Here is a 121465-nt window from a genome sequence, read left to right on the forward strand (position 1 = left end):
TAAAAAAAATCAAATATTTCTGTTTGGTAATTTATTCATAAACGTTCCTCAAACTTAGTGATTTTAACATGGCATCTCCAGATCCCCTTAGGAAGTGAATTGTGTGTTTTTCAGAGACGTTGAAATGTGTAAGGACACTGTCTTAGAATTACTTCTGTACTTATAGAAGCAGGATTAGTTTCTACGTTCCCAGAACAACATAAACTTGTGCTTTTATAATTAATCTCTCTGCATCTAGTTCGTCTTTGAAATACTCAAGATCACGAGACACTTTCTTCACTAGCTCTTCTCGTCACTGAAAGTCCTTTCTGGCAACTGTGCGCCAAACCTATCCTTCTACGATGATGTGAATGATTTATTTGAGAGAAACTAGAAGAATCGATCTGATGTACAAAAATAGGATCGATATTTAATTTACTCTTATTTATAATAATATGTTATTCAGTTTCTATTTATAAGAATTAAAAATCATTTATTAATTTTTTGTGGTGAGATTAAGAAAGCATTAGAGATGTAACATTCATTATTCTCTCTTGTTTTAATAAAAATTATTACTTGGAGTTTCCCTCATTTTGATAGTCACGCCTCGCCATTGCAAATACGATGTACACATTGTGTGGTTTTAACGTTTGGTTTCAATTTGGGGACGTCTTTCATATGGGAAATGTTTAGAAGAAGTATGGCCCTGTTATAATTCATTCATTCGTTTCTTGGGTGTTGAAAGGATGAGCACAGACTCCTTATAAACTTTCACAAACATAGGAAATATTTTGAGTGGTGATAAGCTATCCAAAACAGAGATTTTCTTGACTGTTTATCCATCTGCGTGAAAGACAACACGATTACTTTGCAGTACAGTGCACATTAACCTTCAAGAGCAGGTCAAGTTCCAGTTATTGGTTTACCGTTGTTACGTGACATGTAGCAACAAAACAAAACAAAAGCTCACTGATCGTTTATTTTGCTCCCAGGTGTTCATCCAGATTCAGTCGTTTATGTAACGTACTATTTAGACAACATACCTTGCTACCGTCTTCAGGTGATACCTGGAGAACGAGTGTTCTCACTACTTCGCGCCTCCTTTATGTGTACTGTTACCGTTCTCCATTCTTTCCATCATTACCCAGTTGCACGCCGCATCTCGTGGAGAGGTGGGGAAACGGGATCGTCGAATACTGGGCGCGAACTCCTCTCAGTCAGTGCTTCTATCATCCTCTTCGGGGGCGAAAGCCGCTCTCATTCGACGCTGTGACGTCAGCTGACTGAGCGCTGGGTTACTGAGAGTGAAGCTACTGTCTCTATTGAATAGACTGTTGGCAACTCATATTTCAATAGCCTTCTTTAGAACATAGCCCCAGCACAATTAGGTCTGTTTCAACACTTTCGTTTGTTCATATTTCATTGAGTCTTCCTCAGTTATGCAGTGTTCTTCAACCACAGTTTTTGTTGATCGCTTAAGTTCGCTGTGTCTGCAGTGTTCCTTACATCTTTCTTCGACAGCCCTCACAGTCTGCGTGATGTACGCCTTACCTCATTTGTATGTAATACGGTAAACACTCCGTTTACAGAGCCCAGAATCATCATTCACCGAACCTAACAGCGCACGCGTTTTCGGAGGTGGAAGGAAAGGGAATTTAATGTATATCGAATAAAGATTCTGCCGATTTTGTTTGATACTTGGTCGGCGTACGGCATATACGCCGTTGTTTTATCCTCCTCTTCTTATTCTATTTGCTGACTTCTGCCTTCTGCCTGAAACAACGTCGGATTTGTCTCCCGCCATATCCGTTCTTGAATACGTCCTTAAAGTGACTGAGCTCCCTCGGTTCTTTGTCCGATATTGCCAGGGCTCCTTTTTATGGCCCGTTCTTCCTGGGCCACCGTGCATGTCACTTCGGAACCATCTCGAATAAGTAATGGAATCCCACGTTGGTCTGTTTCCAGTTGGAGTTAGGTCATCTTGTATGACGTAACACACTGCAGTTGCACGAGGAGATACGTATTACTGTTGTTGTTTCTTATCGACCGTTATCGAAATCGTTTTCCGTCGATTTAAAAATAGACTTTCCAGATGCTGTTTACATTCTGAATTCGCGAGCAGCTGATTGCCTTCGATATGGTTACTGCCTCTATCACCACCTATATCTTCAGCCGCAAGAGTTGCCAGTACGCAGTTGCTCATCTCGGAGGGATAGTCATTGTTCCACTCAGATTAGGTAAGTACTCCACTACTCTACACAGCCAGTCAACTTCATTTCGTCCGTGTTGGAATATTGTTTGGATACTGCGTCTGTTAATGAAGTAAAAGACAGTTTAAAATAATTGTCTGTGTCACGCAGTCTTATTTTCTTCCGCGACAGGTTTCGAGGGCTTGCACCCTCATCTTCAGATAGATGAGTGGACTACATGAATATTTCTTCTCCTAGATGTAGCTATTTGTCTGACTTGTCTCCATTTAGAATTAGCGTCAGCAAAAGTCACATTGCAGGTGATACGTTACTAATCGGTTGTAATGCTTTGTATCATTTGCCATCCAACTGTGTATTATACATAACGACGTGCAGTTTGCATTTTGTGGGAACATCTTAGAAATGAAGCGTAATAATTGTTTTAACTTATCTCTTAAATAGCCACTTTTCGAAATCGATCCACAGGTAACTGCCAATGGCGAATATACGAGGGTTGGAACTTTAATAATGGGAACTATTTATTTATAGCTCGTACAAAATAGATACGTGTCTCAAAGTTTTACTGACCTTCAAAGTTATCACCAGCATTGTGTACAACCCGTTGCCAGCGATGTGGAAGTTGTTGGATACTCTTAGCAGTGCCAGTTGTGTTGACAGTTCGAGCGGTGCTGTCTATTGCCGGACGAATTTGTAGCAGTTCTGAATGGAATGCCGTGAAGTGTTTCCTTCAGTTTAGAAATCGACTTGAATTTACGGGGGCTTAATTCAGGGGAGTGCAGTAGGTGGTATAGCACTTAGCAGCCCCCTCAGTCAGACGAATCAGTAACAGCTTGCACTGTACGTGCTTGAACATTGTCCTGCAAAATGATGGTCAGGTCTTGCAGAAAGTGTCATCACTTCTGTCTCTAAGCTGGTCGTAGGTCCGAAAGAACAGACACCATATTCAGATAAGTATATAATTCTGACAATACGTTGATAGTCTACGGGTTACTCCTGTTCGATAACACCGTTCGTTTCGATAATCTGACGTACATTCCCGTTATGATGTCTTAATATTCCATTTCATTTGACTTACTCAGAAGTATATCATAGTTCTCATTGTTGTCTGCCCAATCTACGCTTCTTGGCCGAGGATAGCGGCCTGTTTCGGATCCATTTTGTGCTTTGTTCCCTGAAGGAGTCACTTCTGAGTGTCCTTTGCTGCACGTCTCGTCAGCGGCAGACTTCCTGAAACTCATCTTCAATCTTTCGTCAACTCTTCCCATAGCAGCTGTGCCTTTGCCTGTGAATCTTCTTGCATACTTCTCCCTTACAGTTGGTGCACAGCTCTCGGCAGTCGGATATGCTAGCCTTCTCTTTACGTTACGTTTCCTAGATTTCCTGGGTGATCTCGACCGCTATATAGACGAATCTGGGGACTTATCAGAGGACTCAGATGATGGAGTCGTCAAAGGAAACCTCTTTTTTCCAGGAGATTCGTGGCTATCTTTCGCCATTTTTTGACGGAAGATTGCTCCCTACTCGGTAACATCTGGTACATTGCAACTATTTTCTTTCTCAGCTAGTCCCTCAGTCGTGGTGTCTCTCTCAGTTCTGTTTTCCTTGGCCCCCTGATCCATCTGGACGGCTATAAGAGCAGTATTTGTACCGTTTCCAGCTCCTACTTGGTCTCGCACCCCGTCATTGGTCGTGTGTATTAGAGCATTGTCGCGTTGTTCTACCTTGGGTGAGGTCTGTTTGGTCTCCACATCAGATGTAGATGGTTTTACATTCGAAATGTTAGAGGGGTCTGCACTAACAACAGTGTCGTCTTCAGAAGTGACACTGTTTAGGGCATCATTGGCATTCTTTATACAGGGTGAAAAGTATTTAAACCGCCAAACTCTGGGAGGTTGTAGGTGACATCAAAACAAATATTTTTCCCTACTGTCATTTTTTCCTAGGAGGATTATTTAAACCGGTGGGGGGCCGTATTACGCTCTTCAGTTGTTAGATGGTTCAAATGGCTCTGAGTACTATGGGACTTAACATCTATGGTCATCAGTCCCCTAGATCTTAGAACTACTTAAACCTAACTAACCTAAGGACATCACACAACATCCAGTCATCACGAGGCAGAGAATCAGTTGTTAGAGAGCGCATTACGCGCTTCAGTTGTAGGCAACTGCCGTCCACCAGTGTAGTAGTGCATTGTCTCTGTTTACTAATGGAGCGATACACCTGGAGCGAGTACACTGATATGGTTGGTGCGTACTACGTAGCGCTCCACAGCAGACGAGCTGCACAGCGGGTTTATCAACAATAACCTAATCACCATATCCCGCATCATACGATCTTTGCTGCTGTGTACCAACGTCTGCGTGAGACCGGGTCATTTAGCAGATTACCTGGACAGGGACACCGCCGCACGGTAAGAACGCTGCAATTTCAGGACGCTGTCTTGCAGCATGTGGAGCGGGATCCTTCAATCAGCACTCGTGCTATTGCACGTAACATGGGAACGAATCAGACGAATGTAAGAACAGGCCTATGAGAGCAATTGTTACTTTCATTTCACTTACAGCGTGTCCACAACCTGGAACCAGTTGATTATAAACCCAGAGCACAATTTTCGCAGTGGTACCTGGTCATTGTGAAATGCATCCTACATTTCCACCTTCTGTGTTGTTTACCGATGAAACAACGTTCGGGCGTGAGGGAGTCTTCAAAATGCACAATTCGCATGTTTGGTGTGAGGATAACCCACATGCCACAGTTACTAACACTCATCAAGTGCGGTTCTTCGTTAATGTGTGGATTGGTGCTGTTGGGGACTGTTTAACTGGGCCGTATCTGCTACCTAGACCATTAAATGGCAGGCGCTATTACAATTTTCTCGCCAGAGCATTGCCAGAATTGCTGGAAGACGTCCTACTCCCTACAAGACAACGTATGTGGTTCCAACGTGACGGGGCGCCGGCATATTCCAGTCATCGTGTGCGTCGATTTCTGGACAGACGGTTCCCAGAAACGTGGATTGGCAGAGGTGGTCCTGTACCATGGACTGATCGATACCCAGATATGTCTTCTCTAGACTTTTTGTGTGGGGAGAGATGCGCAACCTTGTTTACGCAACTCCTATTGCATCAGAAGGGGAGCTGTTTGCCCGGATAGTAGCAGCAGCAGGAACAATTTAGGATACTCCGGAGGGGTTTTGCCCGTCTCAGACAGAACATGATCCGACGGTGTAACCTTTGTATCCGTGTCAATGGAGGCATTTATGAAAATCTATTGTAATTGAAATTGGGTTGTGTTAATGTCTTGTCTTTTGGTCATAAAAAAATGGAAAGTGTTTGTTGGTTTTATTAATTTGCCGCCTGAGAAATCTTCCTCTACCGGTTTAAATACTCCTCATAAAGAAAAATGACGTTAGGGGCAAATATTTGTTTTGATGTCTCCAACAACCTCCTAGAGTTTGTCGGTTTAAATACTTTTCACCCTGTAGACACGATTTGCCTAATTACAGTTTTACTTATGTCCGTAGTGTTGGTGTCATTCCCCTGATCCGCAGGAAGTTGCCCCTGCTCCTCCGAAATCTGTTCCGTCGGTCGCGTATTTGTCACGGCACCCGCATAAGTTAACTTCATTTGAACAACAGGTCCTGCGCTTGTACCTTCAGCACACGATAATTGCATGGACACTCCTTCTACTGCATTCAGCTCGAATGAGCTCTGTCGTATTACTCAACGCACACGTCCTTGGTTGACCATCATATACAACCAGGACCCGATAACCGCATACACTGCCGGCCGAAGTGGCCGTGCGGTTCTAGGCGCTGCAGTCTGGAAGGCGAAACCGCTACGGTCGCAGGTTCGAATCCTGCCTCGGGCATGGATGTGTGTGATGTCCTTAGGTTAGTTAGGATTAACTAGTTCTAAGTTCTAGGGGACTAATGACCTCGCCGGCCCGTGTGGCCGTGCGGTTCTAGGCGCTTCAGTCTGGAACCGCGTGACCGCTACGGTCGCAGGTTCGAATCCTGCCTCGGGCATGATGTGTGTGATGTACTTAGGTTAGTTAGGTTTAATTAGTTCTAAGTTCTAGGCCACTGATGACCTCAGAAGTTAAGTCGCATAGTGCTCAGAGCCATTTGAACCACTAATGACCTCAGAAGTTGAGTCCCATAGTGCTCAGAGCCATTTGAACCATTTGAACCGCATACACTAACATAAGATGGAATGTGCCTGTGAAGTTGTATTTTAATCTGGTGGACACAACAGGGAACATGTGGTTTTAGGATCAATTTTCTGCGACATTGGATAGCATCCAGCCGTACGGTCTAAGAACATTTTTAATTTTATCAGCCGGCATTTCAAAAGTTCCAACACCCTGACCGTCCGGATACCCATCCCAGCAAGAGTCACAATAGCATCACTGGCAGTGCCGCCTGAATGGTTGAACTTAATTATGCCATCGCATTTTTCAACAATGGAAGCACACAACTCAGCAGTAACCATTTTTATGTAAGTGGCATTCGTCACAAGAGACAAATGAACACCCACAAAATCAGATTCAGTAATCCTAACTTTTTTAGTAAACATAGCCTTAATTCCACAGCCTTAGGGCGAACAAAATTACGATCAAATCCAAATTTAATTGTGTCTTTTCGAAGGTTATTAAATAGACTCATGTTTCTCTGCTAAACCAATCGCAAAGTAGAAAGAGCGCTCGCAGAAACGACTAACCTCGGATGCGGGTAAACAAATGTTTGTGAATTCCTAAGGGACCAAACTGTTGAGGTCACCGGTCCATAGACTTACACACTACTTAAACTAAGATAACGCTAAGGACAACAGTCACACCCATGCCCGAGGGAGGACTGGAGCCTCCGGCGGGAGCGGCCGTACGATTAGTAACAAGGCGCCTGTAACCACGCGGTTACTCCGTGCTGAGCACAGGTAAACAGCCTTGTTGATAACATGCGTCCAGCGGAGCCGCCACACGTCTGTCCTGTTCGGCGGTTGATTGGCGACTATCTCAGTGAGCTACGACGGCGCGTCCGTTAGTGCAGACGATACATTTTCTTCTGCACATTTTAATGTACTGCTCTGCGTGCGTGAGTTGCCAGCTCCCCGGTGTAGTATCTATGTTTTCAAAATGTACCCCATCTAATTTTGTTAGATAAACGTCTGTCTTGGATCTGGATGAGAAATAGCATGCCGACCTTCCAGTGCGGCACTTTTTCTTCACGCTGTATTGAATTTACCGGCTGTATTTCGCGAATTTCCATCACATATGCTTTATCAAGTCATATACATTCTCAATGAATATTTACTATCATTTACGTTTACTTCCCGGTCGCTGTGGCTGAGCGGTTCCACGCGCTTCAGTCTGGAACCGCACGACCGCGATGGCCGTAGTTTCGAATCCTGCTTTGGGTATGGATGTGTGTGATGTCCTTAGGTTAGTTAGGTTTAAGGTCGAAGGGACTGATAACCTCAGATGTTAAGTCTCATAGTGCTCAGAGCCATTTTACGCTTACTTTCCTGTTTGGAAATTACCTGAAGTGATTCATTTATACGTCTGCCAAATATTTTGTCGCTAGCAGTGCGAGACCCGTTTGAGAGACTTTACTGGTCTCATACAGATACGATTTTATGTACAAAGACTAAAGCGACGAGTTGAAACCGAACCTGGGTCACCCACGTGCTAGGCAGGTGCGTTTTACCGTCAGCTTATTCACTTTTTTCTTCTTTTTTAAGTTAATTAGCCGTTCCACCTGCGTGGCAGCCAGACGCGCCGACCACTTTTTTTTCCCTTAAGGAATGGACCAGTGGGGGTCCAGGGTGGCGCGGGATTAGAGGAGCGGTCTGAGGCGCTGCAGTCACGGACTGTGCGGCTGGTCCCGGCGGAGGTTCGAGTCCTCCCTCGAGCATGAGTGTGTGTGTTTGTCCTTAGGATAATTAGGTTAAGTAGTGTGTAAGCTTAGGGACTGATGACCTTAGCAGTTAACTCCCCATAAGATTTCACACACATTTGAACATTTGGCTCAGAGGGCAGAGTAGGCAGGGGTCGAATCCAGAGGGCTGGCCACAGTGTCCCCCTCACTGCCACGGAGCCTATGGGGCACAGGAAAGTGAAAGCTACAGGAATCAGCAGAAACGGAAGGCTTTGTTTCTGTTTATTTATTTGTATTATTTCGTAATGTTTACTATTATTATGAAATCATGTGGTACAGACGTCCCCCACACAGAAAAAAAAAACAAAATACTGGGTAAAAGGATGGAAAAATAAATAAAATCCGCGCACTTACGGCCCACTCTCCCGTCCGCGAAGGTCAGGGTTTAAATGACTCTGAGTACTATGGGACTTAACATCTGAGGTCATCAGTCCCCTAGACTTAGAATTACTTAAACCTAAGTAACCAAAGGACATCACACACATCCATGCCCGAGGTAGGATTCGAACCTGCGACCGTAGCGGCAGCGCGGTTCCGGACTGAAGCGCCTAGAACCGCACGGCTACCCTGGCCGGCAGAGGTCAGGGGTAGAATCGATCAGGGGCGGGTTAAACTCAGACAGCCCTCAGATCCAGACAGTCCGCTAACAAATGGGAGATCTAACTAAGACCCCTCAAAGAAAGTTAGCAAATAACGTTCGGTAATGTGGCATGTGTTCGAGCACTGCATGGGCTGTTTGTAAATAGGTCGATAAGTCGAGGTGGGATTTAGGTCCTTCTGGAATAAGTAACCGACCGCCCTTCCCTTGACCCAGGTAATGGCAGACGTTTGGTGCTGGAAAAGTGTTTGTACACCGGGTATAGAAGCATTCGTGGTTCGATGGTATCTAGTGGCACTGGATATAGCACGCAGTCGTTTCTTACACGAAAGGAAACAACGAGGGGAACCCGAAAGTCCAGTATTGTGCAGTCGCTGTTTCGTGGCAAATTTCACTGTTGACTATCTGATACCACATTGCCGGGATGTCTGTAGGGAGGAACGGCTAGTGGATGGTAGTCCACACAACGGGCCACCGGATGGAGGGATATTTCGCCTCCACCACATAACGAGGAACTCCGAGCAATAGTAGGTTGTAAAAATCCTTGGTCCTGCACGGACGTGTATCTAGGAGGATGGATGTGTGTAACTGTAGTCGACGAAAAAGGCCGAAATGTGAGACAAATGAGGCGCGATGTGGCCGACAGACACTGGTGGTGAAGTGGAAGCAGCCCTGAGGACCTCAAGGACAGCGTAAATGTCTTATAATGGACTTTAAACGTCGAACCAGCCGTAAGACAATAACTAAGGGTCGCCTGAAGATTGCGCCCAATCACCGTCAGCAGAGGGAGCGTCTGCGTGACATGGACCAGTTTTGATGCCACATAACGAGTAAGGAACTCAACCCATCGAAGTGTGTCCTGGAAGAGCAGGAAGTTCCGGCGGACGTCGTTACGGAAGATGTGTAACAGGCGGCGGAAATTCGTCGAGGCTCTGTGGGTGACAGTGGGGCTAAAGGTTATGCCCAGGTGCAGGAAGACCGCACTACCGACAGGGGTGCCACTTCAACTCCCTGGAAGCCTCATCCAGTGTACATCGCAGAAGATTTGGCGGCGTTCATAGAACTGCCAGCAGCAGCCCTGTATTAGGATAATACCTCAAAACGTGTGTATGTATATTTCTCTGTCAAAGCAAATTTTTTAACATTTGTACCATTTGTTAGGATAATATCTCAATACTTGTGTATGTATATTTCTTCGTCAAAGCAATTCTTGGAAATAATTCTTACTTGTTAGTGTAACAATGTTGAAATTAGTGTCTAGGAACAAAAACATTTTTCTTGCACATGATATTTAGAAAATGTGTTAGGAATAGATTTTACTTAATTACTACATTTATAAAAACAATATTTCTAAGAAAATCGATGTGAAAGACTCCTCACTTTCGATAACAAACTTCTTAAAAAAACAAACATCACACACTTAAATAAAAAAAAGAAAATAATTAAAAATTAATAATAGAATAAAAATATTCTTCTCTTGTCATTTTTAACTATAATGTGGAAGAATATAAAAATATAAATTAGTAATACAAACTAGCATCGAACAGAATATCGTGGCTGAACAATATGCAAGAAAATTTAGATAAATTAGAAAATTTTTGACTGACTTAGACAACGATTCAATCATTGCCTAAATTCAGTGCAAAAATTAAGTTCGAAGGGTGGAGATATGTAAGGTGTCAGGCAAATCCAACACCTTACATGAAAACGCTGACATGATAAGCAAATCCAGTAGTATGTCACATAGCTCCGAATAAATCGTGACATTAAATTAACCAAAGTAATACGAGTAACGAGTGAGCAAATGGAATACCACAGACTAACACAAGAATGCCTAAATGCATGTCGTACCTTCCCACCGTGAGGCAGACGCAGTTCCGAGGGGAGAAACGAGGACAGAAGCCGAGAGCAGAACCGTGTTAAGCTACAAAAGGGAGGGGCTGGGCACGCACGCCGCGAGCCTACCTGTACAACTATACAACCCGCAAGTTTTAGCGTGAGGCTTTTTCGCGTCTCAGGTATGTCAAGGACAACCCCCAGCCCATGTTAAAAGCTAGAGCCCTCCAGAAAAGCAGTATAGATCTTACGATAACACAAAAAGGGCCACTACCACCCGCAAGTTTTAGCGTGAGACTTTTTCGCGTGTCTGTTACATTAGGATCACTCCCCAGCCCATGTTAAAAGATAGAGCCCTCCAGAAGAGCAGTATAGATCCTACGATAACGCTAAAAGGACCACACTAGCTGCAGGTTTTAGGGTGAGACTTTTTAGCGTCTCTGTTACGTTGCAAACTTTAAAAAACATTGCCCCACCACGAAAAGTATAACGTTTCTTATTGGATAGACAGAATTTTTGTAGGCGGAGCTTAAAGTTAACATTGAGACCCTGATTGGTCAGATGAAAACATAGCCAGATAGTTTTTTTAAACTAACTTCGGTAAATTGTAGTAAGGAGAAGTTAGAGGAGAGTTAGTTCCGAGACGGCGGGCTGGATGGCTGCTGCGCCGGCCGCTGCCGCCCTGACGCTGCTTAGACACCGACAAGGTAATGAACGCACGCGATGCCGCATTTTTGAGCGCATAAGGCTTCACTCAGAACTGCAGAAGTCTCATCTGTTACACCCCTTTTTTCCGTAAAACTAATGGTGATCGTTAATTAAAACTCATGGTGTTCACATTTGCCACTTGAAGAACAGATCTGAAACGCGATGATTTTTCTTTTATATAGTTACTGAGAAGCCACATCAGCTACTGTAATTTACGACAAGTTAGATAAGTTATTAAAGATAATTGAGGGTCACTGTAGACCATTTTGATAGTTTTCTCTTTTGTGAAACTTAAATTAAACCTAGATTATAGATGTGATATGGCATAGGTCATCCTTCGATCGATTGTAGAACTTGGAAACACATTTAGGGAATATCCGTTCACATTTTTGTTGAACGCTGTTGGTTTTTAACATCCTGTATTAAAACATTTCCTTTTATCAATAGTGCAATTTATAAACGATGTTTTGTGATTAGAATAAATTTCCAATGGTAAACTTAACTGCTTTTTCGACGTTATTTTACCAGCTAACTAAAAATAGGAAAGCCTTGAACCCTTTCCACTATATTTAGTTAGAATTAAGATTCTTTTACAGGGAGTGCAGTGGAGCTGACGCTGAGATAATTTAGTATATGGTTATATCACCGCTAGTCTCACTGAACTCTTCTGAATTCTACATGTCATGTGTGGTCTGGCGTCTCCTTACCAGCAACAGGTCCCAGGTTCAAACTAGTTCCCTAAAAAACACGCTCAGAGGGTCGTTGCGCGAAAGTGGTAGGGAGACACGATATAGAACAATCAGACACCACCATGAATGTTTAGAAAATGGCGACCCTGCCAGGATGGTAAAATACCATGGTTGAAGGTCGACCATATGCCTAACTAGGTCAGAAAAATATCTTTTTTAAAAAATTTTGTAAAAAAAAATTTCCTCCTACAGTTATAAATAGACGTAAACAGTAACCTCGGGGATTGATAGATAGTAAAAGTATTCAAGAAATAGTGAGAATTCTATCAGTGACAATAGCATAATTAAGTTATGAATTTTGAAAATTGTTAGAATTAAGTTTTCTCTCCAATGCAAGCGCAGGTGGCAGATACATCGTTGACAAGTTGGTTCTGTCCCAACAAGTAAGTGAATGGATTGTCAGTCTTGGTAGTGTCAAGTCGTGTGAACCAAAAGGTTATGAAACGTGTGAGATCGTATGAGCGCATTTTGACGCGAAGTAGGGCGCGTGAAATGCTTTTAAAACAGAAAATAAGGGATTCGGAAATATTAGCAATGGCAGATCGAGACCTTGACCGAATTGAGGTAGAGACCCAGCATGAAAATGGAAAGAGAATAGAGGACAGTACAACAGACGATGCAGTATCGCGAGAAATAGGACAGATAACGCACCATAACGAGGATAATGTACGCCAAGGCACAGAAAACCTAGGCCAGCATACGACAGAGCAGGAAAGTAGAGAGACAGTCGATGAGGATTCTAGCTTGCGTTTTGAATACGTAGAATCCATACTACAAGTAATCAGAGCTCCCTCAGCACAGAGTACAAGGAATGCGAGCAGAAACGTGTCACAGCACAGTTCAATGCAATCGGTTGCGAATCAACACTTGGGCGAAATCTCAGAGCGTAGGACGTCGGAACAAAACGCAATAGGACCCATCAATCTGGCAGAATTATTACAACAAATTACGGAAACCATGACAAGGCAGAATAAAGAAATAGAGAACCAAATTCAAATTCAGAATGCAGAAACCACGAGACAAATGCGTGAGATTAAAAAACAAAACAAAAAAAATTCAGTTACACCTAAGTTATATTGAAGACGAGGCAAAAGAATCTCGAGAAGTGATAGGAAACTTAATAATAGGTCACAATCAATTGAGAACAGACATTGACAAGGTACAAGCGGACGTACAAACATTGCGAAATGACACTGAGGACGAGATCAAAACATTACGTAACAACACCCAGGCAGAAGTCAAGAAAGTAAAGAAACAGATAAACGAAATTACTAGACAAGCAGCAGGTACAGCGCGTGAAATTGTTGAAAAAAGTGTGTTGCACAAACGTATCACAAAAGCAGCGCTGAAAAGATATGATAACCGCATAGTCAAAATAGAAGCGCAAACGAAGCGACAATTTCAGGAATTGCGAGCAGAGTTGTTGCAAACCATTGAAGAGCGTAGTGAACAAGATCGAACAAGCACTGAGTCTGCAACCACATCCGTATCTGAAACAGCACCGGAAAAACAGGTAATTAAGGAAGACATTATGCATTTACTATTCCAATCACAAGCGGAATGTAGCATACGTGAAATCAGACAGCCTACACCGCGGGTACGCGAAAGTTACAGTGGAAAATATCCAATGGATCTACCACAACCGGAAAGAACGACGGAAGAAATGATCAGAAACAAAAGTGGCGAAGAATCGAGAATTTCATATGGAACTATGATGAAGTACGACAACGATCATTTCCTCACAGTCAGAAAATTTCAACACTTTCGAGAAGGAAACTCATTACATCCACGAACTTTTATTGATCAATTCCGAGTAGGATTACCAGAACACTGGACGCTAGCACACAAATTAGACTTTATATGTGCACACATGTCAGGAACAGTCGCAGAAACTATGCAGAATGTTGCAGCGACATGCCGATCGTACGAAGATTTCAGAGAGAAGTTTCTCTCACGATATTGGTCCAGCGAAGCACAGAACAGAGTGAAGTACGAATTATTACAGAACCCATATTTTGAAAATTCAGGAGAGAAGAGTCCCGTGAAATTTTTCGAAGTAATGGCAAACAAAAATCAATGCTTAGATGTACCATACAGTGACGGAGAGTTGATTAAATTATGTGCGATGAAGCTACCATTGAAATACCAGCAATCATTAGTAGGTCGGGGAGGCAATGACGTCGAAGCATTTAAAGGTATTCTAAGGGAACTAGAGTTCATATTTTTGGAAGATGATGCAAGAAAAAGACGAAGCGCACGTGAAAACGAAAGCAAAAAGCAGTGGAATCCACAAGACACAGTACGAAGAAACAATTACGAACCACGTGATAACTTTGCACCAAGAAACCAGAATAGATTTCAACAAAGAACCGGTTATACATTTAGAAGAGAATATGGGAATAACTATAATTCACTCAGGAACGGCAACAACTATTACAGAGGGAATAACGACAACCGGAATGGGTACTGGAGAACCAATAGACCGACAAATTATCAACAAAGAAACCACTATCAACAAGCTGAACAAGGAAAGCGAATACAGATAGAAGAGGTTGAGGTAAAACCACCAAACCCCAATAAACGTTCGATTTGACAGCTAAGCGCCCAATGCCAAAGAGAATGATGCACCGACCCAGGACAATTGCAGCACCTTGAACAGAGAAATCAAAATCTTATCACGAGAAGAGAAGAAGGAAGAAACAAATCCGCGGGGACCAGATGAAAACGAAGACAAGAAAATAAGAATATCATGTTGGGACGAAATTAATTGGGAGAATACTGACGAGGAAGAAGAATTACCAGAGGCATGCACAACGAAAGTAGGAGGAAAGGACGAAGTAATGAGTATTGCAGAGCTATTTGAGATGAAAACCAGGGAAAGCGAATTCAATGAGGATAATGCGCAGTCGACAGAAGTTGAAAATAAGTTACAAGTGGGCACACAACCCAACGTATATACTGAAGGAAGTTATGAAGCGATAATTAGAGCATTTAGATGCAATTATGTGGAAGTAGCGACGAAGAAGGAGAAGATAGACGAGGATGAGGAAAAAGTAGAGGATGTAGAAGAAAGCGTAAATGAAGGAAGAAATAGAGAAGAGGAAATAAAAAAGAGAGAAGTAGCAGTCGCAGCTTATCCTACAGAAAGTTCGAATTCACAAGGGAAATTCCTAAAAAGACTCATGTATGATTCAGTGGAGGATTCGTTGATGCAAGAAGAAGAAGAACAGAACCAACCCTTTCAAATTCAACCAGTTGTGAAGGCCATGGTAAAGAATATCCCAGTCAATATTGTAATTGATAGTGGAAGTGAACTGACTGCGATCTCAGAAAATTTATTCATGCAGTGTAATGCCAATGAGGAATTGCCAGTTCTGAAAACATGTAAGATTAAAGTGAGAGGTCCTACTAGAAACAATGCTGCGGAAGTTACGAGACAAACAAGATTAACTCTTTCGTGCCAAGGTCAAAAGATCGAAGCCAACTTCGTGATTATACCTAAACTAACTGTAGATTTGATTATAGGTGCAGATTTTTTAAATGAGAGACGAGCGATAATAGATATGGGAAAAGGTAGCGTAACATTCGGGAATATCACACTTCTCTTTGAGAAAAAGCTAAAATTAGAAGAAGTACCAGTTATAAACAAACAATTAAGAATGATGCGAGATAAAGAGGATGAAGAATTAGAATGGTATGCACAAAAGGGGGAATCGCCTCAACTAATATTAGAAGTCCATAAAGAAATCGACAAAAAAAATTGCAAGAAGTTCAAGGTATTTTGGAACACAGTAAAAGAGAATTAGAAGGTATTTTACGAGATAAAGCAGAGGTATTTTTACCTATAGCTGGCAGTATTAAACACTTTCAGTACAAGTTTGAAGATTAATTTTATTACTCGTAAATAATCAGCACAATATATCAAGATTATGTTGCAGATAAGATCGTCAGGTGAAAGAAGAATGAAGACAGAGGAAGGTGGGAAAAAGACAGTAGTTCCAATAATAACACCAATAGTACGATAGATTAAGGTGAAGGGATCAAGCGTAGATAGTCTAACAGCATGAAATACTAAAATGCCATACACCACGACACTACACAAAAATAAAAAACGAATTTGAGGATTCTTGAGTAGACGTTAAGACTCCAAATATCTTAGAATTGTAACATGGAAAGGGCGCCGAAATTTGTAAAGCTTTTTAAGTAGGCGCAAAACAAGTAGATACTAGACATATGTTAGATGATTATAAGTAAAACTTTTGTAAGAACCATTGTAAAAACTCCAGCAAGGAAGAGATGCAACGACCCACAAGTTGCAACGCGAGATGTATCAAGAAAGAAAAGGACGTAATTAGCAAGACACGATTCCTACATAGCAGGAGCGTCGAAAGAAGGGAATGGATATCGAAACCAACTGAAGGCCCTTGTAGCGAAAGTGGGCAATAAATTTGCCCGCTAGGTAGAACCTTGCTGGGATGGAACAGGAAGCCGCACAGTGACAGCCCTGCAGAGGCGCCACGGGACGCCAGGACACCGGATTTTCACCGCTCGTAAATCCCAGGGCGCCCCCGACTCAGCGGAGCGAGCAAAAAACGGCCGGACGAGAAGACCGCTTGGGCAAGCCACCGCTGGCAAAAAAATATGCGTAAAAGTCACACTACTGCTATTAAACAGCACGCTGATGCACGAAACTGAAGAAGAACTTCCACAAAGTAAAAATGACGCGCCCAAACAATTTATCAAACTGTTACTAGGACGAGAACTTCAAAGCGACTAGTTATCAATAAATATTTCCATATCCTGCCCAGAGAAGAACCAAGAAGCAAGTAAGAAGCAGAGAAAAAGCGGGAAAAACAGAAGTTGAAGATTCACAAGATTGAGACCAAGAAAGAAGATGGGTGAAGAATAGACGACATACCTTCCCAAATCCCTGTCCTATTGTAAACTAGTTGTCTGCGAAGTATTACAACGAAAAACGACCGCATTCAGCGACACATAACGATGAATTTCACGCATACAAAGCCAGTAAACCACGAGATTCTGCACTCACAGCTCCATTCCATTATGGGACCTCCACAACAGCAACACACACTTCCAAAGCCATCAAGGAACGACGAACGAAGCTGTACATCAAATACTTGCCCACATCCATCTCGCTCAAGTCCATCATGTTCATGCAAAAACATTCGCCAACCTCATGCTTGAACATTCATAGGATTGTGTGAGTGTGTGAAATCAAATTATGTGATGTAGGAATTGTGCAAAAGAAACGTGTGAAAAATTAAATAAGTTAAGAACACCAGACAGCTAATAAACTAAAAGATAAGTCATTGACTATGGACTTACGTAAAAAAATAGACTATCGATAAAAATAGTCATTAGTTCTGAAATGGACAGTATATAAAGAAACAATATGCCACTTATTTTCTCCTCATAAAAATGAAAGAATAACTATATTTTACTTAGTTTCTCCTTATAAAAACAAAGAATAAAAAATTATCTTGTTGGATGTTTTCCCTTTCTTTAACATTTCTACCATTTATTAGGATAATACCTCAAAACGTGTGTATGTATATTTCTCTGTCAAAGCAAATTTTTTAACATTTGTAAGGATAATATCTCAATACTTGTGTATGTATATTTCTTCGTCAAAGCAATTCTTGGAAATAATTCTTACTTGTTAGTATAACAATGTTGAAATTAGTGTCTAGGAACAAAAACATTTTTCTTGCACATGATATTTAGAAAATGTGTTAGGAATAGATTTTACTTAATTACTACATTTATAAAAACAATATTTCTAAGAAAATCGATGTGAAAGACTCCTCACTTTCGATAACAAACTTCTTAAAAAAACAAACATCACACTTAAATAAAAAAAAGAAAATAATTAAAAATTAATAATAGAATAAAAATATTCTTCTCTTGTCATTTTAACTATAATGTGGAAGAATATAAAAATATAAATTAGTAATACAAACTAGCATCGAACAGAATATCGTGGCTGAACAATATGCAAGAAAATTTAGATAAATTAGAAAATTTTTGACTGACTTAGACAACGATTCAATCATTGCCTAAATTCAGTGCAAAAATTAAGTTCGAAGGGTGGAGATATGTAAGGTGTCAGGCAAATCCAACACCTTACATGAAAACGCTGACATGATAAGCAAATCCAGTAGTATGTCACATAGCTCCGAATAAATCGTGACATTAAATTAACCAAAGTAATACGAGTAACGAGTGAGCAAATGGAATACCACAGACTAACACAAGAATGCCTAAATGCATGTCGTACCTTCCCACCGTGAGGCAGACGCAGTTCCGAGGGGAGAAACGAGGACAGAAGCCGAGAGCTGAACCGTGTTAAGCTACAAAAGGGAGGGGCTGGGCACGCACGCCGCGAGCCTACCTGTACAACTATACAACCCGCAAGTTTTAGCGTGAGGCTTTTTCGCGTCTCAGGTATGTCAAGGACAACCCCCAGCCCATGTTAAAAGCTAGAGCCCTCCAGAAAAGCAGTATAGATCTTACGATAACACAAAAAGGGCCACTACCACCCGCAAGTTTTAGCGTGAGACTTTTTCGCGTGTCTGTTACATTAGGATCACTCCCCAGCCCATGTTAAAAGATAGAGCCCTCCAGAAGAGCAGTATAGATCTTACGATAACGCTAAAAGGACCACACTAGCTGCAGGTTTTAGCGTGAGACTTTTTAGCGTCTCTGTTACGTTGCAAACTTTAAAAAACATTGCCCCACCACGAAAAGTATAACGTTTCTTATTGGATAGACAGAATTTTTGTAGGCGGAGCTTAAAGTTAACATTGAGACCCTGATTGGTCAGATGAAAACATAGCCAGATAGTTTTTTTAAACTAACTTCGGTAAATTGTAGTAAGGAGAAGTTAGAGGAGAGTTAGTTCCGAGACGGCGGGCTGGATGGCTGCTGCGCCGGCCGCTGCCGCCCTGACGCTGCTTAGACACCGACAAGGTAATGAACGCACGCGATGCCGCATTTTTGAGCGCATAAGGCTTCACTCAGAACTGCAGAAGTCTCATCTGTTACACCCCTTTTTTCCGTAAAACTAATGGTGATCGTTAATTAAAACTCATGGTGTTCACATTTGCCACTTGAAGAACAGATCTGAAACGCGATGATTTTTCTTTTATATAGTTACTGAGAGGCCACATCAGCTACTGTAATTTGCGACAAGTTAGATAAGTTATTAAAGATAATTGAGGGTCACTGTAGACCATTTTGATAGTTTTCTCTTTTGTGAAACTTAAATTAAACCTAGATTATAGATGTGATATGGCATAGGTCATCCTTCGATCGATTGTAGAACTTGGAAACACATTTAGGGAATATTCGTTCACATTTTTGTTGAACGCTGTTGGTTTTTACCATCCTGTATTAAAACATTTCCTTTTATCAATAGTGCAATTTATAAACGATGTTTTGTGATTAGAATAAATTTCCAATGGTAAACTTAACTGCTTTTTCGACGTTATTTTACCAGCTAACTAAAAATAGGAAAGCCTTGAACCCTTTCCACTATATTTAGTTAGAATTAAGATTCTTTTACAGGGAGTGCAGTGGAGCTGACGCTGAGATCGTTTAGTATTTGGTTATATCATCGCTAGTCTCACTGAACTCTTCTGAATTCTACATGTCATACGTGGTCTGGCGTCTCCTTACCAGCAACAGGACCCAGGTTCAAACTAGTTCCCTAAAAAACACGCTCAGAGCGTCGTTGCGCGAAAGTGGTAGGGAGACACGATATAGAACAATCAGACACCACCATGAATGTTTAGAGGTAGAAGGACGGGTCCTCAAAATTACAGACCAATATCCTTAACATCGGTTTCGTGCAGGATTCTCGAACATATTCTCAGTTCGGATATAATGAATTTTCTTGAGACAAAGAAGTTGTTGTCCATGCATCAACACTTCTTTAGAAAGCATCGGTCCTGCGAAAAGCACTCGCCCTTTTTTCACATGATATCTTGCGAACCATCGATGAAGGGTATCAGACGGATGCCATATTCCTTGACTTCCGGAGAGCGTTTGACTCGGTGCCTCATTGCAGACTCCTAACTAAGGTACTAGCATATGGGATTGGTTCCCAAATATGTGAGTGGCTCGAAGACTTCTTACGTAACAGAACCCAGTAAGTTGTCCTCGATGGGGAGTGTTCATCGGTGGTGAGGGTATCATCTGGGGTGCCCCAGGGAAGTGTAGTAGATCTGCTGTTGTTTTCTATCTACATAAATGATCTTTTGGATAGTGTGCATAGCAATGTGCGGCTGTTTGCTGATGATGCTGTGGTGTACGGGAAGGTGTCGTCGTTGAGTGACTGTAGGAGGATACAAGATAACTTGGACAGGATTTGTGATTGGTGTAAAGAATGGCAGCTAATTCTAAATATACATAAATGTAAATTAATGCAGATGAATAGGAAAAAGAATACCGTAATGTTTGAATGCTCCATTAGTAGTGTAACGCTAGACACAGTCACGTCGATTAAATATTTGGGCGTAACATTGCAGAGTGATATGAAGTTGGACAAGCATGTATGGCAGTTGTGGGGAAATCGGACAGTCCTCTTCGGTTCATTGGTAGAATTTTAGGAAGATGTGGCTCATCTGTAAAGGAGATCGCTTATAAAACACTAATACGACCTGTCCTTCAGTACTACTCGAGCGTTTGGGATCCCTATCAGGCCGCATTGAGGGAGGACATAGAAGCAATTCAGAGGCGGACTGCTAGATTTGTTACTGGTAGGTTTGATCATCACGCGAGGGTTGCGGAAATGCTTCAGGAACTCGGGCGGGAGTCTCTAGAGGAAATGAGGCATTCTTTTCGTGAATCGCTACTGAGGAAATTTAGAGAACCAGCATTTGAGGCTGACTGCAGTACAATTTTACTGCCGCCAACTTACATTTTGCGGAAAGACCACAAAGATAAGATAAGAGAGATTAGGACTCGTACAGAGGCCTATAGGCAGTCATTTTTCCCTCGTTCAGTTTGGGAGTGGAACAGGGAGAGAAGATGCTAGTTGTGGTACGAGGTACCCTCCGCCACGCACCGTATGGTGTATTGCGGAATATGTATGTAGATGTAGATGTAGGACTGCTCGAACCTCAGAGCCAGAGGAAACGAGGAGGAGGGGGTCAACAGCGTATGCTCAACAGAGAAAAGTGTGTTAACGAAAGGGGACGCCGAAGAGCTCGTTCGTCACGCCCCCAATGAGTGGCTGTAGGGCAATAGCATACAGGAGGGTAGAGAGGGGTAATCCCTGCCGAATTGAATGGCGGATGAGTACCGGTCCTGCTGAACGTCCATTTGGACTCGTGAACTGGTACTGCTGTAAAGGCGCCGGAGGACGTCGATGAAGGGAAGTGGGATGCCCATGCGAGCTGCGACCAAAAACAGGAAACTATAGCGCACTTTATCGCAGACCCAATCGTAATCTATAGCGACGACCGCTGCACGGAGTCTCAAGGCGGCCTCCATCGCAATTAAGTCGCGGCATTCCCCTGTGGTGGTCTGTGTGTTAGCCTGTCATCCAGGCGTCGTTTGTTCTGATGAGAGGGCATGAGGGGGTATTGTCGGGAGACGCATCACCAGTAAGCAGGCGAAGATGTTGTAATCGTCGCTGAGTAGGGTGAGCGGCCTATAGCTCGTGACCTCGAACCATGGGCTGGTTTGAGGGCCAGAATGATGAGGCTCTCAACAAAGGTGGGTGGGACTGCTCGATCAGTTCTTGAAACATAGTCGTCCATCGCATTGCCACGAATCCTCGGAAGGCTTGGTTAAACACCACAGGTAAGCCATCAATGCCAAGCGGTCAGTTGACTACACCCTTATAGACTGTGTGGGATCTGGTGGCCAGGGGAGTACGGTAAACTCATCTTGGTGCTCTTGGAATCGCGCACGTACACTGAGAGCTGTGAGACATATTGTTTTGTAATGTTGGGAGATTGCATCGTGCAGAAGAAAAACAAACTGCATGTAGGGACAGATATAGCCTCCAAGAATAGATGTACACTTGTATTGATCAGTTGTGCCTTCCATAATGACGAGATCACCTGTGAAATGCTATGAAAACATTCAACTATCGACGATTGTTGCAGAGAGTTTGCTTGCAGCCGTTTCATGCCGTACACGCCACTGGCCGCCCATCCGCTGGAGCATAAAATGTGATTCATCTAAAAAGGCCACTTGTCACCACTCACTGGAAGTCCATTTGCGGTACTGCAGTGCAAATTCCAGCCTTCGTCGTTGATGAACAGCAATCAGTGTGGGTGCATAAACCAGATGCCTGCTGCGGAGGCTCAGATGCAGCAACGTTCTCCAAACAGTCGTTGAGGAGACGCTGTTGTTATCTGATTGGGCCATCTGGGCGGTCAGTTGCTCAACAGTTGCACGACTATTCGCCTACACGTATCTCTGCAGCCATCGACCACCCCGGACATCCATGGCATGTGGTGATGTTAGTTGCCTCAGCACCAGTTTTGGATAGTGATTTTTGCATGCTGACGTCGAAGATGTGGTCATATTAATGCGACTAGACCGTGTATTACTAGCAGCGCATTTGTCTAGAATAGAATATTGGAGTCGGGGCCTAAGTACTTGAGAAAACCCAACTAATGATCCCGCCTCATATCGACTGGATAATAGAACAGTCGAATACGTATTGCGTGTCAAGAACGACTTAGAGCATGAACATAGTCTCCTCGTAACTAAAGGAATAGTGTGACCTATTGAACTTCCCTTCGTACGTAAAGAATGAAAGTGCTGGAAAAACGTTATTTTAGTTTCAGACAGCTGAGAAAAACTCAACGTACTCAGAGAGTTTTCTCTTTACTTATTCTGAACATCACTAAGCTGACACACAATATTTTAGCGCAACGCAATCTGACTTTCAATAATGTCTACAAAAGAATGGCCCTGACTAACAATAGCCTATACCTTTCATGAATCACTTAGCTTACAAAGATCTTCGTTACTTGAACTACTGCATTACAGGAGCGCCAATAGTGCCAGCTAAATAAAAGATTCTAACTACTGATAGGCTTAGTTAGCAAATGAAAGATTTTTATAGAGAACAAACAATGTATTTACGTTAATAGTGTTCAAAAGTCATTATATATATATATATATATATATATATATATATATATATATATATATATATATATATATATATATATATATATATATATATATCAGTTCATGACATTCAATCTTACAAATCTCCTTTTTCTGACGAACGCACGTCCAAATCGTCCGCTCATAGTAGCCTCTCAAAACTCTGGTATCTCTCTCCCCACATCCACCACTGCTGGCAGCTCACCTCCAACAGCCCAACACTACGGGCTGTTCACTTCCAACTGCCCAGCACTACACTAGCGAATATTCCAACAATGAGTCCAATCAGTCGGCCATTTTCATACAGAGCACTATGTGGCGTTACCAACAAAAAAACCTAAACAGCCTACTTATGTTATCTTTGACCACATAACAAGGATTCGTATTCCATACTAAAAATACATATCTCCATTTTACTTGACAAAAGTGGACAAGTGTCTTAACTATGAGCACGGTCGTAATGTTCCGGTTGATCACTGTAGTTAATAAGGTGACCATTTGTGGACTGCTTACTCAGTGGGGCAGAGCTTCTGTTAACTTTTAGATTCGATAACCTTCAAACACTGATTGTAAACAGATGCACAGTTTCACAGATAAATGATCTTGAAGGCTGATAAACAGACACAATTGCTTATTTTAAAATAATTTTTATTTGGTTTTAGCAGTTCATGGTGTGGGTTCCTGTAGTCATGTCCTAGTTCATGAACCACGGGCAACGTATGAGTGGCCAAGTAAGTGGCCCTGACAGTCGGGATACCAGTTACTTTGGAATAAGACTGGGCATCTCGAACATATTCTGAGTCGTGGTCACCTTTGTGCTCAGACGGCAAAGACTACCAAATCCACCGGTTAGTCCCTCAACCGTTAGGGGTAAAACTCAATGGGACTCGGGGAAAGTAAGGCTAGCAACCTGATTCCCTGATACTTTAAATATGATACTGGTAACAATCAGAGCAAAATGCCTCGGACCTTTGGAGGTGGCAGAGTCCCACCTCTAATTGACAAAGTAGGGACTCCTAAGATAGGACTCAGCAAACGAATGGTAACGAGATGGGGAGCTATTAATATCAATGGGGGCTACTCTGGGGAGAAGGTAGAGCTGGCAGAGGCTGCAACGAAGATGGGGTTGGACGTTTTAGCTGTTAGTGACATTCAGGTACGGGGTGACAAAGAAGAGGAAATGGGAGAATACAAGGTCTACCTGTCAGGAGTCAAAGCAGGAATAGCACAATGGGGTGTAGGGCTTTACATCAGGAAAGAAACGGAACCCAGCGTAGTTGCAATAAGGTATGTAAACGAACGACTGATGTATATAGATTTGACAGCGTCTAGCAAGAAAATTAAGATTGAGTCAGTATATTCGCACTGTGAAGGGACAATTTTTAGGTAGTTATTAGAGTAAAAGACAAGGACAGTGTTCTGCTCATGGGTGATTTTAATGCCAGGATTGGAAATAGAACAGAAGGGTATGAAAAGGTTATGGGTAAATTTGGAGAGGATATGGAGGCCAATAGGAACGGGAAACAACTCTTGGATTTCTGTGCCAGTATAGGCTTAGTAATCACAAACTCCTTTTTTAAACATAGTAACATTCAGTGGTATACTTGGGAAGGCAGGGAAACCATATCTGTCGTTGACTATATAGTAACAAATCAGGAATTCAGGAAGGCTGTGTATTCATCGGATTCTTTGATGACACGGATCACTGTTTAATCTGCTGTGATATTGCTATTGTGAGGCCGAAAGTGCAGGAGGTCAGGTCCATATGTAGGAGGATAAGAGTGGAGAAACTTCAGGATAAGGAAATCAGGCGCAAGTACATAACAGTGATCTCAGAAAGGTACCAGTGAGTTGAATGTAGTCAATTACAGTCATTGGAAGAGGAATGGACAAGGTACAGGGACACAGTTCTAGAAGTGGCTAAAGAATGTCTTGGAACAGTAGTGTGTAAAGGTAGGATTAAGCAAACAGCTTAGTGGAATGACACAGTCAAGGTAGCCTGTAAAAGGGAAAAGAAGGCGTATCAAAAATGGCTACATAGTAGAACTCAGGTATACAGAGAAAGTTATGTTGAAGAAAGAAACAAATCCAAACAGATAATTGCAGCATCCTAGAAGAAATCTTGGGAAGACTTTGGAAACAGGTTGGAGACTTTGGGTCAAGCTGCTGGAAAGCCATTCTGAAGTGTAATTATCAGTCTTCGAAAAGGAAGTAAGAAAGAAATGACAAGTATTTTGGACAGGTCAGAAAAACTGCTGGTGAATCCTGTTGATGCCTTGGGCAGATGGAGGGAATATTTTTAAGAATTGCTCAATGTAGGTGAAAATACGATCAGTAATGTTTCAGATTTCGATGTACAATGGGATAGGAATGAAGATGGAAATAGGATCACATTTGAGGAAGTGGAGAAAATGGTCAATAGATTGCAGTGCAATAAAGCGGCTGGGGTGGATAAAATCAAGTCGGAACTCCTCAAATACAGTGGAATGTCAGGTCTTAAATGGCTACACAAGATAATTGAAATGGCGTGGGAGTCAGGACAGATTCCATCAGACTGGACGAAAGCAGTAATCACACCAATCTTTAAACATGGAAACAGAAAAGATTGTAACAACTACAGAGGTATCTCTTTAATCAGCGTTGTGGGTAAAATCTTCTCAGGCATTGTTGAAAGGAAAGTGCGAGTATTAGTAGAGGACAAAAAAATGGCTCTGGGCACTATGGGACTTAACATCTGTGGTTATCAGTCCCCTAGAACTTAGAACTACTTAAACCTAACTAACCTAAGGACAACACACACATCCATGCCCGAGGCAGGATTCGAACCTGCGACCGTAGCAATCGCGCGGTTCCGGACTGAGCACCTAGAACCGCTAGACCACCGCGGCTGGCAGTTGAGGACAAATTGGATGAAAATCAGTGTGGGTTTAGGCCTCTTAGAGGTTGTCAGGACCAGATCTTTAGTTTACGGCAAATAATGGAGAAGTGTTACGAGTGGAATAGGGAATTGTATCTATGCTTTATAGATCTAGAAAAGGCATATGGCCGGGTTCCTAGGAGGAAGTTATTGTCTGTTCTATGAGATTATGGAATAGGAGGCAAACTTTTGCAAGCAATTAAAGGTCTTTACATAGCTAGTCAGGCAGCAGTTAGAGTTGACGGTAAATTGAGTTCATGGTTCAGAGCAGTTTCAGGGGTAAGACAAGGCTGCAACCTGTCTCCACTGTTGTTCATATTATTTATGGATCATATGTTGCAAACAGTAGACTGGCTGGGTGAGATTAAGACATGTGAACACAAAATAAGCAGTCTCACATATGTGGATGACTTAGTTGTGATGGCAGATTCGATTGAAAGTTTGCAAAGTAATATTTCAGAGCTAGATCAGAAATATAAGGACTATGGTTTTAATATTAGCATCTCCAAAACGAAAGTAATGTCAGTGGGAAAGAGATATAAACAAATTGAGTGTCAAATAGGAGGAACAAAGTTAGAACAGGTGGACGGTTTCAAGTACTTAGGATGCATATTCTCACAGGATGGCAACATTGTGAAAGAACTGGAAGCGAGGTGTAGCAAAGCTAATGCAGTGAGCGCTCAGCTACTCTCTTCTGCAAGAAGGAAGTCAGTACCAAGACTAAGTTATCTGTGCACTGTTCAATCTTTCGACCAACTTCGTTGTATGGGAGCGAAAGCTGGGTGGATTGAAGTTACGTTATCAGTAAGGTTGAGGTTGCGGATATGAAAGTAGCTAGGATGATTGCAGGTACTAGTAGATGGGAACAATGACAGGAGGGTGTCCACAACGATGAAATCAAAGAAAAACTGGGAATAAACTCTATAGATGTAGCAGTCAGGGCGAACAGGCTTAGATGGTGGGGTCATGTTACACGCATGGGAGAAGCAAGGTTATCCAGGAGACTCATGGGTTCAGCAGTAGAGGGTAGGTACCTGGATTCGATAGATAATGATTTTGAAATAATAGGCTTAACATCAGAAGAGGCACCAATGTTAGCACTGAATAGGGGATCATGGAGGAATTTTATAAGAGGGACTATGCTCTAGACTGAACGCTGAAAGGCATAATCAGTCTTAAATGACGATAATGATGATGATGATGGTGATGATTTAAAAGTTCGAGTTTGAACACTTTTCTTTTCAGTATGTGCGCGACAATGGGGACAGAGGTCAACGCTAATAGTGATTGTGACAACAGGCAATCTTCTGTTGCACACAAGACTCGTGTCATAGGATAGAGGTATGAAAAAAACGTCACATCTGGCGATATTGTGAATATGTGATCGTTGTCAAGCTATACGCTAGCCATTGCCATAAGTAGCGCGATGATCGGTGGTTCGTAAATGTGGGCCGTATTGTCATCTTACGAACGCGAAGAAGATTCCAGGAAAGAAGGAACAATCGGTGATACTGATGTGGCGATCGATCGCTTGCTAAGACCGTAGACTCGATTTTCACCTTGCCGTAAGTTCTCGAATCAGCCTAATATCTGTTCCGTACAGAGACGCAACTGCAGCTTTGGGAACCAATTCATCTTCCAGACCGCATATCATCGATGGCGAGAAGTTGTTCTGAGCCTTCAGCGAGCAATCATATGCATGCCTCTCATAAAAAAATCACACTTGACTCGTTATATGTGATTTCATGCACTCTGTGGAGGGGTACAGCAACACTGCAGCTGTTTTCTGAAAGCACTTGAACCGCGAATTAGATTACAGAGTGAGTCTCGCCATCTGTTCCGAGGGAACTTCACGTCGCTGACAGTACTCGTACTGTGTTTTTGGGACCAACCACTTATTTCACTACCGAGCGAGGTGGCGCAGTGGTTAGCACACTGGACTCGCATTCGGGAGGACGACGGTTCAATCCCGTCTCCGGCCATCCTGATTTAGGTTTTCCGTGATTTCCCTAAATCGTTTCAGGCAAATGCCGGGATGGTTCCTTTGAAAGGGCACGGCCGATTTCCTTCCCAATCGTTCCCTAACCCGAGCTTCTGCTCCGTCTCTAATGACCTCGTTGTCGACGGGACGTTAAACACTAACCACCACCACCACTTATTTCACTACATAAGTTTCTTAGGTGTCGTGACTATAGGGTTTTCATTCTACGACTTCACATGAGACTTCCTCGTGATGCAGGCAGTTCTTATTACTATATGATGGCTCATACTGCCTGCACACACAATCAAATCGATTGCAAACTCTGATAATTCTTGATACGATGAATCGACAGCGTGATTGCGAAGTTCGAACTCTGGAACTAGCGAGATAAGGCCAGTGGACAAGGTAGGTTTCCAGATAACGGCATGCGTAACTTTTACTTTAGATTGCAATACTTTTACAGATGATGATACTGACAATTGTCTTAATCTCGTAATATGGAAGAGTTACTAGAGGCAGAACAGGCGGTCCTGGAAGCTGGAAAAATTTACTACCGTAATTTTTTTTCTTCCTTGTTATCTCTGAAAATGTCTAGTTGCGTGTTGTTTAACGATCGTGATTCAAAGGCGTTAGTACAAATCTCAACGTACAGTGCACATCCTACAGTCTAGATAGTCATATCAAATGAACAAAGTGGCTCAGTAATAACACGTTGGGCAAACATTCACGATACCATTTAATCAGATTGCCGCCCTGTCGTAGACCTGTAGGTTTCCCGTGGCTTCCCTAAAGCACTCCAGGGAAATGCCGGAATGTCTCCTTTCAAAAAGACACAGCCGAATTCGTTTCCCATCCTCCCCCAATCCGAACTTGTGCCCCGTTGCTAATGACTCATCATCAATAGGACATTAAAGCGCAACCTTCCTTCACTTTTATATATGTTAGTATCTTCACTTACGTACGGACTCTGCAGGTCAGGCCATAGTCACGGCAGAGTGTATCTCATATTAATATAATTGATCTTCTTTCATATTCCATTTATATTCAGGGTGAGTCATAACTAATGACGTGAACACATACAGCTGAAAGTGCACGACACTAGTAGTAGAAAACGTCCAACGTTATGCCCTGGACAGTCTTCTTCCTCTCTTTTAACGCGGCAGTATCGAGGCGTCAGTTTTCAACAAGACAGTGCTCCTCCACATGTGTCTCCAGGATCTGGCCACGTCAGGACATCACAGCAGAAGTGTTCAGCTAGCAGACTGTGCGAGCTGGTCTGCGAGCGGCGAGTACTGCAATCCCCACATCGTCACTGAGAAGAGGGTGTGACGCCATCTGGAGACTTACGTAAACGAATATATCGGTCCTGCGGGATTTGCCTGGAGAAATCTAAGCTCTCTTTATCATCCTTATCGCATTGTAGATCAGTTAGTTCAGTCTGCAGATCAGTTAGCCGGGCGCGGTAGCCGTGCGGTTCTGGCGCTGCAGTACGGAACCGCGGGACTGCTACGGTCGCAGGTTCGAATCCTGCCTGGGGCATAGGTGTGTGTGATGTCCTTAGGTTAGTTAGGTTTAAGTAGTTCTAAGTTCTAGGGGACTTATGACCTAAGATGTTGAGTCCCATAGTGCTCAGAGCCATTTGAACCATTTGAACCAGATCAGTTACTTCAGCCTGCAAATCAGTGCCAATTTGGTTCTGCAAAAGTTTTAATTTTCCCATTCTGTTAGGCTGCGGATTCTGATTAACTTCCTAACATGATTGGCGCCCCTTCTGTTGACATATGAACTAAAAAATTCCCCGGTAAACCTACATTTTCTGGAGTCTTCTCTTCGCTGCTGAGATTGTCACATACAGCTGAATTCCTGCGATACCTACACTGTCATTGAGCGCCAAACAATAGGCTGTCGTGTGACCGAGCGGTTCTAGGCGCTTCAGTCCAGAACTGCGCTGCTGCTATGGTCGCAGGTTCGAATACTGCCTCGGGCATGGATGTGTATGTTATCCTTAGGTTAGATAGGTTTAAGTAGTTCTAAGTCTATGGAACTGATGACCTCAGATGTTAAGTCCCATAGTGCTTAGAGCCATTTTTGAGCAACACAATATGCAACTCGTTACAAGGATTTTACAAGCTGACTCTGAATCTCCTCTACTATAATCCGCGCGCCTTTGATAATTGCACGAAGTGAAATTATTTTACCTGCAGTGGACATAAATGTTTAGATACACTTTCCAACTACTCTTTCATTAAATCACCATCCGAGACGGACGCAGTTCCTTTTAAGTTTTAACGTCTCTTGTCGACGCTCAGGTCCTTTATATTTTAGTTTTCCATATTCTCTGATGTTGCAAGACACTTGTAAACACATCTTCCCTAAGAAATTCAGATTTGTTTGTTACAGACTGCAACTTAGACAAGTACGTTTACACTTCTAGAAAGAGATCGTTGTAGGGCATGAGTGCTTTATTAGCCGTGAATCCAGGAACATAGTGGGTTATAAACAATTGTTGCGCACAGTGTAAACACACAAACTTTGTCAGCGTGGCACAGTGGCCAGCTCCGAACGATATTGGATTCCAGATTGCTGACTATATTTACGTGGACTCTCAGGAGCCGTATACTCAATGTTTTACTCACACTGATTTCGACAGCAGTATGCTCTAGCGAACTCCCCACTTGAGAAATAAAGAGCTAATGTTAACAGAGTCACTGCTCTGAAGTATAACAAATAATTGACAATGAATGTGAGATTTTTATCACGACGTACTGCCAGCGCACAGCAACCGTCGTTGCAATGCCTATTTGATGACAAGGTGACACCTGTAACTCACGCTGACTTCGTGCACTGTTTTGATTCTCGTCCGCAAGGCAAATGTCGCAACCTGTTGTGCAAGAAAACGAAGACCATTATCGCATATCGTGGGAATAACTGATTTTCCATGAAGTTATTTCAATGGTTTCGGTAAACAAGTCGGAAAAACCTTACATCATTTGACAAGGAGATGTTACGGTTTAAAATACTGGAGTCACATTGGGAAGGAGCTGGGTTTAAATCCCTGTCAACCGATTACATGATTTTCTTAAATCCTCGAAGACGAATAACTGCACGATTCCACTGAACAAGACACGTCCAGCTCTGTTTCTTATCCTTGTCCAATTCCAGATAGTGCTCTGTCTCTAGTGATTTCGTGGTGGACTGAGAGCTAAATCCTAATCTTATTTCCTTCCACAGCACTGCAGCACAAATTACCACATAAAACCCAACGCTACAGTCTGCAAGTATTTATACTCCGTCAGTCCAAAATGTTTCGAGACTGTATTAATAAACGAACGGAGAAAAGCTGGAAGGTAGTTGCTTTAATTCTTCAGCTGTTCTACTTAGTCTTCTCCCCATGCCCTCCCCACCTTGAGTACAATGCACAGAACGTTCATAAAAACACGTTAAACTATCAGAATAATCCTTCTTTAGGACGCTGTTCAACTCGGGCCTTACGTTAGATTTTATCTCGGTTATGTCGTCAAAGCGTTGATCCTTCATACGAATTTCTACACTTTATCGTTTTGTGGTAGATGTCTCGTCATACGTGATGAATTTTTCCAGAAAAAACTATCAGCGTATCGCATTTCAGTCAAATTGCGGCAGGGGTCCATACGTCGTTGTTTTTATCCGGGAGTCAAGGTGTGCGGGATAAACTTCGCACGAACTTTCGCCTTCTTCAAAACATTCTGAAGGCTATTTTAAACAATATATTCAGAAATAATGTTCCATTTCGATTTGTGTCACAACAAGCTGCCACTACGGCTTCTGTACTAGCGTCACTTATATGCCAGGAATAAAATAAAATCAACCTCTGAACGTTTTGGGTGGACAGTGTAACCGCAGTTTCCTTCACTTTAAGAACAGCGCCGTCTATGAAAGGTTTATTTTGGCACTGTGAAGTCAGAAGTGCAGACCTGTGATATTGTCCATATGTCTGCATGTAATAGCGCTCGGTTTCGACTTCAGACGCTTTTGGGTCTGGCAGAATATAGCGATTATTGCTAATCAAGAGTGATCAATGAGCGACAAGGACACAAGACTTCTTGAGGAGTACAGAGCATTCCTTCTATATAAAGTATCAATGACCATTGGTTTCGCCGGCCGGAGTGGCCGAGCGGTTCTAGGCGATACAGTCTGGAACCGCGCGACCGCTACAGTCGTAGGTTCGAATCCTGCCTCGGGCGTGGATGTGTGTGATGTCCTTAGGTTAGTTAGGTTTAAGTAGTTCTACGTTCTAGGGGACAGATGACCTCACGTGTTAAGTCCCATAGTGCTCAGAGCCATTTTAGCCAACATAATACAATACCTCATCACCAGGATCCCATTCGGCCTGAGCTACAGCCCGTAAACTCTCGGTAACTCTAAGAGAACACAACAATAAGTGTATAGGAAACTTCCTGGCAGATTAAAACTGTGTGCCCGACCGAGACTCGAACTAGTTCGAGTCTCGGTCGGGCACACAGTTTTAATCTGCCAGGAAGTTTCATATCAGCGCACACTCCGCTGCAGAGTGAAAATCTCACTCTGGAATAAGTGTACAGTATTATTTCCCACCGTGGCGCCTCTTATAAACAGGAATACATACATGAACAACTTTGCGATCGGAGTAGAAAGTGATACTGTGAGCTTTTAGCCCTAATGAAACTGATCAGCTTCCCGCTATCGAAACGGGCTATCAACTACAAACAACTTAAAACCATTTGGAATGTCGAAAACTGAGAACCCCATGCACAGAGTCAAGTTTTAGATGTAGGCTGGAACACCGACCTCTGTATCGACCCAAATGACACCAAGAAGTTATTAGAAGAGCCGAAGGAACCGTTGCGCGATCGACTATGTTCATGAAACACAATCTTTAGCGTGAAGGGGGCGTGACACGTTTGCCGCGAGTGTCGTTGAGACCGTTTTCCCGGTAGAGGCAGTGAATGAAGCAGAACGGACAGCACAGGTCTGCGGTCAACGGGCAGGCTGTTTGTTGTACCACCGGTGTGACTTCCTGGTTGGTCTGGCTGGGCGTCTTCTGGACACGAGGGACGTGGACTGAAACCAGGAGAGGACGCATCAATGCTTTGGCCATCCAAGTCTGGAGGTAGGCCACGGGTCGTCGTCATCCACACGTCTCCTGGCGGCTCCATTTTCTCTACTGTTCATCAGCTACCAGATCTGAACTGTACGCACTACGGACGTAAAGTTGACTGGGAGTGGAAGGACCAGGACAATTAAGGGTTGGACATCATTCGTATGAAGGTTTTTATTAACACTTGCCAGCAGGATAACTTTTCTAATTAGGCTAAGAGGAATAAACGAAAAGCCCCAGTTTGCTTTTGTAGTACAATATTACTTTTATTGTTAACCGGTTTTCGGCTTACGAGGCCATCTTCAGACATTTACTGAGTATTATCACCAAAGCAGTTAAAATGTTTGCAAACAACATTGGAAGATAACTAAAACGTCTAGACTGAAGTAGAAACATACAGTAAGTAACATCTTTGCAATGAAAAAGTAAAAAATGAACAGTGCATAAAAACAATGGAGTAGACAGGAAAACCTTTAGCGCAAAATAGGAATAGCATACCTACATAACAGTTTCTATTAATAAACAAGACTAATAAAATAAAATAAAATTAGTACTAGACAAGGCTACATCAGGAGGTAGGAAAAATGGAGAGTGATACACAAACCAATTAAAAGAAGAGACAATTATCAATGTAACTGCAGAATACATCAGGAACTTAAGCAATATCAATAAGACAAACAGAAATAAATAAATGTAGGTGTTTGAGGGAACCTACAGTTTTTTAACATTAACATTATAATCAAATCAGTGGCCGTGTAACAGTTTTCGTTAAATAAATGAGCAAAGTAAAATGTGGACAGCAGTTGATGAGACAACTACAAGTAGTGTTAAACATGGACAGTAGTACAAGTACCAGTCAAAAGAAAGCCTTGTCTATTGAAATTACAGTCTATCTGGAATACAAAGACAACTTCAACAAAACAACTCAATGCATACAGGAAAAGGGGAATATGTAGGAAGAGAGAGTGTGGTAAGTAATGAACAACAAAAATGATTATATGAAGTTTGGGAGAGCGGAACTGTTGAGCTTTCTCTGGTCATTTAGGATGAGATCTGGACTGCGAGCAAGATGTTTGTTAATTTCCAGGGCTTCCAGCAGGTTGAGTTTATAGCCTTTGTTTGCTAAGTGAAGTACATGGGACACTGGCTGGTAGTTGTGACCCTCACTCAGTACATACTCAGCAAATGCAGAGTCTGAATTCTGCAACCTCCAGCTGCGCTCATGTTCAGCCAGCCTAGTTGATATATCTCTGCCCGACTGACCAACGTAAGAGGATCTTGACTTATTAAGACAAAACTCTTAAATTAAATTATTTAAAAGCAATTACTAATAATCGATGAAAATTTATCAAATATCTCAGCTAGATTAAATAGCAAAAGGTTATAGTCTTAATTCAAAACCTTGCTCTCAACCCTCCGAAGTCATTCATGGGGACATGAAGTACGAAAATCTAAATTTACAAGAAATGTTATTCTCTTTCCAAAAATATACAAATCTTGCGTGCCACTGGTTAATAAACCTTGCATGCTACTGGTTACTATTATAGAAATATTTACAGTAATTTTTATATGGGAAGCAAGGTAATATTTCATCAATTCAAGTTACATAACACTCTCTTCAAAGGTTCTGAGAAAACGGTCTTCAAATAGGTGGTCCACAAACATTTCTTGAACATGTTTTTACTAAAACACAACAAAGAATTGAGGTTTACCTGAAAGAGAGCTCATTAAAAGGAACGAAGAAACAATTACAGCTGCCCGATATGAAATACCACACGTTGGGCAATGCGGTCCGGATGAACGGAGCCGAAATGACTTAGGGCAAGCCCGATACCCTACTCACCACGCTCCTCCTTTCCTAAGCAACTAATGAGAACACCCCCAACGCACAAACATACAATGATAGCCTCCTGAACAGAGAAGCAATTTTTAAGTAAAACGAATAAAACTTTTCATCAGATATCACGCTAGAAGGGTTAAAAACCGCTAAAGGGTTATTAGGAAATCGGCCAAGGCAACCACCCACACTTACAGCCGATAGTAAGGAACTTCAGCGGCCAACCAAGACTCAGCTTAAAATCATGCCTTGAGGTGGAAAAGATAAATACTCAACCGTAGCGTGGGATGGAACTGAAAAACGGTTTCCACGGTATTGTAAAAACGCTAACGCGTTCTTCTAAAGTAACAGTAAACCACAAAAACTTAACCAACCCCTGTTAAGTATCGATAGCAAGGCATTCTATTCCGCGCAACACATTCAAGAAGGGATTAGATAATTTAGCAGTACTGGGCTGCGGATTCTCTACATCGCCACTTCTGGGTCACAGAGAAATGGTTTCACTTTCTGCAACCACTGGATTTTGCAACTCACTAAGCCCCTCATGACTCTCCGACTCCAAGGCACTCAAACTAATTTGCAAATTTACCATTCTGTTATGGAGTTGATCCACCTCAGATTTGAACTGGAAGTCCGTGACTATTTAAGCCAGGTCTACAACTGTACAGCCGGCCGTTGTGGCCGAGCGGTTCTAGAGGATTCAATCTGGAACCGCGTGACTGCTACGGTCGCAGGTTCGAATCCTGCCTCGGGCATGGATGTGTGTGATATCCTTAGGTTAGTTAGGTTTAAGTAGTTCTAAGTTCGGGGGGACTGATGACCTCAGATGTTAAGTCCCATAGTGCTCAGAGCCATTTGAACCATTTCAACTGTACACAACCACTGAGTAATATGCGCCTGCATGCGGTACAACTCAATGAGCGATGGGGCACTAAACCGAAGACAATTTAATGTCTTCTCTTTCTCTCACAAAGAAGTGACGCAGTGCTCGATCGTCGCGCTTGCCTGACCAATAAGCTCTGTTGTCGCCTGCACGGAGTCCCCATAGTTGCGCTAAAATGCGCCGATAGCTCTGCGACGTCCCCGTCCTCCACCAATTCTAGGATTTTATTCTCCTATCTCTGCTGGTCCTTGCGAAGGCAACCCACTCCTCTATGAAATGAGTCGAGATTCCATAACAGATGAATGCATCTGACAGCCAAAGCAAAAAAACAGATTGTGTCTAGCCAGACGCAATACAAACATTAAGGTACTATATATATATATATATATATATATATATATATATATATATATATATATATATATATATATTCCTGTAAATTGAAATAAGAACACCGTGAATTCATTGTCCCAGGAAGGGGAAACTTTATTGACACATTCCTGGGGTCAGATACATCACATGATCACACTGACAGAACACAGGCACATAGACACAGGCAACAGAGCATGCACAATGTCGGCACTAGTACAGTGTATATCCACCTTTCGCAGCAATGCAGGCTGCTATTCTCCCATGGAGACGATCGTAGAGATGCTGGATGTAGTCCTGTGGAACGGCTTGCCATGCCATTTCCACCTGGCGCCTCAGATCTTGCTGGCCAGGGTAGTTGACTTACACCTTCTAGAGGACGTTGGGTGGCACGGGATACATGCGGACGTGCATTGTCCCGTTGGAACAGCAAGTTCCCTTGCCGGTCTAGGAATGGTAGAACGATGGGTTCGATGACGGTTTGGATGTACCGTGCACTATTCAGTGTCCCCTCGACGATCACCAGAGGTGTACGGCCAGTGTAGGAGATCGCTCCCCGCACCATGATGCCGGGTGTTGGCCCTGTGTGCCTCGGTCGTATGCAGTCCTGATTGTGGCGCTCACCTGCACGGCGCCAAACACGCATACGACCATCATTGGCACCAAGGCAGAAGCGACTCTCATCGCTGAAGACGACACGTCTCCATTCGTCCCTCCATTCACGCCTGTCGCGACACCACAGGAGGCGGGCTGCACGATGTTGGGGCGTGAGCGGAAGACGGCCTAACGGTGTGCGGGACCGTAGCCCAGCTTCATGGAGACGGTTGCGAATGGTCCTCGCCGATACCCCAGGAGCAACAGTGTCCCTAATTTGGTGGGATGTGGCGGTGCGGTCCCCTACGGCACTGCGTAGGATCCTACGGTCTTGGCGTGCATCTGTGCGTCGCTGCGGTCCGGTCCCAGGTCGACGGGCACGTGCACCTTCCGCCGACCACTGGCGACAACATCGATGTACTGTGGAGACCTCACGCCCCACGTGTTGAGCAATTCGGCGGTACGTCCACCCGGCCTCCCGCATGCCCACTATACGCCCTCGCTCAAAGTCCGTCAACTGCACATACGGTTCACGTCCACGCTGTCGCGGCATCCTACCAGTGTTAAAGCCTGCGATGGAGCTCCGTATGCCACGGCAAACTGGCTGACACTGACGGCGGCGGTGCACAAATGCTGCGCAGCTATCGCCATTCGACAGCCAACACAGCTGTTCCTGGTGTGTCCGCTGTGCCGTGCGTGTGATCATTGCTTGTACAGCCCTCTCGCAGTGTCCGGAGCAAGTATGGTGGGTCTGACACACCGGTGTCAATGTGTTCTTTTTTCCATTTCCAGGAGTATATATATATATATATATATATATATATATATATATATATATATATATATATGTGTGTGTGTGTGTGTGTGTGTGTGTGTGTGTGTGTAATTGTACCTCGGACGTCGTCCATATATGGTGGGGAGGAATAGTGACCACACGTATATTGGGATTCAAAAGGATGAATTGAACATCATCTTGATTAGTGTTGATGTCGCTGTGAACCCAAGGCCTACTATTCCTCCCCACCGTCGTCGTCCACAATCTCTCGTGAGGTAATATGTACATGTGGATAATGTTCAATATAATTCAGTCCTTCAGCTAACAGATCAGAATGGTACACACTACTGGCGTAAAGTTGCCTGGGAGTGGAACTAACAGGTGAAATAAAGATTGAACATCATTCGTATGGAGACTTTTTAACACTTGCCTCTATTTACCAGACGATAGTTCTTGCAGTGTACCGCTAGGTCCTAGGATCAACTTGAACTGTTCTCCCCTGTCTCTCTTGTTGGAAAATTCTCATTCCAGGACGCATGGTGCAGGGAACTGACTGGGATGAATTCGTACCCTGGCACCTAGGAGCATATTGGCGAGCTTGGCTATCCAGCTTACCTCGAACATTGTACATATTTGTTAACAGATAAGTTTCTCATCGCACTCCATTCGCTGGAAGATGTGGACTACCTTATGCGATACACACAGTCAACAAGAAAACATTCCACGCTGCAAAAATTTACCTATCACGACACTAAAAGGCGTTAACAACCACAAAGACTCACCAATTCCTTCCGCACCACAGAAGTATATGGAAATTCATTACATCAAGAGAGGATGATGGGGAGGAATAATGGGCACTATTAACCGTTGCCTGCGGAGTGTATTGGAACTCAAAAGACTTATTGAGGAACCATTGAACATCATCTTGATTAGTATTGATGCTGCTGTGAACCCAAGGCCCATCACGAGGAGACGATTCAGATGCACCCACCTCTTCCAATTTTCTGACTGGAGAGAAACTGGCAACGATTACAACCGAACCAGAACCTATGTCGAACACGAACCTAGTCTAAAATCAGTGGCTCAGTCAGTAACTCTCCGATAGCTTTTGAAATCTTTGCACGAAAGAACACCTATTGGATTTGAGGAACTTCCTTGAAGCTATAAGTCCACTGGGATGCTTCATCAAATTCGTTCTTGGGGACGTCTTTCTGATACAAGAGGACATGAGCCCACGACACATGTTGGGGAAGCCCAGCATAGAGATAGCACTATCCTGGATCGATGGGAAGATAAGAACAATAATCCACCGCACACCATAAGGCTGAATTTAATTATCTTGTGCAGCTGGCTGTAGCTCTGGAGGTCGAATGTGACGTAATGAGCTACCTATTGCAGGTGAGAGACTGACTGATTATACTAGGCAACAAATTTTGACTGTTTTTTGGGAGGGCCAAAATAGTTTATTAAGATGGATCTGAGAGCGCTGGAGACGAAAATGACAATTAAAAATCTCAGGTTTGGCAGTTATTGAAATTGTTATGTTTTTCCCATTTTGTAACTGGCAATAGTCTAACAAGCGTAGCACAGTCCAACACACATTTCATTAGCAAATATTTGACAGTATTTTTGCGCGTATTTCGAAGCACTTTTTCAGAATGGCTCCATTTTCTTAAAAATAGAATGTTAAAATTTATGTTTTTACTGAAAAACGATAGATATATCTTTCATACTCTATTCAAAACTTTCAGGAATTACAAGAATATTTAGATGGATTTATGCAATTTAAAGGATACTAAATAAATATATCACATCACTTTTATCAGATAGCCTCTCGCTTTTTAGGAATATCTTAAGCTATGTGTGAGCAATGCAAAATCGTTGAGTCTAGCCTATTCACAAAACATGTGGAATAGTAAATCAAAGTGCTTTACGCTTTTAACAGCTAACTTGTTTACAAAACGCATTTGCTCTTCGCCTGACGCTTACAGGAAGATTCGACTCTTTCTCCAAAGTCCAGCAGAAATCTGCCAACACTGAAGCGCTAAATCTTCCTTGATATCGATGTTCTATTACAGAGATTTGTTGGTGAACTCTCTCACCATGTTCATCACTAAACGTCCCACAATATTCAGGAAAATGTCGATATACGAATGAATAAAGTGCATTTTAAGTGACATTTCGCATTTCAGTTTCTCATACGCCCATATAAAGTCATTCCCAAGTCCACTGCAATTTTCAGCCCTCCTACTGCATGACATAACCCTGCACCCATCCTTTAGACCAGTATGTATATCAATGACTTTTGAATCAGCACATGTGAGCCACTGATACTTATCATAGTCGATACTGTGTAAAAGATCTCACATAATGATCTAATTTTCCTATGCTAGAGCTACATATGACACTGGGCCAGAAGGAAACACGTTGCCATTATCTAATAGCACAGCTTTCAAAATAGTTTTCGAATAATCGACGAAAAGTCTCATATTTTCCTGTTTATGTAAGATATTCAGTTATTACATCAAACTTTCAATATCCGCACTGTATGTCATTACATTTGTTGTGTTGAAAAACTTCGAGTAGCTTTTGACTTTGGCAGAAGGTACGTACTCGAGGTGCATGTTCCAAAAGATTACATTCCATGAAACAAGAAGAAAACAGTTCGACTTGATGTCTTGGAAGGTCCAAGTTTCTAACATAATCACTGAGTTCACTTCTTGTGATTTTGTGCTTTTCTCTAGATGATAGTGGTATAAAGGAGGGATCGTTAGATGTCGAAGGATGGCATTTACCTGACCGGTCTTTATCTTCACTGTCACTAGAAAAGTTTACTGTTGTGGCAACTGGAAGATCTGGAAGACCTACTCCATGAGGCACTGAACACATCGCACTTTGTATTTAGGATACTGTATGACGCTCTTATTTTTAGTTAAATCCTTTATCAAATAGAGGCATCAACCAGAAGACCAGAAGAATCAATATATTCCGTTGTTTGTAGATTCACGCCAAATGATAGCACTGCAAAACGCTTGAAAACTTCTTTTCATCCATGGATTTACAATTGATGAACATCTACAACAAACATGAGGAGTCCATGCTTTTGATTGGTACCCTAAACGACTCCCGAAATATAGAAAAAAAGCTTTTTTCAGTGTTTGTGACAGGTTCACTTTCTTTGTCCAAATGTTGCATCTCCAAATATGTAGCAATTTTTTCGGGTTATTAACACGTTTGTAGGGCATAACAGCCGTTTTGAGTCCACACATTAACTCAGAAACTCAGTTAAAAGTCACAGAGCAATGAACGAGAGAAAGAGTCTCAGCTCTGCCAACCAAACTACAAAAAAGATGCTTCTACAGGCTATTTCACAACGTTGTACCGGCCCTTTTGCGGCGCGCGCTTTATATCTGTGGCGATACAGTGAGCAGGTAGGACAGCAGTTATTTTCAAATAAATGGGTTACAGATTAGGCCTAACACAACGACATAGAACTACTGAAACAGGTGTGGCGAAACAGATTTGACGGATAAGACGTTGAAACTAAGTCATCCCAGCATATGGAAAAGTCCTCCATCGTTTGTAGGATACCGATTTCTAAACCTATGTATAATGATGGGTTTCCTCCCAAAGTTCTTAGAGCGCTTTCTTGGCCATTCACTTTGTGATTTATTTTCGTTTTCCTTTCTGATGTGGCCGTTCGGATCGTCATGACCGAAGTGAACAATGTTTCATCGCCTGTAGCGATGGTGACAAAAAACTGTCACGATCAGCCTCCTAATGCGCAAACACAGATGGTCCTACAATGTTCTTTATGGGCTTCTGTTAGACGGCGAGGAAACTATCGGGCACACATCGTTGAGTACCCCAGCTGATGGGCGAGTGTGTCACCACTACCAACAGAGACGTCTACATCTACATCCATACTCCGCAAGCCACCTGACGGTGTGTGGCGGAGGGTACCCTGAGTACCTCTATCGGTTCTCCCTTCTATTCCAGTCTCGTATTGTTCGTGGAAAGAAGGATTGTCGGTATGCCTCTGTGTGGGCTCTAATCTCTCTGATTTTATCCTCATGGTCTCTTCGCGAGATATACGTAGGAGGGAGCAATATACTGCTTGACTCTTCGGTGAAGGTATGTTCTCGAAACTTTAACAAAAGCCCATACCGAGCTACTGAGCGTCTCTCCTGCAGAGTCTTCCACTGGAGTTTATCTATCATCTACGTAACGCTTTCGCAATTACTAAATGATCCTGTAACGAAGCGCGCTGCTCTCCGTTGGATCTTCTCTATCTCTTCTATCAACCCTATCTGGTACGCATGCCAAACTGCTGAGCAGTATTCAAGCAGTGGGCGAACAAGCGTACTGTAACCTACTTCCTTTGTTTTCGGATTGCATTTCCTTAGGATTCTTCCAATGAATCTCAGTCTGGTATCTGCTTTACGACGATCAACTTTATATGATCATTCCATTTTAAATCACTCCTAATGCGTACTCCCAGATAATTTAGGGAATTAACTGCTTCCAGTTGCTGACCTGCTATATTGTAACTAAATGATAAGGGATCTTTCTTTCTATGTATTCGCAGCACATTACACTTGTCTACATTGACATTCAATTGCCATTCCCTGCACCATGCGTCAATTCGCTGCAGATCCTCCCGCATTTCAGTACAATTTTGCATTGTTACAATCTCTCGATACACCACAGCATCATCTACAAAAAGCCTCAGTGAACTTCCGATGTCATCCACAAGGTCATTTATGTATATTGTGAGTAGCAACGGTCCTATGACACTCCCCTGCGGCACACCTGAAATCACTCTTATTTCGGAAGACTTGTCTCCATTGAGAATGACGTGCTGCGTTCTGTTACCTAGGAACTCCTCAAGTCAATCACGAAATTGGTCTGATAGTCAATATGCTCTTACTTTGTTCATTAAACGACTGTGGGGAACTGTATCGAACGCCTTGCGGAAGTCAAGAAACACGGCATCTACCTGTGAACCCGTGTCTGTTGCCCTCTGAGTCTCGTGGACGAATAGCGCGAGCTGGGTTTCACATGACGGTCTTTTTCGAAACCCATGCTGATTCCTACAGAGTAGATTTCTAGTCTCCAGAAAAGTCATTATACTTGAACATAATACGTGTTCCAGAATTCTACAACTGATCGACGTTAGTCATATAGGTCTATAATTCTGCTCATCTGTTCGACGTCCCTTCTTGAAAACGGGGATGACCTGTGCCCTTTTCTAATCCTTTGGAACGCTACGCTCTTCTAGAGACCTACGGTACACCGCTGTAAGAAGGGGGGCAAGTTCCTTCGCGTACTCTGTGTAAAATCGAACTGGTATCCCATCCGGTCCAGCGGCTTTTCCTCTTTCAGCGATTTTAATTGTTTCTCTATCCCTCTGTCGTCTATTTCGATATCTACCATTTTGTCATCTGTGCGGCAATCTAGAGAAGGAATTACAGTGCAGTCTTCCTCTATGAAACGACTTTGGTAAAAGACATTTAGTATTTCGGCCTTTAGTCTGTCATCCTCTGTTTCAGTACCATTTTGGTCACAGAGTGTCTGGACATTTTGTTTTGATCCACCTACCGCTTTGGCATAAGACCAAAATTTCTTAGGATTTTCTGCCAAGTCAGTACATAGAACTTTACTTTCGAATTCATTGAACGCGTCTCGCATAGCCCTCCTCATACTACATTTCGCTTCGCGTAATTTTTGTTTGTCTGCAAGGCTTCGGCTATGTTTATGTTTGCTGTGAAGTTCCCTTTGCTTCCGCAGCAGTTTTCTAACTCGGTTATTGTACCACGGTGGCTCTTTTCCATCTCTTACGATCTTGCTTGGCACATACTCATCTAACGCATATTGTAAGATGGTTTTGAACTTTGTCCTATGATCCTCAAGACTATCTGTACTTGAGACAAAGCTTTTGTGTTGAGCCGTCAGGTACTCTGAAATCTGCTTTTTGTCACTTTTGCTAAACAGAAAAATCTTCCTACCCTTTTTAATATTTCTATTTACGGCTGAAATCATTGATGCCGTAACCGCTTTATGATAGCTGATTCCCTGTTCTGCGTTAACTGTTTCAAATAGTTCGGGTCTGTTTGTCACCAGAAGGTCTAATATGTTATCGCCACGAGTCGGTTCTCAATTTAACTGCTCAAGGTAGTTTTCAGATAAAGCACATAAAAAAATTTCACTGGATTCTTTGTCCCTGCCACCCGTTATGAACGTTTGAGTCTCCCAGTCTATATCCGGAAAATTAAAATCTCCACCCAGAACTATAACATGGTGGGGAAATCTGCTCGAAATATTTTCCAAATTATCCTTCAGGTGCTCAGCCACAACAGCTGCTGAGCCAGGGGGCCTACAGAGACATCCAATTACCATGTCTGAGCCTGCTTTAAACGTGACCTTCACCCAAATAATTTCACTTTTCGGATCTCCGTCAATTTCCTTCGATACTATTGCACTTCTTATCGCTATAAACACGCCTCCGTCTTCAGTGTCCAGCCTGCGGTATACATTCCAATCTGAGTTTAGGACTTCATTACTGTTTACGTCTGGTTTCAGCCAACTTTGTGTCATTAGTACTATATGGGCGTTGTGGCCGTCCAGCTGAGTACCGAGGTGTTTCACTGTCATCCGTCGATCAAGTCGAATAGAGTATCCGCACTTTCCAACATTGCTTGTTGCGATCATCACAGACGACTCCCCCAACAACTCGGCGTGCTTCTGGTTACTTCCAGGTGTCAGTAGCCACACTGCAAGCGCCTACGAATATCGGCGATGTTCTGATTTTCCGCCAAAAGAAACTCAGTGACAGCTCTCTGCTTGGAATGAACCTCCGTTACAGACGTCATTTTGTAGACTAAAAATAGCAGCGTCACCCATTTTAACTTCATGGCTAGCGTTTCTGCCTCTGGACTAAGGGGTCCTGAGTTCGATTCCCGGTCGGGTTGGGGATTCTCTCTGCCTGGAGACTGGGTGTTTGTGTCGTCCTCATCATTTCATCATCATTCGTGAAAGTGGCTAGATTTGACTGTGTATAGATAGTGGCTTTGCACGGGAGCTGATCACAAACCAAACATCATCATCATCGTCATCGTAACTTCATGAAACTATAGGGACTGAAGCGAGAATATTTCACGATGCCCCTCAACAAGTTCCGAATTTTTTCAACTGAAACTGGCCGAGAAAAATAATGTGTTGCATTACTTATTGTCCACCCCTCGTATTTTATGTGGTCGTTCCACTTTAGAAAACTCGTTGGTATTTTATAGTAGTTACCATTTCTAGGGATTCCCTCCAGTAATGTAATCAAACAGTAGTGGATCTCTTTCCTAATTACGCGCAAAAGATCAGATTAACTTTATTTACGTTCAATGTTACCTCCCAGTCTTTGCTTCAGCCGTAGGCCTGCAGGTCTTCCTACCTTGCTAAAGTCTTCTCGTGTTTTAAGCTTCCTTCAGACAATAGCATCGTCTGCGAATAGCCTCACGGAGCTTTCAACGTTACTCACTAGGTCATTTATGTATCTTGCAAGGAGTAACGATTCTTTCAAACTTCCTTGTCTTCCCCTGAAATTAATTTTGTTCCGTTAGAGCGCCGTAATTACCTCTGTCTGCGAGGGAGTTCTGAAATGAAATGATCTGGGAACCTCGCGATCTACAGACAGTGAAGCTAACCATTAGACCTTGAACTGCGGACAACGATTTATGAAATGATCTGGGGACTTCGCGATCTACAGACAGGGACGCTAACCATTAGACCTTGAACAGAGGACGACGAAGTATGAAATGATCTGGGGACCTTGCAATCTACAGACAGTGACGCTAACCATTAGACCCTGAACAGCGGTGACGAAGTATGAAACGATCTGGGAACCTCTAAAACTACAGACAGTGGTGCTAACCATTAGACTGTGAACAGCAGACGACGAAGCATGAATCCAGTCGCAAAATGGTCCGATTTGTGGAAAGCCCAAATTTTGTTTAAATAAATTTCGGGTTTGCAGCCGGTCGTCACAGCCCAAATTTTGTTCAGTGAACGATGCTTCTAAAACGAACAGAATACATTACTGAAATTAAGGAACATGGCATCAATAAGTCTGCCATCGTCTACGGCGCTTTTGGCCTCATGTTCTAACAGAGTGCCCAGTCAGTGCAATTCTTATTGATTTCCACCGTGTGTCTCTACTAAGAGTCGTTAGGCGCATTTTTTATTGTGTTTCGGTAGATTTTTGTTATCTCATTTTTGCATTGTGAAGCTGGATTTAGCCCATTCGATCAATGCTCGTCACGTCTTCCACGCGTCACCCAATGTCAACAGAGAGCGTCGCTTTGTTTCTCATTACAACCAAAATTACTTTAATGCAGGATTTTATGTGCACATTCGATATAGCACTCCCAAACTTTTGTGGCGCCATGTTAGTTTTATCGATATGTATTAACAGGGACTATGTAACACCAAAAATAAAAGGCCATCCAACCGCGACTCAGAAGCACTGGATGCTTCGCTGTAGCAGGTGGTGAGGTCGGTTTTGGAGTACTGGTTATTCTTTGAGCCTTACCGTCGCTGTTAATAGACGTCAATAAAAGAAATATCTCACGAGACTAATCTAGGACAGCTGCATCGGAAGGCCACGTAAAATTACGTTTTAGTTAGGTTTAAGTAGTTCTAAGTACGAGGTGACTGATGACCTCAAAAGTTAAGTCCCAAAGTTCTCAGAGCCATTTGAACCTTTTTTTTTTTTTTTTTTTTGTAACGGGAAACAAACTATCACTTTCCGTCGACAATGGGCATCGCATGAAAGACGCCATGAGCAGTATTCGTTTGGGCTGACTCCAGCTACACAATGCAGAAACGAAATTTCAAGTATCTGCTGAAACTCCAGAGACAATGCGCCTGATGACTCTTAAGAGAGGCACACTGAAATATGGAGATTTTCGTTCGCCAGAAATGTCATTGTGCGTGCACATTAAATAAGGTTGCAAAATTATACATCTGTTTGACGTCAGCGATCTAAGCGTGTAATAGTTTATTGCTGTCCAACAGCCGTTATTGAAAATACGACTGAGTTGCACTTGTTTCAAAGCGACAGATACTTTTCGTTGCCTCAACCACCTTCTTCGAACAACCACTAAATGGGGAACAAGTTCTTTTACATAATGTCTGTAGAATTTCAGAGATATCGAATCCGGTCCAGCTTACTTCCCACAATTGAGTATCTGTAGCTGATTTTCTGTTCCCGCGATCTCAATAGTTACAATTTCGGAATTTCGGCTTACGTGTGCTGACTGAAACGCGTAGTCATATTACTAAAATACGTGGATAAAGAATTAAGAAGGATCGAATTCAGTATTTCGGCCTCTCTATCATTTTCTATTTCGGTGCAAGTACAATGAATATGCGACTGAATACACTACTGGCCATTAAAATTGCAACACCAAGAATAAATGCAGATGATGAATGGGTATTCATTGGACAAATATATTATACGAGGACTCACATGTGATTACATTTTCAAGCAGTTTGGGTGCATAGATCCTGAGAAATCAGTATCCAGAACAACCACCTCTGGCCGTAATAACGGCCTTGATACGACTGGGCATTGAGTCACAGAGCTTCGATGGCGTTTACAGGTACAGCTGCCCATGCAGCTTCAACACGATACCACAGTTCACCAAGAGTAGTGACTGGCGTATTGTGACGAGCCAGTTGCTTGGCCACCATTGACCAGACGTGGTGAGAGATCTGGAGAATCTGCTGGCCAGGGCAGCATTCGAACATTTTCTGTATCCAGGAAGCCCCGTACAGGACCTGCAACATGCGGTCGTGCATTATCCTGCGGAAATGCAGAGTTTCGCAGGGATCGAAAGAAGGGTAGAGCCACGGGTCGTAAGACATCTGAAAAGTAACGTCCACTGTTCAAAGTGCCGTCAATGCGAACAAGAGGTGACCGAGACGTGTAACCAATGGAACCCCATACCATCACGCCGGGTGATACGCCAGTATGGCGATGATGAATACACGCTTCCAACGTACGTTCACCGCGATGTCGCCAAATACGTATGCGACCATCATGATGCTGTAAACAGAACATGGATTCATCCGAAAAAATGACGTTTTGCCATTCGTACATCCAGGTTCGTCGTTGAGTACACCATCGCAGTCGCTCCTGTCTGTCATACAACGTCAAGGGTAACTGCAGCCATGGTCTCCGAGATGATAGTCCATGCTATTGCAAACGTCGTCCAACTGTTCGTGCAGATGGTTGTTCTCTTGCAAACGTCACCATCTGTTGACTCAGATCGAGACGTGGCTGCACGATCCGCTACAGCCATGCGGATAAGATGCCTGTCATCTCGACTGCTAGCGATACGAGGCCGTTGGGATCCAGCACGGCGTTCCGTATTACCCTCCTGAACCCACCGATTCCATATTCTGCTAACAGTCATTGGATCTCGACCAACGCGAGCAGCAATGTCGTGATACGATAAGCTGCAATCGCGATAGGCTGCAATCCGACCTTTATCAAAGTCGGAAACGTGATGGTACGCATTTCTCCTCCTTAGACGAGGCATCACAACAACGTTTCACCAGGCAACGCCGGTCGACTGCTGTTTGTGTATGAGAAGTCGGCTGGAAACTTTCCTCATGTCGGCACGTTATATGTGTCGCCACCGGCGCCGACCTTGTGGGAATGTTCTGGAAAGCTAATCATTTGCGTATCACAGCATCTTCTTCCTGTCGGTTAAATTTCGCGTCTGTAGCACGTCATCTTCGTGGTGTAGCAATTTTGATGGCCAATAGTGTAAGTAATTTCGCTCCACTTACTGACTATACGAATGTGCCAAATTTCTTAAAATTATTAACTAAATCGATTTGCAAAAATGATTCTCACGTCGCTCACTTTACACTCATTTTTGTTGCGTTCAGGTTTTGTTTCTCAACTAGGCTTTGACTTCACTTAAATCTGTGATGAAACTCTCCTAGCTTTCGTAGTAACTTTCTGTCCCGGCTGCTGAACCACAATTGGTTGCACTTTTTTTTTTTTTTTTTTTTTGCATTTCGGTTTCACATCTTCAACCTCAGAGAAGAATATTTGATGTAGACTACTCAAATACTCTGCAATTTATATCCTGTCACTTTCGCTCAGCAAAAATGTATTTCTGCTCGTTGTCGCACTCTTATAGATGCTATCACAGCCTTAAGATCACTGATGCCCTCGCCTACGATAACTCATTAGAAAAATTCGGCTCTATTACCTACCACGACGTCTAAGACGTTGCCCTCGCAAATTGGTCCCGGAACTACCTGCTCAACATAATTTTCAGACAACACAATTAGAACAATCTCGCTCTAATCCCAGCCTCTGACACAAGTTTTTATTACTCTCTCATTCTATAGCTGGCATACTAAAGTCTCCGCCTGTAACAATAGCATTATCAGGAAACCTACTCACGGTATTCTACAAGTTCTTTTTGAAGTGCTTTGTCATTACAGCTTCTGATACAGGTGGTCCATAGAAGCAGACCGTTACTATACTTGACCCACGTTTGATGCCTTACTTTACCAAGATTATTTCACATTCGGAATTCGTAATAGACTTAGTATATTACTGTTAATGTATAACATGTTTCGTGTCCTTTAAGGCCCTAATTCGCGATGGAATTTAAGGAACATGGTAAGTGAATGAATGACTGCATGGGTGAATGAATGAATTAAGGAATGTATGTGTCGCATCTGGTTGTTTGTGGGGAAAAAATGTTGGTTGTCTGCAATTTTTTTCAGAGCACGAACAGTAAGTTACGCTAAGGAAAATTTATTATACTGTCATTTTCATATAAATCTCATTTAGTCGCTTGTATGCCATATGAGAAACTTAACACTCAGTGGTTATCTCGAGAAGTGTTTGGAGCACAGCGGCACTTGAAATTCAGAGTATCTTGCTTATTAGCTTGACAGTGTGTTGAATAATTTGCAGCTGTCAATGGGTCACAGCTGTGAATTACAGCAACCTTATCTGCCGAAACGCTTAAATTCGTATCATATTTGCATCTGTTAAAATCTAACTTACGTGGTACTAATATGAACGATCCAAAGTTCAGGGTTCTGTCGACTGTATCTTGATATGTCTTGTCTCTGAACAAACGTGTTGAACCATGAATTGTGAAATATTTAAGAGTCCGGGGATTCGGGAGTGGTAAGGGAAAGAGCTCACTTGTAACAAAAAAATTTCACAACTTTATAACCCACAAACCATTTACTCAAGGCGCACGCTGGTAAACTGAACACATATAGTTAATTACTTAATCAAATTTAAATTATTATCAAACTGTTAGACTATATCAAATGCCATTAATATGAAAAAGGGGCCAATAGAAATATGAGATCCAACAAATATTTAAGGCGCTGCTAATTCAAGTATCAACTTAACATTAAAATTTATTTAAAACCCAGAGCATTTAAGCTTACAATTCAACGTCAAAATTACTTAAAGGGGCGCCAATAATTGGATTACAAAATAGTTTACAGGCTCGAATAAAAGGACGGTTTAACATCAAAATACCTTTGAAAACGCCAAGGACCAAATTAAACAACGCAATAGCAAAAATTTATTTTTAAGGCTCAAATAATAAGAAAGTGAAGCATCAAAAGACCTTTAAAAAAACCGAAGACAAAAGTAAACAATGTAATATCAAAATGTATTCTACGGGTGCTAGTAATAAGGGCGAACGCTGCACCGTTCCATGGATTTAGACTTAGTACAAACAGACTTCAAATGACGCCGAATAAATTACAACCCAGATTTTACGCCGACGAAGAACGCCAAGGACTTGCCCTGATTTTACTTATACCTTGGCAGTTACGTTCCACACAGGATGCAACAGGTTGGCCCAGTACTTCTACACAGGTACAATAAAATCAGTTAAGTTTTAGAGGTCTAAAACAGAAAATAACTCCGTTAGACAAATACACAAGCGCCTCAAAAATGATTACATACATTTAAGGTAAGAAACGGTTTTGCATGTTTAGCTTTACTTAGCCGCTTGATAAATTTATCAATGGATAATCACTTACTGCTTGACTTAACGTTGCACATACACACATCAAAAAATGTTTTACATAACCCCGGTTCCCAGAACTCCTGAAGACAGACTTTGACTGGATATTGTATCACAGACACAGTCCCTTTGACTAGTCAGAGATGTTACTAAACCCTCCCAACAAGCATACATAAGCGCGCCTATTAGACGGAGGGGTCCGACAGCCGATCTGTTCCAGTCATTCCACCTGGAAGGAGATACACGGCTCGTGTTGTTTGTAGTTCATCCATGCCTAGACGATCAATACTGCGATTAGATTGCGTCCGCGTTGTTACTTTGTGCCACGACGGGCCTTCAACAAGGGAAGTGTCCAGGCGTCTCCGGGTGAACCAAAGCGATGTTGTTCGGACATGGAGGAGACACAGAGAGACAGAAACTGTCGATGACATGTCCCACTCAGGCCGCCCAAGGATTACTACTGCAGCAGATGACCGCTACCTACGGCTTATGGCTCGGAGGAACCCTGACAGCAACGCTACCGTGTTGAGTAATGCTTTTCGTGCAGCCACAGGACGTCATGTTACGACTCCAATTGTGCGCAATAGGCGGAATGATGCGCAATTTCACTCTCAACGTCCATGGCGAGGTCCACCTTTGCAACACCATGCAGCGCGGTACAGATGGGCCCAACAACATGCCGAATGGACCTCTCAGGATTGACATCACATTCTCTTCACCGATGAGTGTCGCATATGCCTTCAACCACAGAATCGTCGGAGACGTGTATGGAGGCAACCCGGTCAGGCTAAACACCTTAGACACACTGTCTGGCGAGTGAAGCGAGGTGGAGATTCTCTGCTGTTTTGAGATGGTATTATGTGCGGTCGACGTACGCCGCTGGTGGTAATGGAAGGCATCGTAACGGCTGTACGATACGTGAATGCCATCTTTCGACCGATAGTGTAACCATATCGGCAGCATATTGGCGAGGCGTTCGTCTTCATGGACAACAATTCGCGCTCCCATGGTGCACATCTTGTGATTGACTTCCTCCAGGATAAATATATCGCTCGAATAGAGGGCCAGCATGTTCTCCAGACATGAACCATATCGAACATGCCTGGGATATATTGAAAAGGGCTCTTTATGGATGACGCGACACACCAACCACTCTGAGGGATCTCCTCCGAATCGCCGCTGAGGAGTGGGACAATCTGGACCGACAGTGCCTTGATGAACTTGTGGATAGTATGCCACGACGAATACAGGCATGCATCAATGCAAGAGGACGTGCTACTGGGAATTAGAGGTACCGGTGTGTACAGCAGTCTGGACCACCAACTCTGAAGGTCTCGCTGTGTGTTGGTACAACATGCAATGTATGGTTTTCATGAGCAATAAAAATGGCGGAAATGAAGTTTATGTTGATCTCTATTCCAATTTTCTGTACAGGTTCCGGAACTCTCGGAACCGAGGTGATGCAAAACTTTTTTTGGTATGTGTATATGGAAATCCCAAAAGCCGTAAACTGCAAAATACTGTCCAGGCGGTATAATAGTTACAGGCTCATTCACACCCCCCAAAACACATACAAGTTACCTCTGGCAGTCCCTTGGAAGTTTGAATTACACAAGCACATAAATGATGGAGCAGTCGAACTCACACGAGAGCTAACAAGTTCACTCGCCCTTGGCACAAATCAGTTATTACACAGCAGACATGAGCTCAGCATGAAAGTCCGTAATGTGGTGGTGATAATTTCCACACAGCCGCTTGGCAGGAACTCCTCGATGAAATACTTTGGTGGCGAAGCTACATCCTCGCTCTAGCCCATTGAATGTTCCACAACAGCAATGGAAATGACACGAAAAAAATGATGACTTACCTTGTGGCTGCTAACGATGTATGCACCTCCAGACTTCAACACCAGCCTCCTTTCAGAATCAACACTGTCTTGGGCAACTTTCATATACTTCTGACTGCTAACAGACTGGCCTCCACTGTACATCCCAAGGCCCTCTTTTCTCTTTTACCCTTGCACAGCGTCTTCAGACCACACATCCAGAAGCAGCACACTCTCGCGAAGTGCCAAAGAACTCCAAGTCAGATCACTGCCAGACTACAAAAATAATATCCGTACGAAAGTATCAACTTGTGTATAAACTTCATTGTCGACTGAGATAATGCAGTGGTGAGGAAGCTGAGCTCGTAATTGCGAGCAGTGGAGTCCAAATCCCATGCTGGTCATCCTGATTTACATTTACCACGGTCTGTCCAAATCACTTCAGGTTCATGCTGGAGTGGTTTATTCAAAATGAGTACAATTATTTCATTTTGCACTACTGCTTCTATCTAAAAACTTCCTGTCGACCAGAGGTTAGATGATAAGCTTCCCACGTCCTTTTCTGTAGGTCTACTGACGATACATAGCATTCTGCTAAGGTAATTGAACGCTAGCCAGGTATGTCGTCTATAGAGACTTGGTGATCATGGCCGCTGTAGAGGGGTGGAGCTGTCTTCTTCTGATCTGTTAGGATATCTTTCGGCCCTCCCACCTGTACGGTTTGTGTTCGATGGGTTGACGAGGGATGCAGGAGCCCGTCAGAGGTGAAGGCGGCTGCAGCAAGACAGAAGGAGCAGGAAAACAAGCTTGGTCAGATACAGGAGGTAGACCTCGTCGAATGTCGCATCGATCCACGATGTCCATGTTTGTGGACGTGGTCAGCAGTTGATGTCATGGATCTCAGTGACGAAACATTATCATGAAGACATCAGTAGTGGCTACGTCCAGCTCGACGCGGCGTCATACCCATCACCCAATGAGAGCATTTCTAGCAGAGGGTCTGAGCTGAAGCATCAGGCTGGATTGGCCAATCGAGTACAGGACCTGCAGCTCACCTGTCCCAGCTGCAGTGATTGACACGAGCACAGGAGATATCTGGGGTGCTGGCCGTGTTATGGCGTCTGTTGCTGGCAGATGCCCAGCAGTTTGGTGACTATGAGCACCTAAGTTCGACCCTCAGCCCATCAATGCTGAGGCTCGACCCTCTGGCAGATGGTCCAATCAGGATGCTGGTAGTGGTCTCACAATGGAAGCCAACACCACAGTGGATGTTGACTAAATGACTCACCAGTGGCCAGTATTTATACACTTCAAAGCGAGTTTGTTCTGGTGTGGCTACTGCGGATGTCCCGTGCTCCTCATGGTGAACTGTCCCAGCAGGCTGGTGGCGGCACCTAGGTGGTGAAACATCCCTCAGAAAAATTAATGAATGACTGCTCTGATAAACCTCTTACGTTATTTGCTTTTCAAACAGCTGAGCAAAACTGAACGTACTCAGACATTACGCTCTTTACTTATTCTGATCAACACTAAACTACCACACAATATTTTTAGCGGAACGCAATCTGACTTTCAATAATCCCTACAAAAGAATGGCCCTGACTAACATTAACCTATGCCTTTCACAAATCACTTACCTTACAAAAATCTTCGTTACTCGAACTATTGCAATACAATGAGCGCCACTACTGCCAGCTAAATAAAAGATTCTAACTACTGAAGGCACTAACTACTGATAGGCACACTTAGCAAATGAAAGATTTTGATAGAGAACAAACAATGTATTTACCTTAATAGCGTTCAAAATATGTATATCAGTTCACGACATCCAGTCTTACAAATTTACTGTCTCTGATGGACAACATCCATATCATCTGCTCTCAAAACTCCGCCGTCTCTCTCCCCACATCCGCCACTACTGGCGCCTCACCTCCAGCTGCGCAACGCTACGCGCTGTTAACAGCCAACTGCCTAACACTACAATAGCGACTATTTCAACAATGCCCACCAGCCACAGACTGCACACAGCACAGCCAGTGATTTTCATAGAGAGCGCAAGATGACGTTACCAACATAAAAACCTAAGCAGCCTACTTACAGTGGGTGCCATGGCACAATTGCTGTGCCAGTACATAGTTGCCTGCAGTAATGAGCCCTCTTGCATTAGCCTCATGCATGATAGAAGCTCTAGGACATACGTGTTGTCTCACAAGGAGACCTTTCAGACTATCTTCTTGCATGTTCTTCATATTTATACTGTGCAGTCATCAGTTTCCTTAAGCGGAAGAACACAATTCTCAAAAACTGTCACAATAGTCAGATTTGAAGTTATCCAAGTGTTATTAAGCACAAAACTTTATGCTTTTGCCATCAGACTTTTTAGCTCTCAGCCACAAACTCAAAGCCTACTGCTACAGACTTTATGCCTACAGTATCAACCAAAGACCTGAAGTTCATGAACTCCAGATTACCGCACAGCTGCCGCTCGTTGATAATTAACAACAACTTCAGTTAATTTTTATATTTCAGTGTAAAATGTTAAAAAGATACGTAGTAGCATCAAAAAAGAGTGTTGGTTTCTGGTCTTATAGCCACAAGGTCGCTGGTTCGATTCCAATTACAGGCAGGAGTTTTAAACTTTTATTCCAATCCCATATTTGTCAATAAATAGAACTGTTAATTAACAAGTATTAGTGTGAGTCATAATTTTTAATCAAAATAACATTCACAATGCGGTACAGACGTCAGGAGGTAACTCCTCTGAAACTGGGAGAATCGATTGCTGGCAAGTCAAAGTGAAGTGCGGCTTCCCCATCTGGATGTAGGCTGCGGAGGTGGTGGTGAATGCAGTTATAAGGCATACCATCACCAAAACATCCCTGGTTAAGAAAGTTTTTTAAGTGTGTCGTTTCAAGGGACAGACCGTAGTTGGAGAGACGGTTGTTATCATCTATGGAGTAGCGTCTGCAGGTGATCGGCGTTCCTGCGTCAGCAGCTTGGCTACCAGGCAGGCAGTGTGTGCCGGTTACTGCAGACTTCTTGCGTCAGAACTGCCACAGAGTTGTGATGTAAGGTGGTGTGCCGTCGGTGTCAGATGCAAGAGGCAGCCCCTTCCTGCTCAGTCGCCATGTTGCCCGCAGCTTACAACAGACTGGGATACATAATCTTTAAAACTTGGTGCCCAACGTGACCGAAGACGACGATGTGTGCCTGCTGCAGGTGATGGTCAGCAACAATGTAGGCATGAACAGGCCGCAGAACAGCATCAGTGTAGCTGGGCAGCTAGCTAGCCCAGGCTCAAATGTACGGCTCTGCAAATAGGTGGGCGTCGGTGGAACATAGTCATCCAGTGGGTGATTCATTTGTGCAGAGATAGCAAGTCGATAGCATGCAGACTTTAGCCCAGGCAGTAGTTTGCAGCTACTAATGGAAAATTCGGTAAGTGGTGGCTGGCTGCTTCACCATCACATACTGCGAGTGCAGTATGTCTTGTTGTCGTAAGCTGGCACAGACTGCACCCCTCGCATAATGCACACAACTGGATACTAGTGCATGCAAAAATATTTGAGAGCAAGGGTCTGAAATGGGTGGTATACACTATAAAACAAAACAAAAAAAGACGCACCGTGAAGGAGTTATACAAATGGATCGCAAACTGATATTCATACAGGCATCAACGGAAAATGCAAAATTGTAAACTTTGGCGGCCATTGGACGAATACGTGACGCTGCAGTGCGATCATAACGAAGAGCTGGCTAGGATATTAAATAGGTGACCTGTCGGTAACAGGGCGTAAAGTCTTTGCAAATTTCATTCCGTTTACGCAGTTGAACAATAACTATGACCTGCAAGAAACGTGTGAATAATATACGCAGAAGTGAGCATTTGAAAGAGGACATATAGTTCGGCACAAAGATGCAGGTTCGAGTAATTGGCGAATCACTCGACATTTGAATAAGAGCGATGCTACTATCAGAAGATGTTGTCAGGAATGGGTGAACCGTGTCCAAACAAAGAATCAAGAAGGAAGCGAGAGAAGATGGACTGTGAGGACCGATTAGTCGTCAGAGAGACACTCAGATCCCCAGATTCATTATCATCAGTCCGACGTACAGCTGGAGCTTCAGTGATCGCTAGGACCAACAAGCCCCTTTGCAGTGGTGTCGGTCTGGAATCAAATTGCCTGGAGTAGAATAGTCTTCAGTGGCGAGTGGTGCATCGAACTGAGCCCTGATGACCAGCAAAGACGTGTCTGGAGATGCGACAGACAGCGGTGGGATACCAACCTGACTGTCACTCACTAAAATGCCTGACGACCAGGAGTGATGGTCTGGTGTGCCATTTCATTTCATAGAAGACCCCTGTGGGTGACATTCGTGACTCCCTTACGACACAGTCGTATGTTGATGATACTCTACGCCCCTTTTGTTGCCCCTCGTGGCAAGCTATCCTCAGCTTACATTTCAACATGATAATGCCCGCCTGCTCACTGCATGAGTTTCTACTGCTTGTCTTTGTGCTTCACAAACCCTAAGCCGGCCGTTGTGGCCGAGGGGTTCTAGGCGCTTCAGTCCGGAACCGCGCTGCTGCTACAGTCGCAAGTTCGAATCCTGCTTCGGGCATGGATGTGTGTGATGTCCTTAGGTTAGTTAGGTTTAAGTAGTTCTAAGTCTAGGGGACTGATGACCTCAGATGTTTTAAGTCCCGTAGTGCTCAGATCCATTTGAACCATTTGAAGCCAAATCTTACCTTGGGCCGCAAGGTCGCCAGATCCCTCCCCAATGGAGAACGATTAGAGCATTATGAGCAGGATCCTCCAACCAGTTCGAAGAAGTTGGCAGTTGGAAGAAGTTACCGTCCAATTGGATAACTCATTCGTGGTGTGTCTTTCCTTTTAGATTGTTTATGTGAGCCAGCTGGCTAGTGTTTTCCCTATGACAGTACTTCAACACAGAAATCATAACAGTCTCAAGAATGCAGCCATACCTGTTAGGCAATTGTGACTTTCAATCATCTTGGTTTTCTCACCTTGTCAACTCTTCCTGATGTGCTGGCGCCACTGTAGTGTCCCATCTGGCTTTGAGTAGCGGTGACTGGCATATTTGGCAGGATTAGCATATTGAATGAGTGCTGTTACACTCTGAATACACTTCCTTTGCTTCATATGACCTGGCCTTCAGGCTGACAGGCTCTTCTCCCACTATAACATTGCTCTTCTGAAGCAAGGTTGAGCATTCCATTACACCAGACCAGGTTTTGGAGCAAGATTCTTCCCTCCTTTGGAGAAATCTGGTCTCTGGATCATGAACTTTTTACATTTCTCGAAAAATACAAGTTCCCCTGTTAAAACAAAAAATTGCGAAAATCACATGGTTCATTGGCTGTCTGTTAGTATAAATGTAACTTCCTAGGATTAGCTCAGTCCGTTGGCTGCTGCTGTACTGGGAACTCAATAGGTTGAGCGGTTCTCTCCTTAAACTACGTAGATACAAGTTACACAAAGCAGAGTCATTACCACAATGGTACCAGAAACTGGGTTACTCTTGCTCATGACCATATTGCGCTGTTTATCATGGTACTACTGCACAATGCCTATCGAATGTTTGGAAGTGAGATTGTGGAGTGAGGACATTCCTTTGGCATCCTACTGCATCCATTTTACGTAGGAATAACTGTGCCTCAAACGCTTTCGTAGCTGCCCGGACCGTCCTCGTTGGGCATGTAGCAACTGCTTCCTTTGGCATTGGCAGAACTCATCCACCGACATCAGTGCATAGTTTCCCCTCTCCCTGGATATTAAAATGACTCCTTGCACCTTCATTTGTGTATATTTCCAAAAAGGTTGCTATTTCATCGATAGGGGTGGACTGTAAAACATTCATATGTGCATAAATAGTTGCCACTGGAAACTGAACTAGTTTATAGAGTTGTGCTCTGTCAGTGTTAATTTCTTCCATTGCCATATGGTGGTTGATTTTACCATATGTTGCAGTTCCGCTGTAGGTTCTTCCTGGATCTTCTCTAGGCCAGCTAGGAACTGCCCTGGAGGTAGCACTGTAGTACACAATTGTCCATGTTCTGCTTGGTATACTGCTTCCTGTAATGCTGTTACTTTGCTCTCGCATCTCCTGCGATATCCGCTAGTGATCGTAATTTTCTCGCCACTGCTTCACTAATATCCAGTAAATTCATTGGGGTATACCAGGTTCACTATGCCCAAAGCTATTTTCCTATACGCTATTACTTCTGTAGCCAATCCCCATATTGCTACAGTAGCATTTTTTTCAGTTGTGATGTAAGCCACTCCACAGCTCCTCTGTTGTTAGTCAAAAATTCAAATGGCTCTGAGCACTATGGGACTTGACAACTGAGGTCATCACTCCTGTAGAACTTAGAACTACTTAAACCTAAGTAAACTAAGGACATCACACACATCCATGCCCAAGGCAGGATTCGAACCTGCGACAGTAGAGGTCGCGCGGTTCCAGACTGAAGCGCCTAGAACCGCTCGGCCACAGCGGCCGGCTGTTATTCACTATTTCTTACACTTGTCCCAACGTGTTAATCAATTCCTGGATATCATCAGTATCTGTCACTCCAAATGTTCTCACTAATACTTTTCCCCCTGCATCTAGTCACGTCATTTTTGATGCCAAAGTGTGTTGGGCACTAGATCTACAACATGGTGCGACTGTCTTTGTCCCTGTTAATACCGGAGACTCCAGGTACTCTCCTCACACATTCTCTAGTATCCCCTCCCTTCTGGTCTGGAGATGTAATCTTACGAACGTCTCCTCCAACCTTCATGCCTCATTCCTTACTTCCCATGCACCATGGTCCAGCCTCAGTGTTCAATGACAGCTGGTTAGTGCGATGTCCCCCTGTCTGGAGAATAGTACTCAACCATCTAGTTGCTGAGTTAGCAGTGTGTCCACCACTTCTCCACTGAACAGAAGTAGTTCCGAAAATTGTCTCACATGCCATGGTCGTCCTCGGTGGTAACGCCACCTGGGAGAAAGAAATCTGTATTGCTCTCCCTCCTCCTCTCAAAATACCTGGCACACATAGTCCTTCATCACGTACCAAAAATAACACAACTCATCCTATTACGCTAGCATTCTTATTTTGCATTTATGGCCTATAGTAAGTACCAACTCCATCACCAAAAATTATACCAATAGGTGAAAACACAAACCTCTGTAGCCTAACACAGTACAAAAAAGCCCTAAAGTAAGACAATGTTAACAGCCTAACACAATTAATTCCACAAGCCACTTAGGTCTTACCAGCAAGACCTGAGTCAGTAAGGTATCTCACATGCATCTTGTGTGTCTTTCTGCTTCCATCCTTCCGTTTTCGCCCTTCATCTTTTTCACAGATAGCATCACTAGTACATGTGGTAAAGAATCTGAGGCACCCTTAAATGTTAAGTGTGCCTCACTGGGACAATGGTGGCTCAGGTCAGTAGCCATGACTTCACATGTGTGATGATGTCATTTACATGTCTCGGAATGGTCCTTAATAGTACACAATAAATTTCTTTGTGTTGGGCTTCTATATAAAGAGGCTTGCTAACACTATCCTTTGGCCAGTTATTTACCCAGTTAAATTAATACTACATCGTTCAGTTTTCTTTTGCCGCTCGAGAGCCTTTGTATTCTCCCTTTTTAATCGTTTCCACCATCTCGTACTGTTTTCACAAAATTTCATATAGACTCTGCGCCTTTTCTAATTGTAGGTGTAATAACTGAAATATAATGGCGCCATCTGTTATGGTAGCAGCCCATACCCATAATGCACTTTTCAACTGTGTGCAGCCACAACAGAGGGTAGTAAACATTCCAGTCGTTGGGGTGACTCTTTACATCACAGCTTAATATTTTACCAGTGGTACAGTGAATGGGCTTATCCTCCCATTCGTTTGCAGGTGCAGAGGACTAGTTCTTAGTTTCCATATTGGCAACATGTGACATAGTTATTCATTAGTTCACACATGTAGCTGATGGCATGATCCATATGATAAATACTTCTCGGGTTGACAGCCGAGTCAATGCGTTTTTCTCCAGCAACGTTTCAGCAAGTTTCTTACTTGCCATCTTCAGGCATGATCCATAATTACTGTATCGGGAATACCAACTTCAGGACCCACTTATAAACAATTGCTTCTGCTACTGTACTCACTTGCTGATTTGAAACGTAAGTCAGCAAGGCATAAGGCGAAGAATGGTCTGTGATAGTTAGTCTATAGTGGTTACCTGCCAGTGTTTGTTGATTAAAGGGACCCAAGATGTCCTTCCCCACAATTTCAAATGGCTTGGAATGCCTCCAATAATCTCTGAAGCAGTATTTGTTGATGGATCAAATCAGGACATTGTGCACATGGCACGCAACTCTTCACAACCGATCTATGTGACGTCATTTGGGTCTCTGGGAGTGGACTGCCAAGGGGAAGGTGTCCATAAGAAGACGGAATAACAAGAATGGGCTAACATTCTACGAGTTAGAGCCTGGAATGCCAGAAGTCTGAACTTAGTAGGAAATCTAGAAAATCATAATAGCGAAATGCAATCGCTCAGTATTGATACAGTGGCAGTCAGTAAAGTGAAATGGGAAGAAGATAAGGATTTCTGGTCAGACGAATGTAGGGTAATATTAACAGCAGCAGAAAATGGTATAAGGGAAGTTGGATTCGTTATGTCTAGGAAACTAGGGCAGAGAGTTCCCACAAGATTCGACAGCAAATCAACACTGACAATGATGCTTCAGGCATATTCACCAAGCAGAACATAAAAGAGATAGCAAGGTGTATGAGGATGTAGAATGGGGGACTGGGACGTGGTTGTAGGGGAACTAATTAAAGATAGGGTTATGGGAGAATATGGACTTGGCAGTAGGAATGAGAGAGGAAAAAGTCTAATTGAGCTCTACAATAAAATTCAAATGGCAACAGTGAATACTTTGTTCAAGAATCACAAAAGAAGGAGATATACTTGGAAAACATCAGGAGATGCTGTAACATTCCGGCTGAATTACATCATGATCAGACAGGGGTTAGATTGTAATGGGTACCATAGTGCAGATATGAACTCAGATCACCATTTAGTAATAATGAAGAGTAGACTGAACCTTAAGAGAATTGTCTGGAAGAATGTGTGTGGAAGGAAGAGGGATACTGAAGTATTGAGGAACGATGAAATGCGTTTAAATTTCGTTAAGGATATGGATATTGCGATAACGAATATCAGAATAGATAGTTCAGTTGAAAAGGAGTGGTCATCTCTAGAAAGAGCAATCACAGAAGCTGGACAGAGCATCATATGCTCAAGGAAGAAACCTTGGGCAATAGAAGAAATACTTCAAAGGGGAAAGTACAAAAATGTTCAGGAAAATACTGGAATAGAGCAGTATAAATCTCTTAGAAATGAAATAAATGGGCGGCCGTTGTGGATAAGCTGTTCCAGGTCCTTCAGTACGGAACCACGCCGCTGCTACGGTCACAGGTTCGAATCCAGCCTCGAGCGTGGTGGTATGTGATATCCTTACCTCAGTTGCGTTTAAGTAGTTCTAAGTCTAGGGGACTGATGATTTCAGATGTTAAGTACCTTAGTGCTTAGAGCCATTTGAACCATTTTTTTAAATAAATGGGAAGTGAAGGGAGCCAAGGAAATATGGCTGCATGAAGACATCAAAAAGAAACGGTCGTCGGGAGGGCTGACTAAGCATAGGTTTGGTGAATAGAGTACATTGAAGTCCTTCATAATAGGCAGGCTGTCATCATTGACGTGAAAGAGAAATAAACTGGAGTCGATATGGAAGACATAGAGTATCCAGTATTAGAATCTGCGTTTAACAGCTGTGGATGACTTGAGATCAAATAAGGCGGAAGAGATCGACAATATTCCATCAGAATTTCTAAAATCATTGAGAGAAGTGGCACCCACACGATTATTCATGTTGTGGGTAAAATCTTTGAGACTGGCGACGTACATCAGACTTTCGGGAAAATACCATCCACACAGTTTCGAAGATAGCAAGGGCAGATAAGTGTGAGAACTATCGCACAGTCAGCTTAACAGCTTATGAATTCAAGCTACGATAAGCATCATATAAAGATGAATAGGAAAGAAAATTGAGGATCTGTTACATGACAATCAGTTTCGCTTTTCGGAAAAGTAAAGGCACCAGAGATGCAGTCCTGATGTTGAGCTTGATAATGGAAGCAAGACTGAAAAATAATCAAGACGCACTCGCAGGACATGTCGACCCAGAAAAAGCGTTCGACAACGTAAAATGCTGCAAAATGTTCGAAATTCGGAGAGAAATAGGAGTAAGCTATAGGGAACTAAGGGTAATATACGGTTTGTACCAGAAACTAGAGGAAACAATAAGATTGGAAGACCAAGAACCAAGTGGGAATTTAAAAGGGCGTAAGTTAGAGGTGTAGCCTTTCGCCCCTACTGTTCAATATATAAATCGAAGAATCAATGAGTAAAATACAGGAAAATTTTGAGTATGGAATTAAAGTTAGGGGTGAAAGATATGAGTGGTAATATTCGCTGATGACATTGCTACCCTCAGTGAAAGTGAATTATTACAGGACCTGTTGACTGAAGTAAACTGTCTGATAAGTATAGAAAATGGATTTTATGTCGGCCAGACAGGCAGCAACATTGCAATTAGATTTAGAAGCTACACAGATGATCGTAACAAGACTGTCCTCGGTTATCATCTGAACTACGATAAACACGAAAAAGGCCGAATTCAAGATAATTTAGAAATTACAAGATGAAAAGCTACCCTCTAAACGTATTTGAAGAAACGGAAATCTTTATTAGCAGCAAATCGCTTGCTTCGTTTCAGATTAAATTCACATGTTGCAAGACTTACAAGTGTAGCAGTGCAGAGAGTTTGATGGGCTGAGCTCAGCATGGTGCTTACCTGGCGTCCATCTTGCGTGCAGGACAAGTGTAGCAGTGCAGTGGGTTCGGCCACGTTAGCTGTGTTATCACAACAGGTAAATAAAACAGCTGCGAGATGGAGGGATTCTGATTATGGCGGTGGTCGAAACGCTTTATTTTGTATCTTTTTAAAAGAAATAAAAATATAAAAAGCAATCAAGAAGAGTAGTTATCTAGACTGAAAAATGAAAATAACGTAACGATGTTCCTCAACTACTTGTACGTTAACATTTTAATGCCCATGCCATTTAATTTAATAATGAAATCGTTATGCTTTATGTGTTCTACTTACAAAAGAAAAGCAGGTTGCCATATGGCTTCACATAACACAGTTCAGATGAAGTTACACTAAGCACTGCCTTGTACAATTTCAAAGCCTTAAGTTAGTTGTTTTTAACAACGCAATCGTCCATTTTATTTTATAGATTACTTTTTATGAAATGACTGCACGCTTTATTTTATGAGATAACAGTATGTTCAGTTTGTTGACGTAACTTGGTACTGTAGCGTCACTGATTCAATTCATTATTTTTTTAGATTACTTTTTATGACTGTATGCTTCATTTGCAGACGTTAATTTGAACTTTAGCTAACACAACCAATTGTATTTAACGCCACCTAACTGCCACAGACTGTTATCCGTGATAGGCTGCCTCTAAATAGCGCTAGTCGTGGTAGAAGTCTATATGTGACCTGACAAGGTATACCGTATTGACATCTGAAATGTGCTGTGTCTTCGTTTGTTCTATAAAATGTATTAGTGTATTTCTGGTAGGAGCACTAATGCTAATTTTTTTCTGATTATCTGACGGATTCTGATGATGACTGTTGCCGAAACACATTCAGGGGTACACTTTGCAATCAAAAGTATCAGAACACCCACAAAAACATACGTTTTTCATAATAGGTGCATTTTGGTGCCACCTACTACCAGGTACTCCATACCAGCGACCTCAGTAGTCATTAGACATCTTGAGAGAGCAGAATGGGGTGCCCCGCGGAACTCACGGGCTTTGAACGCGGTCAGATGATTGGGTGTCACTTGCGTCATACGTCTGTAAGCGAGATTTACACAGTCCTAAACATCCCTAGGTCCACTGTTTCCGATGTGATAGTGAAGTGGAAACGTGAATGGTCACATACATCACAAAAGCGTACAGGCCGACCTCGTATGGCGACTGATAAAGACCGCCGACAGTTCAAGAGGGTCCTAATGTGTAATAGGCAGACATCTATCCAGACCATCACACTGGAATTCCACATTGCATCAGCATCCACTATAAGTACTGTGTAAATTAGGCGGGAAGTGAGAAAACTTGGATTTTGTGGTCGAGCGGCTGACCATAAGCCACACATCACGCCTAACGACACCTCGCTTGTTGTAAGGAGCGTACACTGGACGATTGAACAGTGGAAAAACGTTGCGTGAAGTGACGAATCACGGTACACAATGTGGCGATCCGTTTTCAGGATGTGGGTATGGCGAATGCCCAGTGAACGTCATCTGCCACCGCGTGTAGTGCCAACAGTAAAATTCGGAGGCAGTGATGTTATGGTGTGGTCGTGATTTTCATGGGCTTGCATTCCTTGTTGTTTTGCGTGTCACTATCAATGCACAGGCCAACGCTGATATTTTAGGCACCTCTTTGCTTCCGTCTGTTGAAGAGAAATTCGGGGATGGCGATTGCATCTTTCAACACGATGGAGCACCTGTTCATAATGCACGGCCTGTGGCGGAGTGGTTACACGACAACATCCCTGTAATGGATTGGCCTACAGAGAGTCCTGACCTCAATCCTACAGCACACCTTTGGGATGTTCTAGAACGCCGACTTCGTGCCAGGCCTCACCGACCGACATCGATACCTCTCCTCAGTGCAGCAATCTGTGAAGAATGGGCTGCCATTCCCCTAGAAGTCTTCCAGCACCTGATTGAACGTGTGTCTGGGAGAGTACTAGCTGTCATCAAGGCTAAGTTGGGCCATCACCATAGTGAATTCCAGCATTACCGATGGAGGGCGCCACGAAATTGTAAGTCATTTTCAGCCAGGTGTACGGATCCTTTTGATCACATTGTGTACATTTTTAAAAGAAATAAAAATGTAAATAGCGATCAGGATGACAGTTATAGTGACTGAGAGATGAAAATAACGTAGCGATGTTCCTCAGGCATAGAGATATATTTCCATGATTTTTATAAATGCCAGTTAATGCCCTAATAAATTACAAATTAACGTCGAGATGGTGGTCGTCGTTAAAACATAGTCTTCGCGTTCAATAGCCTGCTTTACGCGCAGGATAGCACCCGCAAGACGAAACTGGTGGTAAAAAGATCATCAGAACCTGACAACTTAACATCATGGAGATTCCTTAAGAAATTACTGAAAAAGACTCAGTTAGGTCGATCATACAGGGTGAAAAGTATTTAAACCGACAAACTCTGGGAGGTTGTATGGGACATCAAAACAAATATTTTTCCCTAATGTCATTTTTTCCTATGAGGATTATTTAAACCGGTGGAGGCCGTATTACGCTCTTTAGTTGTTACAGGCCGTATTACGATCTTCAGTTGTAGCCAACTGCTGTCCACTAGTGTAGTAGTGCATTATCTCTGTTTACTAATGGAGCAATACACCTGGAGTGAGTACACTGACATGCTTGGTGCGTACTACGTAGCTCACCACAATGAACGAGCTGCACAGTGGGTTTATCAACAACAGTATCCTAGTCGCCGTATCCCGCATCATGCGACCTTTACTACTGCGTACCAACGTCTGCCTGAGACCGGGTCATTTTGCAGATTACCTGGTCAGGGACGCCGTCGCACGGTAAGAACGCTGCAATTTGAGGAAGTTGTCTTGCAGCATGTGGAGAGAGATCCTTCAATCAGCACTCGTGAAATTGCACGTAACATGGGGACGAATCAGACGAATGTAAGAAGAGTCCTTCGAGAGCAATTGTTGCGTCCATTTCACATACAGCGTGTCCTCAACCTGGAACCAGTTGCTTATCCACCCAGAGCACGGTTTTCGCGGTAGTACCTGGGACACTGTGAAATGCATCCTACATTTCCATCCTCTGAGTTGTTTACCGACGAAGCAACGTTCGGGCGTGATGGAGTCCTCAACATGCACAATTCGCATGTTCGGTGTGAGGATAACCCACATGCCACAGTTACTAGCGCTCGTCAAGTGCGGTTCGTTGTTAATGTGTGGGTCGGTGTTGTTAGGGACTGTTTAATTGGGCCGTATCTGCTACCTAGTCCATTAAATGGCAGGCACTATTACAATTTTCTCGCCAGAGCGTTTCCAGCATTGCTGGAAAACGTCCCGCTCCCTACAAGACAACGCATGTGGTTCCAACATGACGGGGCGCCGGCACATTTCAGTCGTCGTGTGCGTCGATTCCTGGACCGACGGTTCCCAGAAACGAGGATTGGCAGAGGTGGTCCTGTAGCATGGCCTGCTCGATCCCCACATATGTCCCCTCTAGACTTTTTGTTGGTTTAATTAATTTGTCACTAGAGAAATCTTCCTCTACCGGTTTAAATACTCCTCATAAAAAAAATGACATTAGGGAAAAATATTTGTTTTGATGTCCCCTACAACCACCCAGAGTTTGCCGTTTTAAAAACTTTTCACCCTGTATAAAGTAGTGTTATATGCTCAATTTTTCTCCGGGAGGGTGGTTTCAAACAGGGCACACTATGAACATACCCGCTCACATTTTAACCAGACTTTGAAGGAACAAATCGACCGGTACAGCCAGTCACCAGACTATAAGTATCAACAGTTTGGACTCCGTCGTTGGTAGAAGTTTACCTCATCGCTAAATCCTCAAAAGCTTACAGAAGGCTACAGTTTCAACGATCAGTTTCAGTTCCATTATTTCTACATTTTTAAGATGGTGCAGCAGAGTCAGCAACTGTAAAATGTAATTATATTCAATTTCAGCCTCCAGTTGAATAATCAAAGAAACTTTACCTAGGTTTCGTCTATAGTAATGTAGCCTTCTTCAGAAATGTCTTAATACAAAATTAAATTAAAACATGTCAGATATTGGCCTTGTCAGACTTAAAATGTTAGTAGTGCAGTACACAGTGATAAGACTGCTTCAGTTCTACTAATGTTTTGCCGTTAGGCCACACCAGCGGGCCAGACAGGTAGGCCGTGGGCGCTGAGCGACGCAGCGAACTCAGCCTGCGGTCGCGCGCAGGTGCGTGCGGAGTAATACAAACTTAAAACCAGAAAATGTTAACTGAGATTATTACATAAAATAGCTTATTATAATACTTCGGACTATTAATGGCATTAAAACCTTTTGTTACTGAAGTTACTGTTCCATAAAAGGCAGAATACATATAACAAGTGTACTGTACATAAGTATGAATAAACATTAATTGATAACATTATTTGTTGCAAAAGCTAGAAATTTTACTGGCAAATAAACCATAATAACTGAAGTATCAGTTGTATGAGAGGCAAATGACATTATATAGCGCAAAGGAACCATTTAATAAGAAAAGGCTATAATTTAAGGTTAACAGTGCCTGAATTGTGTTGAATTTGGCTAAGCATTAACACCATTAAATGATAATGCGGACAATTGTCTCATATAGGTTTACAGTAAAATATACAGTATGTGATCAGCAATTAATACATAACAAAAGTAGTAGGCTGTATGTCATAGCCAGCTACTGTCGTAGGTATATGAAGTAATGGATTTATCGGATAATAAGTGCGTGCAACACAACAAACTTATGAAGACAGTATAGCCGGTGGAGTTATATGGAAACTTTATGAAGCTCTTAAATATAAATACACCATCTGATGTGTAACAAACTGTGGAACAGCATTGAACATAGGTTAGTGTATTAAATATGCACTGTACCATCGGGAAATACCCGAAGCTACTAATAAAAACAAAAAGGCTGTATGTCGTAGCGGTAATACGCAATATACAGTATTAGATTCAATGGGTTAAGAAGTAGTACATAGCGGCGTACCACGCCACAAGACATTATAAAGGCAGTCGTAAGAAGTCAAGTTGCGTGCAATCTTTACTAAGTTCATAATTAGAGGTAGACCATTTGACGTGTGCCAAATTGTGAAACAGTCGCAAACTTATAGAAAATAACGACGATTACGTGAAATGCATATTTAAACGTCAAGATAAGAGGGCAATGGCATCGGGGGATATAGAAAGTCCCGCTTCATCATGGTAGACGAAGCAAGGGCTGAAATTCTTCGAAGAAGTTCATATTTTTCAGCTACTATTGCTCATTAAGCAAGTTAAGCAGAGCTCTTAAACCAAGAAGCTAAAGAATGCAGCCTAGATACACTCGAAGAAATGCAAATTTTCAAACACCTTCCTACTTTCACGTACTTCTCTTCACACCCTAGCAACAACAATACTGTACCATGGCTGTCATTACTACTAAAATTTGTAGAAACGTACGTAAAAACAGGTGAATACCTGTAATATTAAAGTTTCGCTGTTACCACAAATTGCATACAAGCAGCGACGTCCCACTACCACTTGAATAGCCCGGTTTGATGTTGAGGACATGCGCAGTAGGCTATGCTCACTCCACAGATGTTTATACTGTATGTTCTGTTTGGACGGCGTACCTCGCTCTCCAGTTTAAGTGACGCGCGCGCGCTCACTGGAACAGCTCCGTGCAACTGCGAGTGCAGTGTCAAGGTATCAGGAGTGGGTGAGTGAACCTCTTGCTCCCATTCTTCCCCCATCCCCCTACTCAAGCCCATCCAGATGGGTATGCCAGTCTAATGTTCTCTTACCAGACTTTGTCTGATATCGTGTTGAATTAAGGGCTTACTTGTATGTAATCTGTGATATTTCAGATTTTAAATTATAGTCCTGTTTAAGTTAGTTCTTATTTTATATCGAGCGGACTGTACTGCTCCCATCAGCAATACACCATACGAAGCCCAGCACTGTCGGCTCTCAATGTGTTGGTGCGTCGACTATCCAAAGCGTTTCGGTCTTTTCCAAACGTGATAATTTAATCCATTTCAACAGGAAAGTAGTGCCTGCCCTAACTAAAATAAAGAACGAATATTTGCTGTACTTAGAGGCATTACAGAGATCTGTAACACAACCGAATTTCAGAATATTTACGTAATTCTTGTAGGAGATAGAGAAATTAAACTTCTCACTTGTTTGGAATTTAAGATTGACTAAATTGTAAAAAAGGGAAAAAAGAAAGATTTTCTAATGGTTATACAGTGTGATTTTTTTCACCATGTGCAAACTCTAGGGATTGATCGATGAGAGGATACAGAACAAATAAGGTCTAATGAAATTATGACCGAAAATGCATGCTTTCCATGCCAGAGACCATTTCTTAAACCTTATATTGTCACAGATACTGCGGTGTGATACGCCCTATACCATGCAGCCACAGTTACAGCATGTGCTGAAACTGGTTTCCATATGCCTTATCCCATGTGGTATGCGCCATGTCTCACATGATCGTATCGGCCAGGCTGCATCCGAACAGTGTCAAAGGCTTCATGAATACGCTGCTCCGTCGTCTCCACATCTGAAAATGGGTTAGCATACACGATACCTTTGAGATGGCCCCATAACCAAAAATCGCTCGGGTTGAGGTGCGGTGAACAAGCAAGCCATGCAACAGGATCTCCTCATCCGAGCCTTCGAGCAGGGAATACAGGATTGAGATGCGTCTGGAGGCTAACGGTGAAGTGCGCTGGAGCACAATAGCAGCCACATAACCCTTCAAACCATCAATGGCACATCTTCCAGCGGGGGAGGCAAAGTTACCCGCAAGAAACGCCGATAGTTCCGGCCTGTTAGGCGACGTGGAAGCAAGACTGGTCCCAAAATACAGTCGCCAGTTATCCCTGCCCACACGCTCCGGTTGCACCGATGCTGACGATTCGGTGTCATCATACCATGGGGGTTCTACATATTTTTCCACAGATGACTGTTACGAAGGTTGGAGATACCACTCCGCACAAAGATGGCCTCATCTGTGAATAGGATGGATGACACATACATCGTGGAATCTTGGTTGCCTGGTGAAGAAACCAATGGCAAAAGTTCTGCCGTCGTGGAAAGTCTGTTGCTAGTAAGCCCTGCACATGCTGTAAGTGGTAAGGATAGAAACATGTCATGTAGACTGTTCCACGCAGTCGTGTGGCTTACCTTCTACTGGCGGGCCAACTGCTTCGTATTGACACGGCGGTCACCTTCCATAATGTTAATCACACTTCCCTCCAAGTCAGGTACGTCCTTCATGGTTTCCTGCTTCATGTAACGACCCTGTCTCAGACAAACGGCGAAACACTGTTGCAAACTTTAATGCTGTGGTTCTTGTCGGCAGGGATATGTCTCCTGATACAACCTTGCTGCCCGCCGCCCGTTACCATTTACTTTTCCATAAGTAAACGCCATGTCGGCGAGGTCTCGGTTCGAATACATAACCATTATGTAAAAAGCTGTATAAAATCCACTACAAGGCGAGTCAGCAAGAGAAGTGAATCGGCCACAACATTACGAATTAGTGTCGCAGGAGAGGGCGTTAGGGCTTGACGTATGAGGAACATTAGCACCCTGCACGAAAAACCAAGCATACTGCAACTGTGGCTTCATGGTACAGTGCGTATTAGTCAGAAGGCTCTGTAACAAAGTATGACTGAATAAATAGTCTCTAGCATGGAAACCATGCATTTCCAGACATACGAGGGGCATTTGAAAAGTCCGTCCAAAAATAAAAACTACTTACGTGTTTGGGGTAAACCTTTTTTTATTTTTCGACATAGCCCCCTTTTAGACTTATACTCGTCGTCCAACGCTGCTCTAATTTGATGATCTCTTCCGAATAATACGAATTGTCCAAGTCTGCAAAATAGTTATTAGTTCCTCCAACCACCTCCTCGTTTGAATGAAATCTTTGTCTCGCCAGCCATTTCTTCAAATAGGGAAACAAATTGTAGTCCGAGGGAGCCAATTCTGGAGAATAGGGGGTATGTGAAACGAGTTGGAATCCTATTTCCATTAATTTTGCGACCACAACTGCTGAGGTGTGTGCTGGTGCATTTTCGTGATGGAAAAGGACTTTTTTTGCGATCCAACCACCGGCGTTTTTCTTGCAGCTCGGTTTTCAAACGGTCCAATAACGATGAATAATATGCCCTTGTAATAGTTTTACCCTATTCCAGAGAGTCGATGAAAATTATCCTTTGCGAATCCCAACAGAGAGTCACCATAACCTTTCCGGCCGGAGGAATGGTCTTCGCCTTTTTTGGTGAAGATTCTCCCTTGGTATCCCATTGTTTGGATTGTTCTTTGGTCTCAGGAGTACAGTAATGTATCCATGTTTCATCCACAGTGACGAAAGGATGCTTAAAGTCCTGCGAATTCTTCATGAAGAGCTGCAAACCAACCTTGCAACACTTCAAACGATTCCGTTTTTGGTCAAGCGTGAGCAATCGAGGAGCCCATCTTGCGGATAGCTTTCTCACGTCCAAATGTTTATGCTAAATATTATGTACCCGTTCATTCGAGATGCCCATAGCACTAGCAATCTCACGAACCTTAACTCTTCTGTCACCCATCACCAAATCATGGAATTTTTTAATGATTTCTGAAGTCGTAACCTCCACAGGGCGTCCAGAACATTCAGAATCACTTGTGCCCATATGGCCACTCCAAAAATTTTGAAACCACTTATAAACGGATCTAATCGAAGGTGCAGAGTCACCGTAATGTTTATCAAGTTTCTCTTTAGTTCAAAACCATTCAAACGTGTGTGAAATCTTATGAGAGTTAACTGCTAAGGTTATCAGTCCCTAAGATTACACACTTCTTAGCCTAAATTATCCTAAGGACAAACACACACACCAATGCCCGAGGGAGGACTCGAGCCTCCGCCGGGACATGCCGCACAGTCCATGACTGCAGCACCTTAAACCGCTTTTTTTTTTAATTTAATCTCATTTTTTTCGCTTGCATTTGTTGCATCTGCTCGGGGCGGACGTCGAAAGACGCCCGTTTAAGGTCGTTGTTGATCGATTAACTGAGGTTTTTTTATTACAGAGAACAGCTAATTCTCTGACCGAACACGCTGAGCTACCGTGCCGGAAATGCTCGGATAATCCCGCGCGGCTTCTCTTTAGTTTCCTGAGGCGTTTTGCCTTTCATAAAGTAATGTTTAATAACCACACGAAATTCTTTTTCGTCCATTTTTTGACAATCAGTCGACTTCCTTGATTCTTCACACGAATGTCAAACAGAAAGAAACAGACCAATATGGCTGAAACTCGGTGTGCGTTCTTTCCAAAGACGCTACTAACTGAACATGACCTGGATACGCGCTGGTGGTGTCATATGTCGGACTTTGCATGGACTTTCCAAACGTCCCTCGTAAGTTCATTAGACTTTTTTTGTTCCATATCCTTTCATCGGTCAACCCTTAGAGTTTGTGTACTATGGAAAAAATCACCCTGTACATAGCAATCTTTATACCACGAGTAATTTTGGAAAGAGCCATTTCTACCGACATGTTTTGGTAATTAACAAAAAAAAACCTTAATCATTGAGTTCGTTAGTTTTAAAAATATGACGAGGTACGTTCTGAACAGTCTCCCGAAATAGCAAGCTTCATATGTTCCAAAAAAATTAACTCGAGAGCTAATTAAAAGTAAGAAAAGATCTTTGACGTGCTTAGTCACTAGAGATCTGTACCAGAAGTGGATTTCAAACTTTTCTACCTACTTATTCTCGAGATAGACTTTAGAACGATTTTCTATCTCCGCAGAGAGCGGAGCAGTTGTCGCAACAATGTAGCAACATCAGATGCCGACTAATATAAATTAAACAGTGACTCTTTGCCAGTGTTGTTTACGAAATTCTTTTCTTTCACAGGTTTTCTGTAAACGAGGAAGGAAACTACAGCATCACTCACGACTGACCTGCCACTGTTACGGAGCAGTCAACGTGACATCGGCATGGCGTTCCTACTGAAACGATTGTCGAACAACCAGATACTGGTGCACATCTTGGCTACGTTGTTTGGAATTGGTACGTGGCTGCCGGTAAATGGAATGTACGTCCAGCTACCACTGCTCGTCCAGACGCAGCCAGAAGGATGGAATCTGCCCTCGTACATTTCTATCATCGTACAAATTGCAAACATTGGGCCCATCCTGTACGGACTGTCGCAGAAATTTCTCCCAGGGAAGTTGAGAGATAGCTTCATTATTTACGGTATACTAACAACGGGTACTATCGCACTCTTGCTGATGGCACTCCTGTATAGGGAGACGACGTACTTTGGCACTGAGGAACACAGCACTCCCTTCTTGGTACTGACGTTTTTTTGTGCTCTTGTTGGCTGCACCAGCCTCGTGCTCTTCATGCCATTCATGAGGAACTACAAAGAAATATATCTTATATCTTACTTCGTCGGAGAGGGGCTCAGTGGCTTTTTGCCTAGTGTGCTCGCCCTTATACAAGGTGTTGGAGGCAACCCAACGTGTGTGAACCAAACCGTCGTAAACGCTACTAATCCTGACGACTCCTATACCGTACTCGTGTCGCACGTACCGTCACCTAATTTTTCAACCACTGCCTTCGTCCTGATCATGTTCGCAATCCTCGCCATCAGCACCGTCTCTTTCGCACTTTTAAACAACCTGAAAAGCTGTAAGGCTGAGAGAGTTAAATCACAATTGGTGCCATGTAAAGTTTCCACCAGGGACGACAACGCTTCAGAAGCATCGAGCGACCAGACGGAGGGGCACGGCTTGCCGCTTTCCCGCTGCACCTACGGCTGTTTGATGGTGCTGGTGTCCGTAGTGGCAGCGTTCGGACACGGAGTGTTTCCCAGCATCCAGTCGTACTCGTGCTTACCGTACGGCAATGTCGCCTACCATCTGGCGGTAACTCTGTCCGCCATGGCGAACCCGCTGGCGTGCTTCGTACAGTTCTTCCTGCCGAGGACGTCAGTAAGAGCGATTTCTGGTATCGCGGCGGTGAGCGCCGTTTTCGCCGCCTACGTTGTTGTCACAGCACTCATGAGTCCTGCACCACCTCTGGTTGGCTACACAATTGGTGAATTCCTCGTGGTGAGTATAAACTATTGGCAAGCTGTGAATATTGCTTTTCTGCTGTGTGCAGCTCAGCGATTTCTTTTTACAATGTCTTTCAATTCATGACAATGGTACTGAGTAACGCTTGTGCGGAGATCGGATGTATTGAGCTTCCTGCAGAACCCAAGACACTCAGGTAATCTTTTGCTGCCTCATTCATTGGCTTTGCCAACTCAGAATCAGCTGTCACGTTCCATCCTAACTTAAAGCTCCAGCTAACCTACATATCAATCTAGTTACCACAATTACGTTTTACTTATTTATTTACGGGGGTTGTCCAGAAAGTAAGCTCCGATCGGTCGCGAAATGGAAACCACAGTGAAAATGAAAACCAGAAACTTTGTTTTCATTTTTTTTTTCAACAGTTAGCTACACCTTCCACCAACTTCTCTACATAGTCGCCGCTCCAACTTCCAGTTCTGTCGTAGTGTTGCATCGACTTTCAAATATCCTCGTCATAGAAAGCAGCCGCCTGTGCTTTCGGTCAGTTACCTGCAGTGGTCTGCAGCTTGTTGTCTGTAGAAAAATCTTGTCTTCACAGCCAGACTCAGGGGGAGCCAGTTACGCACTGTATTGTGGGTGATCAAACACTTATTATCGGAAACGCTGCGGGAGCGTCTTCATTGCCCCTGCAGTGTGCGGCCGATAATTGGCACGAAGAAGGAACTGCTCGACAGTTGTGTTATGTGGGCTGCATGACACAGGCGAAATCTCTAACCGGGCCCTCATACTTGGCGGGAGAGGCTATTCTCTACGCATCTTTACGTGCTCACTGTTCACTCAAAACCGAAAAGAGCGACGCGGCACGATCGACGAGCATACTAGAGACAGTGCCCAACACATCTGTGCAAAGCTTTACCGGATTTTCCCAGTGGTTTCCATTTCGCAACCGATCGGAACTTACTTTCTGGACAACCCACGTATTTTGCTTTCACATTCATTGGCTTTGCCAACTCACAACGGAGCTGTCACATTCCAACCTACCCTAGGCCATCGGTGAAGCTGCATATTAAATGTGTCACCACAACCAGATTTTCTGCTTCCACATTCTCTGGGATCCCAACGAGAGTCCTAGGCTCCGCGGAAGCATCACTCCCCAAAGTTTTCCAGCGCACATTCTCTCCTCTGTGCAGTCAGTTCCTTCTAAACTGATAACATGCATTGTAGCTTGGCTATGCTGGCCGTGACCTAGTGTAATAAAAATGTTTGTCATGAATAAAGGGGGAAAAATGTTGCAGTTTAATTTCCCTAAACTCTAGGGAAAACGTAAAAGGAGAATGCTTATTGTTATTCTTTAAGTCTTTGATTTCAAAGTTCTTTAAGTTCCAGGCAAAATTTCATGTAAGTTGGATTATACAACGCTGGTAAGAGAATGATTTCCATTGCACGTAATAGTACACGTAGTTACAGTCGAACATCTCACAATAATTACTGTTTGCTTAAATATGTGGCTAGCTCCGTAAGAGTGTGACGACGACTATTCTCTTAAACAGCAGATTACATGGGAAAACATGAGCTACTTATTTTCAGGGTAAATGTGTTTTCTGAGTGTACTGCAGCTGATGACCTAGAAATCATTTATAAGTAGCTCAAAATACTAGGAGAAAATGAGCTGCGACGTTATTTAACGAATGGAATATTCCAGAATTTGAAACACGAACATCTGCTAGCATGAGTTTCTTAGAAGTAGATACCTCAGGGGTTGCGAAGCAACTCAAATCGCTTGATACGGGCAAGTCTTCAGGTCCAGATTGCATACCGATTAGGTTCCTTTCAGATTACGCTGATACTATAGTTCCCTACTTAGCACTCATATACAACCGCTCGCTCACCGATAGATCTGTACCTACAGATTGGAAAATTGCGCAGGTCGCACCAGTGTTTAAGAAGAGTAGTAGGAGTAATCCATTTAACTACAGACCTATATCATTGACGTCGGTTTGCAGTAGGGTTTTGGAGCATATACTGTATTCAAACATTATGAATCACCTCGAAGGGAACGATCTATTGACACGTAATCAGCATGGCTTCAGAATACATCGCTCTTGTGCAACGCAGCTACCTCTTTATTCGCACGAAGTAATGGCCGCTATCGACAGGGGATCTCAAGGTGATTCCGTATTTCTAGATTTCCGGAAAGCTTTTGACACCGTTCCTCACAAGCGACTTCTAATCAAGCTGCGGACCTATGGGGTATCGTCTCAGTTGTGCGACTGGATTCGTGATTTTTTGTCAGGAAGGTCGCAGTTCGTAGTAATAGACGGCAAATCATCGAGTAAAACTGAAGTGATATCAGGTGTTCCCCAGGGAAGCGTCCTGGGACCTCTGCTGTTCCTGATCTATATATATGACCTGGGTGACAATCTGAGCAGTTCTCTTAGGCTGTTTGCAGATGATGCTGTAATTTACCGTCTAGTAAGGTCATCCGAAGAGCAGTATCAGTTGCAAAGCGATTTAGAAAAGATTGCTGTATGGTGTGGCATGTGGCAGTTGACGCTAAATAACGAAAAGTGTGAGGTGATCCACATGAGTTCCAAAAGAAATCCGTTGGAATTCGATTACTCGATAAATAGTACAATTCTCAAGGCTGTCAATTCAACTAAGTACCTGGGTGTTAAAATTACGAACAACTTCAGTTTGAAGGACCACATAGATAATATTGTGGGGAAGGCGAGCCAAAGGTTGCGTTTCATTGGCAGGACACTTAGAAGATGCAACAAGTCCACTAAAGAGACAGCTTACACTACACTCGTTCGTCCTCTGTTAGAATATTGCTGCGCGGTGTGGGATCCTTACCAGGTGGGATTGACGGAGGACATCGAAAGGGTGCAAAAAAGGGCAGCTCGTTTTGTATTATCACGTAACAGGGGAGAGAGTGTGGCAGTTATGATACACGAGTTGGGATGGAAGTCATTACAGCAAAGACGTTTTTCGTCGCGGCGAGACCTTTTTACGAAATTTCAGTCACCAACTTTCTCTTCCGAATGCGAAAATATTTTGTTGAGCCCAACCTACATAGGTAGGAATGATCATCAAAATAAAATAAGAGAAATCAGCGCTCGAACAGAAAGGTTTAGGTGTTCGTTTTTCCCGCGCGCTGTTCGGGAGTGGAACAGTAGAGAGATAGTATGATTGTGGTTCGATGAACCCTCTGCCAAGCACTTAAATGTGAATTGCAGAGTAGTCATGTAGATGTAGATGTAGATGCGGCTGGTTGTGTCCTCTTGTGATTATGATGAGGTCCCATACTCCGAGGAGCGTAGGGGACGATGCGCGAGATACGCACTGCTGTATTAGGAAAGGTGTTAGTGGAGGTGGTTTGCCATTGTCTTCCTCCGACCGTAATGGGGATGAATGATGATGATGAAGACGACACAACAACACCTTGTCATCTCGAAACAGGAAAAATCCCTGACCCCTCGCGGGAATCGAACCCAGGACCCCGTGAGTGGGAAGCGAGAACGCTACCGGAAGACCACTAGCTGCGTCATGTTTTACCTGAAATAATTTAAAATTCTGACTGTATGTGCCTGTATTGCTTGCACATTTTACTTCTCTTTATTAGTGAAGCTCGTTTTTTGCTAATATTAGGGCACCAGACCCAGCTTTTAGGCGAATTTAGAGAATGCAGCAGCAATGGCTGACAACAATTAAAGTACATCTGCTACAATGAAAATGGCAATAACTCGGAGGAAAGGTGCTTTACCCACATATGAATATTACATAAAATCAGATATTTTATGTTGACGAACAATAAGTATATTCTGAGACAACAAACACATATAATCCACGTAATAAAATGTTTGCGCACAAGTTTCCGTCTTATTCTTCAAATGAATAAAAGTAAGTATTAATAGTATCGCAGTCTTTATACAATTAATGTTAACAATGAGCGTTGTATTTTCTTTGATTTTGTTGCTTCGCAGATACGACTATTATCTTAGTTTATGGGATTTTGTGCTTTTGTCACTTCGTATCTTTTCACACGCAAGGAAATATCTAGCACTTTTTCCGTTTCCAGGCGACGATACACTAGGTATGAGCTTCAATTTCCTATTATCCGGGGTAATTAACCTGGGCCTTTCGCAAATCATAATTAAAATGTCTAAAATTAGTATCAAAAATAAAACGAAGATGGTGAGCTTACTACACCACTCCGATGAGAGTCGTATTCAGACTCCGATAAATAGATTATTCGAATCTCCAATTACATGTGTGAAGAAGCTCACTGTTGCATCAAGAACACAGAGTAAATAAGACAGTTGTTGCTCATTTGCTTGGTTAATGTAAGTCACAAAATATGCAGATTAAAAAATGGTTCAAATGGCTCTGAGTTCTATGGGACTTAACATCTGATGTCAGTCCCCTAGAACTTAGAACTACTTAAACATAACTAACCTAAGAACATCACACACATCCATGCCCGAGGAAGGATTCGAACCTGCGACCGTAGCAGTCGCGCGGTTCCAGACTGAAGCGCCTAAAACAGCACGGCCAGAGGGAGGCATGTTCTCAGAATGTTGACCTTGAGCATTGCTACACGCTGTAAAGTGATTCTAAAGAAACAATAGGGTATGTTGAATTTCATCTGGGATTAACGGCAGCACAGGCCCCGTTATAAGGTATTTCCTGCCTACGGGAGTCGTCGCTGTTTCCTAAAAGAGCTCGTGTTTTAATCTTCGGCACAGATAAAAGTAAACTGCTGGCTATTAAAATAGCTACACCAAGAAGAAATGCAGATGATCAACGGGTATTCATAGGACAAATAAATTATACTGGAACTGACATGTGATTACATTTTCACGCAATTTGGATGCATAGATCCTGAGAAATCAGTACCCAGAACAACCACCTCTGGCCGTAATAACGGCCTTGATACGCATGGGCATTGAGTCAAACAGAGCTTGGATGGCGTGTTCAGGTACAGCTGCACATGTAGCTTCAACACGATACCACAGTTCATCAAAAGTAATGACTGGCATATTTTGAAGAGCCAGTTGTCGGCAACCATTGACCAGACGTTTTCATTTGGTGAGAGATCTGGAGAATGTGCTGGCCAGGGCAGTAGTCGAACATTTTCTGTATCCAGAAAGGCCAGTACAGGACCTGCAACATGAGGCCGTGCATTATCCAGCTGAAATGTAGGGTTTCGCAGGGTTCGAATGAAGGGTAGAGCCACGGGTCGTAACACATCTTGTTGTAACCGCAGAAAAGCCAAGTCTAAATGCAGTTGTTCTCAGACGATACACCAGAAATCATACGGGGAGATAGAGTTAACAGGGGACGCCAGGCGTGTCAGAGGGGTCACAAAAGATAACGACGCAGCCAGATAGACGAGGCGGCGGTCCAAGCGGCCAGGCAGCTGCGCGTGATAAGCAAGGAAGCAGACTCAGCTATTAAGATAAAAAGGGCGCTCTGGGCAGGTCCCTTAATAAGCAATAACTTACAGTATCAACACTCTTGGCTAGAGGGAGAAGTCTGGGAGCGGAGAGAGAAAGAAAGAGGGCCCTAGGTGGGGACCGCACTACGTCATGAGGAGCCAATGAAGGGCTCAGGACGCAGTGCGTGACCATATAGGGAGAGGCCCCTCTACCCCTCCACCCAGCTTCTGAAGAAAAGTACTGAAGTTAATACTAAAACAATCCCTAATAAGGAAAAGTTGCACTCGACGCTACGTCATGCCAAGCGCTGGCGGGGTCGAAGGGGAAGAGCTAACAAAACTCGGAGGCACGCCGCTCCGGGGATCTCTCTCTCTCGGGTTTAGGCAGCGACGGTAGTCAGCGTGAGTAGCAGCCGACTTGGGCTGAGGGCGGGCTGCAGGCAGACAGTTGGAGATAGTCGCCGATGAGCGTTTAGGCAGCGACCGCGGGACTCTGACGTAGGGTGCTAGTGTGGGCAGCAAAGTGCTGGAAAGTTCTATCAGGCAGCCAGAACGGTGGAAGTCAGTCACCGTCTCTGTAATGGGCTTGGCTATTCTGTAGGTACAATCACTACGCAGTTAGGGTGATCTGTATTCTTTCTGAATAAATTAGAACTTTTATAACGTCCATACGAGTTTACTTCTACCAACATCCTAGCCTTGTACCTTCACACCAGGGAATTTAACATCTTAGCCAGATCAAAAGTCTCCCTCTCAATTAGGTCAACCGGTTAATTCCCGTTTACGAACCGTGTCGCTCAATCCCTCGCAAAACCCACGCTTGGGACGCGACATAAATAAAAGTTTTGGTGTCAGGTGTGGGGTACCACAAAGGCATATAGGCAAAAAGGAGATAGGAGCCAGTAGATTTTGCTACAGCGACTGTGGCAATTAGCAGGAAGTTGTGGCGACTCGCAACTTTCAGCATTAGTAGCCCCACTACGACAGAGTCCAGAGAAGTAGTCCTCGCGGGTGCAGGGCAACGCAGGATAGCGGCAGCACGACGCGGAGCGACGAGGCACAGAGGTGCCTAAGCAGCCAGCGTTCGAGACCGGGGGTCCGGGCCGAGGCATAGAGAGCACAGAGACAGCGCGACACAACGCGGGACAACGCGGATCAGCGGAACAGACGGCGCACCACAAGAGAAGCGGTACATATAAAATTATATTAAGAATTTTGTATCTTGTATTGTAAAGTGCTAACATAGTTAAGTTGGTAAGATGGCCCAAACTAACGAAGTTCCGTCATCCTCCAGTAGCGGTAAGATATCAGTGAAAGAAGCCTTGTGTACAGTTCCAAAAGTGTTCGAAGGAAATAAGAGAGATCTTAGGGAGTTTATTGAAAATGTAGACGCTGCATTTGAACTTGTGAAACCGGAGGAACACGAAACGTTACTGAAGTTTGTTAAAGCCAAAATAACCGGAGAGGCCAGATCGAGGCTGCAAGTAAGGGAACGCACGGGGACATGGCAGGAAGTAAAACATGTTCTAGAGGAAAATTATGCGAGTAAGCGTACCATTGACTACTACGCGTGCAAGATATTTCAATCGAGACAGGGACAAGGAGAGCCAATTGCGACATGGGCAAGCCGAATAGATGAAATGCAAAGGGATTTCAGGGAAGCAGTAAGCAGAGTTACGGCTAAGGAGAACTTAAAGGGCGCAATAGAACTGGTTGATTCACTAGGAAGAGCATGCTTTATACAAGGGTTAAGCAATGATAGAATACAGACGATAGTAAGAAGTAGAGGCGATGAAATCACGCTAGCAGCGGCCGTGGAACTAGCATTGCAAGAAGAAAGTGCAATACTGTCAATGAAAGAGCGGGGACTAGCCCCAAGAGTAACTTTCAACCGGGGAAAGGAAACGGTGAAGAATACCAGAGATATTAGAGATTTGAAATGTTTCAATTGTGGATTGAGAGGGCACATGGCAAGCAAGTGTAGAAAGAATAGGCCAGAGGGAAGAGTACGGATAATGACGGGCAAAGAGTTTACGAATTTTTGTTACGGGTGCGACAAGCCAGGACATACAGACGCGGAATGCCGGGTAAGATTAAGAAAAATTCAGCCGATAGATACAAGAGACCTTAGAGGAAATCATAGGGAAGCTGATGGAGGGTTACGAGAGTGGAGGTGCCCACAATGTAATCTACCAGGGAACTGTGGAGTTCCGTGTACGAGGGTAAAAGACGTTGCTTGTTTCAAGTGTAAGCGGCCGGGACATTACGCGAAAGATTGTCACGCAGGGCCCTGGCACGCATGGAGAAAAGGCAGGGTGCCAGTATCGAGCAAAACCGGTAAAGTGGTGCAGGGAAACTAAGAGGCGGCAAGGCGGCACAGTCGGGCCTTGTTGCGATAGGTAAACCCTCAGTTAGGGTAATCGACTGTGCAACAGAAAATGACGTTTTGGTTTTATACTGCATAGAATTAAAAAGATATTTGAAGTTGCTAATAGACACTGGAGCACAGTTGTGTCTGCTCAAGAGAACGAGTATTCCGATAAATAGTACACTTGCAATTAATGAAGCGGAAAGGCTTCGGCTAAAAGGTGTAACCAGTGAGGCCGTCAGCACAATAGGTACGGTACAGGTACACTTAAGTGTGGACGGTTCTGAGCAAGTAGGGCAAAAATTTCACGTGTACGGGAGAGGATTAGATATTCCGTACGACGGACTGATAGGCAGAAATTTCTTGACAGAGCATAGAGTTAAGTTAGACTATGCAGGTAAAATAGTGAGACTAAAAGGGCGAGATATACCCTTAGTAGTAGAGGAAGAGCCAAAGGGACATGAGAACGAACAAGATTCAGAAGCAGGCGGGGAAATAGGGCCCCGAGAGGAAAAAATAATGTTATTAAAGGTGGAAGGAAATGTAAAAAGGGGAATCGAAAAGGAAATGATTATTCCTAGGCAGGAGATTGCACAAGGGGTACATGTACCTGAAGCGTTAGTAAAAGTGCGAAATGGGAAATGCATAGTAAGTGCATTAAACTTGTCAGAAGACAGAGTGCAGTTAGGAAACGTCAGGTTAATGACGGAAGAATTAGAAAAAGTAGGGAAAATACGCGAAGTAAAATGTTGTACTAATGTCATAGGAAAGACAGAAAATCGTACTAGTGTGTTGCGAAGGCAATTAAGAATGGATCATTTGAACGCTGAAGAGAAAAGCGCTCTAGCAGAGGTTTGCGCGGAATACGGAGATGTATTTCATCTACCAGGGGACAACCTGTCCTATACTTCCGCAGTGAAGCACAGAATACCGATTGCACCGGAACACGCGGGAAAGGTAGTAAACGCTAGACCGTACAGGATCCCGGAAGCGCAAAAGCAAGTGCTAAGGGAGCAAATAGAGCAGATGCTAAGAGATGACATAATTGTCGAGAGTAAGAGCGCTTGGAACGGACCGTTACTGTTAGTTCCAAAGAAGCTAGACGCTAGTGGCAAACAGAAATGGAGAATCGTAGTGGACTACAGACGATTAAATGATATCACTGTAGGCGATGCATTTCCACTACCGAATATCTCCGAGATACTGGATCAGTTAGGGCAAGCTAAGTACTTCTCGACGCTTGACCTCGCAAGCGGGTATCATCAAATATTGACGGACGAGAAGGACAGAGAGAAAACGGCATTTAGCTCAAACTATCAGCATTACGAATACAAACGAATGCCGATGGGACTGAAGGGAGCCCCAGGATGTTTTCAGAGACTGATGAATACAGTCTTGGCAGGTTTACAAGGAGTGAAATGCTTTGTATATCTAGACGACATAGTATGCTATGGGAAAAACCTGCAGGAGCATAACGAAAAGCTCCGGGAAATATTTGACAGGTTGCGAGAGCACAATTTGAAGCTGCAACCAGACAAGTGTGAATTCCTGAGGAAGGAAGTAATCTTCCTAGGTCATTGCATCACTGACAAAGGAATATCACCAGATATGGCGAAGGTGGAGAAGGTGAAGTTCTTCCCACAGCCAAAGACAACTAAGGAACTAAAAGGGTTTCTCGGATTGATAGGTTATTACCGCCGTTTCATTGCTAACTTCAGCAAGATTGCGAAACCTCTCCATGAGCTCTTAAAAAAGGGAGTGGAGTACCGATGGAGCGAACGTCAGAACAATGCGTTCGAAGAACTAAAAGAGAAATTAATAAACCCTCCGTTACTTCAGTACCCTGACTTTACGAAACCGTTCATCATTACAACGGATGCGAGTAACGCAGCCTTGGGTGCAGTGTTATCGCAAGGTAAGAAGATTGGCGAAGACTTGCCCATCGCATATGCATCCAGAGCATTGAACAAAGCCGAACTAAATTATAGCACAACGGAAAAAAGAGTTGTTGGCTATAGTTTACGCAGTAAAACAGTTCAGACCATATGTATATGGCAGAAAGTTCACTGTAGTGACAGACCATAAGCCACTAACGTGGGTATTTAGTGTCAAAGATCCGAGTTCGAGACTCCTGAAGTGGAGACTGAAACTCGAGGAGTATGATTATGAAGTAATATACAAGCCAGGAAAGTTAAATAGTAATGCGGATGCGCTGAGTAGAATAAGGCATGAAGGGAAGGAAGAGATAGATGCGAAGCAGAAGGTGGAGACAGAGATCTCGGCAGCAAAAGCAAATGGGGAAGAAAGTTCCGTAAACGTGCGGCAAGCACAAGTGTCGAGTGAAATAGAACAGGAAACGGATAGTGGTGAGGAAATTAGTCCCAAAGAAAAAGAAAATATACTAAAGGAAATGCATGACAATCCCTTGGGAGGTCACCAAGGAATGCACAGGACACTCGAAAGAATTAAAGCATACAAGCAGTGGCGCGGAATGAAGCGTGACATTGAAAATTACATTAGGAAATGCCCATCGTGTCAAAAGAATAAAAACACGCAAATGAAAACTAGGATGCCCTTAGAAATTACAGACACAGCAGAAACAGTATTCGGAAAGTGTGCGATGGATATAGTGGGTCCACTAGATGTATCTAATACAGGAAAAAGGCACATGTTAACATTCCAAGACGATCTGAGTAAATTTACCTTAGCAATCCCAATTGACAAACAAGATGCCGAAACAGTAGCTGAGGCATTTGTGGAAAACGTAGTATTAAGGTATGGAATTCCATCAGTATTATTAACAGATCAAGGGTCTAACTTTCTGAGTGATGTATTTAGAAGTGTATGTAAATTGTTGAAGGTAAAGCGTATAAATACTACAGCGTACCACCCTGAATCAAATGGTGCACTAGAAAGAAGTCATAGAACTATAGTAGAGTATCTCAGACACTTTGTAACAGGAGATCAAAGTTCTTGGGACAAATGGGTACCGTATGCAATTTTTGTGTTCAACACTACACCACACAGCATCACAGGATACACACCATTTGAATTACTATACGGAAGAAAGGTTAACATACCAGGAGTACTGCAGCAAGAAACACAGCAGGTAAGTTACAATTATGAAATGTATGTAAATAAACTAAGAGCGAGAATGCAGGAAGCCCACAGAGTGGCCAGAGACTCGATTATAAGAAGTAAGAAAATCAGTAAGGAACAGTATGACATGAAACAAAATCCAAAAAACTTCAAGGTAGGAGATAAAGTATTACTGCACGATGAGTCGGTGAGACGGGGTAGATCTTGGAAATTAGATTCACAATGGAGAGGTCCATTTGAAGTAGTAAAAGTGGAAGGTCCTAACGTAGTAATAAAAGTTAAAAGAAATAAGGAAACAAAAGTACATGCCAACAGGCTGAAACAATTCTTTTAAATTTCAGGTATGGCACTCAAGTGGCAGGTCGTGAAATTCGTCATAGTGATAACAGCATACTACATCACTGCATCAGAGCATGCAACAAATGAGTACCAAGTGACGCCATTTCCGAGCTCATCAGGACTATATTACGATAATAGAGGACAGGTAGAAATATACAGTACCACATGGAGAATAGTCACATACGTAAATCTAGATATAATAACAGAAAGGTTTCAGAATGCAGAGAGGTATGGTAGGGCAGCGGTACAAAGGTGCCGAGAAACACTAACACAATTAAATGTAGGATTAATAGAATGCAGGGTACTAGACCAACAAGTAACCCATCATGTGGAAAAAATCACAGGATTGCAACTTTTAGTACAGCAGCTAACGAAACACGAGATCAGAAGGAAGAGAGGAGTATTCAACTTCGTCGGGCAGGTAAGTAAAATACTGTTCGGGACGTTGGATGAAGCAGATGCAGCATACTATAAGGAAAGAATAGACACTATGGAGAAAAACTCAGAAGGGTTGTTGAGGCTAACAACGGAACAGGTGGCAGTGGTAAGAGCCACATTGGCGGGAGTAAACAGGACGGTATATACACTAGAGTCAAATGAGCACGTTCTGAAGACAGGTATGCAAAGACTAGAACGATTCATGAAGGAATACGTGAAGGAAACCGATATAGGGTTTAAACGTGTAGCGTCCTTCGCCACAGTAACAGAGCAAGTATTACAACTATCGGCAGTGTTTGGTCAGATCGAAGAGGAATACGAACAAATGATAAATGCCATTGTAAATGCTCAGAAGGGAATACTACAGCCTCATATAATTAATTCAGTCCAAATTGTAAAATACCTAAGTTTAATACGGGAAGAACTAAAAGATGTAAAGTTTCCTGTTCCTCTTACGGAGTCCTCAGGTTATCTATTGTTAAGAATAATTGATTTAGATGTTTTCATCTCGGGTAGCATACTAGGATATGTAATTAATATTCCATTAATAAATAATAACAATTTCAATTTGTATAGAGTACTCCCACTACCAAAAGAAATTCCAAACATGAAAGGTAAATATGTGTACATACAGCCAGAGAAAGAATTCTTACTAATAGATGAATCCAAAAGGCAGTACGCGAAACTTTCTGCGGAGGAACTAAAATGCAAGGAGCTAAGTAAAAATAGGAGACTGTGCAAACAAGCATTCGCCTTGCTGTCAACATTCGACCACGAAGAGTGCGAAGCCAAATTGTTGCAACCGGTAAGAGAAATTCCGGAAGATTGTGTGCGAAAAATAGTCGCACTGAATCAGAGCCTTTGGACTCATCTAAACAGTAACGAATGGCTATATGTAGCACCGAAGGAAGAAGGCTTAACAGTATTGTGTGGAAGGGAACCACCAAAGGACCTAGTAATAAAAGGGGTAGGAAAAATTAGTTTTTACAGTAAATGTGAGGGGTATGGCACTAGAGTGTTCATACAAACAGATAGAGTGATTCAGAGTAATGTGACGAAGAAAGACATAGTTCCGCAGATCAATCTAGAATTCGATTGTTGCGTGGTAAACAAGGAAAAAAGGAATGTCTCAACGTTAGCATTAGATTTGCCATTGGACCAGGTAATAACACAGTTAGACGACTTGAAAGTCGCAGGAAAAAGACTGGATGATGTCCAGAAGATGGTAGAGAGACAAGAGGAGGAAATAAAGTACTCCAGGTACTTCACACATTACTCCATAACTACGTATGTAGCCATATCAATAGTTATTCTAATCATAATAACATGCTGTTGTAAAAACTGTAAATGCTGTAAAGACTGTTTTAAAAGTACATGGAAATATTTTGAAGACAGTGATTGTTGTGGAAAAAGAAATACCATAGTGAACCAATACCCAGAGACTAGTTCAGCTAGAAGACACAGTAATAAAGAAACTGAAGAGATAGTAATTTATGAAAGATGTGGAAAAGACCGAGGTGATACGGTCGCTTTCAGAAACAGACGTTAAATAACTGTATTTGAAATGTGTAATTGAAATGTAACTGTATTTGAAATGTAATTCTAATTGAAATGTGAATGTATGTATCAATGAAAGTGTCTTTTGATTTTAATGCAAATGCTTTTGACATAACTGAATGTTAGGCATGTATAATGTAATTGTATTATGGTGTGTTTAATGAATTTGACTTTACTAAATGAAAATGAAAAATATAACATATCAGATGCTAATGTAATAAACAAATCTGTAAAGCGTGTAATGGAAAAAAAAGAGTCACAATTGACGCTACTCTGAGGAGTAACGCCAATTTCCCTGGCGGGGGAGGTGTTGTAACCGCAGAAAAGCCAAGTCTAAATGCAGTTGTTCTCAGACGATACACCAGAAATCATACGGGGAGATAGAGTTAACAGGGGACGCCAGGCGTGTCAGAGGGGTCACAAAAGATAACGACGCAGCCAGATAGACGAGGCGGCGGTCCAAGCGGCCAGGCAGCTGCGCGTGATAAGCAAGGAAGCAGACTCAGTTATTAAGATAAAAAGGGCGCTCTGGGCAGGTCCCTTAATAAGCAATAACTTACAGTATCAACACTCTTGGCTAGAGGGAGAAGTCTGGGAGCGGAGAGAGAAAGAAAGAGGGCCCTAGGTGGGGACCGCACTACGTCATGAGGAGCCAATGAAGGGCTCAGGACGCAGTGCGTGACCATATAGGGAGAGGCCCCTCTACCCCTCCACCCAGCTTCTGAAGAAAAGTACTGAAGTTAATACTAAAACAATCCCTAATAAGGAAAAGTTGCACTCGACGCTACGTCATGCCAAGCGCTGGCGGGGTCGAAGGGGAAGAGCTAACAAAACTCGGAGGCACGCCGCTCCGGGGATCTCCCTCTCTCGGGTTTAGGCAGCGACGGTAGTCAGCGTGAGTAGCAGCCGACTTGGGCTGAGGGCGGGCTGCAGGCAGACAGTTGGAGATAGTCGCCGATGAGCGTTTAGGCAGCGACCGCGGGACTCTGACGTAGGGTGCTAGTGTGGGCAGCAAAGTGCTGGAAAGTTCTATCAGGCAGCCAGAACGGTGGAAGTCAGTCACCGTCTCTGTAATGGGCTTGGCTATTCTGTAGGTACAATCACTACGCAGTTAGGGTGATCTGTATTCTTTCTGAATAAATTAGAACTTTTATAACGTCCATACGAGTTTACTTCTACCAACATCCTAGCCTTGTACCTTCACACCAGGGAATTTAACATCTTAGCCAGATCAAAAGTCTCCCTCTCAATTAGGTCAACCGGTCAATTCCCGTTTACGAACCGTGTCGCTCAATCCCTCGCAAAACCCACGCTTGGGACGCGACAATCTGAAATATAACGTCCATTGTTCAAAGTGCCGTCAATGCGAACAAGAGGTGACCGAGACGTGTAACCAATGGCACCCCATACCATCACGCCGGATGATACGCCAGTATGGCGATGACGAATAAACGCTTCCAATGTGCGTTCACCGCGATGTCGCCAAACACCGATGCGACCATCATAATGCTGTAAACAGAACCTAGATTTATCCGAAAAAATGACCTTTTGCCATTCGTGCACCCAGGCTCGTCGTTGAGTACACCATCGCAGGCCTCCTGTCTGTCATGCAGCGTCAAAGGTAACCGCACCCATGGTATCCGAGCTGATAGTCCATGCTGTTGCAAACGTCTTCGAACTGTTCGTGCAGATGGTTGTTGTCTTGCAAGTGTCCCCATCTGTTGACTCAGGGATCGAGACGTGACTGCACGATCCGGTACAGCCATGCGGATAAGATGCCTGTCATCTCGACTGCTAGTGTGATACGAGGCCGTTGGGATCCACCACGGCGTTCCGTATTACTCTCCTGAACGCACCGATTCCATATTCTGCTAACAGTCATTGGATCTCGACCAACGCGAGCAGCAATGTCGCGATACGATAAACCGCAATCGCGATAAGCTACAATCCGACCTTCTGTCAAAGTCGGAAACGTGGTGGTACGCATTTCACCTGCTTACACGAGGCATCACAACAACGTTTCACCAGGCAACGCCAGTCAACTGCTGTTTGTGTGTAAGAAATCGGTTGGAAACTTTCTTCGTGTCAGCACGTTGTAGGTATGGCCACCGGCGCCACCCTTGTGTGAATGCTCTGAAAAGCTAATCATTTGCATATCACAGCATCTTCTTCCTGTCGGTTAAATTTCGCGTCTTTAGCAAGTCATCTTCGTGGTGTAGCAATTTTAATGGCCAGTAGTGTATATAAGTGTTAAGTTTGTTGAGTGTGGTGACCATTTAGCGTTTCCTGAATTGTTCAAATGGTTCAAATGGCTCTGAGCACTACGGGATTAACTTTTAGGGCCATCAGTCCCCTAGAACTTAAAACTACTTAAACCTAATTAACCTAAGGATAACACACACATCCATGCCAAAGGCAGGATTCGAAACTGCGACCGTAAAGGTCGCGCGGTTCCAGACTGAAGCGCTTAGAACGGCTCGGCCACTTCGGCCGGCTTTCCTGAATGACCGTTCTATTACTCTCTAGGTGTTCTATTAAGAGGGTCTGTCAGTGCATGTGCATAATGGGAGGGACATCGTTCATCTTGGTACCATAATGACTGCCCCATGTCGAGTGGGAAGTCTTCCAACAGCTGTGCAACAACCTATCATAGAAGCATGAGTAATACAACAGCGACCAGTGATGAAGGTCTTAACAAACACACCAAACGCTGATGGCCCAAGAGCGCTGCTTTTATCCACTCCCTTCGGTAGCGAGGATTTTCAGTTGGTTAGTGTACATTGCGGAGATTGACTTGCCCATGGTTTGTAAACGCTGCTTCTTCCTTAAACAAAATTTTGCATGGCTATACCGCATCACTTTGGACATTTCATAGATAAAAATCGGAGACCCGAAATCAGTTTCGAAAGTCATTGTCAGGAAGCTGTAGATGCACCGAAATGTGAAGAGGATGAAATGCGATGGAATTTAGTGTCACCAGAACACTCGTTTGGTTGATCCCTCCCGAACTTTCGAGATGCCACTTAATGACACCTGCATTGTGCGTTACTGCTGCTAAGATGTTAGTTTCATTTCTTTCATCAGTTGCTCTACTCCTTCTTCCTTGACGTATTTTATTCTCCACACTTTCAGTTTATAAAACGTTTTAATTATGTTTGCAAAGACAGACCGTGAGTGCTTGGCACGATCTGGATACTCTTCGGCAAACGACTGCACCGATGCTCTAATAGTGTGGCGACATTCGCCTTAAACGATATTCACTTTTTCGACTGTCGTGTACATTTTGAATGTCTCAATAGCTCTAAGAACAAGTTATCTCATCGCTACAACGGCGGAACACAGGCTGATGGGCTTCAACGGCACAGGTAAACAGAGTAACCATAACTGAGCTAAGTGTTTGCTTACATTGTGCATAATAGGGCAGACGTTTGTGGAAGCTCTTCTCTGACGGCGGAACAGTGGTTTGCTTTGCTGTTATCTAGATACTGTTTGATCAAGTCCCACACATATAATGTCTTTGAAGTACTTTTAGAACCTTCTTTCAAATGACAAATATATTAGAAAAAAAATTGTCGGTGTCGTAATTCGGCGACTATAAACGATAAATATTATTTGCTAACGTCAGGAACTTTACAATATTGTTCTCTATAACCTGGCGAAAACCACACCTAGATTTATTTTTTCATTGTGGATAGGCACACATCAAAAAAGAATTTGCCTCACCTCGGTTCCGAGAGTTCCGGAACCTGTACATAAAATTGGAAGAGAGGTCAACATAAACATCATTTCCGTCCTTTTCATTGCTCATGAAAATTGGAACAGAGATCGACATAAACATCATTTCCGCCAATATGCTGTCGATATGGTTGCACTATCCGTCGGAGGATGGCATTGACGTATCGTACAGCCGGTAGGGGGCCTTCCATGACCACCAGCGGCATACGTCGACCGCACATAATGCCACCCCAAAACAGCAGGAAACCTCCATCTTGCTGCACTCGCTGGACAGTGTGTCTAAGGCGTTCAGCCTGACCAGGTTACCTCCAATTACGTCTCCGACGATTCTCTGGTTGAAGGCATATGCGACAGTCATCGGTGAAGAGAACGTGATGGCAGTCCCCGGCTATGGTTCTGAGCACTATGGGACTTAACATCTGTGGTCATCAGTCCCCCAGAACGTAGAACTACTTAAACCTAACTAACCTAAGGACATGACACACACATCCATGCCCGAGGCGGGATGCGAATCTGCGGCCGTAGCGGTCACGCGGTTCCAGACTGAAGCGCCTAGAACCGCACGGCCACACCGGCCGGCTGCCAATCCCGAGCGGTCCATTCGGCATGTTCTTGGGCCCATCTGTACCGCGCTGCATGATGTCGTGGTTGCAAAGATCGACCTCGCCAAGGACGTCGGGTGTGAAGTTGCGCATCATGCAGCCTACTGTGTACACTTTGAGTCGTAACACGACGTCCTCTGGCTACACGAAAAGCATTATTCAACATGGTGGCCTTGCTGTCAGGGTTCCTCTGAACCATAATCCGTAGGTAGCGGTCATCCGCTGCATTAGTAGTCCTTGGGCGGCCTGAGTGAGGCATGTCATCGACTGTTCCTGTCTTTTTGTGTCTCCTCTATGTCCGAATAACATCGCTTACCACTCAGAGACGCCTGGACACTCCCGTTGTTGAGAGCCCTTTCTGGCACAAAGTAACAATTCGGACGCGATCGGACCGCGGTATTGAGCGTCTAGGTATGGTTGAACTACAGACAACACGAGCCGTGCACCTCCTTCCTTGTGGAATGACTGGGATTGATCGGCTGTCGGACCCCCTCCGTCTAGTAGACGCTGCTCATGCATGGTTGTTTACATCTTTGGGCGGACTTGGTGACATCTCTGATCAGTCAAAGGAACTGTGTACGGGAAACAATATCCACAGTGAACGTCTATCATCAGGATTTCCGGGAACCGGAGTAATGCAGAACTTTTTTTCGCGTGTGTATTTTGGGTGGCCTGTCTTAGTTATCTCACCCTGTATAGACACTAGATACGCGAGTGAGTGACATATCGTCAGATAGTATCACAAAGGCAATTGAATATTTAGTTCTACCTAACGATGGTAAGAGTTCAATGTGCCGTTGACACCTGGGTCATTAGAGACGGAGTACAAACTCTGAATATGAAAGGATGGGGAAGGAAATTGGCTTTGTCCTATTCCTAGGCATCACCACAGTATTCACCAGAAGCGATTTAGGGAAATCAAAGGAAACTAAACACAAATGGCCATACAGGGATCTGAACCGCCGTCCTACCAAATGTAAGTTCAGTGTGCCAGCCAGAGGGCCTCCTCACTCGGTTTTATTTCTAACTTGGCGGAACCATGGATGACCTCATGGTTCTGTAACGATAATGCTTTTGAGTTACCATCGTTGATTTAGCTAAACGAGTTAGTGAGCTCTCGACTAATAAATTATCGTAATTTTTTTCCTTTAACTTTCCAGTGCTGACGCATTTGCGCCAGTGCAGTCGTACGACAAGTTGAGATTAAGAACGAAATTGCCTCAGACTGCATTTGAAAGATGTTCAGTTATTTCAGAGCAGCGTCTATAGCCGGCCTGTTTAGTTAGTAGGATACCTGACATCCATTGTTCATACTTGCTTCTTAGAATGACTGCGGGCTTTTAACCAATCCAACCACAATTATAACCATTAGCAAAAATATTTATTAACTATTAGACAATTATCGAATAACAATAGTTCAAGTCACGTTTGACGACACTTTGGCATTTATTATCGAATAGCAGTCACTTCGATTTCCAGCTTTTACACACAAACTGTTGAAATCACAATTCTGCTTTTCATGAATCTGAGTTCATTACTAGAAGTAATTATTTTAATTATTTGTAGTAATCAGCAAAAGATATAATCTGCATAAATCATTTGTGATATCATTTTGTCTGTTCCCTGTTAACTGTTAACGCTTTCATATCTTCAATGTGACCATATACCTTGCATCAACACTTCAGCCTCAGATTCGGGAGACTATTCATCGTTGACTCGTACGGTGCCAATCGTCCACAGTCACCCTAACTATCAGACATCAGAAACAAAGCGAGTACGAGTCTAATGTTAAGGGTTGCATTCCTTTACAAATCAAGGCGACACTGTTACGTCAGTGCTATTAACTTCTTCCTTCCCTCATTCTCCCTTACTGAATTGTGCAGAGATTTAAGGCAAGTCCTAACTCCAAACGGAAGTTGACCGCACGAACTTGCAGTTGTAATGTGGTGCAGACAGGGTGAAATGACCGACTGTTGCGATCAGATAGCCTCTATCGAAGCTGTGTTTTGTCATACTGTGGAGGGTGCAAGACAAATATTAAGGGATGCAATTTGTACAAACAGTATTTGTGCTCCATTACCGAAAATGTAATGTCTGGAAAAAATTTCGATACTGTAGTACACCGCTCAGACGAAAAACACAGAAAGCTCGTCCAATGCATACAAAATGGTTGTACCGTTGTTCATTCCACCTTGTAATGGTACTTGAATTACGTAACCATTATGGTACCTCACATGAACCTCTCGATACCAGTAATATTCTACTGTATTTCTGTTAACTACTTAACCTATTTCTGAGACAACATTCAGACTTTATTTCACTTTTGATAAAAAAATGGTTCAAATGGTTCTGAGCACTATGGGACTCAACTGCTGTGGTCATCAGTCCCCTAGAACTTAGAACTACTCAAACCTAACGACATCACACACATCCATGCCCGAGGAAGGATTCGAACCTGCGACCGTAGCAGTTGCACGGTTCCGGACTGCGCGCCTAGAACCGCGAGACCACCGCGGCCGGCTCACTTTTGATACATCGATATGTTTATATTGCAATGATATTATACTTATGTGTATTCTTTCTTTTGTCACTATGTTCTTTGGCGTACTTGTAACTCTGATTTTTGGGCACGTAAGCGATTGTTAGTTAGTTGTTAAGTTGTGAGAGAGTCAGACCTTGAAAAAATCAAGTCTTGGACGTCATGTTGGAAAGATGCATATTGTAGTTGGCTTATAAAATGTGAGGAAAATGTTTTCAAGTATGTTTTGTATTATGAAGTGATGTTTTGTGTGTTACCTGATATTGCAATAAAAGCAATTAAAAGGAAGTGTAACTTAAATTCGGAGTGCTGATTTTTTTTTACATCACTATTGTGCTAACTTTGGAAGGTTTAATCTACAAGAATGGTTTGTGAAGCGCATCTACAAAACTTTTGAATATAGCAGAATAAAACCTAGGCCTCTTTGCATCCGAGCTTGGAATCATAACCACCTAGATTTTCAACGATTGAGCCATGATTTTACGACGAGACCAGCTTGGGAAACACGAAAAGATGAGTGCCTAGTTTTTTATTATTATTATTACATGAAATGACTTTATTAACTGTGCTCTAATGACACCTGCCACATAATATGACTGTTGTTGCCCGAAAATGCAGTATTTAGCAGCGTGAGCAACACCACAATCGTTATTAAATGCTGACCTTTGTTGTGGTTGGGTTGTTAGAACCTCCACCGTGAGAAAACGTATGTGAACTGTCAAACGAATATAGGTTACACAGCCATGTCATTGTTTTGTCCTAGCGACAAAAAAATCATGTTATTTGTGTATTCATTTATTCTTGGTAACTAGTGATTATGTGCTAATAAGGTGTTGCGTAGTTGATCATTCAATTCTGTAGCTTTTTGGAAGACTGAAGGCTACTGTAAATTTATTTTAATAATAAATCACAATTTAGAGCACACACTTCATTGTCGTGTCCCGTTTCCTTCTACTCTCGTCGGACACTCGGTAACGTGTCGAAAGTGTGTGTATGTCACTGTAATTATTGGACGCCCTCTGAGTAGATAGGAAATATTAAAATAAATTTACAGCAGTCTTCGAAAGAGTTTTATGCACATTACATACACATTCACACATATTTGTGTATATATACCGGGTGATCAAAAAGTCAGTATAAATTTGAAAACTGAATAAATCACGGAATAACATACACAGAAAGGTAAAAAATTGACACACATGCTTGGAATGACATGGGGTTTTACTAGAACCAAAAAAATACATAAGTTCAAAAATGTCCGACAGATGGTGCTTCATCTGATCAGAATAGCAATAATTAGCATAACAAAGTAAGACAAAGCAAAGATGATGTTCTTTGCAGGAAATGCTCAATATGTGCACAATCATTCCTCAACAATAGCTGTAGTCGAGGAATAATGTTGTGAACAGCACTGTAAAGTATGTCCGGAGTTATGGTGAGGCATTGGCGTCGGATGTTGTCTTTCAGCATCCCTATCGGTCGATTACGATACACTTGCGACTTCAGGTAACCCCAATGCCAATAATCGCACGGACTGAGGTCTGGGGACCCGGGAGGCCAAACATGACGAAAGTGGCGGCTGAGCACACGATCATCACCAAACGACGCGCGCAAGAGATCTTTCATGCGTCTAGCAATATGGGGTGGAGCGCAATCCTGCATAAACATCGTACGTTCCAGCAGGTGTTTATCAGCCAGGCCGAGGGTGATGCGATTCTGTAACATATCGGCGTACCTCTCACCCGTCACGGTAGCAGTTACTGACGTTTTGCTGTCCAGCGCCATCTGTCGGACATTTTGTGAATTTTGCTTTTTTTTTTTGTTCTAATAAAACCCCATGTCATTCCAAGCATGTGTGTCCATTTTTACCTCTCTATCTACACTCCTGGAAATTGAAATAAGAACACCGTGAATTCATTGTCCCAGGAAGGGGAAACTTTATTGACACATTCCTGGGGTCAGATACATCACATGATCACACTGACAGAACCACAGGCACATAGACACAGGCAACAGAGCATGCACAATGTCGGCACTAGTACAGTGTATATCCACCTTTCGCAGCAATGCAGGCTGCTATTCTCCCATGGAGACGATCGTAGAGATGCTGGATGTAGTCCTGTGGAACGGCTTGCCATGCCATTTCCACCTGGCGCCTCAGTTGGACCAGCGTTCGTGCTGGACTTGCAGACCGCGTGAGACGACGCTTCATCCAGTCCCAAACATGCTCAATGGGGAACAGATCCGGAGATCTTGCTGGCCAGGGTAGTTGACTTACACCTTCTAGAGCACGTTGGGTGGCACGGGATACATGCGGACGTGCATTGTCCTGTTGGAACAGCAAGTTCCCTTGCCGGTCTAGGAATGGTAGAACGATGGGTTCGATGACGGTTTGGATGTACCGTGCACTATCCAGTGTCCCCTCGACGATCACCAGAGGTGTACGGCCAGTGTAGGAGATCGCTCCCCACACCATGATGCCGGGTGTTGGCCCTGTGTGCCTCGGTCGTATGCAGTCCTGATTGTGGCGCTCACCTGCACGGTGCCAAACACGCATACTACCATCATTGGCACCAAGGCAGAAGCGACTCTCATCGCTGAAGACGACACGTCTCCATTCGTCCCTCCATTCACACCTGTCGCGACACCACTGGAGGCGGGCTGCACGATGTTGGGGCGTGAGCGGAAGACGGCCTAACGGTGTGCGGGACCGTAGCCCAGCTTCATGGAGACGGTTGCGAATGGTCCTCGCCGATACCCCAGGAGCAACAGTGTCTCTAATTTGCTGGGAAGTGGCGGTGCGGTCCCCTACGACACTGCGTAGGATCCTACGGTCTTGGCGTGCATCCGTGCGTCGCTGGGTCCGGTCCCAGGTCGACGGGCACGTGCACCTTCCGCCGACTACTGGCGACAACATCGATGTACTGTGGAGACCTCACGCCCCACGTGTTGAGCAATTCGGAGGTACGTCCACCCGGCCTCCCGCATGCCCACTATACGCCCTCGCTCAAAGTCCGTCAACTGCACATACGGTTCACGTCCACACTGCCGCGGCATGCTACCAGTGTTAAAGACTGCGTTGGAGCTCCGTATGCCACGGCAAACTGGCTGACACTGACGGCGGCGGTGCACAAATGCTGCGCAGCTAGCGCCATTCGACGGCCAACACCGCGGTTCCTGGTGTGTCCGCTGTGCCGTGCGTGTGATCATTGCTTGTACAGCCCTCTCGCAGTGTCCGGAGCAAGTATGGTGGGTCTGACACACCGGTGTCAATGCGTTCTTTTTTCCATTTCCAGGAGTGTACATTATTCCGTGGTTTATTAAGTTTTCAAATTTATACGTACTTTTTGATCGCCCGGTATATCACATATATATACATATCAAACACACACACACACACACACACAAACACACACACAAACGCACGCGCGCGCACGCACTCACGCACGCACACATACACACATCAGGGTTTTAGAAAAATCTTAGATAAGTCCTTCAGACAGTTTCAATAAAAACTCAAACAGACAAAAAATTAGCAAATGGGAAGTAGGTCCACTGTCAGAGAATGAAGTGAGCATCAGACCAAGGGCAAAGTGGGCTAAAGACAGAAAAAGACTCCAAGGAGAAAGAATAGGAGCTGCTTGTAAACTCCGATGATTGCAACATAATTGCTTTGCATGGTCTGATAGCGTCCAATCACACGTAATAATACACTGCACAACAGAATTGATGGTGTTTGGTTTGTGGGGCGCTCAACTGCGTGGTTATCAGCGCCCGTACAAATGCCCAACTTTTGCGCAGTCCAACCTCGCCACTTCCATGAATGATGATGAAATGATGAGGACAACACAAACGCCCAGTCACTCGAGGCAGGTGAAAGTCCCTGACCCCGCCAGGAATCGAACCCGCGACCCCGTGCTCGGGAAGCGAAAACGCGACCGCGAGACCACGAGCTGCGGACTACACAACAGAATTAATGAATCACATTTTCGAAACATCGTAATACCCATCCACTGGGACGTATAGGTTTGGAATTTTGCTCAATGGCCTCTATAACTTTCCTCTATTAGGGTGCAAAAGCCTGGCGCCCAGTGACGTCACCATCAGGTTCGCCGCCCTTCAAACAGTAAGGTGTCGACGTCAGTGAAAGAAAGGCTCCAGTTCAAAAGTTCATGTGGCCTATCACGTGGGTTGATGATGTCACATTGCCTCCTAATTTTACGACAACTCTGCCCAGTACCACTGCGGACGCGTCAAGGTCGTCATATCTCTTCACCCCTTCTTTTGACGCCTCTGTAATGGACGTTAGAACCGTGACACCAACAGTTGAAATCACGCTGCTTTCTTATGAGCGGCCGAAGGAAACATTCCAGGCACACCGCCCAGAATCGGCACGAAAAGACCGCAGAGTGTGGCATAAAGGGCGTCATTGAAACCACCTCTTTCCCATGCATTTCGCTGTCGAAAACGACAGTTCGCGGTGCAGTGAGCAATAGGAAGAAGTTCTTCAAGACCTTTTATAATGCTGGCACCCTGGGGAGTTTCAGCCCTTCTCTAAGGATACTGTGGGGTTCCATCCCATCTAACGTGATCGCACCCATTTGGAGCGGAGCGCGATCGCAATTTTTGTTCTCACGTACAGCTTGGAAACCATAGGAACTGTTGAAAACCATTCGACGAAATTTGAAGATGACCCGAAGCAGCTAAGGGTGATGGTGCTTTTTCTGCGTTCCTATTTTGTATCCTCCTGTGGACTGATCATGGGGGATACAACATTGACACATACCATGAATAAAATGGTAAAGAGCCTCTCAAGACCGTTAATTCGGCAAAACCCTCGGTGGCACCCACCCAATTTTATTAAAAATTTTAAAAATGCACTTCTTCAGACAGAATACGTGACGTCGTCCTAGGCGCTTGCAGACCGGCAACCCTTCTCACAGTCTCCGATCCCACACGGCCTGTTATCAGGCGTGAGAGTAGCAGTGTAGCGCCGAAAGAGCAGCAGTGTAGCCTGCCCGATGGCGCCTTGGTTTCTGATTGAGAGGTCTGTCTGTACAGGTGCATTTCACGTAAAAAGTTAAGAATCATTCTAACGCGACTCAAAGGCATTGTCCATTGCGCAGTCTCTCTCATTGGATTTTGAGGAAGCAATTTCGTGAAAAAATTGATTTTTTTTCATTTTATAATCTGACATCACAGCTTGATAACTGGATTTCTTTTCGCTATTACTCATAGTTATTGTGATGTTTCGAAATTAAGCGAAACATGGCATACATTTTGAAAAGTTTGCAATAAAATGTAGTTGTGGCACGTTTTTAGTTGGAGCATATTTGGTCATACAATTCTGCGTGCTAAATGTAGCTAACATAGAGAAACTGTTATTAAAGCTGAAAGAGAGCACTACCTCTTTCCATTATCAAGTAAAAAACTGACATATTTGGAAGTTGTCCATCTCAAGACTGGCAGATACATACCACACGCGAGGCTATTGCAGCCTACTTTTTCTTATTACTTGTCATATTGTTCCTGTGGGAACACTAGTGTCGCAAGGAAAACCCTCGCACTGCACCATCTTCATTGCAACATTTAGTATTGAGTGTTGTATCACCTCAGTAGGAACTGTACCTTACCACCACAGCCTCCCACTGCACAAGGATATTCACTCTTTGCCCACTGCCTAAAGTCGTTTGTCGTCTCCTGGGCCACATCCATTGACCTCCTTTGTGGAACTACCCACTAATAAGGAATAAGGGTTTTGGGTAAACTTTCTGTACCCTGCACTCATAGCGCTATTGGAGATCCCATCTTACAGCTTCCTGCGCACGCCGTTTTGTAGTCTGAAGTGGTCGTCCTACAACGCTTCCGTTCTGCGCCGCTGTAACGTAGAAAAAATCGAATTTTCATTTGTATCTAAAACTTTCCCATTGCACAGTCGACGTCGCTATTCATAGGGCGAATGCTGATATTTAAAGGCTTTTTACTCTCCACTATTTGGTCAGTTAGCGAAGAAATTGTGATTTTTAAAGTTTGTGGTAGCCAGATTTTGTGTGATTACCCTAGATTAAGATAATACATCTCCTGAGTGTCACATGAAGTAAGAACATGTACCAAATTGTTGGTCATATATTCGTCAACAGCAGATCTTAAATTCTTTCTACGTGTTAGTGTATTTGACTTAGTAGGTTATATTTAAATTTATCAATGTTATATGGATGTTGTTTGAGGTCTGCGACTGTATTATAAGATTATGTGGAATAATTTTATACTGCTTCAGTCACTTTTTACTAATATTTTATCAGCACAATGCATTTCGGCAGCTGCCACGGCCTGCGAATGTGGACATGGACGTGGGCCGTACAGAAGAGAACTACACTGAAGCAGACGACCTTCATTCTGCATCGACACGTAACTACAAGAGAACAGAGGCACAGGCAGCGCTATTCTGTCTCGATCAAGAGAAGAGACTGCTCCAGGACGTGGTCACAGTGTGCGAGCAGAAAACCAACACAGACGAGAGGGCTGGACGCGGTCTTCACATCTGGCTGCGTAGAGAGAGCTAAGGCTGACACAAGGTTGACGGTCTGTGCATGCAAGTCTGTGGAGTCTAATTTTACTGCTTACCCACCTCCTCCCCATGGAACTTCTGCAGCTGACACAGGCAGTGAGAGCGGTTGGCAGACTGTCAAACCAAAGTATGCCGCTCCTTCTGCGCCAGTTGTCAACAACAAGAATGCTCACCAACGAAATCTGGTAACAGCTTTCTGGCATTTACCGATTCCGATCTTCTCAGACTGGCACAGAAGTCCATGGCGTAGAAGTGCACTGCCCCCAACCCATTCCCCCTACAACATCCGCAGCTGACACAGGCGCGAAGTGCGGTTGGCAGACAGACAAACCAAACCGTGCGGCTCGTTATGCATCAACTGCCAACAAGAACAGCGCCCAAGAATGAAAACTGGTAACCACTTCCTGACTCTTACCAATCCCTATTCTCTGTAAGATCCACTCCTCCCACATCTCCCCACCCTCCCTGCAAATCTACGGCTAACACAGGCGCTATGGGCGGTTGACAGACGCTCAAACCAAAGCGTGTGGCTCATTATGCGTTAACTGGCAAGAAGAACAGCATGCCTAAACAAAAACCGGTAACTGCTTTCTGGCTTTCACGAATCCCATTCCTCTGAAGCATTAACAACCGCAGCGTGGACAGTAGATCACATATCATGCTGCACAAGAAGAAGGTAGCCCAAACCAGATGTTACCCAGGCAGCAGCCAAATGTAGATGTGGGCAGCTCCCGCCCAGCGTCAACAGTCAGGCGTTCAGTGCAGAAGCTACCTCCCATCGTAGTACAAGTGAAAGGCGATTGTATATGTTTCCTGAAACGTTTCAACCAGTGCACGGCAGTGACTTACACCGTCAAGACTGCAGGGTCGTACACAGGGCGAGTACGATCCGCTAACTGTAAAGACTTCTCGACGGTGAAGAGCTAGGGGGCAGCACTGGCCTTCTACACACATGTCGCCATTCTGGAGATGCTCATCAAGGAATTCTTCAAGCAGTACACTGACGAAATTGTACACCTGGGGGACCTGGAATTTGCGGTGTGTACAGTGCGGTAATGGCCTCCAGATGTCTCCACCGATCCTGGAGATCGCTGTCAACTCGGACAAACGGAAGCTGTTTCAGCTGAACAATGAGGCCAATGCCACATTCACTGTCGAGCCGCTTCTCCAAAAGAGAGGATCGCCTAAGTGTTTCCCTGTCAGGGGTGTGACAAGTGGCATGCCACTGCTCCTTCCCAGAACCATGCCTTCAGTGTGTGGGCAACCACGCGAGAGCCAACTACCCGCTATCTATGAAGCACACACCCAAGTCAAAAACTGTGGCAGTCCAGTCCAGTTACTAGTTATTGTGACTGTGAGAGTTTTAGGGCCTCGTTAGCTCGTCAGCGTGGGGAACTATACAAACAGAAGAGGCGGTAAACAACACCAAGCAGGCGCCAGGCAGTGATGCTGTCCTCCTCAATAAGAGGCAGGACGGGCCCTGCGCGCCGTAAAGCGTGCTCGAGACGGCACTCCAGAGGGACAGCGTATCCTTCTAAGGAGAAAAATCAGCGCCGCAAAGATGACAACGCCACAACGGCAGGAGACGGGAGTGCAAGCGGTTCGACGGCCGTCGGAGCGGACACGGCGCCGAGTCGCCATACAGTGGTTGTTCCGCCTAGCGACGCACTGGCATTAGCTGTTGCCACAAGTGACCTCGCTGCCCTCGTCCCCTCACTGTCTGTGGCCATCGATAAAGTATCTGTCTCTCCTCGCCGAGACGCTGCAAAGAGTCGTCGAGTTCGACTGCATTGCAGCCGCTCCCAACGACGTCTGCGCTGTGGAACAGTGAAGACTGGTCTCTCATGGGCCATCCAAAAGCTGTCAGAGCTACCAGCGTTCAAGGAGACACAAGTAATCTGAGAAGAGAACTGAGACGGCAACAAAAACGAGAAGTTATCAAATAAAACCAAAAGAAGATTATGGGAAAATAGCACCTGTGTTTAGAGTCCACCAGACCAGCGATGAGGAGCAAATTCTGATGAAGGTCTAAGAGAGAAAGAGAGAGACAAAGGGAAAGAGAGACAGATCCTCATACTTAATGTCAGAAACAGTTGTAGCTCCATACACCAACGTAAATGAAAATCACAAAAAAAACAAAAAAAGGGATGTGCTGCGAAGGATTTATCCAAATGGGATGAATATTGAAGGATGTGATGGATGTACGGACAAACAGATGATTAAATTTTCTGAAAAATTGGCTTACTTAATCAAGATAAAGTGCTTCACAAATTGAGCAAGTGATTAAGTCACTGGTCCATCTCTGGCCCTTACGCAAGCACTTATTTGGCTTGCACTGACTGATCGAGTTATTCTCTCTTCTCCTGAGGAACATCGTGCCAAATTCAGTCCAACTGGTGCATTAGACCTTCAAATCCTGAGTTGATCTAAGGTCCCTGCCCATAAATGTCCAAATTTTCTCAACTGAGGAGAAATATGACAACCTTGTTGGCTGAAGGAGGATTAGGAAAGCATGAAGGCAAGCAGTACAAACTGTCACTGTGTGAGCAGTCATTACCTTGCAGATGGCTTGCCATGAAGGGTGACAAAACGGAGTGTACAATGTTGTCAGTGTACTGCTGTACTGTAAGTCTGCCACAGACGTCAACCGAAGATGAACTGCTACGAAATGGAATGGTACCCCAGACCATTACGTCTGGTTGTAGGGCTGAACAGCAGGCGACACTCAGGGTGATATCACACCGCTGTCTAGGGCTGGTCATTGCTGGTCATTCTGGCTCAGCTCAAAGTGGGACTAATCACTGAAGACAATTCTACTCTAGTCAGTGAGATTCCAGCCCAAACACGGCTGGAGATTCCCCAGAGAGCAGTAGGATACCAACGTGACTGTCGCCCACCAAACGGTCTAACAACCAGGAATGATGGCCTGGGGTACCATTTCACTTCAGAGCAGAATATCCTTGGTGAACAGAATATCCAGACATCCGCAACTTCCTTGCAGCACAGGGGAAGTCGACCACAATGGACACCCCATTTTGTCACCCTTCATGGCAAGCCATTCTGAGCAGGAGAGGGTTTCAATCAAGAAAGTAAGAGAGTTTCGCATCCTGTCCAGTACAGTGTGGGGTCAGATGGGGCCGTCAACGAAGCGAACTCCACCGGACGGCAATCCGCTACACTTTTCTCTATCCTAGTGTAACCATATCGGCAGCATAATGGCGAGACATTCGTCATCATGGACGATAGTTGGCGTCCCCATCTTGCACATCTTGTGAATGACTTCCTTCAGGATAACAACATCACTCGACTAGAGTGACCATCATGTTATGTAGCCATGAACGCTATCGAACATGCCCAGGATAGATTGAAAATTGCTGTTTATGGACGACGTGACCCACCAACCACTCTGATGGATCTACGCCGAATCACCGTTGAGGAGTGGAACGGTCTGGACCAACAGTGGCTTGATGAACTTGTGGATAGTATGCCACGGCGCATACAGATATACATCAATGCAAGAGAACGTGTTAGTTGGTATTAGAGGTACAGGTGTGTACATCAATCTGGACCAGTATCTCTGAATGTCTCTCTGTACGGTGGTAAAACATTCAATGTCTCTGAATGTCTCTCTGTACGGTGGTAAAACATTCAATGTGTGGTATTCATGAGCAATAAAAAGGGCGGAAATTATGTTTATGTTGATCTCTATTCCAATTTTCTGTACGGGTTCCGGAATTCTCGGAATCGAGGTGATGCAAAATTTTTATGTTGTGTGTATATAAAATCCGAACCCAATTGCCCAGACACACAGACAGACACACACACACACACACACACACACACACACACACAAAGAATAGTGCCTAGAATCATCACAGATGTACATAAATCGCAGCTTAATACCATTTTCTTTAGTCAGGAAGATGCATAAAAGAGCGTCTCTTTTTACAAGATCATTGAGTTTGATCACCTAAATAGAAAAGTCTGTAAACAAAATACACGCAGGCTCCTTGTCACAAGATCCAAGTGTGTTGAATGATCTCTGATTTCGACCTAAAGAATCGAGTTTGTGTAAAAATAAAAATGGTCTGTATTATTATTTATCAAAACTGCATCATATATCGAGTACAAAAAACGTGTGACCTATTGTCGTAACTTATTTGTTTTATAACAATAAAAAAATATGCATGGATCACATATTGACACCATTACTGCAAAAATCGTGTTACATGATTGATTAGTTGTGGTTGCCCACGAAGTAGGTGCAGAAATACAAAAGACCCAGTAAATAATTTCAGAAGCTCCTTGACACTGGACTCATATGATGTGTTTGTCTACACTCAAGCTCATAAATTAAGGATGCCACACAATGTGGCACTACACAAAACTGGCACTAATAGCGTAGGCACGTAGGGAACACACACGACACAGATCTGTAAGTCCACGTTATTGGTGATAAGTTGAGGAAACCGTCCCGAAACACAAGTGCTACAAAACGCCACTGTTTCCTGCGCATATACCCCGACATCAGTATGGGATATGATCACCATGCACACGTACACAGGCCGCACATCGGGTTGGCATACTCTGGATCAGGTGGTCCAGCAGCTGCTGAGGTATAGCCTCCCATTCTTGGACCAGTGCCTGTCGAAGCTCCTCAAGTGTCCTAGGGGTATGAAGACGTGCAGCGATACATCGACCGAGAGCCTGATATCTTCTGTTTCGAGGTGCTCCTCCACGACGGCAGCTCGGTGAGGCCGTGCGTTATCATCCATCAGGAGGAAGGTGGGACCCACTGCACCCCTGAAAAGGCGGACATACTGGTGCAAAATGACGTCCCGATACACCTGACCTGTTGCAGTTCCTCTGTCAAAGAGATGCAGGGGTGTACGTGCACCAATCATAATGCCACCCCACACCATCAAACCACGATCTCCATAAAGGTCTCTTTCAAGGACATTAAGGGGTTGGTATCTGGTTTCTGGTTCACGCCAGATGAAAACCTGGCAGAATCACTGTTCAGACTATACGTGGAGTCGTCCGTGAATATAACCTGGGACCACTCTTATAATAGCCATGTACTGTGTTCTTGAGACCAAGCTTTACGGACTCTACTGTGACCAGGGGTCAGTGGAACGCATCTTGCAGGTCTCAAGGCGAATAAACCATGTCTGTTCAGTCGCCTGTAGACTGTGTGTCTGGGGACAACTGTTCCAGTGGCTGCAGTAAGGTCCCGAGCAAGGCCACCTGCAGTACTCCGTGGCTGTCTGCGGACACTGATGGCACTTGTACACTGTGGACGTCCCGTATCGTAGCGCATGGACACGTTTCCTGTCTGTTGGAATCGTTGCCATAATCTTGAGGCCACACTTTGTGGTACACGGAGGGCCCATGTTATGACCTGCTGTGTTTGACCAGCCTCCAGTCTCCATAATATTCTACCCCTCATAACGTCATTAATATGTGTTCTTTGAGCCATTTTCAACACACAGTCACCATTAGCGAGTCTGAAAACTTCTGCACAGTACTCTGACATGCACCAACACACCTCTGCGTATGTTCACTGTTACCAGCACCACCGTGCTACGACGACATGTCAAATTCACCACATGGTCATACCCCGAGGTGATTTAAACCCACAAACCGCCCACCAGAGCGTTGTTTCACCATGTGTGGGGCATTATCCTTAATTTACGAGCATGAGTGTAACGGCTGGAGACGGTATTGAACTGCAGAGAATCGAAGACTTATACAGGGACCTATATTCAAGTACTGCACATAAACAGGCCAATAAATCCCTAATGTACAATTCCACTACTGATGGCAAATCAATAGAAACAGTTATTACCGTAAAACGCCTGGAAGCAACCATCCGGAGTGACCAAAAATGGAATAACTACATAAAGCAAATAGGTGGAACAGCATACACAGGGCACAGCACAGATTCATTGGAGGTATCTTAAGGAAATGTAATCCATTCATAAAAGAAGTGAGTAACAAAACATTGGCCGATTTTTTAATTTTTTTGTTTAGTATTGATCGTTAGCTTTGGAGCGTTAACATTTCACATTAATAGAAGAGACGGACGAGGTTCAATGAAGAGCAGCAGGCACTTGATCGTTTAGTTGATGCGAGAACATTATGGAGATGCTAAACCATCTCCTATGGTACAGAAGAGTTGAAGTGCCCCAATGGATTTGTTTCTCAGGCGACATCCAATGATTACATGAATACTTTAGTGTGAACAAAATAAAAAGGAAAAGGGATGGCAAAGAGGTATGAAGGAAATAATGGCTTCCAGCCACACAGAAGAATGCGGCAATGCAATGGAGAGAGTTAAAAATTTGTGACGGAATGGGTCTCGAGCACGAATGCTACACTTTTCTATGGTTGTAATAAGTGTCTCTGCCATCCGGACAGGCTATCTGTCAGACTAGCTTTCCAATCGCAGCACCGAAACGGCCCCACTAACACTCTACTCACAAATATCTGATTCCCGTAGCAGTTTGGTTGTTGGTAGTGCATCTGCACTGAAACTTTTTCGTCACGTAGCTGTCGCACCCATAGAATTATATATATGAGTGATGGTAGTCTTGTCAGACACATCCGACAGGACAGATACCACTCATATCTATAATCCAACGACCAGCTCACGTTCTTAATCACTGAGTTCTCCTGACGAACCCACTTTGCTGCCTCTCTACTGACAACACAGTACTCCCAACCTCCTTTTATACTGGCGGATCCGCCTCTCACGACATTTAGCGGTTACTTCCACATTACATAGGGTTGTCCGGATACTTCTGATTAGATATTGTATATCTGCATACTATTGCGTCTTTCTACAAAAAATGAACGAACGTTACCTCACTTCACTACTTCTTCCTAAGACTTACAAGTACCTACATTTGCTTGATTGCAGGTCATATCTTGGATAATCTTTACTGGAGGAATTTCGTACATCAAGATGGCGATAGCGTCCATTTTCCGGTCAGAAGGAGGCCGCAGTCTGTTCTGGTGTGGCGCCGTGCAGCAACTCGGCTCTGCCACGGCCTCTGTGGTCACTTTCAGCGTTGTGAACTACGCTGACATCTTCCACTCATACACGCCATGCTGAACTGCTGTATGGACAGTGTCTTGCACAGTGAATAAACGTGTCACAATGCTGTGAAACTGCAAATAATGGTTAAAGCTAGAAATAAATCTCCATACTATAAGTATTCTGACATTTAAAATAAATAATATGCAGAGTGTTGTAAAAGACTCAATATTACTACATAAAATTCATTTGGAAAGAAAACGAACAAGAAATAGCGCACAGTGTGACTTAAAAGGTTGGGGAAATGAAGCGCTTTCACATGCCCAGCCCCCTAAGAGCTGTCAGCTCCACATATTAGAATGTCTGCAGCTTATCTGTTTCACTAGCATTGACCAAGTTTGTTTTGTTTGTTTTCCGTAGTTCAGCTTTACAACATATTATAATAACGTACAACTAATTAAGGATATTAAAATAATGTATATTTTAATACGGTTGGGTGCTGATAATTTACAGATGAGACTGTATTATGGTAAAAACACTTAATTTATAAAAAGTAATTATGTACTTATTTTACACTGCATAAAGCACAACCTGTGAATGGAAATGAGATAAGAGGAGTAAAGGAGAAACTATTTAACTTCCTGTTGAATTTAGTTTTACTTCCTATTAAAGATTATATATCTGGGTAAGTTGTCGAAGATTGTGCGTGCATTGCTATTCACTTCCTCCTGAATTAGTCAGTTCTAAGCACCAGTACTGACAGTCGTTTTATTGCGAGGTACTGAAAGTGTGGTCATCATACACTCAATAAATTCATGAAAGATATATTGTGTAATAAAAATGTTTATCTTCTTCAACTTTTGTCTACAACTTGATTTTGTGTGAAAAATGAAAACTTTCTTTCTTAAATATGAAGGAATTTAATTTAAATGTCATTAATGAATGAAAATATGCAAAACATATTAACACACTGATCCCTTTCTCTCTGGGATTTGCAATGATATTATCTCAGTTGTTTTATTTGCCTTGTAATGTTTTTATCAGTTTAATTATAAATGTTAAGTATTCCCAAAAACTTCGCAGATTTCTTGCCAGTGTGCCAAACTCGTAATTACTTTTGTACTTCCCTCGCTATTAATTACATTTTTTTAAATTAGCATAGAGACAAACTGCAGACAACCAAGGCATAATTTTCTTAAAGGTATTATGTCCAATTTCTTCTACTGCTGCATATCAAATGCCATTGCTTGCAAAACTTGTGTAATGTACCAAACTATGTATTTTTTTTATTTTTGTAAATTAAATGATTAAATGGAAAGTTATGTCTATAAATGCGGAATGTAACAGGAAAATTGTGGCAATCTGTTCGCGATTTCCCACATTCATCAAGTCTCTCTGTCTTCATTTTTTGTAGTATGCAGTAGAAATGTCCACACTCTTTTCATAAAATACAGCATGGGCCACATCTTATTTCCTACAGTCCCATTTGTTGAGATGTACACAGATGTATTCCTTGGCCAGATTATGAAAAATAAAGGATGGTACATTTTATTTCTTATTGCTTACTGAAAATTAGTGGTGAATGTGAAAACAGAGTTGTCTGTTGAACAGCCATTGCAGAACACAAATTATGAGGGACTGTTTATACTATCAGAAAAGAGGTAAGATGCTGTTCTGAAATACATGAGTTTTTGAAAAGAAAAAGAAGAATATTGGTATGTGAGTAATCAAATGTGTTAATAATTAATGACATCTGTCCAAAGGTTTGAACTACAGCATCTTTTAATATTTCCACTAATAATTGTCTTACTTTCAAGAAAATAAATGAAAGATTAACTTATGACCAAATTTTTATGAAATTTTCTGTGCCACTTACCTTTATCAATTAAATCATTTGACATTATTTGTCCTACATTTAATAAATGATATAACTAATACCTGCCGCTTGTGAATTATTTACATTCATTCTATTCAAGAGTGTATGGTAATACATCCCATCCCCACTGTTTGCATGGAGATAAAAATAGGGGGAGATGATGCTACAGATTTATACTGCTCTTATTAGATGCACCAAAACATTAGCAAACTATTGTTTAGATGGAGGTTGTTTATGACTGTTTTTTGTTTGTAACTTCTGTCGTGTTCGCCAGAGAATACCAAAATAACATAAGTGTAAGGAACATGTTACGACACCGAAACAGAGACCGACAGTAGCGCTCTGGGTGGCCTGGCACTGAACTACGAATTCGGGACGTTTATGGCACGATTATATGTATTCCTGTTTTGCGAAATACCAGCGTTAGATGATAATATTCTTCATTTATGTTTTATGGGTGGATATGGTAGTCTGGTGGTAAAGGGTATATTTTTGTAAAACCTGATATAGCCATTTCGACTGCGTGGCTGTAATCAAGAAGAAATTCTGTGTGTATTTCACTCTTTGAATAGCACTGTAAGTATGTTACTCATATTTTGCATAATTTCTGCTTTCACCTGTAATATTAGAGGAGATAAATGATTTCATATGTATTTTTGTTTCATTTGAAACAGAAGCTGGTTTTGCAGCACATTGTTCTGTGGACTCATGATAATCTGTTACTTGTTACGAATCCGTGTGTGAAACGCTCGATTTAAACGCACTGTAAGTATTCTACGTTATTTTTGTTATCATCTGTTTACCGGGCGCTCCCATTTAATGGAGCCAGCCAAAGTATTCACTGGCTTCCGCTAAAATGTAATTTTAGTAGTGCCTGTTAAAAATATTGTAAACATCTGCATAACTACTGCCGCATTTTAGCATTTGCAAGGAAGACTGAAGACTAGAAGACATACTTATCTACAGCTACATCCAAACTCTATACGCCACTGCGAAATGCCTGGCATTCAGTGGCAAGAAGCAACATCACTCAAACCCGAATTACTCGCTCATTCCGCATTGTGAAGGTGAATTCCAACACTGTCAAAACCTGCTAACACGGAGTTCGCCATTAAACGCAAGAAAGTACGGGAAACAGGTGCTAAAAAAATATAAGTACTCTGCTTATCACACATTTAAATTTAGCAGTTCATACAGAGTTTTGTAAGCACTAACAAATACACAGAAGTCCACAAAACACCGAGGAAACCAGCTTCTGTTTTGTATGAAACTAAACCAAATATGGAATCGTTCCTCCACCCCCACCCCCCCCCCCCCACCTCCCCCCAATATTACAGATGTGAACAGAACTCAGTCAGAATACAAGCAACTTATTTACAATGCAGCTGAATGCGTGCAAAACACACTAGAAGTCGTAAACAGAAGCACATTGTAACTACGAAACAAAAACAAACATGAAATACTAAAAAGTGAGATGAAGGACTGATAAACTTGCAGCGCTCCAACTGGCCTGGCAGTGAACTTAGGCCTTGTTACCGGAAGTCGTTATATGAGTTTCACCAACATGGAGTCTACGCAGGACTTATTTTAAATAGTATATGTTGCATTGCTTACTCCAGGAAGGCATTTCTTAAATGTGTATTTGATCCGCTAATACTACGCATTTGCCTTTGTAAATGTAAATTTCTTCTTGTTTATACATTTCAAATAGCCAAGAAGAGAAGTATGGAGGTAATACCTCCATGCAGAGCTGAGCTCTTGTTCTATTAGACCGTCAGTGCGTAAGTGTCATTGCAGTTTACACATCTTCTCGTTCTGAAATCTTATCTATAAGGGTCAGCAACTTGAAATGCAATAAATGTCACCAGTAGGCAGTTCTGATGCTATTAATGAGCATTTAAACAAAAACCTACTATATCAGTTAGTGCAAAAGACCACTTTCTGAATAAAGAAATGGACTTAGTAGCCTAGACCCTGCAAAATAGATAATTTGTTCAACAATTAGGCCTATGTAGCTCATTCTTTTAGTAATGACAGCCAAACCTCTGTAACATAAACATGCTTCTTAATTAGATGTTTCACATGTATTTTAATAAATGTTTAATTAAGATTATTTCATTTCAAACTTGGTTTTCACTCTAAATTATTGTATGTTTTGAACAGTATCCTATCTGCTTCAATTCCCAGAATATTTCTTACTAGGACCTCCTAGTGTAAGTTTGTCAGGAATAACCTGCTAGATTTTACTTTCTAATTTCATCTTGACGCTTTTGAATTACGTAAGTCCACATCAAGCTTTGTAATAATTCAATAATAACAGTAGTATGCCGTGTAACTACTATTTTATCTATTTATCCATCCATTCATCACGCAGAAGATTAGATTTGGTACAATATGCTTGCCAGATACGATCATAAACGATCAAGATCCATTTTCTACTTGGAGCTGTTTTTTTCTCCTTTTACGTTTCATCTTATAAGACTGCAGCTTTAAGTTACTGGCCTTCCATAAATACTTTCCAGTCACTCACACATTGCAAACGAAGTTCAGACTGTTACATTGTTTATTAATAAAGCAAAGATCGATACAAAATTACTCCACATTGTGAATCCAAAAAAGGCTGGAAAAGCAATGTTTCTTGGTACGTACAACAGAAACGCTCATGTGTCACTGATACTGAAGTTGTACTTAAAGCTACTTCATAAGTGACAGGAAGGCACAAGAAATGTCGGAGAAGATGATGAAGATTCCAGTCCTGTGCAGAATACAAGGAAAAGGAAATTGTTGGGACGTATTTCCGATTCTTCAAAGAGACTACAGACCATGAGCTACATCACAGACGACGACTGTCAAGTGCTTACGACTGAGACGTTTTCAGAAGGTTTTGTATATAGAAAGGAGTAGACTAATGAAGAAATTCAATCAAATAGCTTCCTGTGATACACAAAATTCAACTGATTGGGCTGATAAGTGTAAATTCTGTGATGTGAAGAAGACCAAAGAAAAGTCCAGATGAAACTGCATGTCATGATTTTTCCTGTTTCTGTAAGTAATAGAGATGGAAGAATTCGGGATGCTCAGGTATATCAACCAGCACTTTTTACATTGCATAGCACCATCAACAGGTGTCTTTCTGCTCTTAGAATTGCATTGCTTCTACAGGGAAAGTATATGTGGAGACAGAGGGAAACATAAATTCATGACAGCAAACGTTTCTATTTGCCAGAAGAACTTAACATTCGAAAGCTACACCTGTTATATTAAGGAAAAAGTCCTCTAAACCTGCCATATGAGTAATATCGACTGATTTTTGTGACTAATTACAACATAAGTTTTGGGTACCCCAGAGCTGACATGTTCAGTGTGTGACAGATTTAGAATCGACTGTTCTAAGCTTCATTTAGAGATATACAAGGGGAAAGATGCAATTCACGTGCAAACTTTAAATAAGCGGTGAAAGCCGGTTAAAATGAACTTCATAAGTGGAAAGTAGGCAAGATTTACGACTTTAAACTTCCCGAACGTTTGAAGTCCAGAAAATTTATGATTAAGAAACAATCTGTATCGATTATCAGAAAAATCTTCTGCTTCCTAGTATTTCAGCAAATTCAGCATTTTTTTTATTTATTTAATATTCATTTTCTTTCTTCTGAGAAATCTGTATTTTACACATATGATGAAACACTCTCTAACAAAGCACCAGATAAAATACAAATCCTTCACACTTCAAACGCCGATCAGAACGAGTATTGCACCCATAAATGACGCACGCTGGCATTTTTAATTAAATAACTTTCATGCCTGCAACTTTCGTCACTCGAAACAACCAAAACACCTGACGGTAATGTTTTGAGGTAGCTAATATGGTGGACGTTGGCTTCATGCTTTTGACGTCACGACTTCTTCCCTTGTTTTCACTTCTACGAATGTATTCCACTCTGAGCATTTTTGGATGCCTGAACATACGAGTGAGATGTATTCTTTAGCTATCAGAGGTTGTACAATTAATAGAACACAAACGAGTGAGTGAGTAGGCTACAGAGAGAGAGACAGAATGAGGAGCTTTCATGCCGGACGTGCTGAACAGAGAATTACATTTTATTTGAGATGCTCGCTGATATGGGACTGCATATAGAACAGGGACTATTGAGATACTTTTATAGAGAGACGGAATTTTTGGAAAAAGATGGTATGCATTGATTATTATTTTGTGCAAGCACTATCCGAGTAATAATTATAGTGTAAATATTAAATTGTGCTTAACAACATCGACGTTTTGGTATCGAGGGCGAATTATCAGTTATGTGTTCAGGACCTTAATTGTTATTCTTCACCCTCCACCTCCAGTTAAAAGTATTTCATTAGAAAAAAACAAAGAGCAAATTTTACGAAATCTAAATTTTGCTAGTATGAGCTAATATTTATGGTGTGTGATGCTACTAGAAAAAAATCTCGTTTCATGTTAGTACGAGTCATTCTGTGCTATTAAAAGGTATTTAATATAATTTATTTACAAATATTTGAATACAGTTTTATGCACTGTTTCAGTGAAAAGCGTATCATGACTGCGCTATCACACCAGAAAACAAGTTTCACACTGTAATCAGCATCTAAAAGTGCTTGCTTTCACAATGCCAGTGAGAGGTTTCGGCACACACATTTTACCATCACCAAGTTCAAGTTTAATAGATTCAGTGCCTCTGCAAGTTCAGAAGACCATTGTGCGGAAACTGCAAGACATACAAAATAATTACACCTGCCAGTGGATACAGAGTCTCTCCATGTTTCAGTTCGTAATTCACGCAGTGGCATTGTATCAGAGTGCACCGCCAGTAGACAGGTGTATCAAAAAATGTTGTATCGTGGAGCGATTCGAGCGTTTTGTGTCCTTGAATTCACTAAATGTGAGTCACTTCTGACGGGTCAGTAACGATTTCCTTTAAAATATCGGGTAAAAGCATCAATATACAAAACGATCCATGGGTGGTGCAACACATTTCGTATGATTGCTACTTATGTGGAGTACAGGAAGCAGGCTGAATGAGGCTGTCAGCATAGAAGCTGCAGCATGTGCAGGAGTTGCTTGTCAGCAGTCCAAAGAAAGCAACATCACCTGTGAGCATATAACTGGTATCTGGTCACAATGTCGGTTTTTTTTCGGGTTTTACAAGGTCCCCTTGTATTCTTTTGACACGGAACTTTTGTCCCATGACAACAATGATCATGACAGACAGTTAAGTGGTTTTATTTGTATTCAAAGCCTCGTTCTCCCTTTTATTTTATTTCATTTCACTTTAGACATTTTAGCTGTATAATTCCTTTTCTGACATTTTTTAAAAGACACATGAGAGTCCCGTCCTATTGTCTTCTAACACAATGTTTTCATTATTACAGATCACACCAGATGATGAAACTTGAAATGTTCCTAAGCTGGTCATGTTTGCAATAAAAGATTATTGGTTCATCAACTGTTTTGGAGTTTCTTCATTTTACAAAATTAATTGCTTATCTAATATGTTTTACAATTTTTCAAAAATTACAAAAATTTATCATGGAATATATTACAAATGACGTGGCATCTCGTCCATATAAACAACAGTTCTTGTACACTACTTTCAAAATCCGCTGTGCTAGGTTAATTACTTTATCCTAACAGATTGCTATACAGGTTGTGAGATTTCAAGCGAGTAGTTTACAACAATATTTGTGTTAGTGCTCAATGTTTGATTGGGCAGTTTGTGGCTGGCATTTGGTAGTGTTGTGGTTGGGCCATATGAGTCAGACTTGGCTTTGGATGCAGGCAGACAGACAGTACTGCGCTATGGCGTAAGACGAGTCGAAATTTGCAGAGATTCTCATCCACCGATGTGTCTCGTAGTTTCCGCGCAGTTGTCTTTTGAAACCCCGTAGATGATTATGAATAACGATGTACTAATCCAGTAGACTGAAACATCAAAAACTATGGGACACGTAGAGCATAAAACAAGAAAAACGAAGCACCACAAACCAATTATCTGAATGGGATGGAAATCGGTAGATGTAAGGTACATGTGCAGACAAACCAAATGATTACAAGATAATTAATCCGAACTCTCAGCTGCCGACAGGTGTCGTTGATATACCTCAATGGGGACAGGTGAAAATATGTGCCCGACCGGGACTCGAACCCGGGATCTCCTGCTTACGTGGCAGACACTCTACCCATCTGAGCTACTGAGGATAGATGAAAAGCGCGAGTGCACGGACTTATCCGTTGCACACCTCCCTTGAAACCCACATTCCATACTATCCACAATCTACATTTGTAATATTCCTAATAGATATTTGCCCATCTACTCATTACTCGCGCCATATAAGGTGACGATTCCCGTAAGAGTTTGGGCAACCTGTGCTCATTAACACAGAAAAAGGTCAATGGCCGTGTAGTCTTTTACTATATATGAAGATAGTAACTGATGGATAGAGCGTCAGCCATGTAAGCAGGAGATCCCGGGTTCGAGTCCCAGTCGGAGCACACATTTTCAGCTGTCCCCATTGAGGTATATCAACAGCACCTGTTGGCAGCTGAGGGTTCCGATTAATTATCATTTATTCTAGAGAAGGTGCACGGCCATCAAAGGTATCTGTTCCTTCGAGAACAGTTACTATCTTCATATGTAGTTAAAGGCTACCCTTCCATTGACCTTCGTGTGTACGAATGCGCACAGGTTGGCCTAACTCTAATGGGAATCGTCACCTTAGTCGGCGCGAGTAATGAATAGATGGGCAAATGTCTATTAGGAATATTACGAACGTAGATTGTGGACAGTTGGGAATATGGGTCTCACGGGAGGCGTACAAGGGATAAGCCCGCGCAGTCGCGCTCTTTTTCTGTGTCCTCAGTGGCTCAGATTAGGGCGTGAGTCGTGCTTGGGTAGCTCAGTTGGTAGAGCACTATCCCGCGAAAGGCAAAGGTCCCGAGTTCGAGTCTCGGTCCAGCACGCTGTTTGCCGGCACGGTAGCTCAGCGTGTTCGGTCAGAAAGTTAGCTACTCTTTGTAATAAAAAAAACTGAGTGAACGGATCAACGAACAACCTGAACAGGTGTCATGAGACGTCCGCCCCGAACATATACAACGAACAAAATACACTCCTGGAAACGGAAAAAAGAACACATTGACACCTGTGTGCCAGACCCTCCATACTTGCTCCGGACACTGCGAGAGGGCTGTACAAGCAATGATCACACGCACGGCACAGCGGACACACCAGGAACCGCGGTGTTGGCCGTCGAATGGCGCTAGCTGCGCAGCATTTGTGCACCGCCGCCGTCAGTGTCAGCCAGTTTGCCGTGGCATACGGAGCTCCATCGCAGTCTTTAAAACTGGTAGCATGCCGCGGCAGCGTGGACGTGAACCGTATGTGCAGTTGACGGACTTTGAGCGAGGGCGTATAGTGGGCATGCGGGAGGCCGGGTGGACGTACCGCCGAATTGCTCAACACGTGGGGCGTGAGGTCTCCACAGTACATCGATGTTGTCGCCAGTGGTCGGCGGAAGGTGCACGTGCCCGTCGACCTGGGACCGGACCGCAGCGACGCACAGATGCACGCCAAGACCGTAGGATCCTACGCAGTGCCGTAGGGGACCGCACCGCCACTTCCCAGCAAATTAGGGACACTGTTGCTCCTGGGGTATCGGCGAGGACCATTCGCAACCGTCTCCATGAAGCTGGGCTACGGTCCCGCACACCGTTAGGCCGTCTTCCACTCACGCCTCAACATCGTGCAGCCCGCTTCCAGTGGTGTCGCGACAGGCGTGAATGGAGGGACGAATGGAGACGTGTCGTCTTCAGCGATGAGAGTCGCTTCTGCCTTGGTGCCAATGATGGTCGTATGCGTGTTTGGCGCCGTGCAGGTGAGCGCCACAATCAGGACTGCATACGACCGAGGCACACAGGGCCAACACCCGGCATCATGGTGTGGGGAGCGATTTCCTACACTGGCCGTACACCTCTGGTGATCGTCGAGGGGACACTGAATAGTGCACGGTACATCCAAACCGTCATCGAACCCATCGTTCTACCATTCCTAGACCGGCAAGGGAACTTGCTGTTCCAACAGGACAATGCACGTCAGCATGTATCCCGTGCCACCCAACGTGCTCTAGAAGGTGTAAGTCAACTACCCTCGCCAGCAAGATCTCTGGATCTGTCCCCCATTGAGCATGTTTGGGACTGGATGAAGCGTCGTCTCACTCGGTCTGGACGTCCAGCACGAACGCTGGTCCAACTGAGGCGCCAGGTGGAAATGGCATGGCAAGCGGTTCCACAGGACTACATCCAGAATCTCTACGATCGTCTCCATGGGAGAATAGCAGCCTGCATTGCTGCGAAAGGTGGATATACACTGTACTAGTGCCGACATTGTGCATGCTCTGTTGCCTGTGTCTATGTGCCTGTGGTTCTGTCAGTGTGATCATGTGATGTATCTGACCCCAGGAATGTGTCAATAAAGTTACTCCTTCCTGGGACAATGAATTCACGGTGTTCTTATTTCAATTTCCAGGAGTGTAGAACAAAATGAGATAAAAAAAAGATGGGTAGAGCGTCTGCCATGTAAGCAGGAGATCCCGGTTTCGAGTCCCTGCTGGGGCACACATTTTCAGCTATCTCTATTAAGGTATATCAACAATACCTGTCGGCAGCTGAGGGTTCCAATTAATTATCATTTATTCTAGAGAAACTGCACGGTCATCAAAGGTATCTGTTCTTTCGAGAACAGTTACTATCCTCATAAAATCATTACAGTTTCAGAAAAGTGAGATCATTTATTTGATAAAAAGAGCTTCACCAGCTGAGCAAATCAATGAAACGCTGGCCCACCTCTGGCTCTTATGCAAGCAGTTATTCGGCTTGGCATTGATTCAGAGAGTGACAATGTCTCCTGAGGGATATCGTCCCAAATTATGTCCAATCGCGCGTTAGATCGTCATAATCCCGAGATGATTGTTGCGCGCTGACCATAATGCACCAAACGTTCTCAGCTGGGGAGAGATTCTGTGACTTCACTGGCCAAGGTAGGGCTTTGCAGGCACGAAGACAAGGAGCACAAACTCTCGCTCTGTGCAGGCAGGCTTAATCTTGCATAAATGTCAGGCAGGATAGCTAGCCATGAAGGGCAACAAAACAGGGCGTAGAATGTTGTCGACGTGTCGCTGAGCTGTAAAGGTGCCGCGGATGATAAGCAAAGGGGTACTGTTATGAAAAAACATGGCACTCTAGATCGTCACTTCTGCTCGAGCGCCGTATGGCGGGAGACTGTCAGGTTTGGTATCACACCGCTCTCTGGGGCGTCTCCAGACACATCTTCGACCTGGAATCTCATTGACTGGAGTAGAATTGTCTTCCGTGATGAGTACCTCTTCGTATTGAGCCACGATGATCAATGAAGACGTGTTGGAGACACCCCAGACATTGGTGGGATGCCAAAGACTCTCGCCCGCCATATGGTTTAACTGCCAAGAATGATAGGCTGCAATGCTATTTGGTTTGAACAGCACAGCGCTTTAGTAGGCACGGTCCCGTTGGACAGCCCGCATCTCGTGGTCGTGCGGTAGCGTTCTCGCTCCCCACGCCCGGGTTCACGGGTTCGATTCCCGGCAGGGTCAGGGGTTTTCTCTGCCTCGTGATGGCTGGGTGTTGTGTGATGTCCTCAGATTAGTTAGGTTTAAGTACTTCTAAGTTCTAGGGGACTGATGACCATAGATGTTAAGTCCCATAGTGCTCAGAGCCATTTGAACCATTTTTGAACCCATTGGACAGAGAATGCTGTTTTCTTCCCTCTGACCTTTGAGATGATTTATCCAGGGCTTGGAGGGACTTACAGCTTAATGTGGAAAAGGAATCACTGTGCATATTGTCATTCTTCATCTAACAACAATTGCCAGAGATGAAAGAGGTTATACTTGACAGATTCCTAATGGTGACCGGAAGTCGTACCTTTGGCATTTCATCTGTCGCCCACCGTCTTCGGACTGGCTTCTGTGACATTGCGTATGCAATGTCACAAATTTCCAGCCAGCCAGTTGCAGACAGAATTCAAAATTCCTTAACTAGTTTTCAGTGCCAACTAGGGGCGCCTTCTTCAGAAGAAACTGTTACCTTACATGTGGTTAAAAGGAAATTTGAGCGACATCGCTCTAGTCAGAACATTAAAACCACAATTAAAACATTTTCCACCTGAATACATAACAGGTATAGTCAAAATTTTAAAACTCTAGAATCGCTGTTACTCACTCGTGTCCGGTATCACTGTAGTGCCCTTAGTGGCATATTTATATATTGTTTTAAAATTTTGGCTATATCTGTTATGTATTCAGGTGGAAAATGTTTTAATTGTGGTTTAAATGTTTTGACTAGAGCGATGTCGCTCAAATTTCCTTCTAACCAAATGTGACGTAACAGTTTCTTCTGAAGAAGGCACCCCTAGTTGGCGCTGAAAACTAGTTAAAGAATTTTAAATTGTATTTGCAACAGGTTGGCTGGAAATTTGTGACATTGTAATTAATTACGGTTGCTGATCACAGCCATGTTCAAAACATTAACATTGCGTTTGTCTGTTCATCGTGTAAGATGTCTGGATATTTTTTATTGCTTATGTAAACTCTTTCTTTTCTTGCAAAGAAGAATGATTTTTTTTCTGTTGACACGCGGCAGTCGTTTTTATTTCCGCTTTTGCTGTGTCATTATTTTTATTATTTTTGTTTTCTCGTTTACGTAGCTTTAACTGAAAATTAATTATTTAAGTGCCTATAAAATGGATTATTTTCTTGGTTTCTTCTTTTTCGTTCTCTGAGACATTTATATTACAAAATAATTATAATGAAACCGATGCTTATTTCTTTAAGCTATATTCTATAATTGCACATCAGTGGAAGGAGCAACTGCCTTCATACCCATTTGCTTATGTTACATAGAGAAAGAGTTGTCTATAAAAATAAACACAAAGGGAAAGAAAAAATGCAGTCCTTATATTTTGCTCCAGGTATACGATTGGGGATCATTGCGAATGTAGTTAAGTACAATATAATATCTGCTTACATATGCTTACATATGCTTATGTGGTTTATTCAATCGGTACTGTCAAGACTCCTGGGTCTAGAACTGTAAATACACAGTTTTTTAAATGACTCCTCATTATTTTTAAAAGACGATGTAAAATTATGTCCATGCATTTTTGTTGTGAACCTTGAATATTTAAGCCTCCTGGAAGTGGGTGTAAAGCTGATGTCTGAAAGGAAACTAAA

General features: G+C 43.3%; 1 protein-coding gene across 1 annotated transcript; it reads left to right on the top strand.

Annotated features, from left to right (window-relative positions):
• The first annotated feature begins 2167 nt into the window (after positions 1-2167).
• Positions 2168-109857, top strand: LOC126272529 (solute carrier family 52, riboflavin transporter, member 3-B-like). The gene is made up of 3 exons (XM_049975443.1): positions 2168-2216; positions 73417-74618; positions 108190-109857. The coding sequence occupies exons 2-3, from the start codon at positions 73500-73502 to the stop codon at positions 108382-108384; spliced, it is 1314 nt and encodes a 437-aa protein (XP_049831400.1). The 5' UTR covers positions 2168-2216; positions 73417-73499; the 3' UTR covers positions 108385-109857.
• The last annotated feature ends 11608 nt before the right edge of the window (positions 109858-121465 follow it).

This window comes from Schistocerca gregaria, chromosome 5, assembly GCF_023897955.1.
Source record: "Schistocerca gregaria isolate iqSchGreg1 chromosome 5, iqSchGreg1.2, whole genome shotgun sequence".
NCBI classification, from domain to species: domain Eukaryota; kingdom Metazoa; phylum Arthropoda; class Insecta; order Orthoptera; family Acrididae; genus Schistocerca; species Schistocerca gregaria.

What these genes read in the sequence shown, in the direction of transcription:
- LOC126272529 (XM_049975443.1), top strand. Translation starts at nt 73,500, where the DNA reads ATGGCGTTCCTACTGAAACGATTGTCGAACAACCAGATACTGGTGCAC. An exon ending in CAATTGGTGAATTCCTCGTG is followed by an intron (nt 74,619 to 108,189) that starts GTGAGTATAAAC and finishes GCTTGATTGCAG; the next exon opens with GTCATATCTTGGATAATCTT.